The sequence below is a fragment of the Carya illinoinensis genome, chromosome 3 (genome assembly GCF_018687715.1).
Source record: "Carya illinoinensis cultivar Pawnee chromosome 3, C.illinoinensisPawnee_v1, whole genome shotgun sequence".
NCBI lineage: Eukaryota > Viridiplantae > Streptophyta > Magnoliopsida > Fagales > Juglandaceae > Carya > Carya illinoinensis.
In genome coordinates, this window is record NC_056754.1 from 54,349,000 (window position 1) to 54,457,830 (window position 108,831).

The 108,831-nt window shown below is 35.5% G+C and overlaps 12 protein-coding genes and 1 pseudogene across 18 annotated transcripts; 9 read left to right on the plus strand and 4 right to left on the minus strand.

The window, feature by feature from the left end:
- Positions 1–1,679: 1,679 nt before the first annotated feature.
- LOC122305367 (long-chain-alcohol oxidase FAO2) lies at positions 1,680–5,324 on the plus strand. Its single transcript, XM_043117856.1, has 3 exons — positions 1,680–2,198; positions 2,335–2,607; positions 3,454–5,324. The coding sequence occupies exons 1-3, from the start codon at positions 1,977–1,979 to the stop codon at positions 5,179–5,181; spliced, it is 2,223 nt and encodes a 740-aa protein (XP_042973790.1). The 5' UTR covers positions 1,680–1,976; the 3' UTR covers positions 5,182–5,324.
- A 438-nt stretch (positions 5,325–5,762) lies between these two features.
- Positions 5,763–12,500, minus strand: LOC122305369 (succinate--CoA ligase [ADP-forming] subunit beta, mitochondrial). Its single transcript, XM_043117857.1, has 12 exons — positions 12,186–12,500; positions 11,391–11,501; positions 10,958–11,069; positions 9,267–9,331; positions 8,800–8,877; positions 8,563–8,637; positions 8,302–8,454; positions 8,045–8,179; positions 7,597–7,761; positions 6,787–6,909; positions 6,219–6,290; positions 5,763–6,097 (listed from the first exon to the last, which is right to left on the minus strand). Exons 1-12 carry the CDS (start codon positions 12,285–12,287, stop codon positions 6,020–6,022), a joined length of 1,269 nt encoding a protein of 422 aa, XP_042973791.1. The 5' UTR covers positions 12,288–12,500; the 3' UTR covers positions 5,763–6,019.
- Positions 12,501–13,657: 1,157 nt separating this feature from the next.
- LOC122305370 (histone H2B-like) lies at positions 13,658–14,707 on the plus strand. Its single transcript, XM_043117858.1, has one exon. The coding sequence runs from the start codon at positions 14,113–14,115 to the stop codon at positions 14,494–14,496; it is 384 nt and encodes a 127-aa protein (XP_042973792.1). The 5' UTR covers positions 13,658–14,112; the 3' UTR covers positions 14,497–14,707.
- Positions 14,708–21,773: 7,066 nt separating this feature from the next.
- Positions 21,774–22,464, plus strand: LOC122305372. Its single transcript, XM_043117863.1, has one exon. It carries the CDS (start codon positions 22,021–22,023, stop codon positions 22,462–22,464), a length of 444 nt encoding a protein of 147 aa, XP_042973797.1. The 5' UTR covers positions 21,774–22,020.
- Positions 22,354–33,933, plus strand: LOC122305371 (protein NPGR2-like). Of its 3 annotated transcripts, none has more exons than XM_043117861.1 (6): positions 22,354–22,485; positions 27,824–28,107; positions 28,694–28,946; positions 30,046–31,262; positions 31,860–32,013; positions 33,238–33,933. In XM_043117861.1, the coding sequence occupies exons 2-6, from the start codon at positions 27,847–27,849 to the stop codon at positions 33,555–33,557; spliced, it is 2,205 nt and encodes a 734-aa protein (XP_042973795.1). In that variant the 5' UTR covers positions 22,354–22,485; positions 27,824–27,846; the 3' UTR covers positions 33,558–33,933. The 3 variants fall into 3 exon arrangements, with proteins under 3 accessions (XP_042973795.1, XP_042973796.1, XP_042973793.1); XM_043117862.1 differs by lacking the exon at positions 22,354–22,485 and adding an exon at positions 26,991–27,281 and having other exon boundaries at positions 27,842–28,107; XM_043117859.1 differs by lacking the exon at positions 22,354–22,485 and adding an exon at positions 27,036–27,281.
- Positions 33,934–35,876: 1,943 nt separating this feature from the next.
- Positions 35,877–39,007, plus strand: LOC122305374 (rho GDP-dissociation inhibitor 1-like). The gene is made up of 5 exons (XM_043117866.1): positions 35,877–36,377; positions 36,682–36,745; positions 36,839–37,060; positions 37,653–37,777; positions 38,743–39,007. The coding sequence occupies exons 1-5, from the start codon at positions 36,126–36,128 to the stop codon at positions 38,812–38,814; spliced, it is 735 nt and encodes a 244-aa protein (XP_042973800.1). The 5' UTR covers positions 35,877–36,125; the 3' UTR covers positions 38,815–39,007.
- Positions 39,008–39,485: 478 nt separating this feature from the next.
- Positions 39,486–48,082, minus strand: LOC122305373 (phospholipid--sterol O-acyltransferase). Of its 3 annotated transcripts, none has more exons than XM_043117864.1 (16): positions 47,713–48,082; positions 47,220–47,355; positions 46,941–47,085; positions 46,450–46,619; positions 46,273–46,349; positions 45,619–45,832; positions 45,361–45,535; positions 44,188–44,287; positions 43,541–43,635; positions 42,719–42,770; positions 42,459–42,530; positions 41,653–41,818; positions 40,977–41,081; positions 40,784–40,868; positions 40,589–40,678; positions 39,486–40,047 (listed from the first exon to the last, which is right to left on the minus strand). In XM_043117864.1, exons 1-15 carry the CDS (start codon positions 48,076–48,078, stop codon positions 40,597–40,599), a joined length of 2,040 nt encoding a protein of 679 aa, XP_042973798.1. In that variant the 5' UTR covers positions 48,079–48,082; the 3' UTR covers positions 39,486–40,047; positions 40,589–40,596. The 3 variants fall into 3 exon arrangements, 2 of the variants coding, with proteins under 2 accessions (XP_042973798.1, XP_042973799.1); XM_043117865.1 differs by having other exon boundaries at positions 40,582–40,678; XR_006241133.1 differs by lacking the exons at positions 39,486–40,047; positions 40,589–40,678 and having other exon boundaries at positions 40,820–40,868; positions 40,977–41,071.
- Positions 48,083–49,562: 1,480 nt separating this feature from the next.
- LOC122304971 lies at positions 49,563–60,610 on the plus strand (annotated as a pseudogene).
- A 32-nt stretch (positions 60,611–60,642) lies between these two features.
- On the plus strand, positions 60,643–67,120 carry LOC122305375 (BRCA1-associated RING domain protein 1). The gene is made up of 13 exons (XM_043117867.1): positions 60,643–60,888; positions 61,073–61,126; positions 61,241–61,311; positions 61,639–61,734; positions 61,858–62,291; positions 63,072–63,410; positions 63,531–63,631; positions 63,859–64,045; positions 64,169–64,275; positions 64,407–64,497; positions 64,926–65,091; positions 65,773–65,891; positions 66,384–67,120. The coding sequence occupies exons 1-13, from the start codon at positions 60,794–60,796 to the stop codon at positions 66,729–66,731; spliced, it is 2,208 nt and encodes a 735-aa protein (XP_042973801.1). The 5' UTR covers positions 60,643–60,793; the 3' UTR covers positions 66,732–67,120.
- A 27-nt stretch (positions 67,121–67,147) lies between these two features.
- Positions 67,148–71,225, minus strand: LOC122305376 (protein NRT1/ PTR FAMILY 5.2-like). 2 transcript variants are annotated; one of them, XM_043117869.1, is made up of 4 exons: positions 70,967–71,225; positions 70,150–70,367; positions 68,607–69,178; positions 67,148–68,208 (listed from the first exon to the last, which is right to left on the minus strand). In XM_043117869.1, exons 1-4 carry the CDS (start codon positions 71,100–71,102, stop codon positions 67,314–67,316), a joined length of 1,821 nt encoding a protein of 606 aa, XP_042973803.1. In that variant the 5' UTR covers positions 71,103–71,225; the 3' UTR covers positions 67,148–67,313. The 2 variants fall into 2 exon arrangements, with proteins under 2 accessions (XP_042973803.1, XP_042973804.1); XM_043117870.1 differs by having other exon boundaries at positions 70,971–71,098.
- A 3,891-nt stretch (positions 71,226–75,116) lies between these two features.
- Positions 75,117–79,150, minus strand: LOC122305377 (heterogeneous nuclear ribonucleoprotein 1-like). Its single transcript, XM_043117871.1, has 2 exons — positions 78,823–79,150; positions 75,117–76,483 (listed from the first exon to the last, which is right to left on the minus strand). The coding sequence occupies exons 1-2, from the start codon at positions 79,042–79,044 to the stop codon at positions 75,401–75,403; spliced, it is 1,305 nt and encodes a 434-aa protein (XP_042973805.1). The 5' UTR covers positions 79,045–79,150; the 3' UTR covers positions 75,117–75,400.
- Positions 79,151–80,934: 1,784 nt separating this feature from the next.
- On the plus strand, positions 80,935–83,582 carry LOC122305380. Of its 2 annotated transcripts, none has more exons than XM_043117876.1 (4): positions 80,935–81,211; positions 81,761–81,861; positions 81,975–83,048; positions 83,122–83,582. In XM_043117876.1, exons 1-4 carry the CDS (start codon positions 81,119–81,121, stop codon positions 83,132–83,134), a joined length of 1,281 nt encoding a protein of 426 aa, XP_042973810.1. In that variant the 5' UTR covers positions 80,935–81,118; the 3' UTR covers positions 83,135–83,582. The 2 variants fall into 2 exon arrangements, with proteins under 2 accessions (XP_042973810.1, XP_042973809.1); XM_043117875.1 differs by having other exon boundaries at positions 80,937–81,211; positions 81,975–83,040.
- A 3,303-nt stretch (positions 83,583–86,885) lies between these two features.
- Positions 86,886–90,901, plus strand: LOC122305379 (MDIS1-interacting receptor like kinase 2-like). Its single transcript, XM_043117874.1, has 2 exons — positions 86,886–90,111; positions 90,238–90,901. Exons 1-2 carry the CDS (start codon positions 86,886–86,888, stop codon positions 90,630–90,632), a joined length of 3,621 nt encoding a protein of 1,206 aa, XP_042973808.1. The 3' UTR covers positions 90,633–90,901.
- Positions 90,902–108,831: the final 17,930 nt, after the last annotated feature.

Below are 108,831 nucleotides of genomic sequence, written 5' to 3' on the forward strand. Positions count from 1 at the left end.
CATAAATCAGTCATTGTAAAGGAAATCCACAAAGCTCATTACGTGTCATTTCGTCTATAAAATCCCATTACTTTTGCCAAAAGAGGGTTGACAATTACAACTCCATTCATGTCTACAAGATTTGATAAACAAAAGTTAAAAAATAAAACAGTGCACAAAAAAGAGTCAAGCCTGGATGGCGGACTGGGGACTACACCAACCCGAAATCATCAATTCTTAATTAAGTATCCACCAAGTTTTGGGTTTTAGAGGTTTTAATATTGCAAGAAAGTCATATCTTGTTTTAATATATTGATGAAAGGTTTTACTACTTTTATTATTATTATTAGAAAATAACAAAATTCCACAAAAAAAAGGACAATAACTTGTATTTTAATTAAGCAATGTTGTACAAAGATATCTAAGAAAATAACTGCACACCATATGCATGAACAGAAAATTAGGGAAAAGTTTGTATTTGCTACGTTTCATAGATTTAATTGGAATTTACATTACCATGTTTAAAATATTTGAAAAAAAATGTTATAATTTAGAAAACGCTAAAGTACTGATGCCATACCATCACACAATATTCAGTATCGGATTCCATCTTTTTACATTCGTGAGTGATTTATTTAAGAAAATTACATATGATTTGTCCATGAGTTTGACAGTGGGCACTAGGTCTTGGGGTCGAATCCCGCAATGGGAAGTATTTAAGATTATTGATGACCCATTGACTCATGGACCATTGATGTCCTCGTAAGGTTAGGTTTAGGCTATGGCTCAAGTTTAACTTGTAGGGAGTGCTTGCGGTTCTCACTATCTAGGCCCTTCCAGTCTAGCTCCCTAGCAGATTGAGTGCTACTATGGTCACGTCCTGATAGGAAAGCCATCTTTGGTTGCCCCTCCAATCATTTTCCTTAGGGAAAAAAAAAAAAAATTACAATGAGTTGGTCTTTCTTTGTCTTATAGCTTATGTGAAATGAATAGTAATAATACTTTTAATTAGAATCCTATCAACTCAATACAATCGAAAGCAAATCAGTCATAGAAATAAATCAAATTGAATATATGAATGTAGTTGATTAATATTAATTTGTGATAACAACGATTAATTACTACTTATTATCCATTTAAAATCATGACATGAAACCACAAATAAATTAGATTTGGCAAAAATAATATTGATAACAGCGATTGGATCCCAATTAATTTTTTTTACTTAGTGATTAAGAAAATATTTTTTTAGTAATGTTGTGATTTTTTAAAAAATATATACATTTAAGAATATAAAAATATGAATAAAAAAATTTTAAAAAAATATTCTTCTGGAGAGTTGAGACAGAGCTCGTGCTACACTACTCAACTAATAAACATGAAAAAAATATGGGAAAGAGAAATGCTTTGCCTAATATTAGATTTTATAAAAGTAAATTTATAACCTAATATGATTTGAGATTGAAAATTAAATTGTAAAATTATTTTTAATTTAATATATTCTATTAAATTTATAAATTTAATTTTATAAAATCACTTAATAAATTGGAAAAGTGAGAACTTTTACATTTATTATGGGTCTGATACTCCTGGAATGTATTTCTAACACTTCCATACAAGAAAACAAGTAGCTGAGTTTCAAAAAAATATGTGATACAACTCCGCGGGGGACAAAACCATTCCGATTTCACGTAAGAAGCTCTGTTAGTTGGAAGTATTGAATAGCCATGGACCTTAGCTGTTAGCATTGAGTGTGGCTGTGGCATTCTTAAATTTATTTACCAGAAAATCTCCCAGTAGTCAATCCTCTCTCCCTCTCTCTCTCTCTCTCTCTCTCTCTCTCTCACTGACAGGTCTTCCCGAAAACCAATAATCCCTCACCCAGAGTGGCAACAACTCTATAAATACCAAGTTATCTCTGAATTCTATAAAAACATAACAAAGTAAGAAAATACAGAGATATCTCCAGAAATACAGAGAGAAGGAGAGTGAGAGAGATGAAGGGAAGGAAGAGCAGTCACCCATTGTTGAGAGGGGGGAGGAGAGAGCGCAGTTACAGCCATGGTTTCTCTTCTGCTCAGATCCAATCACTGGCTGCCATCTGTGAGGCTCTCATCCCTCCCCTGCCATGGGAGAGCATCAGCAAGGATAACCCAGTTGACCAGGCCCTTCATTCCTTCTACAAAGCTTCTGGGTCTCATCCTCCTCTCCCCGATGAGGTGGATTGTCTATATCCTATCTTTGTTTTAATTCAACATTTAATTCTATAGCACAGAAAAAAAGAGCTCTTGGAGTTGTCATCAAGCAATCAATACGTATAATGTCTTCTATCTTTGAATGGAAAACACTGAACAGGTAGCGGAGCTCATGGTGAAGAGGTGTCTACCACAGGCTGTATTCCTAGTGAGCTTAGTTCTGAGGATGCTCTCATTCAGACTAGGGACTCTATTGCTTTGTGGGTTTCTGTGCTTTGATTCGAAATGGCCATTTATTCTTAGGTTCTCCGAGATTTCTGTGGAGAAGAGAGAAGAAATTCTCAAGAAATGGTCGAGGGAAAGGGGTCTGGTACCCTTAAGACAAGTGTTTCTAGTTATTAAAGTCTTCTGCTTCTTCAACTTCCTCTCAAGGGTAATGCTTTTGAGCCGCATCTCCTCCTTCTATTTGTAAATTACGGCCCTTTCTGTGTTTTTTTTTTTTTTTTCTCAAACCAGTTATAGAGAACATCTTCTGAAAACTTACTTCACATATCATATGGATATATGGTATTTGAAGACTTACTTATGTCATATGAAACCCGATCGTGGAAACGCTTTGGCAAATGTTTTGATGTTGTTTTTATTTGTACCTTTTAAGCAGAAACACTTTTTTCTGTTAACCGAATTACCTTTCTGGATGTGGGCTTCTTTATTGATGCATGCTTTTGGTGGTGGCTATATGTGCAACTTCCGTTTTTCTTCTGCTGTTTGGCTTCAAAACTAGTCTGACAAAGAAAAACTTTCACACATATAATTGATTTGTCTCATTATCATCAGTATTGTTTTAACATGAGAAGACTTGAGGGTCAACTTTGATCTCTTCTTGTTTTTCTTTTTAATTTTCTTTTTTTTTTTTGTTCCCTTCTTAATATCAAATGTTCAGGGTTCGGGAGTCCTACGAGATACCTCATTCTGAACTTTATAGGAAATTCTACATTTGTTTCCTAATCAGATTACAAGATACGTATCTTGATTCTTACAGGACGATGATGTCTTCTCTTAAAAAGAAAATACGAATAATCTTGCATCCTTTCCCCTTTTATTTTAACTGTGTCCAATTTTCCATCTTGAGGAAAAAAGAATTTTGGGGTATGTCTTGGATGATGCAGAAAAATATATCTATTTCACTTGAATATGAAAAATTATCGTGTTCGTTTTTCGTATTAAGAGTAGTAAGTTACTTTTTTTTCATTTTTCTACGTGTGTGTGTGTTTTACAGACTGATGAAAACTCAGAAAACGCATCATGGGAAGCAATTGGATACCGAGTTGACACGAGAGAAAGGTTGACCAAATCCCAAAAGGAGAGGCCTCTCCAGAAGGGAGTCATTGAAACCATGTATGAAAATGACTCTACACTTGTCCAATCTCTCGCCCAGAAAGGCCTTGAAGTCATTGAAGATCCAGAGCACAACATATACAAGATCAAATGTGATGTTGTGGTTGTTGGTTCTGGTTGTGGTGGAGGGGTTGCAGCTGCTGTTCTTGCAAGCGCTGGCCAGAAAGTAATCGTCCTTGAGAAAGGTAACTATTTTGTGCCTGAAGATTATTCTTCTGTGGAGGGCCCCTCCATGAATGAGCTATATGAGTCAGGTGGACTATTGTCAACTCTTGATGGGAAAACTATGGTCTTTGCTGGCTCAACTGTCGGTGGAGGCTCTGCTGTAAACTGGTCTGCATCTATCAAAACACCAGACTCAGTTCTTCAAGAGTGGTCTGTTGATCATAAGATCCCACTTTATGCAAGCTCAAGCTATCAGTTCGCCATGGATGCCGTTTGTAAGAGGATTGGTGTCACAGATAAGTGCAAGGAACAAAGCTTTCAGAATCAAGTACTCCGAAAAGGGTGTGAGAATCTTGGCTTGGAAGTTGAGACAGTCTCAACAAATGCTTCAGAAAATCATTACTGTGGCTCTTGCTTATATGGTTGTAGAACAGGGGACAAGAAAGGCACTGATTCAACTTGGCTGGTCGATGCTGTGAACTGTGGTGCAGTGATCCTAACAGGAAGCAAAGCTGAGAAATTTATATTGGAGAATGGAAAGAATGCAAGGATGAGAAAGCAATGCCTGGGAGTGATTGCAACAGCTATGAGTGAGACTATCACAAAGAAGTTGCAAATTGAGGCTAGAGTAACAGTATGTGCATGCGGGTCTCTCTTGACTCCACCTCTAATGATCTCTAGTGGCTTGGAGAATCCAAACATTGGCAAAAACCTTCACCTCCACCCTGTTCAACTCGTCTGGGGACACTTTCCAGAACACACATCAAATTTTAGGGGCAAAATGTATGAGGGAGGGATTATTACTTCACTCCATAAGGTGGTTTCAGAGGATTCCACAACCCGAGCCATTATAGAAACTCCGGCATTTGGACCTGCAGCATTTGGTGCTCTATGTCCTTGGATTTCGGGGCTTGACATGAAGGACAGGATGGTGAAGTTTGCTAGAACTTGCCAGCTTTTAGCTTTGATAAGAGATGAGGGTTCAGGAGAGGTGAAGGCAGAGGGTAAGATTTCATATCGATTAAGTCGAATGGATAAAGAAAATCTCCGAGCTGGGATGAGGCAGGCTATAAGAATTTTGGTTGCCGCAGGAGCTGTTGAAGTGGGCACCTTTAGGAGTGATGGCCAGAGAATTCAATGTAAAGGAATTAAAGAGGAGGAGTTGGAGGAGTTTTTGGACACAGTGACAGTAGTTGGAGGGGTAGGGTCAAGAGGAGAACACTGGACTCTATATGGTTCTGCACATCAGATGGGAACTTGTAGAATGGGTTCTACAAAAGAAGAGGGTGCAGTTGATGAAAATGGTGAAAGCTGGGAAGCAAAAGGCTTGTTTGTATGTGATGGAAGTGTTCTACCTACTGCAGTTGGGGTCAATCCCATGATTACAATCCAGTCCACTGCTTACTGCATTTCCAAGAGGATTGCAGAGTCCTTGAAGAAATAAATCATTCTAGGTCATGTATAACCAATTTTCCCCTTTTTTAAATTAATTATACCCTCCAAGAACGATTGTGTAATAAGAAGAAAAAAACTAAATAATTGTTTGGGTGATTAGAGACCCATAATGAAGTATGCTCTTCCTTCCCACTTCTTTTTCTCTATTCATTCAGCAAAACCGACCAAAAGTTCTATTGTGCATCAAAAATCAATCCCTTCTCTATAATCGTCTCCTTATTTGATATGTATGTATATAGGCAAACAGAACCATATTGTATGCAACTATGGAAGTCTATTTTGCGTCAATATTATACAAGTCTTGCTATGGTATGAGATTCAGAGATAGATGAAATGGTCTTAAAAAAAAGATAAAAATTAAATAAAATATTATTTTTTAATATTATTATTATTATTTTAAAATTTGAAAAAATTAAATTGAGATTAGAAAAAGTTAAATTTTTTATTATATTTTACATGGATGTTTTAAAAGGTTATAATAATGAGATGAGATGAATTGAGTTAAAATGGTTTTCAAACGAGCAATCACCTTAAAATAAAGTGAGGACAAGTGTTGTATATGAATAAAAATAAAGTAGAAGAGCATCAACCCCCAGAGATCCTCTTAAAATTCTAGGGAGCTCAACTTTATTGGGACAAGTTTTTAACAATTCTATATTCAATCAAAATCTTGCATCAATTCCCATTTTACTGGGACACCGTCTACACGTATTTCCGCCAAAAATACACTAGCAGAGCAAATCATATTTACTCCCCCCAACCAAAAAACAAAAAAAAATCATGCTGAAGAGGATAAAATTATATAGGTAACCAAGGTATTCATTCCCTCATTTGTATGCTGCTTTAACTGCTTTCTCGGCAGCATCATCAAGGTCATCTGCCGTTATTAATGCCATACCGCTTTCCTGCACACCAATCAGTAATCAGCATAAATAAAAATAAATTTCTTCAAAAAATTATTAGGAGGCGATTCACATGACATTACGGATTTTTCCTCCAACGTTTTGATAGCAGATCAAGTTTTACCTTTAGGATTCTCTTTCCTTGGTCAACATTGGTGCCTTCAAGACGAACAACCACTGGTACTTTCAGTGAAACCTTCATCGCAATGCCCAGAAAAAGTTAAAACGCTTCAGCAAATGGCTCAGCACCGATTCATTCAAATTCAGGCGATGCAAAATAAAGTAACAACTAATATATGACAGCACCGTCTAAATCAATAACATTCTACCTCCTTTCCCCTTTTACTTCTCCTTTAAATGTTTCAAATACTTCTTGATTCCCACCAAACTTAAATTCTCTTCATCAGATTTTTTTTACTATTATTTTGTAATGCCATCATATTAAAATAGGAGGATGATGTATTAAAAACACAGAAATACAGAGATTTTTATGGATTAAAGGACAATAAGTAGATGATGAGAAGAAGAAGAAGAAACCGGTTACAAAACTTAATGGAAAAAATAGTTCCAAAAAGAAGTAACTGTTACAAATGAACATGTTGCCTATTCCTACAATCAATAAAATCTTATTTACTGAAAAAAAAAAAAAAATCTTTTACAAATGAACATGAGGTAATGGACAGAGATCTAACCTCTTTGGCAGCATTGACAATTCCTCTGGCTATTATATCACATTTCATTATTCCCCCGAATATGTTCACTAAGATTGCTTTCACCTTCTCATCCGAAGTCAATATCTTGAACGCCTCAATCACCTGCTTCATACAACTTAATTATTAAAGCACTCATAATTTAGAGTTTATTTCTCAAGGCTAGTAACAAGTCAAACTTGTAAAAGTTAAAGACATGCATGGGTGAAGAGATGAAATGAGAAATTGTGAAAATTCTGTTAATAGTAGTGAAATGATTTGAGTTAAGATGTTTTATTGAGTTTTGAGAAAGAAGAGAGATAAAGTTGAATAAAAATATTATAAAGTTGAAAAATTGTTTGAATATAATTTTTGTTTTGAAATTTAAAAAAGTTGTATTTTTTTTTTTGGAAGTTTGAGAAAATTGTATAAGGTTTTGTGTTTGGATAATGATTAGTTGAAAAAGTTGAAGATTTGAAATTGAAAAGTGTTTTGTATTTGAGTGATGTTTGGGAAGGAAATTGTGAGAAGTTTTGAGATGTCTCATATCATCTCTGTTACCAAACAAGGCCTAAGATTGTCCAAGAACAGACTCAGAAAATGGGAAAAACAAAATATCAAGGCATCATCAATATTCGACACGCATGCACAAATAGCACATTCAGCCTTCTAATTACCTATAATGTTAATGAAAAACCAACATATATAATTGACAGAAAAAGCACAACAACGGTCACAAAAGGAGATAACAACTTACAAGAAGCAATAAATGACAATTCATGAAAATGAAAATTGTAAAAGCTAAGTCATTACCTGGCCTTCAGAAGCATTCCCACCTACGTCAAGAAAATTGGCTGGAGTTCCCCCATGCAGTTTAATTATATCCATTGTGGCCATTGCTAATCCTGCGCCATTCACCATGCAACCAATCTCTCCATCTAAGCCAATATAATTTAAATCCGCTTTAGCAGCAGCCACCTGTATGAAGTAAAAGCACAATGAAAGATCCATGAGTAAACAGCTATATTGCTCCTGCTTAGTCTAACTTAATGTACATGGCATTTGTGTCTGTGTTTCAAATGGGATGTTTACCAATAAGATACAACATTCAGTCTTCTCTGTTCAAAATTTCACGAATAAAGTGATAATTATATTCTTCAAACCATTGCAAATGATCAGTTCTTATACCACCAAAAAAGTAAAATTAGGAAAAGAAAATAAGTTTCAACAAATATACGTAATAAGCAAATGAAAAAAATACCTCTCGAGGATCCTCCTGTGATGGATCACGGAGAGTGAATATCTCTTTCTGACGAAAGGCTGCATTGTCATCAAAGTTTAACTTAGCATCAGCAGCTACTAACTGCTTATCAGAAGTCTCCGCAATGGGATTGATCTGTCCAGAAGAACCATAGTTCAAAGTTCCAACAAATATATCCCTTACAAAAATCTCTAAATATGCCACCAAAACCAGAAAAACATCAATAGCACTCCTGCAATGTAAAAGCTTAAGCTCACTTCTAATAATGTGCAGTCACACTTGCAAAAAAGTTCATATAATTTCTTCACTTGCTCAATTGAATCTTTCCTATCAGCCACCATGGGAGCCAAACCATCAACAACCTTCGCAGCATCTTCATCAGTAATTCCTTGGAAAACATCAATAGGAACCTATTAAAAAAAAACAAGGCAACTATTACATGCCAATATAGCAAACAAAGAAGAGATTGTCACAATAATTAGGATAAACCATTCAGAATAAAACAAGAGAAAGATAACCTTTATAATCATATCTGGGAATTTCTCTGCAAGGTCCTCAATGCTGGTTCCTCCCTTTCTACAGGCAATTATAAGCTGGAAAAAGAAAATAAATTTGCAAAAGCATACTGGATATTAAATTATTATGCATAATGACAACATTGATAATGAAAAATAAAGCAACATGAACTTATTAAGAAAATAAAACAACTCGTTCATGTCAAACAAAAAGGTTATATACTAAGTTTCAGAACATACTGGACCAGCAGTTTTACGATCCAGAGTGATAGCAAAGTACATCTCATTGACCAGTGACAATTTTTCACATAAGTACACCTGTATAAGAAAAAGAAAAAGAAGTCTGTGAGATAGCCCGATAGGCACTAGATGGTCAAATTTTGAGATTTGCTACATTGAGAACCGAGGGAAAAGAAGTATATGAATACACACACACAATGAATTATTAATTACAGCCACACTCCATGTATCTTGAATCCATGATTCCACCCTCCACTCTCTTATTAATTGTGGAAGGTGCCATTTTAACTCGAACTTATCAGCATAAGAATCATTTGATATATTGGTACCAAAGTACAATAATACGACTGTTGATCGTACTAAACACGCATAGGCAACATAAGAACAGACCACAAATAGTCATAAAATGAAGTGGCAATAACACAATTGTTGATCCATACCAAATAGACTGAATAAAGATGCATTACCTTACTCACAACTTTGCCTTGGGGACCAGTTTGTTTGGTGACAAGTATCTGCCCAAGCATCTTCCCTGAATGCAACATAATTACAATATTAAAATTAGAAAGTATGTTTTAGAAAAGTCCTAAGTTAAAAATAAATAAATAAATTATCAAAAAGAGAAGTCCTAAGTTTTGCATAATTAAAATTTCTAAACCCCTGGGGATTGGCTCGAGTGGTAAAGGCCTTGGGCTTGGGGGTATGCTCCCCCCCCCCCCCCAAAAAAAATCTAAGGTTCAAATATCCTTGGATGTAAACAATCTCTAGAAGCCATCGGAGTGGAGCATTTTTCCCTTGCCAAGGGCCCATGCACCCTCCCCCCCCCCCCCCCCCCAAAAAAAAAAAAACAAAAGATCTAAGGTTCAAATCCCCTTGGATGTAAACAATCTCTAGAGGCCATCGGAGTAGAGCATTTTTCCCTTGAATTACCCGAGGTGCACTTGTAGAAAACACCTTGCTAAGGGCCCATGCACCCCCAGGATTAGTCGGGATGCTTTTCCCAAATACCCGGTGCCAATCAAAAAAATTAAAATTAAAGTTTCTAAATCATACAGTTTTTCTCCATTTATAGGTAAATACAACCTGCACAACAGTACAGCCAAGTTCCAAACTTTCGTTTGAGCTTGGGAGAGGAATGGGAGTGCCAAGGACAAGAGAGGCCACCCCAAGAACTTGTTTGCCAGAGCACATATACGGTATAATTAATCCTTCAATCGAGTATTCTCAATCGTAAGTCGGTGCTCCTCAAATGATATTTGACCAGGAATGGCTGGGCCACCACAGTTCCTGCATACTGGCTTTGCCATAGCACCCTTCTATTGCTTTAATTCTAAATCATACAGTTTTTCTCCATTTATAGGTAAATACAATCTGCACAACAGTACAACATTGATGGCTGAACTGTGACCTTATCCTCTACCATTCCTTTTCAGGAAGGGAAGAGTTTACATTGGTCAGGGAATGTTAAAAATCATATAGAACAACATGATATGCATTAAAGTTCCCTAGCACATTTTTTTAAGATGTGGAACCTCACAAAGGCAAGGCCCTTCGAACCCATCCCTGAACAGTAAATCCCAGATACAAGACCCCAACTGTCAGAACCATGCATCAGGTAATAGGGGGAACTCATAATGCGGAATTGAACCCACGATGTCTGAGTTTATAGCTTATCCCAAGCCTACCGTTTGACCCTTAGGCTGCATCCTGGCTGGTAGTCCCTAGCACTTTTGAAAATAAGATAGCTATCTATTGAAAGAAACTTAACCCACAAACAAGCAGAAACAAGTTCCCCCAACATAGGTTGTGATGGGTCAACCCAATGTAGGAAAAGCATACGTTGATAATGATGAATTGTGTCATTATTTAAAACATTACCAAACCAAAACAATCCAAATAAACTCAGTTTCGATTTTTTGATTATATGATTTCCTCTGGTCCCTGGTTTGGTATCTGTGGGGACTATAGAAACAAACCCCATGTGATTATAGATTAGCCTAAGAATAGATATGCACCAGAGCTACAAGAATAAATAGGGTGCTACATGCTTATCCATGGGACATATTGCCAATAAATGAGGTTACAACAAATCAACAAAGAATAACAATACATTAAACCAAAATCTTCTCGAGGAAAAGTTAGAAATAATCTTCAGTACCAGCTATCTCTTCAACCTGATCAGCCTTAACAATATGAACTCCGCCCTTAAGACCACTTTTAAATGTTCCCAAGCCTCTTCCACCAGCCAAAATTTGGCTTTTAACCACCAACTGTACAATAAAATCAAAATTAGCATTCCTCTTTTTCCATCCATAACTGTGGTGACTGAGAAGACGTATCATAAGAGGAAACAATATTATAAACTTCCCATCTGCTTATTGTTCAGGATCCAATTAGAAACAAAAAGGACCTTTTCGGCCCTAACATGCATGCATCTCAAAACTTCCTTTATTTCACAAAACAGAAATAAATAGAGGCAAAGTTATGCTTTGCATTTATTTCTGCAGTTTCTAAGCAGCAGCCAAATATAGGTCACTTTCCACTGGAATGAAAGATAAAACACACCAATGCCTTGAATTACAAACAATTACCTCGCTTTGATTGGGAAATACATCCTGCATTGCCTTCTTGATTTCATCAACAGAAGAAACAGCAACACCTTTTGGAACATTGACCCCGTATTTGGCCATCAAATCAGCCCCCTGTTTTCAACAAATGCCAAACAAAAGTTAGTAGCCACATCCAATAAACATTTTCAAACCAAATCAGGACTCGATAAATTTTAAATGACTGAACCATCACAAAGATCCACATATTTCGCACCAAAATCATATCTAATTCAAGAAAATGTATAGAAACCCTAAACTTTTTCATCCATGCACCGGAATTATGCTCTGTTTGGTTGCCGAGAAAATGAACGAAAGCAAAAATAATTCCATGAGAAATTTCGAGTATTTCTATTCTAAGGTATTTACACCCCACCATTTACATTGCATAAATTTGATTTAGAAAGTAAATTTTCAATTTTCAATATTACAAATCTAAATTTTACTTAATATTACCATTTAAGTAATATTTAATTTATGGGATGGTCTTCTGCACACAGACTTCAGAATAGGCTAATTCATTCCAATAAGTTAAACAATGTAGCAGTTTTTTCCTCGGCTAAATGAAGTGTCTTATGTTTTTTATTTATGAAATTAAGAGCAAACATGAGCGGTAGAACTCAATGTTGCCATTCAGTTTCCAGAGTTTTCTTCAGAACCAAACAGAAAAAGAAAAAAAAAATCTTGATCCATACGCACATATGTATACACGCGTATGTGTCTGCTCGTGTGTTAGAGAGAGAGAGAGAAGAAGACACATGCGGAGGGAAGAGAGGGGACCTGATACTCATGAATGTTGAGGCGGCGGAGCTGTTGTTGCTGCCATTTTCCAGCGACGGAGAGAGAGCGCGAGACGAGCTTGTTGAGCAATCCTCTCACCATTCTTCCAATATGTTATTGAAAATCGGCCAGAGAGAATCAGAGATTCAGAGTGTTGGGCGTGAAACCCTAAAGAGCAAGCTCTCAAACCCTAGCGCGCGCACAGACAAAGAGAGAGAGAGAGTGCCGGATTCGGAGGTTGATCGGGTCAAAGTAGTTCAGAGAAACGGACCCTGGCCAACGTAACGCGTGAGTGTGCAAGTTCTCTGCGTAATCACTTCAAAAATATAAAAAAATAAATATAGAACCTATAAAAGAAAGAAAAATTAATTTTTTAATAATAAATCTCATTTTTTATTTAAACGATTTTATAATATTTACATATTTTATAATTATATATAATATTATTTAATGTGTAAATAAATAAATTTATTTTTCCAAAAAATAATATTTGTGATGTATAAGTTTCACACAAAAATAGATAAATCTGAAATTTGTATTCAAAATAAATTAAATATAATCATAGATTGTGTAAATATTATATACTTCTTTTGTAAAAGAGTAGACTATTATTAAAATATTAATTTTTTTATATAAATTTTATATTTATTCACTTAAAAAAAATACATAGTGATTGCAAACTCTATTATTATAAATATAATTTCTATATTTTTTCTATATCCTATTTCTATTTTCATTTTTATTCTTTTTTCAATCTTTTTGTCGTAGAACTCATTTTATAAAATAGATATGAGGTATTATGTTAAACCACGTGAATTTATGGTTATTTGTTTTATAAAAAAATAATATTTATAATTATGAAATGCATTAACAATCTTTTTAAAAAAATTAAATAAATTCAAGATCCAAATGAATAAAGAACAAACTTTTTAATATGAAACATACTCTTTTTCAGAATAATTAAACGGTATTTGTATCTTTTATAATTATACGTAACATTATTTTTTTTTATAACTTATTTTGTAAGCCTATAAGTGATGATATTAAAAATATAAATAATTAGCCTACACATATATATCAGAGAAAAAAATTATCAACTGACGTTTATTTTAATGTGTTTCATAAAAATTGTAAAACACTTTTTATAAAATAAATTTGATGTATTAGTTTAAATCACGTTAATTTATAAAATAAAAAATAAAAATTATTTATATTTTATAAAAAAAAATTTTATATGCAATTATTTTTACATATTTTTTTATATACTTCAATAATATAATTAGTTGGATATTAAAAAATTAATCTAATCAATTATATTAATAAAGTGAATAAAAAATAGGTAATGGTAAGCAGCAGTCCAGCAGTTTTTATATACGCAGACAAGTTCTAGCTCAAATCTGACGTGTCAGAACGCCACGTCATCACTTATTAAAAAAAAAAAAAAAAAAACAGAAAAACACGAAGAAGAGAACCCAGCTCCTGTTGAGATCCAATCGTTCTTCCGTTTCCTCCCTCTTCAGTGTGCAAAACGAGTCCCAATCGTAGTTTCTGAGGTTCCTTCTTCCAATCAGATTGGTACCGTCAATCTTCAGTATGCACTCCTAATCGTCAGATCTGAAGGTCTACTGCACTCAAGGAAGAAGACGAGGCAGGCAATGTTGCTATCTACTCTCACTCTTATTTTTGCCTAGGTATTCTGCAAAAACATTAGGTTCTCATGGCGTCTTTTTCTTATTTTTTATAAAGTTTGAGATATCCAATGATATGTAAGATTACATGTAATTTGCAAGATTGAGATACCGACCAAAAACTTGTAGTTTTTTGTTATGCAATTGCAGTTTGATCATTTGTGCAAACTTGTAATTTTTTGTTACGCACTTGCTTTCTTTTCTTTTACGTTTAACATTTCATTTCCCGTTAATTCCTTATGGCTCCCAAAGCGGAGAAGAAGCGGCCAAAGGCCGAAAAGAAGTTCCCGAAGGAAGGTGGAGCTGGCGCCTCAGACAAGAAGAAGAAGCAGACCAATAAGAGTATCGAGACTTACAAGATCTATATCTTCAAGATGCTTAAACAGGTCCTCCACCCCGATATCGGGATCTCCAGCAAGGCCATGGGGATCATGAACAGCTTCATTAATGACATCTTCGAGAAGCTCGCTCAGGAGGCTTCACGGCTCGCGAGGTATAATAAGAAGCCCACCATCACCTATGGGGAGATCCAGACCACAGTGCGCCTCGTGCTGCCCAGTGAACTCGCCAAGCACGCCGTTTCTGAGGGGAACAATGTGGTCACCAAGTTTACTAGCTCTTAGACAAGGTGGTGCCGGTTGATGGACTTGCTGGTTTTTTGTGCAGAAGTTGGATCATATTGGAGATGGAGATCAAAACACACCGCATCACTCAGGCGTCTTCCACGCACCGTTTCATTCGGCGTACTTTTCTCTCTGCCCATATTAGAACACACCGTTTCATTTTTGAATTTTGCTATATATAAATAAAGTCGCATATTAATCTATGTAATAATACTAATTTCTTCATATTTAAAATTTAAATTAGCACTATTTTCAATAAAATCTATTTTTTAATCAATCACAATATATTGATACACATATTAATATACAATTATACTTGTAACTAGATTTTTTCTTTATTTTTTAACTCGCATGCCAGCGGGATTCGTCCGCAAATTCATCCACCAAAATGATTATATATAGTATTTGTGTAAACTTAATAATATTCTAATAAAGAGTTATAATATATACAGTTACTTTTAAGTATTTTTTACACACTTCACTGATGTGATTAGCTGCATCAATTTTTATTAATAATCAATCAATCATATCAGTAGAATGCATAAAAAAAATACATAAAAATGACTATACATACAAATTTTGTATAATGAATATTAACAAATTTGTGATACCATATAAATAAGGAAGAGATAGATTGAGAAAGAGACAAAAAATGTGATAACTCTGTAAATAAAAATAATGAAGATTTTTTAATGTTGACATATATATTTTTTTTGAGTAATTTTAAATACAGTTTTAGGTTATGCAAATCTCGAATACTTTTTTAAAAAAAAATATGGTCCACTATTAAAAAGTTAATTTATTTATATGAGTCACACATTCTCCCATTTTTTTCGAAGAGGATGCACCGAACTTGCATGTCCTAAATATTATTTTTCTTTTTCTTTTTCTTTGAATGTTTTGAAGATTAATGTTGTTAGGTCTTTACAGCATAATTGGCCAAATTTTAAAATGTTTGAATAATAAACCAACTTGGTAAAATGTTAATGTGTGAAAAAAAGTATATATGGGTTATGGTTTAGGAAAATGATACAGGAACCGATACTTCTACCAATAGTTTTGACTGACATTTTTTTTAAAACAAAAATATACTTAATAATTAAGAAAATGACTATTAGTAAATTTGTATATTTTTTAAAAAATATTTAAAAATGTTAACAAAAATATTTGAACTTATCCGTACACTGAGAGTAAAAGTATCGATCCCCTTAACATTATCCAATGGTTTATATCATCCAAACATAAGTAAAAGAATAGAGGTTGTATCATACAAAAATAGGGTGTAATACATGGGATGTATGTGAGTGCACCTCGGTGGTCTTTAAGGCCTTGTAGGGATTGAGAGAGTATTTCAACTCATCTCATATCGTCTCATCTATTTATTAAAATTTTTAAAAATTTCGACATAAAATATAATAAACAATTCAATTTATTTAAATTTTAAAAATAAAAATAATATTCAAATAAAATTTTATTCAACTTTTATCTTATATCATCTCAACTCACTATCCAAATCTTTTCTAATTGGTTCACATAATTTCCGATAATTAAAGAAAATAGACAAAATGTCATATTCTAATAAAAGCATACACAACAATTAGTATACACAAAGTATCAGATTAAAGTATGTTCGAATAAAATGAAAAATGATAGTTGACCCTCTCAAACTTATTCTTCAAAACTATTGTTTGGATATTTTAAATTTTTATTTTTTCTAATAATAAAGGAAGTGACTATTATGGTCTGTGATTGAATTAGCCACGGATATCATGGTCTCGTGATTCTAAATCTATTAAGTTACCAACCATTTATGGGCAAATATATAGGACCCGCGTGATTGTTCTAATAATTCATATGTAAAAGTGTAAGACCTCTTGCAATTGAAGGTTACAAAGTACATTTCTTTTCTATTAATTGAAAAAATTTATAAGTCAAACTCATCTCTTAAAATCGGTTCAACATGAGAGGTTTGCTCTAATCTTATAAACATGTTCAATACCTTATTTACAGGCAATGTGAGATTTATTCCTCAATACTATCCCTAATGTACAGATCAGTATTTTTTCTGATCTTTGTCACGAGATAAATAGTGTGGACCCCTATTCATCATATGGTAGGCACTGGTATTATGAAAAATTTATGAATTTAACTCATCTCATAAAATCGATCTAAAGAGAAATATTTATTCTAACCTTATAAACATATATAAGACTTTGTCTACACGTAATATGAGATTTACTTTTCAATATTAATAACTAAAAATATTTTAAACTACGCTTCGCCATTTATACAACCATAAAATATAAACTACTCTTCGCCAACAATCAACAATGGTGCGGTAGCCGTTGAGAAAATAATCATACCCCCTCCAAAAAAATCATACAACTAGAAATATTATATCTAAAATTTCTCAAACATAGAAATATTATATTGTAGAAGTTTATTATATACTCTCAAAATAGAGATGATCTCATCCTATCATAATATACCATACAATAAAAATTACTTAAATAAATCTTGATTTTTACTAGCATGGCATCCGATAATAAGGTATGAGTATCACATCGTCTGTATTATAAAACTACCTAATAATTACTCTTATATTAGACGCACTTTCCGTTTGACAATGAATTGAGTTAAGGTATAGAGTTTGAGATTCATTCCAAAACTCTCAGTAAGAAAGGCGAATATCATTAGATATAAAGATTAACTATATTGACAACTTCTCGAAGCATCAAATTACGTAATGAATAATGATATATACAAATTTCAAATGCACAGACATCACGCAAGTCTTTAGTAAAATAAAAATAAAAAATAGACCCTATCAAGAAAAAAATATGAAAGTCGCACTCTTTCATGGTGGGGTTTACTTTTTTTTTTTTTTTTTGGAAAACAGCCTCCGTTCATTCATAAAAGAGAAGTTACGTATTTAATCTGATATATATAGAAAAATTTCCAGATTATTAACCAATTACTACGTTTGAAACTTTTCAATACACAAATTTATTTGAGGATGGCATGGTCTTAACATCTGGCATGGTGGGGGTCACTCTTTTTACAAAAAGACTTGTGCAGAATTTGTGCACTGAGGTTCGCTCCTAATCTTACTTGTTACGTAATACAGTACTACTATATATTTAACACATATATGCTAACTACTGAGAAGTGTAAGCAAAGAACACTACAATCACAAGCAAGGGGCAATTGTCTATGTTGTTTGATCCTAAAAACAGGAGAAAAATCTGTCACTAATGGAATAATGAGCGAGAGAGTGTGGTCCAAAACCAAATAGAGAGTGATCTGTACCGGTAAGATAGACCTCGATCGTTGATGCTAATGGTCTTGCGTATGTAGGACGAAAAGGATACGATGACAAAAATAATTGAAATCATATCAATTAATGTCACTTTTTTATTCTTATGAGATGCAAGTTGAATCTTTCTTTTTATCTTTCCTCCACGGCTTTCTTACCATTTGTAGCGTCTCCTTTTCGTAAAGATAATCTATATATATAAATAATACTATATACGATATCACGTAATTATTAAAAATAATAATATTTATTATTAAAAATTTATTATTATTTTTTTCATGTGAGACTCTTGTTTGTATACTTTTCTAAAAAATATTACATAATATTTACGTATTTTATGATTATAAATATCATTTATCTCTAGATATATATATATATATATATGCTTTAATTGGTTCAATTTTCTTTCTTATATTCTATTGCCCAAAATGTAAAAGAAATCCCAAAGATTGAGACAGAGATTTGGCACCACGTTATCCACTTATATCTTCGAGGAGAAGTATACCACTCGAGCTGTCGACGATAAGTGTAGATATTGAATCTTACGTTACTTGATACGAGAAAAAAACATTTTGTTCTTTATTTCGATTCCATTAAAGCTCTAATTGATTTTATTATTCGAAAAGTTCTTTTGAAGTATAGTTTATATGTGTCATGGAGATTCTCTTGAGCGGTTACAAACGACATCGAAATTTTGACATTATAATCATCCGCTATCGATCTACCTTGTTAAGGTCTCGTTTGTTTTTATAAATTATATCATCTCATTTTATATAATTATTACAAATTTTTAAATTTTTATACAAAATATAATAAATAATTTAACATTTTTAAATTTTAAAATAATATTTTATTCAACTTTTATCTCATATCATTTGTGTAAACAAACGAGACCAGCCCACATCATCCATTTTTCACTGATGTTTGGGACTTCAACATATCTAATCCACCATGGTAGTTTCAAGTTTGGGCTCTCTTCACCACCTATGTTAGCTGCTATTTCATATCGAGAGTTTACGAACTCTCATTTCTTGAAAGAAAATTGTTATAATCACAAAAAGATTTTCAATAACCTCATGTAACAAAATGCAATAATTGCTCCTTTTTATTATGGTTTCTTATGGCAACCAATAAATAAAAGCAAGCTATAACATTATGAACTATTTCAAGCACCGCTTTCATGACAATCCATATATCTAGAAATCAACTAAAAGTAACGTATATTGATGTAGTAATAGTAAAGTTATTTTTATCGTAAAGTATACTTAACGAATCACAAGAAATTATGTTATTTTATGAATTTATTTTTATATAAATCTTTTATATATATATAGTAGTTCTCTTATTATAATTTATCTGTGCCTACATTTAAAAATACAATTTGTTTCTTTATTTTATGATTTTGTTTAATTAATTCATGTAACCAAATTAAACTAATTTTTTCATACAAAATCTACAATATGAGTGAAAGGAATAATGCTCGCAAAAAATCAAAAGCAAAGATTCAACACTACTTCCTAAAATTAAACTTATCTCATCTCATCATTATACTTTTATCAAATTTCTACATAAAATATAATAAACAATTTAACTTTTTTAAATTCTAAAACAATAATAATATAAAAAAATAATATTTTAATAATATTTTGTTTAATTTTTAATTTTTATCTAAAATTATCTCATTTAATCACATTATTCAAACAACCTATAAATGATACCGACTACGAGAATAAAGTCTACACCCATCTTATAGTACACAGGCTCTCGATGAGGAATTTTTCACAAGTGCACCCCTCAAGTAATTTAAGGGGAAGTTTTTCCAATCCAATGACTTATAAATTATTTGCATCCAAGATGATTCAAACTTTAGACGGAACATATCACTAAGATCAAAGTTTTTAATTACCACTTGAACCAACTCCTAGAGTCTAAAACTAAATGAAAACATAAATCAACGTGTTTGCATGATATAAATACTGGATTTGACTTCGTCTGAATATTTTTCTTTTTCTTCGTGCTTGTTTTAGGGCAATGGAGATGACTTTTAGACTGCATATTTATATATACATACATATACACTTTGCCCTGTTTGGACGGCAATGAACTAATTTTCTAACCTCTGATTACGTCACAAACCACACAAGAAAGAAACCAGACTACTGTAGCCCGAGGTTGGTTTCATTAGAAAAGCTCACCAGTTCTTTTAAATTAAATGCTACATTTTATTTATTTATTTTTCTAGATTTCAGTTCATATGCATCAGACATATTTTATTTTTGATAAAAATCTAAGATTAAATGGATTTAATCTGACCATTATTAACTGACTTAACTTAGTGGAGGTTTAGATAGTGAATTGAGTTGGAATGAGATGAAATTAGAGTTGAAAGTAAAAAAAAAAAAAATTATTGTTAGAATTATATAATATAATTTGTTGATATTAATTTTATTTTATAAATTTTAAAAAATTGAATTGTTTATTATATTTTAATTAAAAGTTTAGAAAATTTTTAATGATTAAATAAAATGAATTACAAAGATTTTTAAATCCAAAAGAGATTTCTGGTCTGGTAGACTTATCATTTCTCTCTTTCTCATAAAGAATGCATAGAAATTGTGATCCCTATTTCTAATCTTACTTTAACTTTTATCATAATGGAGAAACTATACCGTTTCAAACTTTCGATTGAAAAATACTTTCAATCAATCTCAATTTATCATTATAATTTTTTTAAATTTTTATATGAAATATAATAAATAATTTAATTTTTTTAAATCTAAAAATAAATATAATATTAAAAAATAATATTTTAATAATATTTTTTTTAATTTTTAATTTTTATCTAAAATTATCTTATCTTATATCACTATTACAAAAAAAAAAAAAAAAGAAACACAAAAATCCTATGTTGGAACCCAAAGTCAAAACAATAACAGGAAGGAAGACCTTGAAGAACAAGGGCCTATTTTTTTCACAACTGTAAATCAATCGATTAGAGAATATTCGTCTTGTCAGGTACATGCTTCTGTCTACTACTATAAAATCATTATCACTAATTTAGTATTATGTCCATGAAAACACGATCCTCTATATTTATTTAGCACTAAAAATGGAAATAAGGTGTTAAAAGAAACTTTGCTTCAAAAATGATCTAACTAACAATTGGGAAAACATAATGATGTGATATTGTGGTCCAAATCTCTTAAAAAATGAAAAATTATATTTATAGTAATAACGTACGTAAGTTTCGTACATTTTTTTAAAAAAATTAATAAATATATGATCTATATAAAAAATTAATTTTTAATTATGAGGTCCACTATTTTTTAAAAATAATAGATGACATTTTCATAACTCAATTATAAAAAAATTAAAATAAAAAAATGATATTTATAATAATAAAATACGTATGTGTCGTGCACTATTTATTAAAAAATAAGTAAATATATGAATTATGTGAAATAAATTAATTTTTTAATAATAAATTTAAATATATTTTTTTAAAAAAATATGCAATATTTACATAGCCCCATAAATATATATAATGTTAATTTTACGTATTTTTATATATTTTATTAATATAATTAATTGTCTCAAATTTTTTCATATAAATAATTATTTTAATAAATTATATTAATAAAATATATAAAAGTGATTATATATCTTACACAATTTCTTGAAAAATCTCCTACAGTCACGTCCGTATCTACGGTGGCTGAACATGAATAGGAATCTAATTACCCTTTGTGGAGAACCAATAACTTGCTTGTTTCGCATGCCAATCTCTTTTTTCTTTTTCTAAAAAAAAGGAACAAAACATAAATGCGAGCAATTCCAAGTCAACAAAATAACAAAAAGAAGGGGTATTTTCGACAATTGAATCCCTCTTTGGTTTTATCTGTAAATATTTAAACAATATAGGGGTGATCAATTAGCACTTCTCTATAAATACAGACACAGCTCCCCTCAAACCTCGAGGCTCTTCCCATTAGTGTACTTCTCCGTCTCTCTGTGCCTCGGTCCCTCTGTCTATCCCTGTCTCCATGATCTCTCGACTCTTCTCTCCGTGATTTTACCTCTTTTATCCTTGCTTCCGAATACGTTTTTTTTTTTTTTTTTTAATTAGAGGGGAGCGGGTTTTTTTTTTTTTTTAAAAAAAATTGCCGTTTTGTGGGGGTGCTGACGTGGCATGTACCCGAAACGGCATCATGAATACCAAAACGATGCGCCTCCCGCCCCGTCGTGTTCTGACGTCCAATGCCTTACATAGAAAGCGCAAAGAGAGAGACGGATTCGACGAATTCAAGCCTTCGACAACGACGACGAAATTGTCCAAGCCGGATGCGCCTGAGGAAAAGCCGATCTCGTTTAATCGAAATCGATTACTGGCCGGGTACCTGGCCCACGAATACCTTACGCGAGGTACGCTGTTGGGTCGGCCGTGGGATCCGGTTCAAGACGAGGCCGTTTCGGTGTCGAACAGAGGGGATCCGAACGGGAACGGCGAAGCTGAGGAGCGGCGGCGACGAGGACCACGACAGGTAGAAGATTACGAGAGGTACGTGGGAGTAGCGAATTTGCTCAAGACGGATGGGGCCCACGTGCCGGGCATTGTGAACCCCACCCAACTCGCTTCCTTTTTACAGATGTGATCACGTGGAAGGATTCCATTGGTAAAAATCCGATCCAATTTTTGTTTAATTCATTTTTTTTTTCATTCCTTTCGGCAACATGTAAAGAATGAATGAATGAATTAGTAGGTTACCTTGCGTAAAATTTAAATAGATTTTGTTCATGTGTTCAGTAATATGCATGAGGCATGCACGCATCCATGCGAATCTGACCCTACTATTTGAATTTGAATTTCAAGAATCATGATCGATTCTACCAAACAGATGGTTGTGGTTCTGCATGTTAACAACTTGTTTTGTATCATTTAATGCATGATATAATTGTTATGTGTAGAAGACAGTCAGCAACTATAAACTAAGAAATCTCGATTTTGCATTACGAATTTGAAAGAAAGAAATCGGTTCATAATTTGGACATGAGATTTGCATGTGACATAGGCTAATTCTGACGTAGAAAAACAGAGGCATTTATAAGGACCAGACTCATTGAATTGTGTGTACGAAGTTGTTGGCTGATTTTGAAAATCACACTGTCACCCACCAACATGTGTACGTATCTCTCTGAAATATGTGTATGTACTTGCTCCCTCTTTCGATTAATTTTGCACTATTTGTGGGTTGTTGGTGCTATGAGAGGTGCAATTGATGCTTTTTATTTCATAAGATAAGGAAAAGGCCAGGAAAGTAATTTATCTTCAAGCTCAATGTTTTTGACTTTTAGATTTTTGTAATTAATGCTTTTGGTATTTTTTCACAGCCACGTCTAAATTATCTAATGTAGGTCTTGCAGGACTATGAGAGATTAGGTCACTGCACAAGTAGTTGTTTGTAGAAATTACTTCCCCCCAATGTGATTAAAGTGGCTCTCCTTATATTCTCATAAAAAAAAAAAAAGTAGCTTTCCTTAGATAATGTGCTCTTCTGGAGATGGTCCAAAATTATGGTAGGTTGAGGGCTTAGTGTTGGGGGTAAGAGCTTAGGACCTATGATGGGAGGATCATTTAAGGAGATGGAAGAAGGAGGTGACTCCCTCACGGTTGCTTATGTCAATGAAGTGGATGAGATATAGAAGAATAATGATATATACAAGTTTAAGCATACAAGTCTTGCGCAGATTTTTTTTTATAAAAAAGTGAATTCTGGGCGTTAAAAGTTACTTTTTTCTGGTGGAATATGTTTTTTAACAAGGGTCTGCACCAAATTTATACACCATTAATGCTTTGTATGTGTAGCATTACTCTAAATATTGATGATGTGAAATTAATGGGGCCTGTTGGACATTGACACCATTAAAATTTCAAACATCCTAGAACATCCATATTTCGTATTGCAAGGAGGTGATAAGATCTTCTAATTTTACTTATCATCCCCTACACTACACACCAACGTGTGATTTATCATTTTTACCATTTTATTTAAATATACATATATTAATGTGTAGGTGTGTATCTTTGAATAGAAGGACAAAAATTACAAATCACATATTATTGTTTGGTATAATAAGTAGCATTTCTCTTTAAGAGATGTTGTTTCCTAGTTGAAATCAAATTTTGATGAGAAATAGAGGTGGAAGGATATGAGGAAACTGGTCCTGCATCCTGTATCTTTAAAGATACATCTTTATCTTGTTTGTATGAATGAAGCTCGAGGGTTGGGCAAGACTCACAAGGTTATAAGAAGTGTGAAAAAAGATCAAAGGTTTAAGAAGTTTGTATCCATAAATTATGGACTCTCTCACACTTCTCATAGAGATTGGACTCAAATCAAATTCAGAAAACGACTTGAAATCATCCTATTAGAACTTGAAACTAGGAACACAAACTTCTTATATGACTTGCACGTGTACGGATTTCATGGATCTAGTGAATATCCTATTTTGTTGCATTTTCATATCCAATTATTTCCAGCTAGACTTTTACACATTCAGTTGAACAAAATCTTGTATGTACCAACGTTATATTGACAAATAGAATAATTTGAGACCTTTGACTTTGAAGCTAGTAGAATTATGCATCTCGGATTAGTCGGGACTTTGTTTTCAAACACCCGGTGCTAATAAAAATTTAATATATATATATATATATATATTTGAGAATGCCTAACTCTGCACACCCTATTCAGTATTCTGCAAATGTTTATATACATACATAACAAGTGCTTCTCATTCATGCGAATTAGTTTACCACATCTACACTTTGCACCTCGAAATTCAATACCTAATTTGCAGTGTGATATATCATATTTTTAAATGATTTTTAATTTAAGCAGTTGATCTATAAATTTACTTAAAATATGTCATATCAATCGAAATGAAGATGAATAATGGTATGAGCACATGATACTAACAGCACATACATCCATATGGATGGCCCACAACAAATTAATGAAGGCAAATGTTGAATGTCTCATATTTTATGTCACAAATTTTCTCATTAAAATTAGCTTGTTTTCCCGTTTTGATTCCAGCAACTACATCTGTTTAGGTCTCCCAATCCCAACAGTTAATTAAAAAATTGATCTTCAGAAATTATTGACCAAAGAATATAGTTTAGAACCAAAAAATATTCACATATCGAATGTGGACTATACCATTTTATTAAACAATTAATATTACAGTTGAGATTTGCAGAAACAATAATAAATAATTATTTTATATTTAAAGCTCTGAAAATTAATTCTTAAAATCTTAATCCATTCAAGTGATATTACGTATACTTACAATTTTAATTGTATTTTTATTTACAATACTCATTTTATCGTTTTCTTTTTAAATGCCTTCTCCTATTTGTTTTTCTTTTTCCTAAAAAATTTACTATAAAAAATCAATTAAATAATTTTCAAGAATCAAAGTGGTTATGGAATTAGTGTATTCCATCCAGTTATTATTATTATTTTCTCGGGTCAATTAAAGGAAGAGAATATAACGTTTTCCACAGTCTTTTCTGACCGTGACACGCACATGCGTTGTTCTTCCCCCATTTTTTTTTTCTTTTTTTTAAAAAAAAAAGAAAAACAAAAAGCAAAAGGAACAAAAGTATATAAAGGTGGATTTTGTTTTAAAGCAAATATAGTTCTTATCAGAAATGTAAAACATAAACTTATGCCCGTTTTGATTGTAAAAATATTTTATTATTATAATTTTTTAAAATTTTTACACAGAATATAATAAATAATTTATTTTTTTAAATTTTAAAATAATAATAATATTAAAAAATAATAGTCTAATAATATTTTATTTAATTTTTATTTTTAATTTAAAAACATCTCATCTTACTATTCAAATAACACCTAAAAAATAACACATACTGAATATAAAATATTTTAAAGACAATATATGCTTATATATAAATATATAAGCAGTTTAGTGTAGCTAAGAACATTGTAAAATTTTAGTTATAATTCTCTACACTACACATTAGTAGGTGATTTATCATTTTTTACATTATATTTAAACTCACATATTTACATGTGATGTGAGAATGATACATAGCATTTTTCAATAACATATGATCCTCTAGCCAAGAGCCAATAGCCTCTTGGAGTTGGAGTAGAGATACACCATTCATTCAATGTCCATGCTTTCATTTTAGTTATATATAATTATGTAGTGTGTAAGTATTATACAATCATTAACATTTTTCTTCGTGATATTGAGAAATACACTTGTATGCGCTTTCATTTCTAAATTTGATAGGAGATTATCATCTCCTACCTCGTGCAACTCGCAAGAACCATTTTAATGAGCATCACAACATCGATGGATCCTCCTCAACCGAATAAACATCCTTAAACGACCTTCCTTTTTTTTTTTTTCTTAATTGACCATGATTGAGAATATAAGAGATCATTACTGTTGGGTTTATTTTACTTTTTAATCGCATGTACTGTAATTTATTATTTAAGGTATTAGTTGAAATGATAATGATAAATTTACTACTATTATTCGTTTATTATTTTATTTTTTTAATTTAATGGTTAGAAAAGTAAATATAAATAAAATTTTATATTTTTTTAATTTCTTTATAAAATAAAGGACGTTAAAAAAATATTTAAAAGAAAATAAAATAAAAAAAAAATTTAATTATATTATAAAATAATGAGTTTTGCTACTTATCATCTTTACGTATTGTATACTATACTTATTTTAATTTCATTTATTTATTTGTTTTATTTTCTCTAAATTATTTGAAGTCTTCTAATCCTTATTCATTTGCTCTATATTTTAATAAATTAATAAATTATGTGAAATGTGTGGTGTAAAAATGATGAGTAAAATTTTTTTAAAATAATAAATGAATAATAAAAAGTTGCAATTTTATTCCTTTAAAAGTGTAACTTCCAGATGTCAATATTTAATTATGATTTTTTCTACTATAAATGAGAATTATCAATAAATTTAGATTACTGTCCTCAAAAAAACAAAAAAGTAGTAATTCTATTGTGAACATATGATGGGCAGCACAGAAAAGCATGAAACGTATTCCACGCGGCAGAAATATAACCTTAGCCACGGTGGTCAATGTCACGAGTGGGGCCAATGCAGAATATCTTATTTCCCCAAAACTCCAACGTCTTTACTGCAAAGCAAATCCTCAACCCCCATACTCTTCTACCTTACGACTCAATTCAAATTCATCGGTATTCCCTGTTTCTAAAGTATTCTTTGAAAGCAAAATAAAGCAGAAGGACAAGTTCTTGGAGCTGTGGGATTCTCTGATTGATTCAGAGAATTCAAAGCAGCCGCTTTGATTGATTGGAACAAAATCGGAGTTAATGGGTGTTGGTTTCTGTGGCTTGTGGGCTCTAAGCCTCTGCTTTTCCTTTTGGAAAATCAAAAGGTGAATACTTTTGTGTTGTTTTGTATATCTTGTATTTGCTTTGGTCGGTGGTATTTAATTTGTCACTCGAGTGAGTTCGTGAGGAAAAAAATCATAAATTTGTGACCTTTTTAAATTATGTCTGTAGTTTTTTATCTGTGTAGGTTGAATTTCGATAATTCCAGATGATTTTTTCTAGTGGGGTTTGAGAAATATCGTGTCCTTCTGCTTCTGATTAAAAATGAGCTTTTTGCAACGCTGAGCTCTTATAGATGCTTTTGTTGTTTTGCTTTCGTTTGATGTGAATTTTGACTCCTTATCTGCCTTCTTGGGTCGGAGTTCAAGTTGCAGTTCATTAGAACCATAATTGGATATGGTTGCTAGAAATTTTGGTGGTCATATTCTATTTCTTGCGCGATCTGTGGACTTTATTTTATGATGTATGACAATAGGCCTGATTGGACATGATCTTAGGACAGATTAGTGAGCTTGTGTTGCTGATGTATTGTATATTTACATATATAAGTTATTGATTTACCTTTGGTGGTCGTGTTGGTGAAAAGATTTTGGAGTGTCTTCAGGCAATATGAGGAGTAAGAATAGGATTGGAAAGCGGAGGGGCAGAGAACTTAGGCGGAAACTTGGCAAGATTGTAAAGTGTATGTGCTCCGGGGAGCAGTTTAGCGCAGTAGATGAAATGGCTCCTTCATCAGAATCACTTGCAATCAAGAATTATTCTGAAACTGCGGATTCTTTAAAAGCTGTTGAGGTTGAAAAGAAGCTAGATACTGGGAACATAGAGGAAGCTGAGTCATCTCTGCGTGAGAGTGGTTGTTTGAATTATGAGGTTGGTTTCCGTTTCTTTTTTTTTGGCTTTGGAGTGTGTTTATCTCTGGAGTAATCACTTTTCTTTTTCCTAATTTACGCATGGGTGGAAATTACCTATTATATATAGTGACCCATAGTAGCAATGTTTGATTTTCAATTTTATAAAACTGAAATCCTTGGCCAGTTTAGTTAAAGGCCATTTCTGCATTTAGATTGGAGTCCATCCCATTTTCCGATGTACATTTATTTGGACCTTCTTTTAGCCTTAATAGTGCTTTCAATTCAAGGCCACTCCTCCCTCTAGGTATGCAACACAGGAACCCTTCAAAAAAAAATTATTATTATCTATAAAAAAAAGGCCACTCCTCCCTCCTTACTATTTATAAATGAAGCTGTTGTCCTCATCATATAATGAGATGTTGCCTTCCAAGACTTGCAATCTTCTTAAGCGAATAATAGGGATTCAACTGTTGCTGTACACTTCGAGATATTTCTATACTTGAACCTCAGAAATCAGTGATGAAAATGATCTGCATCGACTTTTGTGAAGGATGTTTGTGATAATATGATTTGCATCTTTAAGACCAAGATCTCTGTTTATGCAGGAAGCAAGAGCATTATTAGGAAGATATGAGTATCAAAAAGGCAATATAGAAGCTGCATTACATGTATTTGAAGGAATAGATATTGCTGTGGTTACTCCTAAGATAAAAGTCGCCCTTGCTAGAAAAGGAGAACATCATAAGAGGCGTTCTCAAAATTTTGCTAACCCATCTATGTCTATACATGCTGTCAGCTTGCTCTTGGAAGCAATCTTTCTCAAAGCAAAATCATTGCAGGGTCTTGGGAGGTTTAAAGGTATTTCTTTTATGTTTTCTTTCTGAATTTGTAGAAGTTGCTCCTTTTTTCTTTTACTTGTCAAAAATATAATAATTGAGAGAAGTTGCTAGTTGAAACTTGCATATTTTTAATCTTCACATTGCTTTCCATTTTCTTCTTCCCAGTGATAAATATGAGAGCATGGTTGAAGTTTGGGTATAATTGTGATGAAGTTTCTTTTTGCTGTTGCTTTACTATAATTTCAGATTCTGTATTTGGAAAAATTCATGGACTTTTTCATCAGTTTTTTTCAATTACATATATTGCTGGAGAGTCCCTATTGTCAAGATGTGGTGTAAAAACCCTCCAATCACAAACTGCCACTTAAGGATTCTACAATTTCAAAAAAAAAAAAAAAAAAACGAATGCACCAACCCAGATTACTTATGATAATTTATTATGGAAATCTAAAAGAAAAATAAATAAAAAATTATGGGTGGTCCAGTGTTGGTGGCTGCACCCCGTGCCGGACATCCACCCTGGCTATGATGGAGGCAGACCACCCCAGGGGTGGCCAGTCACACCCCAAATGAGGTGGCAACCACCCCTTGTGGGTGGCTGTTGTCCTTCCTTTTTTTTATTTTTATTTTTTATTTTTTTTTATTTTTTTTTAACTTTCATTTTACTATTATTTAAAAAATTTCAAATAAATTTACTCTAGTGTGGGTGTTTTTTTTTTTTTTTTGTCTTGTAATAAAAAGCTTGTGTCAACTTTCTGTTGAAGGGTGTGAAGGACATGGTTTACATCAAGACCTTTTTGAGATTAAATTCTTATTGCTGTAGTCATAATAATAAGAATGTCAACAAAACTAATGCATAATCTTAATGTTCCTTGAAAATTTATTTTGCATCTCATTCCCACTCAAGTCTTCACCAAAAGATTTCCGGTTCCATCACTGTATCTGTTGTTCCTCATTCTAGCATGTTGGGTTCCATTGAGAATCTGGCAATGGGGACTTTGCACATGATCTTTTGTTTGTAAAAACATTAAATAAATGAAGGAAAAATAAATAAATTTGCGAGCTTAACAATCCAAACATCATTGCATAACTAATTCCTATTTCAATCATTCTTGCAGAAGCTGCTCAATCTTGCAAAGTTATTCTGGACATAGTTGAGTCCTCATTACCCGGAGGCTTGCCTGAAAACTTTGGTGCTGATTGTAAATTGCAGGAGACTCTAAACAAAGCTGTTGAGTTGCTTCCAGAATTATGGAAACTTGCTGATTCTCCACATGAAGCAATCTTGTCATACCGACAGGCACTCCTGCATCATTGGAATCTTGATGCAGTAACCACAGCAAAGATCCAAAAAGAGTTTGCTATATTTCTTCTGTACAGTGGGGGTGAAGCAAGTCCTCCAAATCTCCGCTCCCAAATGGACAGTTTATTCATACCCAGGAATAATATAGAAGAGGCTATACTTCTATTGATGATACTATTAAGAAAAGTTTCTCTCAAGAGAATTGAGTGGGATCCATCAATCCTGGATCACCTTTCATTTGCTCTATCTGTGGCAGGGGATTTGAGGGCTTTAGCTAATCAAGTAGAAGAACTGCCTCCTGGAATTATCAATCGGAAAGATAGGTACCATACTCTTTCTCTCTGTTACTGTGGAGCAGGAGAGGACTTGGTTGCTATTAATCTACTTAGAAAATTGTTGAATGGCAGTGAGGATCCAAAATGTCTTCCTGCTCTATTATTGGCATCAAAGATTTGTGGGGAAAACCCGAATCTTGCTGAGGAAGGGATACGTTTTGCTTGCAGAGCCTTTGAAAGTTTGGATGGTGGATGCAATCAATTGGAAAGTATTGCCAATTTTCTATTGGGTGTCTCGCTTTCAGCGCATTCAAAATCAGCTGTTGCTGATTCAGACAGGGCCACAAGGCAGTCTAAGACAGTTCAGGCCCTTGAAACTGCTGGGAAAATGACAAGAATGAGTGACCCCAATATTCTTTACCATCTCAGCCTAGAAAATGCTGACCAGAGGAAGTTAGATGCTGCACTTTATTATGCAAAGCGCTTGCTGAAATTGGAAGGTGGCTATAATGTTCATGGGTGGTTATTATTGGCCCGAATATTGTCAGCTAAGAAACAGTTTATTGAGGCCGAAACTGTCATTAATGCTGCACTGGATGAGACTGGAAAATGGGATCAGGGAGAGCTGTTGCGGACTAAAGCTAAACTTCAAATTGCACAGGGTCAGTTAAAAATTGCCATTGACACTTATACTCAGCTTCTTGCCATTCTTCAAGTTCAGCGCAAAAGCTTTGGTTCTGGGAAGAAACTTGTCAAGGTTTGTTAAGCTCAAAATTATTAGCTCCAATATTTTGTCATAGAACCCTTTTACCTTTTGCTTAAAATTTCTTCATGTTCTGTTGTTCATGTGAGTTAAACTGTGTCTTGTTCCCAAAAGAATCAAATATTCTTTTTAGAATTGGATGCATTTAGTTTCTCATCTTATTATCTTAATAGGGCTTGATATAAGAAAAATGGGAGGTTTTTACTAACTGGCATTCTGAATGCGACCTCTGGTTCCAAGAGATAGGATGATGGACATCGGCAAATGATTTTTTCTATTTGAGACACTTTGATTATTTCTATTTAAGCTATATCGTTGAAGGACTAATGTCATAAATAGATAGATATATATCTATAGATTCAGCCCTGCTTGGATCGTTTAAAGTCAAAGTGGTGGAAGTTTCTCTCTCTCTCTCTCTCTCTCTCTCTCTTTTTTTCCTCTATAACTGATATATGGGGAATATTTACTGATTACAAAAATGATATGGAGAGGATAATTGCAGTTCCATTCTTTGTATTTTTAACATTCCAAGAATTCTTTTTAGATAAAATTTTTTTGAGCTAGTTAATATTTTCGAAATACTCATCACAGAGCAGCAAAACTCCTGCTAAGAGTTTGGAAGTGGAAGTATGGCACGATCTTGCTTATCTCTACATAAGCCTGTCACAATGGCGTGATGCTGAGATTTGTCTTTCAAAATCTAAGGCCATCTGTTCTTACTCTGCTTCTAGATGTCATGCCACAGGTATATCTATATTATCACTCATTCTATAGTTTTTTCTTTCTTCCAATCATTTCCATGATATTTTAGATGACGTTTTTTTTTGGGGTAAAAAAGTTCTGTCATTGTCCAATTTTACTTGTTCAGTACGTAATTTTCAATAAACAAAAATGGCTTTAGTTTTTTGCGAAGTACCGAAAATATGATTTACTTGGTTGTTTCTAGTAGAAACTAGATAAAATTTTATGAAAAAGGACAATGATGCAGTTGTTAACAATGAATCTTGTTTTAGTGATAGCTATTTTTTCCCCTTTTTCACAAAGGGTTGGCCTAAATAAACCACCCCTTCAAAGCTCAAAAAATTGTGTAGACCATATGTCCTAATAGCCTTACAGCAATCACCAATTGAGGCCGAGCCTGACATAATTTGCCAACCAACACTTTGTTTTAGTGATATCCCTTGAGGCTATGGTACTTATACTGAACTTCTAGGCTCTAGTGGACTGATGCCATCATTTCTTAAAGCAAGAAGTTTTGGGCTATGTACTTATATTGGATTGGGGGATTTTCTCCTTGAATTACTGGAGGTGCACTTGTGGGAAGTCTTTGCCGAGGGCCTGTGCACCCCCGGGATTAATCAGGATTCTGTTCTCGAACACATGGTGCTAATAAAAAAGTGGTTTTGGGCTATAGATATCTCACTTTTGTCTAAAATTGCTCTTGATTTGAATTTTGATTTTTTTTTTTGATAAGTAACAAGAGATTTTATTAATGCAAGTAAATAGACATAGTCCAAGTACACAGGAATATTGAATATACAGCCAGCATTCGATTTTTTTAAGGCACACACTATGTTTGCTTCTTTTTCTAGGAGGTTCGCTTACTTTATAGTTTTCCCAAGTTTTCATGGCCATTTTAAGGAGAGATGAAAAATTCTATCAATATAAAATTCCTTTTTTACTAAAAAAATATAAACTTCCTTTTGAATTGGGTCCATTCTATTGATAATTGTTCATTTGTTTTGCATTGCGTGCTATCATGAATTAACTTTCGTTCTGCCTGTTGTTTTAAAATATACAATCTCAATCGGAGATAAATAAATTTATTGGAGTATTGCTATATGCCCCTAGAATCTTTAACTGGGAGAGAAAAGACTGATTGGAACATTTCTTGTGAGAAAACTACTATGTTTTCTGGCATGGTTATGGCCGAGACCTCTAATTGAAGGGATCATAATGGAATTTACAGGTGTGCTTTATGAAGCAAAGGGACTCTACAAAGAAGCTCTAAAAGCTTTTGCGGATGCTTTGGAAATTGATCCCACCCATGTCCCAAGCTTAATCTCCACAGCTGTGGTTTTCAGGCAGCTCGGTAACCCATCACATGCAGTTGTGAAAAGCTTTCTGATGAATGCACTACAACTTGACAGAATGAATCATTCTGCATGGTATAATCTCGGTTTACTCTATAAAGCTGAGGGCACTGCATCATCGTTACTAGAAGCTACTGAATATTTTGAGGCTGCCACTCTTCTTGAGGAATCTGCCCCAATTGAACCTTTCAGATGACGGTTTCATGTGAAAATTTCATCTCTGTAAACCCCCAGAATACTCTCCTCTCCCACCAGTCTTCTCATATGAATATTCACTTACTAGTGAAAGCCTATAAAAAGAAAGTTCATCTGATCTGGTTGAATTGCAACATTGAGACAGAGTAAGCTTCTGGTGAGGGTTAGGAGATATAGCAAACTAATTCAAGTGAGTGACTGGCCACTGAATTACTTGCATGCAACAATATATAAACTTCTTCTAATGAGGCTTTTGAAGCCTCAAAAACTCACCGGTTTTTATTTTTAATTTTCTTTGACAAGGTTATGTGATTAGTAAAAGGAATACTAATATATTTCGATTTCCAATCAAAGGTTTATCAGATCTGTTGTGTTGATTCTTGAAGGCATGACTGCACCAACTCTAGGAAATGGAATTGAGCAGGAGGAAAATTGAGGGAGTCCATGATGGGCCAAGATTCGTTCTCATCTATTTTCCCCCCATAAAGGGAAAATCCTTAGAAACATGAGTTTAGATTAATCTTGTATGAATGCAAATACAATGTTTTGAAAGTAAAGCTGTAAAAAACTAGACAGACTATGGAACAGTGGGAAAAGGGTCTGGGGGTGTGAGCTGGTTTAGGAGGGCAGGCGGCAGGCGCCGCTAACCATTTCCATAGCAGTCATACAGTGTATCACGAGAATTGCTTTGGTGCAATCAAATTAACAAACGACAAACACAACTACTTGTGTCTTGATCAGTCCTCTCTCTTTCTCACTCCTTACTCACATGGAACTTGTACACCACTCTCTCTCTCTCTCTTTCTCTCTCTGTGTATACATGTATATATATATATATGTATCTTTTTCTTTAGTGGCTGGAAATTTTGTTTTTGTATTTTTTTTTCAATCTCAAACTTAGTTGCAGTTTGGATAGCGATATCAAATCAGATAATAATAGGATAAAATAAAAGTAGATGAAACAATCTGGCTATTCAAAGTCCAATATAATCATAGAATAGGCCATAAAAAGAATAAAATTATTAATTAATCAAGGCGCGACTCACGAGTAAAGCTTTGAATTGAATTGAATTAAATTGGAGAAGCCCACTTCTTTTAATGCACCCCTAGTCTATCTTAGCCTTCTCTTTTAATTAATGTCCTTTTCGCTATTTTCTTTGACGCTTTCCCATGTATTAACATTTTTTATTAAAATTTTGGATTGTCCCTAATGTTGCAAGTAAAATGTTTCAATCATGTTGGTGATTAATGTGATGTGTGGATTGAAAAATTATTTTATTTTATAGTTATAATTTTTTTAAATTTTAAAATAATAATAATATTAAAAAAAATAATATTATAATAATATTTTATTTAACTCTTAACTTTTATCTAAAACTATTTCATCTCATTTCACTATACGAACAATCTCTAAATTCTCGTAATTTCAACTCTTATTTAAAAAATATATATACTAACTTATATTATTTTTTTAATGATTAATGTTACATACAGTTATTTTTGTATATTTTCTGTACACTCCACTGATATGATTGATTTGATTAATTTTTTTTAATACACAATCAATCATATAATTGGAGTGTATAAAAGAATATCTAAAAGTAACTGCACATAAAATTTTTATTTTTTAATAATACGATTCCTTATGATAGATTGAGAGTATCACATGTTCATGTTCTAAAACTATCTAATAATTACTCATCAAATACTTGCGAGCAGCATCCATTGTAGAGTGGTTGGAGGGGTGCGTTTCCATTTATTTATTAATAAAAAAAATTAATTGTTATTTTTTTAAAATAATAATATTATTTTCAAGTTCACATGACAAAATTTCTTACTTCTTATGCTTTAGAACTGATATATTAAATTTGTAAAACATGTCATTGGATATCACACAACTTTGAGCACACAATAACGAGTTTTTTAGATTATTTAAGAGAGTATGAATAAGTGATTATTTAATTGATAAATTTTATGCAACTCATTGAATTAATATCTAAAATCTTTTAGAATACATGAAAATCTCAAGACCATTTTAATAAGAAAAAATATATTTATTATTAAATATTTTATCATTGATATTAGATGACGAACGGTGAAGATTCAGCCGCCGGTTTAAACGTAAGGGTTTGTGCAAAATAATATTGTTTCTCATTGGGGGTAAAAAGAGAAAATACTAGAGTCTGAGGGTCATAAATTTTAATAACTAATTCGTAGGGACTCGAGCGAAAAAAGAAAGACAGAGACTTCCCCTCTGTTCCACACTGTCCACTGTATGCTTTCAAAGTCCATTGAGCAGTAGAGCATTACCCCGACACAGCACAGACAAAATTCAACACGAAGACAACCACAAGCAAACAAACGAGCGAACAAACCAAGAAACCAGAATGTAATGACAGTAGAGTTTGTGTCTGTTTAGTTTAGTAGTGTGTCTACATATATCCCACCTTTGTTCTCTTTTTCATCCTTTTTAATCCAACCCTTCTTTTCTCTAGATTTTGTTGGGAAAACTTCAAAGGGTTTGTGCCTTTTTTTGTGGGTTGGTCTCTATATAGAGAGGGAGGGAGTGATGGAGGGTGGTAAGAGAGGGGAGGGAGCAGGACCATCATCGGGAGGGTCTTCATCGGCTGGAGGTGTTGGTGATCAAAGACCAGAAAAGGAAAAGGAAATGAGTGTGAAGCCAAGTGGAGTTCTGGGAGGTGTGGGAGAAGAAGAAGAAGAGGAAGAAGATCATGATGAGGATGCTAAGGATGATAGGTTCGTTGCTGGTTTTGTTCCTGGGCCTTTGGTTTCTCTCAAGGAACAGATTGAGAAAGACAAGGTTTTATTTTTCGTTCCCATGTACTTTTCTTTATTCCTCATTCTTCTTCTCTGACGACGTGATTGCATTTTGATGTTTGGGTTGCTCTATCCCGGAGGTATCGTGCACTCAGATGCTGGTGTATATAACGAAATGATTTCATTTTTCTGTTTGGCATCCGGTTGCTATCCTATAGATCAACTTATTAATCTGGGTTTAGTTCATCAATGCCTTTATTGTTGGGATGAATGCCCTAATAATCCAATTTGAACGAAATTTTGCAATAATAATATATGTCTCGTTTGAATGTTGATTTTCTTTACAGGATGACGACAGCTTAAGGAGGTGGAAAGAGAAGCTGCTTGGTTGCTTGGAAAGCGATTTAAATGGTTTGTACCTGGCATTATCCTAAGATCCCGCTAAATGTTTTGTTCCGTATGATATGATGGTTCTTTTCTTGACTTCGTGTCTTCTATTATTAGACCAAATGGAACCTGAAGTCAAGTTCCACTCCATCGGGATTATCTCTGATGAATTTGGGGAGATCACTTCTCCCTTGCCTGTTGATGAAAGTCGGAACGGTCACGTGTTGTTCACTCTCAGGGAGGGATCTCAGTTTCGGCTTAAGCTGACATTCAGTGTTCTGCACAACATAGTTTCAGGCCTGACCTACTCCAACACAGTGTGGAAAGGGGGAGTTCAAGGTGCATAATTTTCATTTTTTCGTATAAACTGCAGTTCTTATTCTTGAAATTTTAAGTTGAGAATTTGTTAAAACATAGAAAAAAGTTCAGATTTTGGGGTGAAAGTTTCTTTCTCATTGTGGGCTAGGAAGCATTGAGAAAGCAAGTTGCCTGTTAATAGCAATAATAGCAAATGCAGCCTGATCAGCTTATACTGAATTCTTGGATATTGCTTCCTTTTGAAACCTTCAAAAACTTGCACTCAAACACCTGGTGCTTGATTAGTATTTCCCCCCAGATGCATCTCTTATCTACAAGAAATCAGTCAAGCTGAAACAGCAATTGTTTGAAAATAATGATGCAAAATCTAGGGCAACTGATAATCAAAATGCAGAATCACATCAACTTGCCATCTGCTTATTGCCATTAACTGAAATGTTTTCTTGTTCTTGAACGTTGTGATGGGTACAATTTGCCTTCTCTTCAATTGATGTATCAAATATTCCACTCTTTTCAACAACTCCTCTACCTATATATTTTGTAATTTAATTCTTATACTCAGTTACTCTGTTCATCTTTTTTCTTTTCTCCACCAATCTTCTTTTGGACTCAGTTGATCAAAGCGAAGGAATGTTGGGCACTTTTGCTCCTCAACCAGAACCATATGTGCACACCCTTGATGAGGAGACCACTCCATCTGGTGTGCTCGCTAGGGGAACCTACTCAGCAAAGCTCAAGGTGTGTGGAAATGAAGTGCATGTGTGTGCTTACATTGATATATATATATATATATGTGTGTGTGTAATATGTTCCTTGCAACTTCTATAGCGACCTAGATAGGTCTTATCTCTTGTATACCATCTTGTGTACTTGGGTTATGCCTATTATTATTAATACTACTGTTTTACTTATCAATATATATATATGTAATATGTCTGTGTATGCATGTGCGTGTGGGTATGTGTATATTTGATGCCTGTGCGTGTGCTTATCTTGATATTAAAGTGCATATGCATACTTGACTTTGTCTTGTGTTGTTTAGCTAGAAAATCTAATCCCTTCCCTTTTTCCTTTCTTTAATAATAGCAATTAATTGATACTTTTCAAAATATTAATTAATCAATCATCCATTCACTAGTATTAAAGAGTGCATGATATGCCTACTTGGAATAGCTTATGCTTTTCTGGGTGGAGAGACTCCGGATTTTTTGATTTAAATTTCTGATAGGCCACAGTCATTCCTTGGCATGCACAAGATCCATAAAATTTGCTTCCTTTTTATGGGCATTAAGGGAGTGAATTTTGAACATTTTTCATCTTTTGTTCACTCACGGTGTTCCTTTTAAGGATGCTTCTAATGAAAGCCCAGATTATTGGACAGTCATGTAGGGCCAATCTGTAGATCTACAATTTGTTCTTTGGTAAATTCTTTTGTAACATAATACGTAGTATTGAAATAACTGGCAACCATGTGGGAATTTACTTCTGTGGGGATGCATGCGTTCACCAAAATAACTTGTCATCAAAACATTGTGACAACTATTAGATTTATATCATCTGGATTGGATATAGCTACCGCCTATCTTGTTTTCTTAATAAAATCTTTGATTACTTATTAAAAAAATAATAATCTGAATTGGATGTTGCACACTTGTATAATTTATTGTGACATGTTAATTTTTCTTTTTACCTTCTTTACACAGTTTGAAGATGATGACAAGAGATGTCATTTGGAACTCGAGTATTCCTTCGAGATCAAAAGAGCAGCTAGATGAGTTTTGCCAAAACAATGTTTTGTTGTCTTCTGTTTTACGTATTTTTCCATATTCTTTTCTATTTCTTTCTTTCTCTTTCTCTTTCCCCGCTTGTGAACTGCATACATGCTTGTTTGTGATGATTAGTTGAATATTGATTTGTAGGTTTGAAACAAATTAGAGTTGAATACAAATTTCATGACTTTGAATTGCATTCTTCTTCTTGATCAAAGGAAAAGTTGCATTCTTGATGCATAAGCTCTTGAAAATTTCTTGAATTGCTTTGTAGAATTTTCAAATTGCATACTGCCATTATCAAAGATTTTGGGTTTCATAACTATACATGGGAGATTTTTTTTATACGTACGTACGGATATTAGTAATACGCATTTTCATCTAAGACAAGGGTTAAAAACGACGACAACAACACTTTTCTATATATATGAATATTAATTTGGCACTTGACCAGAATCCACGAACTTAGTGCAGTAGTCTAAAGACCTTGCCGCCCATGACGCCGCCGATGGAATTTGAATCAGAGAGGGTAGTAGACTAAAGACTTCACCAACTCGGAAGATATCCGATACCATGAATTCTTATTTTTGGTACTAGATTGGGATATCGGGCTTCTCTCATAAGGGAGGAATAATCAGAACTGTTTAGTGAACTTTCATAAGTTCAAATCCAAGGGGGACACAAAGATTCGTAATATTCAATGAAAGAAGAGTCTGCACTTGCACAGAGATGATGATAAAAGAATGAGAGGCATTGTTACATGTTTATACAATTCTAATTGATCAATCTTTGAAGAGAAGTTTCATAGAAATGGATGGATACTCCCAGCTCTAATGCCATTATCATGGGCTCAAGGTGGAGACTACTTCCCTGCATTAGAACATTTGACTTTTACATTTTAGGGTAAAAAGAAAAGACCTCCTTGAATCATATTACATGTATACAATTTTAATGACTGTCTCTTGAGAATGTTAGCTGTGACTACTTGGACCTGGAGAATGTTATTAGCTACAATGGGGCTGGCAATGCAAAGCTGCAGTAAAGGCTGAAGGATGAAGCCAAGACAGCAAGTTAAAATTGCAGCAGGGACGAGGGCCATCATATATATATATATTTAGAAGACTGTATATGATGTCCCTACTCCCCTGTTGTGCATGATAGAATCACTGAACTGGATGAATTGTGATTTCGAACAAACTGGACCTCTCGTATTTGTGAAGTATGTGCCGTGGCAAGCAGCTGTAATAGGACAAAATAAAAATATCATTGAATGAACAAAATCATATATATATATATATAGAAGAAAACACAATTATTACAGATAAAGACGCTTTTAAGATTTCTCTCAAAAAAAAGACGCTTTTAAGATTACTGAAATAAGCTAATTTAGTTTTTCATAATCTTGTCTAAAAATTTTAGTTGTAGTTTTATAATGTCTTGATACAAGTCAAATCTTTCATTTTCATTTTTCAACCCATAATGACCAGAACAGATATAAGGCTGAAGCTGGGAGAGTTGGTAAAATGCTGGACAAAAATTCTTGGTAAATTACTTAATAGCATGTGTGAATCCTAAGTTTGAGGACAATCATCATGCTTTGATCTTGAGGAAAGTCAAAGCAGGCTCCCAAAGGAAATTATTGTTCATCAAGAAATCTTCGTGGGGACTCTGCTAAAGTGCAATCAATTTTCTTCCTAAGCTCCTCCTAAAAAATTCTAAATTATGCTCAACTGCCAGTTCAAATTATACTTGGATTGAGAAGAAAAAACATAACTGGCACCTTCTGATCTATAGATAATGCAACTTCAGATCAGATGAAGAGTTCTTCACCCTACAGCTCTGCCCTAGATGAACATCCCCAAAAACATACCTGCATTAACATCCATCAAATAAAACAATAATAGCATGAACTAAAACAAATGAAAAGCACAAATTCCAATAAAAAATGAGTTTGTTCTGAAGGCAAAGAAATAACCTATATTCACAGTACTCAGGCCATGCACACCGAGCTTTCCCATAATCCCAATAACAGTCTTCATCCCGCAAAGGCCCACGCTTAGCTATCAGACATCTTATCAGTTAATATTGCTCAAGTTAAACTCCCTGCACCTGCCCCTGCCCCTCACCCTCTTCCTTCTTCCAAAAGAAATAATTAGATGAAGATTCACCTTTTGTAACAAAATTGGATTTTGCATCGGGATGAATATCATGCCACATCTGAAGCCACACCTCCCGCATTAGGACTGGGGATCTAACTATGTTCCTGTGATTTGCTACAAGAAGATTCAATTTAATGTGTATAATTCCTACTATTAACAACCCTTTTTCTACTAGTGTTTGGTATGAATCACGGTATGAAAGAAAGAAACAGACAATAAGGGCAACTCAAATTTGCAATTGAGAGATATTCCAGAAAAACTACAAAAGAGTCCAAATTCTTGACTAAATATAAAACTTCATGACAACAACCCGCCTGCAAATCATAAGGCAGGAATATCCAAAATTGAGAAACTAATCCTTATAAAAAATAACGATAATTATAAAACTTCTAGTAATTCATCAAAAAAATTATAAAACTTCTAGTATCATAGAACAATCCGGCCAGTTCTAAATCATCTTTAAAATATTTCACAAATTGAATATAATTCTTCCAAATCAACAAGAACCAGCCCTTATATTTTATATACAATTCTACCAGTTGTACATTGCATGTTGCATAGCTATGCCATGCTGTCTCAAATAACAAAGCAAATGATACAGTTTATAAGGGCATTATTAAAGTCCAAGAGCTATAATACACTGACATGACTATTTTCATGCACAATTCATAGATATGTAGCATACCTTTATCAAGCTCCCAAACTGCTGTCCTCCTTCCAGGAATGCTTTCCGAATCTTCATAAAAGGTGATGTACTTAGTCCTTGTTGATCTTGTCATATTGGGAACAATGTCTTCTCCATGATGTTCTACATTCAATTCCACTTGTACGTCGGACCCATCATGCTCCGACTACATTTTCAGAACAACAGTGGAATCATCAAAGCTCTCATAGAAAAAGAAAATTTTGGATGTTTAACATGTCGGCCCATAAACTGCATTTTCGTTTGTAAGACGTGTATGGATCTACAAGCAAATGGAAACATTACACAAAGGTAATAGAAGTAAATAAGGCCAGCCCATGGCGACAAGAAACATCAAAGACCAAGGGAAACCATTTAAACTCTTGAAACTGGAGACAAATGAGGAATATGTTTCAGGCTCCGCAATTCTCAGATTTAATTTTGCTTTTTTTTTTTTTTATGAATAAATAAATTATATTGATCAAAGAATGGCAAAGCCGGTTACACAATTTTGCTAAATCACAAAACTTACTCACTTGACTACAAAGCAATATATAACATGGTAAGAGCTCAAAGAACACAACTGAGACAAATTTACATCTAATAACATGCACCATGCATCCAAAATGTCATGTTATGTCTTACCAACTGATCTGATCAATAACAGAGATTTGTATTCACTTAAATATCATCCATACAGATTAAGCAACTGCATTTACTAGGCATAAAATCATAATGCATACACATAATGCAATTCCATACACTTATTGCACTCGCACAGGGACAACACACATGCTAACTAGGAATACCTGAGGAGCCCTTGTTATGTTCACTTTTGGTCCAAGCCAATTCTTGCACCATGAGAGGGAATGGTAGGGTACCTGTAAACAGTTGTCTTTTTCATAGGAAGCTAAAGCACTGTTGTGTGCAATTTATAAATTAAATATCAGAGGCCCAGACTGAAGTGTGGGAATCTGAACATATCTTTTTTTGATGAATAAAATCTGAACATATCTTATGATTAAATATATCCTATAATAAAACCAACAACACTATTTCTTCAACTTACTGCCTCATCCCCACTTGCAGCTCCTGCATTCCCTTCAACCAGATCCCCTGACCTACATAAATGTTGCAAATATGTATGTCACAGTTCATAGAGAGAGTGAGACATCTACATTCATATATTCCAACCTGTTCACCTTATCCATAAGAATAACATTTTTGACAAATTCTGTTCAATACTTGTATACACTGCTTTGTAGAAAGCAGAAACATAGAGCATAAGGATTGTGAATACAAAGCCAATGGGTAACATCACCAGTTTAGTCAGCCAAAAAGCAGGCATGGAGATGAGGTACGGAAAATTTGATTGACTAATGCATAAGTTAATGCACCATAACAACAAATGGGCCACAAGAGAGCCGCAGGGAAAATGGAGCAAAGAGCACCAAAAACCATGTCCACAAGTCACATGAATAAGACAACCAACAATCTAGCATTAGAGAACATCAGGATATCAACATCATCAACAGTAACAATCATTGTGCAGTCAATGTTAACTGAGGTTTCAAGAGTTGATAGGCACTTCTATTTTCCAGGCAAAGGTAGTCAATAGCCACTTGTTGTGGAGAATCACCATTAAACACGTGCACTGCAATTACTTTCAATATCTCATCTCACTAGTCTAACAACATCTGGTAACTAAAATTAACTTTTAACCAACAAAAAATCACCAAAACACACACAGATTTCCTAAGAAGCTTATTCTTTTTAAGATATGGTTAAATATGACAACAATTTTTAGCAAATATAATCCATGATAAGTTTACCACTTGCCACAAAATAATTTTTTTGATAGGATTATAGACTTGGCATGAATGACACTTACCTTGAGAATAGAGATCCTTCAACCTCAAAGATGACGTCTGTAATGATCCAATTATCAGGGTAAGGCTTACCGCTTGGTGCAAAATAATAACCAACCTGTATTATCATTGGCAAAATACCAAAACTATCATTCACCATAACATGGTAACCAGCTAGAAGATAGAACAGGCAATGACAAACCCCTAGCCATAAGAAAGATATAGCTTTGGATGCATATAACCTAATAGCTGTCCAGAAAGTCACTAAAACTGATCGAAAAATGTGGAGTTTAAATAAACACTGAATGCAAGAACTTACTAGAGAAATTATGATCCAATACAACTCATCAAAGAAAAAAATTATGATGCAATACAAAATCTCTAATTGTCTAAGCTAAAGAGGCAAACACACATTCGCCCATATGATTTCAGGAATATACACACATGTTTACAAGAACTCATCAAGAAACTAAAATCTATTGTTTCTAAGTCAGTATAATACCCACTAATGACCTTAGGATATCAAAGGAAAGGGAACAAATTTAACTAATGGTTTAAGTAGCACTCCCTAAAATTGAAGGTGTCCTATTGACTAAAACAAAATTTTAAGGATTACATGTTTCTCTTTTAAGAAAAATATAAATATGTACTATGAAGAACACAATTTTACCTCAGTCTTCAAATCTATTCCATAGACACAATAAACATTTTTTATAGGTGGTCTGTCCCAAGGTGTAAGTGGATTCAAAACAGGATCACCATGATATGACCTGAAATGCACAGCATTGTGAACACAGGCTATTGAAAATAGAACCAGAAAGCAGCACCATCCTATGCTTTCCAAAATAATAAAAAAATAAAAGAGAAGGAAAAAGAATCTAGCATTAGAAATTCTAATTAATATAGCATTTGGTATTTATGAATCAGCAACTACTGAGAACTGATTGCAGGTGCAGATAGAGAAGAACATCAGCAATGTAACAATCCGAAAAAAGCCCAAGCCACATCTGAGTTTGTATTTCAACATTACTAGTTAAGGCTTCTATTGAAGCTCCTTGGAATCATTATGAACCGTAAGAATTTCTCCCTCCCAAGTAATATGGGATCCCATTTACCACTCTCCTTTACTTAACTTGAGGTGTTATAAGCAAAGTGATTGTCTGACTGCAAATGCACATACTATGGCTCAATGGTAAACTACATCTATCTCATTTGGGTAGCGCCTCATGACTTATGACATGCTCTTTTTGTTGAAGTTTTAGACCAGACCATCCCAGTTGCAGCTCCATACAATCTCATAAAAAGATATGATTAGACACTTGCACTGAGTTATAGATTTTATACAGAAAAAGCCACACCTAAAATCATCAACACGTATTAATCTGCAGCTGCCACTCAACCACAAGTTTTTAAAGGAAAATCAAGGAACTAAAATTCTTCATTCAATTTGGCTTAGTCTATATAAATCCACCCCGTACAGAAGTTTCAAGAACATCCCATAGGAAGACAATATGATTATTTGTAGTCATATATAAGGATCGTGAAACCCTGAGTGACAAGAACACACCAGTAACGATTATCAGCATGAATACATATGTCCTATATAACAACCTCAAAAGCAGAGTAGTAATTTTTGAAGCCAACATGAAGTTGATATGGTCGAAATTAAAGGAAATATTAATTTGGATAGGTTGACATGAAGTTGCTTCATGGATAAGTGGAATGACTTTCAGTCCTAGCAGGAAATAATAACCGTAGAAGTCATAATAATTTGGCATTCTATGCAGAAAACCTGCACATCAAGTGGAAAGGGTTTGTTGGTGATTAGTAAGACGATACCCACTTCTCTAACTGGTACAATAGCCTCTTGCTATCTGGATCATAGTCCTCTATTGCTTTGAAAAAGGTTCCATCCGCAATTTCACGTGCAGAGAAGGATAACTGAGTAGGCAGTCCACATTCCATTCTAGACAAGTTGGTCTCAGCTACTTCCGAAACTGATGGATAAGCATCAAACCCTGATAATAAAAGATGTAGGAAGCATGTGGGAATGATTACACTACCACCTGAATGAGACATGCATGAGTCTCAAAATTCTTACCATGGATTGAAGGAATTTCAATATTGATTATATTTGTCGGCATCCCAGAAAAGTTTGAACGGAATTCCTGCTCTTCACAGTGATATGTTTGATGACCACGCCTGGTCACCCCAGAGAAATGTTTCCAATATGCATTATCTGACCTACAATACTTTGAAAAGGGCAACATCCATAATGAAGAAGCAAATGAATTGACCAACAACCGAGCTGTCCCCTGATACCTTGCAAGATGTACAATAAGCATGAGTTGGAACAGGCATCCTAGTTCAATATGGTAACCACATCAACCAAGATTGTATGTGGATGATGCACTTTCACAGTGTCTCAATCTCACTAAGAAGAAGAGTTCAGTCAATTGAGTTTCTTAAGACTGCCTGAACAGGTTCAAGTTGATTTAACTTCTGAAAGGGCACTGTAGGAACTTCTATTTTAAAAGTATGATGCACCGTGCAGTTACTAAAATAATAGAGAAGATTAAAGTAGTAAATATTGATTTGCAAGGAAGAAAATACACTTACATATAGGACAAGTGAAAAAAATAGACAAACAAGAGCACTGATAAGAACAGAATATAATATATATATTACTTAAAAAGAAAAAGTAAGAACATAATATTTTGAGATAGTCTGAAAACATGGAAGTAAAAGAGGTAACCTCAGAAATGGGAAGACCAAAAGTATCTCCAGAAAGTGTTGCTTTTACTGTCTGACTTGAACCAAGAAGAGGAGCTCCTGGAATCAACAAAACAAAAAGGCCACAAGAGCATCATCATGACTATCTCAAGCAACTAGAATTTTGAAGTAGATGGATTTTGATTCAAAGAGATTATACCAACAGCAAAATAGGCGTGAATGTGTTCATCCAGCCACTGCACATAATGTTTCGGAGGAATTTCTAGCTTTAACCACTCCAAAAAATAACGAAACACATGGTTACCCAGTGAATGGGCCAAGACGATGGAGGGACCACCACGGAGTTTACGAGCAGTTTCGAATGTCAGTCTGCAAATTTAAAAGCAATATTTGGAAATTCTCAACATCCCAAAATTTACCAGTAAATGAATCTCAACCCAACAAAAACTGTAAAATCTAAGTAAATTGTTCAAAGCATGGGAATGCCATCCATTGTAACTCTAGTTTTCTACGTAGATTAAAGTGACAAGAAAAATTCCCCTTCTCCTTCTCTCTCTCTCCCTCTCTCTCTCTCTGTTTTTTTTGGGGGGGGGGGGGGTGGGTTGATTTGTTTACAGGAATCCATTTAGAGACGAGAATCATAGCCAGTAATTATAGTAGGTAGTATAAATGTTTAAGTTAAATACGAACTTTAGCTTGTGAAAGTAAAGGTCTCGCTCCTCAAGCATTGATGGAGACAATCTCCAATCATATGGAACAGCAATAATTGCGTTAGCCTCAATACCAAACTCAACACACCACTTAATCCATTCTTTCCACACTGAAGAGAGAGGACCTGCAGACCACAGAACAACAAAATTTATTTAAGCAGGCCATACCGCCAGAAGATTAAAACATCTCCTGAGGATCTCAATCTCAACAAACAGAAGAAGAACATATGTCCATAGTAAAAGAATTTAAAAGGCATACCCGTTATATAGCCTGGGTCAAGTTCAGTTATAGCAGAAAGACCACTGTCTGGCCTAGACTTGCATTCTGGATGATCCGTTTGATTGTAAGGATCGAGCCACATGCACTTAAGCCAGCAGTTGACAGCAGAAAGAAGCTGCAGACAACGGAATGCGATTTTCTCAGACTATGGATATAAATAAGATTATTTGAACTCACTAACGCCCCTTTACCATCACTCATTTATATTTTTCGCACTTTCGCACGTATTTTTGTTGATATGCTAGCGTAATAAACACTGATAAACATAAATTAACTCTTTATCCAACTAAACTAAATGGTGACACAAAATGACATACAGCGCGCATATTTAGTTCCTAAAAAAAGCACCACAGTAACAATGCTATGCAAGCAATAATGCGATGCCAAAGCAGGAGATTGAGACAAAAACGAGTGGAATTAATCAGATTTCCAATGCTACGGGAAAAGAAAAACGAAAAGAACAAATACATACTTTTCTGGTGTCGAGCCAGACCAAGTCGAGAGGGTTAAAGTCGAGAGGGGAATAGGGGCAGTCGAGGATGGACCAGGCGCGGAGCTGGGTGGAGGCGAAGCCGGGGATTATGATGCCAGAGAGCTTGGAGGAGTCGCCGGAGAATTGGCCGGCGCTGGAGACGGAGCATTGGAGGAGGACCAGGAGGAGAGTGGCGGCTAGAGGAGAAGGACAAAACCCTCTCATTTGGCTGTACGTTGTTTCTGTCTGTGAGCCGTGAGGAAGGGGGAAGAAAGTCGAGAGAGCGGAGAAATAGATCATCGTCACGCTGACATCAGTCTTTTCGAGCCCTTTTGACCGTCGGTTGGCTCTGGAACCTTGAACCATTTGATTTTGGGAAAATGATATTATTACTTCTCAAATATAACTTCTCTATAACTCTTTTTATATTTAATTTTTTTTTAATTTTTTATTTTACTTAATGATTAAAAAAATGAGTATTAATAAAATTATATTTTTTTTAAATTTTTTCTTAATAGTTAAAGATGTTAAAAAAATACTTAAAAGAAAATAAAATAAAAATAAAAAAATTTGAAATGCACATAAGTGGTAAATAGATTGTAATAGAGTGGTAACTCTATCACTATCCTTGATTTTGGCCTCTCTTTTGTGCTCACATTGTATTTTTTATTTATTTATTTATTTTAAAACACAAAATAATGAAATAAAAACTTTATAGATAGTTATTTTTACGTATTTTTTATTATATCGATGTGATTAGTTTTATATTAAAAAAATTTAATATAGTTAATTATATTAATAAAATACATAAAAAAATATATAAAAATAACTGTATATAACATTATTCTTATATATTTATTTTTTCTCGTTATAGAAATGTTGGCATTTATATCTTATAAAAATAAATTTATAAATTAATTATTTTAAAATTTTATTTTATTTTAAATATATTTAATATATTACATTAATTTATAAATTTATTTGTATGAATTGAATATTTGAATTTAATTGAATGTCATATACAACGAAAAAGCGTGATAAGAAATAGAGAAGTTACTATATGCACTTAATTAATTGAATTGCGTAATGAATTTGTAGATAACATATGATCAATTCACAAATGAAATGCTGGTTTCCATTAAAATATTTTGACCTAGTTTGAAAAATAAGGATATATATATACACACACAAACATTTATCTTTGTATAGTTTTCCTCAAAATCAATTATGATTTTCATGGAGATTTAATTTTCATGGATGAAAAATCACTAGAAAATACAAAATTATGACTAAATAAAAGAAAAGTAAAAAAATATCATCAATCATATATTTGGATAAAAAAAAGAATAATACTTGATACAATTGTAGATTGTGAAAGCGCCGCACAATCATTTAAAAAAAAGTGAAGTCTATTATTAAAAACTTAGTTATTTTTTCATGTGAATCTCGTATTTATTTATTTTTTTAATAAGATTTTACGGTATTTACACACTCCACAACTGTAAATATCATTTATTTATTGGAATATGCTTGCACACTATTTATTTATATTTTTGTACTTCCCTTTTTATAATATACTCTTTCTTATGTTATTTTGCACACATGTGATATCCGCGACAATTACATCCATGATATTTTTCTTTATTTTGTCATAATAAATTTGGAATTCAAGACCTTGTGTACTCCTCCTACCTTTTATTAATATATAAATAAGAAATAGCAAACCACAACCCATCCATCTTTTTGGCTTTTGGAATTTTCTGATTCTTGAGAGTTCTATGGTTCTAGAAATTGATATAGAATTTTAGTCAATTACGCTTTAGGGGGTACCTCTCCACTTGTACGCCGCCATGCTACTACATCTAAGCATTGACAAAATTACACAACAACGTACCCATTTTTCAAATATACGATTAAACCCTTTGTTGAGGGTTTGTGCACTCTTGGAATTAGTTGAGATACTTATTCGGTGGGCATGTGAAGAAACCAAAGTGTATGTTAAGTCCATCTCAGAAATAAGCGGTGGATTGCCCAAGGTTGTTGAATCTATGCAATTTGCAATGTCATTTTGCTCTTTGTTAGAAACTCAGTCATTAGTGTTGCGGCCTTACTTAATCAAGCATATTCGTCCTGGAATGGAAGTGGTTTTACAGATTCATATAGACCACTATAAGAAATTGTATCTATCTTTACAGCAACTGAATCTTGGGTTTTGGGTAGATATCTTGTATCGGGTATGGTAAATGAAACTTGCTCTTCTGTCATGGTTGGGAAACAACTGGAATATTGCCTGCTCACTAGCAGCGGCCGGAAGTTTGTGACACTGTTACAGGTTTGTTTTATTTCCTTTTAAATTAATTTTAAAAGTGGATAATGCCAGATTGATTAAAGTAGACCTAATAAATAAAGAGTAAAAATTACCGGTATAGGATCAAAACCATTAGGTTAAGTGTTTGATTCAAATGCAATTTCACCATTTTTCAAAGCCACAACAATAATTCTTACCAAGCAACATCGTGTTGCATATCAAGAAACTACCATAAGTTTTGAAGCAGACAACCATCATAAGTATTGTTCTAGGAAAATGTGAACATGTTGAGTGCACTTTTAAGTGCTAGCTATAATGCTAGCTTCAAAGCTATATTTACTATTTGTGACTTACTTCTTTCCATATAAATGTAAAGAAGCATGCTATATTACTTTTTGGATTCAATCAGAAATGAAAAATGTTTATAATCCAGAAGGAAAGCGATTACATTCAACCAACCAATAGTATGTTAACTATTAGTTTGTTTGGTGACACATCAAGAAGTCAGGGTTACATTAATGTTTGATTTTGTCACCGTAAAGATTGTGTATTGTGTTTGGGAAATCAAAATTGTTGAATGGAAAACCAAACCAAATATAACCACTCTGCATGCGTCTTAAATAAAGCACGCTGTTGTTAGGTCATATGTACCTTGCAGGTGTGACTTGCTCTCAGGTATATCCTTTCTTCTATTCAGGCTATCACAGAGGATATCTCACCTCTAGTCGCCCTTCAAATGGATAGTCTGATCCTCAGAGGCCTCGTGGACCTCTTTCTGGAGTATACAATCATCCTTGAAAAAGCCATCACCTGTGATGAACTTGTCACGGAAAAGGGTGGTTCAAGAATCAATTTGGCAGAGACACTTACACAAAAGGTTTTTGTTCTGGTGAACTTATCAACATTAGAACAATTATTCTCTAACATCATCAGAAGTACATTTAGGAGCACGAGTCACATCAACCCTGAGCTAATTAGAAACGATTTAGTAGGCAATCAACAGAAGGAGCTTGATAGTTGTATATTGTTTATTCAAGAGGCTTCTTGTCAGGTTAGAGCTCATTTCTGCCAGCAATTTATACATGGAATGATGTCGGGAGCTGGCTCCAAATGTTATCTGGAAACTTGCATTGATGGACGAAAAGATCTCATGCCCTCCATTGCTTTTCAGGTACCCTTTATATGTATGTAAAGATTGGAAAAAATTTTAGTCAACACCTTGTGGGGAAAGAAATAATTCAAGAAGTATCGGATGGCTGTTATCATTTGAGAAGATATGTAGTTTCTTCACTAAATAATTGCTGTTTATATGGTCTTCATTTTGGTTTCTTTTGATCGGGTATTATTCTTGGAACTGAGGAAAATGGAAAAACTTGCTGAAGATTGTGTTTTTGAAGTAGGTTGGTTGATGGAACTTTTGAGGGAACTGATAGAGGCCATTTTTGTTTGGATATCCAACAACAAAGAGATCTATGCAATTCCTGAAGAAGGTTTGACTGTCCAACATTCTGACACTTTCAAGAAGGTACGCTATTTTATGGACATTGCATAGGTAAATGTTCTTTTTAAGCTTTCTGTGTGTGTTTCCACTGCTTCCTATTAATACATCTCAACATCCAGTTTCTTTTTTTTATAAGTAACATCCAGTTTCATGCATAGTTGTTCTTTTCCAATTCTTTATTAGCTGATCTGCTTCACCTACTTGCCTGGATCTTTATGAGTTTGGATCATTTACACTCAAATCTTTTAGATGCAAACAATCATTTTTTTGTTTTAGGAAGGGAAAACTATCATTTCTCAACTCACATTCGCGTGGGTTCAACACCTTTGTACAGAATCAAAAACCAAAGTAAGAACTATACTATTCTTTGACACTATACACGACCAAATTCACTGACAACTCAAGAAAAGGGAGCTCTGCCCTTTCTACAACCAGACAACCTTTTGCCTCCTTGGGAACATTTTGCAGCTCTAAGTGTTCACATGAAGTTCCCAGAGGCTGAACTTTGCAAAGAAATCTGCCATTTGGTTTGCCTCCCAGTATGTGTGCCTCACCTGTAAGTTCAAAGATTGCTTTGTAACTATGAGTTCCTCCCAAATGTCCATTACAGCCCACACAATTGTATGCCCATGGTGGAGTTTTTCTTCTCCTGAGTATGTGATATAACAATGTCAATCCTTCCTCACCATAGTTGAAAGAAATATTTCCGCTGGAGCATCAGATTTTGGTTCTCTTAGTCGTCTTTTGGGGGCATGTCAAGATTTAGACCTTGCAAAAAACAATAATGGATATTTTAAACAAACCTTTTAGGTGATTTTTCTAGAAGTTCCCTGCTTCCCCTCCAATGTTTTTAGATGTGATGGAATTTGTTTTCAGCCGGATTAAAGTTTGATAACAGCTCCTTTTTCCTATCTGTGTCATTATGTTTTGATGTTAGTTTGAAGTTGGAGGTTGTCTTGTGACTATTTTTGACTTTGATGACTAAATATGTCATGGTTACTCATGGATACCCCACCCTCAAATTTAGTTTGATGATGCATGGTGAGGGTTTTTAATATGTAAAAGGAATTTATGGTCATCTTTTGTCATAATGCTGAGTCCTCAGCTAAAATTATTTCATTGATGTTCCTTTTCCTATTACAGTTTGCATTGGATATGCAATTTCTTGTGGAAATCTCAAGATATGGGGGATACTTCTGCAAGAACAGCTCGGTTCTTGTAACTTATATGAAATTGGCCTTTCTTTCAGCTGGACTAAATCCTGAAAGGTGGGTGTATTATTTTGCATCATCACGGTATTTTATTGCATATAAAAAAGGGGGTTCAGAGTTGTAGATCACATACGTTTTAGGCCATGATTTTTTAGGTGATTATTTTGTACACTCATTATTTACTTAATTCTTTCATCGTATTAAAAAAAAAAAAAAAAAATTCTTTCATGATTTATTAATTCTCATTGAAGAAACTCAAAATGAATTTTTAAATTTTTTTTTTTTAAAAGAAGTTCAAGAGTAATTTTTTTAGCAGTTAAACCCTAATGAAACACTCATCTACAAATTAACATGCTTAGACATACACGCGCACACACACAAACACGTATATGCAAACATCATGTTTATATCAACTTTGTGTTTTGCTCTGCATGTTATGAGTGGAGACAAAACGGTGAACAGTGAGTCATGCACCGTTTCTTTCCTTAGCATATTAGGTGCCACTTGCAAACACGCACAGTGTCTGCAGCAAGTGACGCCTCAGACTCTTCCATAAAACACTGTACCGAAAAATGTTGTAGGTTGCTCAAGTGTGTGCTGACAGAGTGCAGCAGAGAAGTGTAGAGAGAAAACAGAGAGTGTGTGCTGCGTGTGTATGCAGACAGAGTGTGGGAGAGAAAGAAGAGAGAAACAGAGTGGGTGAGCAGAGAGAGTTTAGAAGAGAGATTTTGTAAAAAATAATTTCATAGTGAAATTACAGTAGCTGTGGACGTAGGCAATTGCCGAACCACGTTAAATTTCATTCCTCCTTTATTTAGAATCATCTCTGTGTCAAAACAGCTCCCAACACTGCATTCAGTAATTTGATATTTAACTTGTTTCAAGCTACAACTTAGAGGAGTTTTTCCATATTGTGATAAAATCCTCTGTATTGGAATTTATTCAACATCTTGGTAAGCCAGAAAACAATGAGCTGTTGGATAAGAGAGAATGGAGACACCTTAAACAGTGGAGAATATGCATACAGCTGCATCATATTTGGTTTTTTTCGCATACATATTACATTCTACCATACTACCAGGAAGCCATTGGGCTTTTATAGAAGAACCAGAATTGTTACTTTAATGAATCAAATCAGAGTATCTAATAGAAGATGGGTGCTTGTTTTTGCTTTTCAGAGATGGCATGGATGATGGATGGGCTATAAATGCTGTTAATGAAGCAATTGTTGGGAGTTGTTCTGACACAGAGACGATTCTAAATAAAGGAGGGACGAAATTTAACATGGTTCGGTAATTGCCTACGTCCACAGATGCTGTAATTTCACTATGAAAATAATTTTACAGAAAACTCTCTCTCACCCACTTTGATGCACTCTGCACACACGCAGCACTCTCTATTTTCTCTCTGCTCTTCTTTGCTGCACACTCCACACACTTAAGCTCTCCTATTTATAGGAGAGCAGATCAGTACGTTGCAGCAATTTGCTGCATGATTCTTGGGGAGGTGGGGAGGTGTCTAACAATACAAAGGAGCAAACGGTGCAACGGTGCATTCGGTGTCTTTCGGTGCACTGTTCACTGTTTTTGTCTCCACCTGCAACAATCTCCCACTTGGAGACAAATGAGTCTACATATATTCATAGCAACTATCACAACAACTTCAAGTCATGCCTTTAAGTACGAAGTCCAACTGAAGCTATACACAGCTTCAGTTTGTCAGCAGTAACTACTTTTGTGAACATGTCTGCTGGATTCTCTGTTCCTCGAATCTTCTCAAGTATCAGCTGTCCACTATCGAGAAGAGATCGGATAAAATGGTATCGCAACTGTATGTGTTTTATTCTGGAATGAAAGGCTGGATTCTTTGCAAGAAAAATAGCACTCTGACTATCACTGTGTAGAATGCATTTTTCATTCTTCTTTCCCAATTCCTCCAAGAATGACTGCAACCAAACCATTTCCTTCCCTGCTTCAGTTATAGCAACGTATTCCGCTTCTGTAGTTGAGAGAGCAACAATCTTCTGTAACTTAGAAGCCCACGATACAGCTGTATCACCCAGCGTATACACAAATCCAGTAGTACTTTTTCTGCTGTCAACGTCACCTGCTAAATCAGCATCTACATATCCCTGTAGTTTTAAACTTACTTTTGTAAAGCATAGTGACGTATCTGAAGAGCCTTGTAGATATCTTAAAATCCACTTGACTACTTCCCAATGCTGCTTTCCTGGATTACTCATGTACCTGCTCACAGCTCCCACTGCTTGTGCAATGTCTGACCTTGTACAGACCATGGCATACATAAGACTACCAATAGCAGATGCATAGGGTATTCTATTCATACATTCTTGCTCTTCCTTCGTCTTTAGCGACTGATCCTTAGTTAGTCGAAAGTGACTAGCTAAGGGTGTGCTCACTGGTTTCGCCTTATCCATGTTAAACCTTCTGAGCACCTTCTTCACATACTCCTCCTGCGAGAGCTTGAGAGTATCATTAGACCTGTCTCTAATAATTCTCATACCATGGATTTGTTTTGCAGCACCCAAATCCTTCATCTCAAACCGCTTTGACAACTGCTTCTTCAGTTCATTGATTTCCTCGATGCTTGACCCTGCAACGAGCATATCATCCACATATAACAGTAGGATAATATAAGAGTTGTCAAAGTTCTTCATATAGCAACAATGGTCGGCCTGCAGTCTTGTAAATCCATTACTGCATATGAAGTTGTCAAACTTCCGGTACCATTGTCGTGGAGCTTGTTTTAGGCCATACAAGCTCTTCTTCAGTTTGCAAACTAGATTCTCTTTTCCCTTCACTGAGAATCCTTGTGGCTGGTGCATATAGATGTCTTCCTCCAAATCACCATGAAGGAATGCAGTCTTCACATCTAACTGCTCAAGATGTAGATTCTTTGCAGCCACAATTGCCAACACTAGCCTGATCGTTGTCAATTTTACAACTGGAGAGAAAATGTCTGTGTAGTCGACACCTTCTTTTTGTTGAAACCCCTTCACGACCATTCTGGCTTTGTAGCGCTTGCTACCATTGTGTTCTTCTTTAATTCTGTACACTCATTTATTGTGCAAAGTCTTCTTGCCTTTTGGAAGCTTAGTTAGCTCCCAAGTCTGATTTGACATCAGTGACTCCATCTCATCTTGCATGGCTTTCTCCCACTTGATCGAATCTTCAATTCGTTGAGCTTCATCATAACTTTCCGGTTCACCACTATCTGTTAGCAAGATGTAGTATAGAGATGGTGAGAACCGCTGTGGTGGCCTGATTGTCCTTGAAGATCTTCGAGTAACAGTGAGTGGTGTACGTTGTTCGATCTGTGTATCGTCATTTTCTTGATCCTCGTTCTGATCAATGTTGACTCGAGTAACATCAAAGTCAACAACCTCAGGTTTCTTTGGCTGTTCCTCAGATTCAGCTTGTGATTTAGCTTTGTACAAAATCTGCTCATTGAATATCACATTTCTACTTCTGATGATTTTGCGATTTTTATCATCCTAAAATCGATAGCCAAATTCTTTATCACCATAACCGATGAAAATTTTTTTTCTAGATTTGGCTTCTAACTTGTTACGATCAATAGAATCTATGTGAACATATGATAAACAGCCAAAAACTTTCAAATGGGAAAGATTTACCTTCTTTCCGCTCCAGACTTCCTCTGGTAGATCGAACTTTAAGGGAACTGAAGGTCCCCGATTAATCAAATAGGCTGCAGTGTTAATTGCATCAGCCCAAAAACATTCAGGCAATCCTAAATTCAGCCTCATGCTTCTGGCACGTTCGTTGAGAGTTCTGTTCATGCGTTCAGCTACGCCATTCTGCTGCGGTGTCCCGGGAATAGTCTTCTGAAATCTAATCCCATTTGCAGCACAGAATTCTTTGAACCCTCCGTCGATGTACGCTCCTCCATTGTCTGACCTCAGACATTTTAACTTCAAGCCTGTTTCATTTTCAACCATGGCTTTCCACTTCTTGAAAGTATCAAATGTGTCAGATTTATTTTTCAAAAAATAAACCCATACTTTCCTGCTTGAGTCATCAATAAATGAAATATAGTACCGCGATCCTCCAAGAGAAGCGACTGGGGATGGCCCCCACAAATCTGTGTGCACCAACTCCAACTTTGTAGATTTTGGAGTTCTACCATTTTTCAGGAAACTAACTTTTTTCTGTTTCCCAAAAATGCAACCTTCATACATGTCGAAATCAGTTGATTCGAACTTTGGTAACTTCCCCTTGGATAATAGTACTTTCATTCCTTTCTCACTCATGTGACCAAGCCTTTGATGCCATAGGTTGGCATTTGCATCAGCAATTGCAATAGTATCTCTAATACTTGAAGTCATGTATAGAGTACCTGTTTTTGTGCCTCGAGCTACTACCATAGCTCCTTTTGTTATCTTCCACGTGCCACCGGTAAATAGTACCGAATGCCCATCAGCATTAAGTTGTCCTACAGAAATCAGGTTCCTCATGAGCTTGGGAACATGTCGCACCTTCTGTAGCAACCATGCACTTCCATTGGGCAGATTGATTGGTACATCTCCCATGCCTTCGATTTCTAAAGCTTCACCATCTGCTAAGTACACCTTCCCGAAATCACCAGTGACATAATTCTGCATGATTTCTCGGTATGCTGTAGTGTGGAAAGAGGCTCCTGAATCTAACACCCAAGATTCAATTTGGTTGTCGACTGAAAGAAGTAAGGCATCTTGGAGATCTTCTGTTGTGGCATTAACAGAGTCATGCTCATTCTTCTTCTTTGCTTCCTTGCAATTATTTTTGAAGTGGCCAATCTTGCCACAATTCCAGCACTGTACTTGTTTTCCATATTTAGATTTACTTCTGCTTCTTCGGGACTTCGATCTGCCCCGATTTGAACTTCTACTAGCTCCTCTACCTCTCGTCTCGAGGTTTAAAGCAGAACTGGAAGTTGATGCTTCTCCCGTATCTCTTCTGCGAACTTCCTCGCTAAAAATATGGTATCGGATATCTTGATACTTCATCTTTGTTTTGCCATAAGAATTGCTGACAGCTGTTCTCATGGCCTCCCAGCTCTTTGGCAATTGAGCTAGAGCAATTAGTGCACGTACTTCATCATCAAATTCAATCCCCACTGAAGCTAATTGATTGATGATGGTGTTGAACTCATTTAGATGCTGAATAACTGGAGTTCCTTCTGCCATTCTCAAGTAGAATAGCTTGTACATCAAATGCACTTTGTTATTGGCTGATGGCTGCTCGTACATGTCCGATAGAGCTTTCATCAAATCCGCCGTGGTCTTCTCCTTTCCCACATTGTGTGCAACTGATCTTGACAGTGTTAGTCTAATGACTCACAACACTTGTCTATCAAGGAAACTCCAATCTTCATCGCTCATGTCATCTGGCTTTCTTCCTAGGAGTGGAAGATGTAGTTTCTTCCCATAGAGATAATCCTCTATCTGCATTCTCCAGTAGGCAAAGTCTGTACTGTCAAATTTCTCGATACCAATACCCTTAGCTTCTTCTCCAGCTATAACTTTACAAATGAGTTCAAATTCAAACAAACAAAGATCACCGTTGCGTCCGAAACACTCGAATTAGCTGGAAACGAGTCCAGAATGATCCAAATAGTTTGTCAGCACTATTTGATCGTCGCGATGGAACTCCAACTGGCGTGATCTAGCCCAAATTGATCTGCAACATGTGGATGGTTCAGATCTAATGTACTGATGCTGAATCTCAAAATTTCGATCGTACGGATGAGTCCGGAATGATCCAAATAGTTGGAAAGCACTATTTGATCGTCGAAATCGGACTCCGAATGGCTTAGATCTAGCCAAAAATAGATCTGAAAAATGGACGGTTATGATCTGTCTGGCGCGTGAGATACACGCGCTGCACAGTGCGCGTGGGCAACGAGCTGGTGCGTGTACTACATGCGCGTACAGTACTGTGGCGCGTGGGGGAGAGTGAGGCGCGTGTGTCTCTAGGGTGCGTGGGGGAGCATGGGCGTGTGTCCTTCATGCGTCTTCAACCTCTGGCGCGCGTGGGGGCGCGTGAGCGCGTGTGGTGCACGCGTCTTCAACCTCCGGAGCGCGTGGGGCGCGTGGGTTGCAGCAGATGCACGTGCCGATCTTCTAGGGGCGCGTGTAGTCTCGTCCGACCTCCGTTTTCGATTCCGTTTGCGGCAACGGATTCGTCTCGACGTGAGGAACACCGTGGAGTTGTCAAAAATTAATTTTGATCAACTTGAATTTTCGGACAGCTCGAACCAGTGCTCTGATACCAGTTGTTGGGAGCTGTTCTGACACAGAGACGATTCTAAATAAAGGAGGGACGAAATTTAACGTGGTTCGGCAATTGCCTACGTCCACAGATGCTGTAATTTCACTATGAAAATAATTTTACAGAAAACTCTCTCTCACCCACTTTGATGCACTCTGCACACACGCAGCACTCTCTATTTTCTCTCTGCTCTTCTTTGCTGCACACTCCACACACTTAAACTCTCCTATTTATAGGAGAGCAGATCAGTACGTTGCAGCAATTTGCTGCATGATTCTTGGGGAGGTGGGGAGGTGCCTAACAATACAAAGGAGCAAAAGGTGCAACAGTGCATTCGGTGTCTTTCGGTGCACTGTTCACTGTTTTTGTCTCCACCTGCAACAGCAATAACAAAACTACTGATGATCGAAAAAAGAAATATGCTGTCGAATGATGATTCTATTGGTTTTGTTGAGGAGGAGGAATTGCATGAAAACCAATCTGAGCATGTGAGTGACTCTGAGGATGATGCTAGGAGTTACTCAAATGATTCCATGAAGTCATGTGATGATGTAGAAGGTAATACTGCATTGGAAGCCGATTTTAATGAAGAAACAATGATAGTGAATAGAGAGTCAAACCCTCCTCAAGAGTTCTCGGATCTTGTTGAAGAAGACGATGGTTCTGGGGATAGTTCTGTGGAAATAGAAGATGTTTCCTCCAAAAAACCAGCTAATAATACAGAATCTGTGGATATCAATAACAAAGAATCTGGTGGGGAAACTGAAGGCTCTTAACTTACAAAACAAGGATATTGGGTCGATAATTGACAGCAGCTGAAGTTTCTTGTCTCACTTGGAAGGGGCAAGTTGGCTGGTTTGATGTCAATGAGATAGTTAAAAGAAGATTTTGGATTATAAAATTAAAGCCTTTTGAGATGTTTTGAATTATTAGGTGGCACAGCTGGTCACTGGATTTTCTAGCCTCCATTAATACACGAGATTGCTGAAATGCAGAATAACAGTTGTTTATTTCTACCAAAATTTACTTACTTTGATAAAATTCTGATGAGATTTACAAAATAAATACTCTTTCACAATGCTTTAGTTTGATAATTCAGTAGTGTTCTCATGATCTACCATCAATGTTTACAGCTTACCCATCAAAATTGATTACTTTATTTGTTTAAAATGCCAAACTTGCACCCTCGCAATTGAATAGATATTTTCCTTTTCATTTTTTTCTTATCATTTTCATGTAAAATTTATATATTTTTATCGAGTTATACTATTCATCATTCTTACATTTTATATATCATATTTTTTTAATTTATTTATTTATTCATAAATTAATTAAATTATTCTATTTATTATTCATATATCATACATTTAATAAAAATAAAAAATATATATTGTGTAATGTGGGGGCGAGGAATGGAATTTTTCATCTTCGTTTAACAAAATAGGAATGCAGGCTGGCGGGAGTTCCCGAAAATTCGTATACGAAAAAAAGCGCGCACAGTTGAAACGTCACCGTTCGGACGCCCCCGCAATCAAAATGTCAAATCCCTCTTCCTTCGCGCGCGAGCGTTTCGACCTTTCCTTTCTTTACTCTCGGAAAACCACAATCTCAGCCGTTCACGTGGCTGCACGCTTTCCGAGACCTCGGTTTCGAACGGCCAAGGGAAGCAAGCCCCAGTAAATTAATATATATAAAGAAAATACGCATTCACCGTGGCGACAAAGGCTCACAAACACATTTTCTGGGAGACGAATCTGCGTTTTCAGTGTCAATGGGGGATTCTATTGATAATGGCGGCAGTAGATTTCTGAACCCGTGGTTTCTTCATTTTCAGAAACTGGGTCTCGAGCTCAAATGCCCTCTCTGGTATGTGCTTCATTATTTTTTTCTATTGCTTTTTGTGCGTGTTTGGTTTTCGGATGAAAGAAATGACTTTTGATCGGGATAGATGTTTTTTTCTTCCTAATCTAGTGCCCAACCAAGCATAGCCTCAATGATTTCTTTCTTTTGTATTTGTAATCTATAATGGGATTTCATGTTGATTTTGCAGCTTAAACTTGCTGGCCAAACCAATGTTACTCTCCTGCAATCACATTTTCTGCAAGTTAGTTTCCTCTTCCTCTTCATCTTGATCTTAATCTGTTTTTATTTTTTTCACAAATTGGACTTAATTTAATTTGTGTTCTGGGTTTGCGTTTTTGAATTGAATTCCATGTAGTTCCTGCATACCCTGCTCAGCACAGCTTAACTCAGAGTGCCCTGTCTGTAAAGCTCTCTATTTTAACAAAGGTATGTAATAAATCTTGGGTACCTCTGGTCTTTATTGCTTTCTTTGAACAAAATAATTTGTACTAATACTTAGAAAAAAAAGTTTGTACTATGGCTGAACAGTACCTCCGGCTCCACTGCTTTTAAGCATACTTTGTAAGTTTTTGGGTGAGAATACCACAAAGGAATTAACATATTCTCCATAGAAAACCAAGCATAGGCATGCTACATCTTTATTTTTTTCCTTTTCCCAATTAGTATCTTTTACTTCAGTAAGAGAACTATTCTTACCTATTATTTTTCTCTTTGTTGATATAAATGATTTATCAATCTTCTTATGGTTGGCAGACTTAAGGCCTGCACCTTTCATGGATAATCTTGTAACGATATATAGGGGTTTGGAGGCTACTTTCTGTGCCAATCTGTTTCAGCGTGTGCCTTCAGGTACAACCACTAATTGTACCCTCATCCGATAGACGTTGTTTTAATGAATTTTGGTTCTTTATGACTCATTTTTGAATTATAGGTTATTTGTTGGCTTATAGTTTTTTATAATTGATCTTGTAGATTCCAGGAGGGTTTTGGAGCAATTCCAGGCTTCCCTTTATACTGGTAATGGTAGTCAGGAACCCTCTGACATTGTCCAGAGGGATAAATCAGGCAGCGGACAGTTAATCTTTCCATTATTGGCTAATAAGCAAGATCAAATTCCATTGAATTTGAATAGTTCTGTTGAAAATGGGTTTGGCCTGAATGAAAAATTTGAGAAATACAGTACTCCCATAGAGGGTAAAGGTGGTAGGGAAGGAGTCAAATTTAACGATGCATTGGGTATGAATCCACCACCATTGAGTTCACAAAGGGAGCCTGAGAGCCTTGAAGAGCAAAAGGTTGGGGAAATAGAAATGAATCAGGTGTCTCAGTCATTACCAGATACCCCTCCTTCGTTTGGTGATACTAAGGGCTCAGATGATGAAAGCTTTTATTGGGGCAGTGTGCATGTATGGTATTAAGAGTTGTAGATTTGATAATAATTTTGTCACTTATATTTTAATGTTTTTTGGTATTGACCTTGTTGTATTCAGGTTGATGTCTTATTTGCATGCATTAGCATCAATTCAGATTATTTATTATATATATTTTTCATAAGAAATGACATTTTTTTTTGTCTTTACATAATTTTGTTGATGTAGATTGTTTTACAATTCCTTATTGCTGTGTTTTTTTTTTTTTTTACCTTTTCTGTGTTTGACTTAGTCTCCACAATGATAGTTGCAGACAAACAGTGATTCCAGGCATTTATGTTGTAAAATTGATAAAATTGTGAAATGATGAAAATTGATACGCCATCAGTCATAGGTAGAGTGTAATTGGTTCCACCAAATACATATTTGCATAGCAATACTTTAGATTTTTCCCCATTATGTTCTGTTGAAGTGTGTTTTGTGCTACTACAATTTTTAGCTGGTATTGTGGCAAATAGATGCAGTGTGTGATTTGAATTTAGTATTGGAAAATTTTACTTTTCACACAAAACAACCACCTATTTTTCAATTTAAACCTCAAGTTACCAAAAGTTTCAATTTGCACCCTAAACCTATCTCTATTTTTCAAGTGGCATCTTTAGTTATGATTCGACCTTTAAGGTGCAAATTGAGGCTTTTAGTAGTTTAGGATGCAAAGTGAAAAACAAGTTTAGTTTATTGATGTGATGTTTAATTTCCCCTCTTAATTTTTATAGCAGTTATTGAATCCTTATGTGTACCTCGTCACATTTTCAGAGTCTAGAAAACCCTTTGATCAATAGAGCATCCAATAAACATTCTGAAAGCAGGACTAGGCAGTTGAGGCATGACAGTTCTGCCTCTGAAACCGAAGATGGTTATTCAAGGGATATCAAGAGACAAAAGAAATTAACCTATGGACCATCAGGGTTGAGGATTGAAAGACATGGTTGTATTCCACCAGTCTCACATTCTGAGATTCTTATGATTCCTAATTCTGAATTGGAACTTGAATCTAGGGTGACTCCTGTTGCTGCACAGCAACCTTTAGTTTTGGATGCCTCACATATGAGTAATAGCATTTGTGCATTTTGCCAGTCCCCTGCAATCTCCAAGGTAAAATTTACTTATTTCTCATCGCTTTGTTGCTAGAAAATGCATTGGAAGTCAATATGCTTCATATTTCATAAATAATTTTGGTGCTAATCTACTTGTTTTTACACTAAATTTATCCAGAACACTGGCCCAATTTTGCATTATGCTAATGGGAAAATGGTAGTAGGAGATGAGGCAAGCCGTTCAAATGTTATACATGTCCACAGGCTGTGCGTTGATTGGTATGTCATCTTGGAATGAAGGATTTCCACTTGATTTTGATGATATTATGTCTCTTGTATATTTTGCCCTACTTTGGTCAAAATATAGGAAAAGGGATAATTCTGGTTTAACTTAAGTCTCTTTTAGTTCAAACTCTTATTGTCAATAACATACATAAATTCATTTTTAGCCTTTACTTGTCATGCGTTTGCTATTAGACAAACTGATAATAATTTTCAAAATGCAGGGCACCGCAGGTGTATTTTGTTAATGACACTGTTAAGAATCTGAAGGCAGAAGTGGCAAGAGGTTTAAAGATCAAGTGTGGCAAATGTGGACGAAAGGGAGCCGCCCTGGGCTGCTATGCGAAATCCTGTCGGAAAAGCTATCATGTTCCCTGTGCAGTGGAAATGTCAGATTGTCGCTGGGATCATGTAAGTGCAATATACTTTTCCATTCAGCATCATGATTATATAATTTATTGACTGTAGCATTGATCTTTCAATGTAATGTGTTAAGCTTTAACTGTTAATGGGTTTTTATTTTGTTTCTTGCAGGAAAACTTTCTCATGCTCTGTCCTGCTCATACTTCAATCAAGTTTCCAAATGAGAAATCCCGATCTGGAAAACATGTTTTTAAGGATAATCTGGTGCCAAATCAGAGGTACAACTCCATTTTCTTAGGTTTTTTAATGCTTTCGTAACTAACTGAATCAGTTTTCAATGTTTCAAAGTTATAAATAGTGTATAGCTATGTTGAAAGTATCATTTAATTTTCTGCTGTTCTGCATGTAGAGCCCCTCCGCAGCCCATACTTTGGGTAGCTCCTAGGGATGGAGCTAAAGAATGGGTTATATGTGGATCTGCTCTATCTACTGAAGAAAAGGTTAGTTTAAATAGGTTTTTGTCTTTTTAATCACTCCCTTGAGTCATTGTCATGATTTGGTGGAAATTGAAATAGTTTTCTTTTTCTACGATACTTCAAAATTCCTAGATTGTGTGTTGCAAGGATCTCCTTGCTTGCAAGGACCTTATTGTTGATTAATCTGTATTTGCAGAAGGCATTTTGACAAAATATCATTACATTTATAAGATGATTTTTGCCACTTGATTTCTTTGAGCTCTTCAGATAAGCACACAAGAGAAAAAAGAAAAAAGAAAAAAAGAAATTGTTAACTGAAGCACCTGGCACTGAAGATTTATGGCAAAGCAAATTCTCTACTTGATTTTAGCATATGCTCTTCAGATTATTTAGTTTGGAAGTAATCAAGTGATTAGCTTTTTCATCTCTTCTTTCTAAATATTTCTTTTCAGGTTCTTGTGCTCAAGTTTGCAAGCATGTGTGGTGCAACTGTCACCAAGTATTGGAAACCAAATGTCACACACGTGATTGCGGCCACTGACGCACAGGGTGCATGTACTAGGACGCTTAAAGTTCTCATGGCCATTTTGAATGGGAGATGGATCCTTAAAATTGGCTGTAAGTTGCTGTTAACATTGTTTTTTTGTTGTGCTGATTAGCTCTTTGACTTGTATGAGACCAGTTGCAGGTCCAGAAACTCATCTTTGGGGGATCAAACTATGATAATAAGTAGTTTTTAAGATATAAGCAATATTTTCAGTAAGTTTTTATTAAGGATATATGATACACGTCTGTGTAATGAAGGATCACAAATTACCGATAATTAAAAACTTAGCATATTTAGTGTTTTCTTTTCAAGTTGTGGATGTGGAGCAGAGAACACAAATAAAAGAAAGAACAAAATGTTGAACGGAATTCAAGAGAAAATAGAGAAAAGTCACATAGAAAAAAGAAAGTGGAAGAGAAAATTAGAAATTTAAAGGGGACTGGAGTGAATAGGAAAAGGCTACATGCTATGGGTTCTTTCTATAAAGAAAAAAATATGTTTTGGATTTTTAAAAATTGTAAGGGCCAAACTTATAGGTTTTCAAAACAATTAAAAGTATTTTACAAAAACTGGGGCTACATTTTGAATTTTAGCAGAAACTTAATCCTATAGATTTTTTTAAAGGGTTAATTTAGATTTTTTGAGAGTGCTTATATTGAGGGTGTTTCTCCCCCTCAATCTTGTTTCTCTAAGTCTCCTTTTATTGATTAAACTTTTATGTACTGATGTAACTTGAAATGCTGGCTTTGCAGGGGTAAAGGCTTGTATGGAAGCAATGCACCCCGTGGATGAAGAGCCTTATGAAGTTGATCTTGACAACCATGGGAGTTGCAATGGCCCCAAAACTGGCAGGCTTATGGGCTTGGATAATGTAAGTCCAATTCTCTGATGCATGGCAGACATGAACAATGGGAATATATAGATTATGCATGCTCAAACTTTTATGAGCATCTTAGTTCAACTGGATTTGTCTTGAAACTGGAATGTCTGGAAGAAAATTAACAGACCATTCTATCATAATAAGTCACAAGAAATGGGGTGGTCATCTTGTTGTGTCCTGGCTATTTGTTCTCAATATGGGAATTTCCCTGAAATATTTTGGCTGAATGTAATGGGCCATAAGAAGGCTGGTAAACTATCTTGGTGTCATATCAAACATCTTGGAGCAAAACCTGGTTTCAGGTGGGATGGGGTGATTTATGCAGGACTTCACATGTTGAGTTATTCTATTATTGCAATTTGGTCTGGAGAAATAATTGTGCAAATTTCATTCTCTGCTAACATATTATCATATCTGTTTTGTCCCATGTTACTTCAATTTCCCATCAGGTTGAAATAATCGATTTGCTTATTTATTTCCCAGGCACCAAAGCTCTTTAATGGGTTGAAGTTCTATTTTGTTGGTGATTTTGTGCCTGGATACATGGAAGATCTGCAAAACCTGGTTACAACTGCAGGAGGTACTGTTTTGAAAAGTAAAGAAGAAGTGGTGGCACAAAGCTGTGATGATCAGGTAGTTCTGTCAAGGATACTAGTTGTTTATAACCTCGATTCCCCGCAAGGATGCAAGGTAGGAGAAGAAGTAGATATTCTTTGGAAGAGGTTGACTGAGGCACAGGATGTGGCTGCTGACCTAGGATGCCAAGTCATTGGTCACACTTGGCTTTTGGAATCAATTGCTGCATGCAACTTGCAGCCTCTTGTTAACTGAGAAAGCATTTGTGATCAGATATATTCTTGTTACTATCAGTTGGGGATCATTATCATGCTTGCTTAAAGCCCTCATCATGTATATGATTAAGCTAAGCTATAAAATTAGATAGAGTCCTGTTTCCGTTTTCCACTTAGGATCAGTTTCTGTGTAGGTTGCAGCATTTCTTTAGCTGATAAAGCATTTTTGATGCAGATATTTGAAGTTTCTGCATTGTAGTTAGCTGCGGATGTCATAATGTTTGTAATAGATTCGTTTCCTATCATTACTTATTGGAGAAAAAAGGATTCTTTTGATCTGATTTTATTTTTTGATTTACATCAGATGTTAAGGTTGTAATGAATTCGACCTATTTGTTCTGGCATTTGATCCTAATTAGTTTCCATTCATTGTCATTGTCAACGCCAGTCATTTAATTGGGTTTAGAATGCCATCATCTTCAGTAGCTTATACATATACATACATATATATATATATGTATGTGTAGGAGTTACTATAGCCTTGCGGGTAAAACTTTTGTAAGGTACCCTTATGATGGATTGTATTTAATTGTGAAAAGCAAGCAATATACAAACAATTCTATCAGCTTATTCCTGTCTTCAAGACTTCATTATCTCGAGATGAAGCTTTGCTCAGTACTGAAGCTTCCATTGCCATGCCCCTCTCGGATTTTGTCACTTCATTATTATATACAAACATCCTTGCGACAAGCAGAAAAAAGAGGAGGTTGAGAAAGCTCAGGATGGTCAGGAAACCATAATAGTAGTCTAAATGAGAGACATTTATATTGTCCAAAATCCAACCCTTGTGACCATTTCTCTTGGTGATATCAGAAACTGTTGTTAAAAGAAAACTACTGAGAAAGTGTCCAATCCCCAAGCTGCTAGTGAAATATGAGGTCCCCAGGCTTTTCATGCCTTCTGGAGCTTGATCATAGAAAAACTCCAACTTTGCAACTTCCACAAAGGCCTCAGCAACCCCTGTCAATGCAAACTGAGGGAGGAGAATGAAAATAGTAAGGGGAACTGTATCATGTTTGCCAAACATGTGATTTTCTCTTGCAACACCGAGTCTCTTTCTCTCAGCCAAGCAAGCTGTGATCATGATAATGACATGCAACACAAGTCCAATCCCTAGTCTCTGCAGCAATGTAATCCCTCTAGGGTTCTTTGTGTAGCGCCTTACTGTTGGGACAAAGTAGCGGTCATAGATTGGAATGCTGAACAGCATGAAGATTGTTACAAAAGCTGTGAGGCATGCTGGTGGGATTTTGAAATTAGGACCCATGCTCCTGTCCAGGGTGGTGCCTTGTTTGATGAAAAGTGTACCTACTTGGGCTACTACGGCACTTGGTACGAAAGTCGCAATCAAAATAGGAACCATTTTCACCATTTGCTTGGTTTCTTCTACTTGGGTCACTGGGCATAGCAGCCATGGTGAGCTTGACCCTTTCTTTACTGCTGCTTTGTCAAGGAATCTGCAGGCAATGCAATGCGATTGAGGTGGCTGGAAATGGAGGAGAACCACAAAGGTTGCGCGCTTGCAAGTAGTTTAATTTAGTTCTCTTTGCATTGTTTTCGTACCTTTATTTAACATGAGAACTACTTTGGTCAATCCAATTCTTGAAAACACAAGTTTCTACTTCATAAACATTTTTATGATAGGTAAAATATTTCTTATATTTTATCCCAAACATTAAGCTAAAAGTGATGGAGGCTCTCTCCTAAAATGCTATCATTTTTCAATATTCTTTCCCGGTTGGCTGTTTGCCATTCTCAAGAAACTAAAACTGGGAACAGAAAATTAAGTTGTTCAAAGGTAAAATGTATATGATAGACAGTATGAAAGTGATATGGTGAAGTATAGAGGGTTAACCTTAAGAGAGGGGTGTACTCAATTCTGAGTTTCCCATTTTTGGCGTAATCTTCCAAGCTCAGCTCATGAAGCTCTTTTGGGTCATCGGGGGCAGGTACCTGCCATTTCCTTATTGCAGCCACAAGAGCTTTGACTATCCTAGTTGTAGGACTCTCTGAAGGAACTTTGTGCCTATAAAATCGAGTGCCTACCAAGAAAACCAAAATTGAAACCAAGAGCCCAATTGTTGGGAGGCCATAACCAAGGCTCCACCCCACATTGTCTTGTATGTAGATCAGAAAAGTGTTGGAAAAGAGAGTGCCAAAGAAAATGCTAAACATCCACCAATTAAAGAAGGAGAGCTTTTGGGTCCTTTCCTTGGTATCGAAGTCATCAAACTGGTCTGCCCCCATGGTTGAAATGTTGGGTTTGGTTCCACCTGTCCCAAAAGCTATTATATACAAGGCACAATAGAAAATACCCACTTGCAAAGATGAGGCCTTTTTAGTGCAATCTTCTTCTTTAACACCAGCACCACAAGATGGTGGTCTTAATGCTGGCACTGAGACTGCTAGGGTTAAGAGGCACATTCCCTATTTTCCATTACGTACAGGAATGAATTAATATATTGTGCATGTCACGAACAATCAATAGAAAAGTAAAATCACACACACACACACACACACACACACACACACACACACACAACTTTAATGTAAATTAAACTAAATTCAAATTAGGATATTAAAAAACTAAATTCAAATTAGGATATTAGATGAATTAAATTGAGTTTCTATTTAATAATAGATTATTTTTTTTCTAATGTTTTAGAATTAATTAGCTCCTAATTGTCTTGTTTTTCCTACTATATATATATATAATATGTAGAAGGGAGAGATCCTAGGAAGAAAAGAACTGGTATCCCCACTTTTGTAGTGATCTATTCCTTTAATTAATGACCTGATTAAAAAAATTGATTAATGATGATTTATAAATCTTCTCTAATTATATTTTCTCCACGTACACGATCAATTTTCTGTTCTTATGTAATTTCTTTTTGCTTTTAATAAATCTAATTTACCCACTTGAAATTCTACAATTTAATGAATTCAATATATGTAGTTGACAAAGTATACTTGACATGCAATATCTATCCTACTTTTAAAAATTAACATTTACTGGTAATTAAATCGATACCGCAAGTCTTTTTGTGTGGCTAATTACCCTATATATATAGTAAATTATATATATATTTATATATATATAATATTGACTGGTACGAGCTGCATGATCTCGATGTGCTCTTCACAAATGTTAAGCCAGCTTGTTAAACTTCAATCAAACAGAGAATCAGAATTCTTGTGGTTCTTATTCCTTTGAACCATAACCGGATAATCAGATCAGGTACTGCATGCGTGTTCGATTATGCATGGTTGATGGCATATATATATATATATATATGTACAACTGCCAAGAAAATCTTAGCATCTGCTTTTGAATTTAATGTACGTGTCTCATCTACTCCTTCGATAAATTCACAACCAAAAAAAGGGACATTAATTACCACGAGATAAATTGCTGAAGCAATGACGAAAGTCCAGTATCGGCCAAGAAAAGTATCTGCGATGTATGCACCTAAAATGGGTGTCATCCATGCGGTACCAACCCAGTTGGTGACATTGTTTGAAGATTTTACAGTGCCTTCTCGGAGCTCTTTTGTCAAATATAGCACTAGGTTTGATGCTATCCCATAATATGCCATCCTCTCAAAGATTTCATATCCTACAAAAACATATACATGATATGCATGTATATCCCATTAGGGAACAAAGAAGGAAAAAAAGAAGGAAGGTTAGAACTGATAGAACTTCGAAAACTTTATGAATTAAGCAGTGGAGGAGATTTATATATGCAGATCATGATCAGTTATTCGAAGTGAAAAGAGGATCGATGAAAGTTATCAGATATGATAACAGCAAGTACGGTTCATTATTATAACATCTCAGATATATCATGTTTTCCAAGCAAATTAATCTGTGCTTGGTTGCGATGCTATATATATATATATATAGGTCTCAAAGGTTTGGCCAGGATTAATTAAGAGAAGCTCTGATATGGTTCCTTCCTTCCTTCCTCCCCTTCTTCTTCCTCTTAACACATACGGCACATGAAAGATAGAGTTACCATATCCAAATTTCATATTCATTCAGCCACGTACTGGCCGGGGGAGTTTGGCCTAGCTGTTTTAATATATATTCAAAAGTACCACTGAGATGGAAAGGCTATTGATCATGAAGACTCGCTCAACCGAAGGGGAAAAGACATGCAGTACTACTATTACTATTAAATTAGAAACGTACGTACGTAGGCAACATGATTACCTACAATGAAGGAACAAGCTTTCCATCCTCCACTCTTTGATCTTAAAACGGATCTACCTTTGAGATCCACAGTCCCATCTTGTGTGTAATCGTCTCTTCCATCTGCAAACCCTTTCTCTTCTACCGTTGCCATCATTAATGATAGCTAGAGACGACTCTATACTTAGGGTCTTGTTTGAGATCATGTGAGTTTAGAAGCTTTTTATAAAGTTTTAGCAGCAAGGTCTCTACCTTTATTACCACCTCCAAGACAAAAGATTTTTCCATTTGCTTTCCTCATCATCTCTCTTTCCTTTTCTATTTTCGTTCCATTATTTTATTTTATTTTTGGATATTATAATAATTTTTCCTACACATATGGTTTAGTAATTATCAACTGCATGTATAGCCCATTAATAGTAAACATCTATCAACCTCTCTTGTTTTGTTCTACACTTTAAAATTTTTGCGATGATATTTGCATCGGGAATATCGAACAAGTTATCAATATAGAAAAATCTAATTACAACCACAACTGTATATTAATGTATACACCAATCTAATATGATTAATCAAAAAGTAGATTTTATTAAAAACAGTACTGATTTAAATTTTGAATATGAAGAGATCAATATTAGTACACAAATTAATACGCGACTTTATTTATATATAGCAAAACTCTATCAATATATATTAGTACTAGAATTAGGACCTTGATCGGCATGCTTGAAGATCATCAGATGATCATGATCGATGAGCTAGAAATGATCTTTATAATATCCAATGGTTAATTTTCAACTAAATCAAGACGTACGTATATTTGAAAATTCTGTAAGCGTTAATTAATTAATCTGTCTGAATCACATGTTTTTCTTTCTCTTTTAATTTTTTTCTGAATCACATGTTGCATATTTGTCATCATGTATTGTGTAATATTGTATTTGTTTTTCGTAGGCCACACGAATTAGTACTACTATATAGATATATATATATATATATATATATATATATATATATATATATATGAAGCTGAAAATGATCCTGAGCTGTCGTTAATATTTGTGCATGTTCATATGGTATATGATCTATGAAAAATGGCATCTAATTAGTTGATGGGCATTAAATATTAATATATATAAAATTGAAATAAAATAAAATATATATGATGGTTGGTGAAATAGGGAAATGATGGGTCCAACTCTTAGATGATTTTCATGCATGTGGTTCCATATAATGACGGATAGGAAATTCTAACATATGGAATCATTGTTCATTAAATTTCAATTCCAAGAGTAGTGACTAATCCTCCTGTACATTTAAGGTATATATGGACAAAGCTGCTTATGGAGTACACGTGTACAAGTCACATTTGAAGCTCTATTTTGGACTTTATTTTCGTATACAGAAATGTTTTAGTTACAAAGAGATCTTATAAAAATAAACTCACAAACTGACGTTATGACTTGATGTGATACGTTAAATTGTAAAGTTATTATGATTATAAAGTATATATATTTAACATATCATATAAAGTCATGTCAGTATATAAGTTTAATTTTGTGAAATCTCTTTGTGGTAGTTATAACACTTCTCTTTCATATAACCTAACTAACAACAACTCATTTTGTAAATTTTAAAGTGGATATATATTTTTTTTTGGAAAGAGCCATGATGTATTAAAGCATTTGAACATCTTTTTTACTTCCCATATGGAAAAACCTTAAATAATTATTTGGTAGATCATTCTTCCTTCTAAACCAAAGTTATAGCAATTTCAAATACAAATTCTAGAAAATCAAGCTAGTCTACTCGTGTGCTTTTCTTGAAAACTGAAATCTTCAAGAGGCAGAGAAGATCAGTAGTAATTGATATATAAGACAGTACTAAGCAAGAACCTGATAGAGACAAGGCTTGTAAATGAAGACAATAAGCATTAAAGACATTTCATATTGTTAGATCCGCCCCAAAGGAACCAATAATAAAGCAGACAGAAAACTCTAATGGGTCCGAAAATTTTGAAACACCTGCATTATCATTTGATTGTCAAGGCTGAACATCTATGCAGACCACATATGTATCTAATTTTGGATTATGTTAAGGATGATTATTAGCCAATCAAAGAAACAAGTACACCTATCATTGACCCCACGAAAATGGGCTTTCGATGGTGAAGAAGTAGATAGATGCAGTGCACCAAACTCCCTCGAATGCTAACCCACACGTACCGCTTTGGCAATGCCTTGTTGGTAAGGAAAACTGAGGGGTTGTGAGGAGGAGGAAGAAGCACAAATGGTCAATGCCCTTGAAATGGTACTGAAGACGTTAAAAGATTTTTCTACAAACAGTTAACTTTTCGTGTCAAATTGGCTTCGGCTTTAAATGTAACCTTGGCTTCTTTTGCGATGAGACCTTGAGATATTCTAGCAGGAGTGGCGTTTTGGCAAACATCTTTTGACCTGGGTTTCGGAGATCCTTAATCTGATTTTGTCGACTGCAATTGGGATGACAAAGATATTTGATGGGAATTCAAAATATTACACACAATTGTCTCTAGTGAAGATGGATGGTTCAATTTCAACTACTCCACTGGCTGTACGTCCAAAAATTCTCGGATCAAACCCATTCGAATTTGGCCGAAGAGCTCATAGCTTAAGTTCGTCAACTTGTCATTGAAAGAAAAAAGATTGTAAAAAACTTCTGCTGAAAATTTGCATTAAAACCTCATCTGCTTAATTGTATTGCTTGGAAAATTCTCGAGCATACAGCACTGATCACACCAACACAATTTAGATTGTTACATATGGTATCAGAGCTAGTAATTTCAGATGAGTTTGTAACACCCCGGTTTCACTTTTGAAAATAAGAACAATTCACATAGAATGAGTAAGTTACAAAGGTATTCATGAGTCCCGCATTAGATACTTACCACGTGAAACCGGACTTTAATTATAAGTGATTTTGGGGGAACTTCAAATTAACATCTTTTGGGGTTATAACTTAAATGTGACTGCCGCCTTCTCTTGGTTGTAACAAACTCAATCACAAAATAACTCATAAAAAAGTTTAACGTACATTCTCCTCTCCTAGTGGGCATTCGATAATAAGAAACTATTGGCAATAGAATTCAGAATCATAATAGGGGACAAAATGAGCTGTAGAGTCGATTGCTCAATTAACCATATGTAAGAGGGACAGGTTGGGGAGTGACAAGAAAGGCAAGGAACACTCGCTGCAACAAATACTGTTTTTTCCACGGTGGAGAGTGATCGCATAATCTAGGATTAAATGGCAAAAATTTTTTTCCCACCAAAATCTTTCACGGGATATTGGGGGCATATAATAAATGAGGAATACTACTTTTGCCACCAATTTATTTATTTAATTTTTTGTGAAAAAAGATACATTTTTTTTTTACGAATCTAATTTATGGTAAAAACTAATTTGGTCCATGGTAATTAAAGATGTTTGAATTTAAGCTCTTGTGATACTTTAAATTTATTTACCCACAAATATTTTTAGTTAGAAATAATACAATTCCCACGATAATATTCATGGAAAATATAGTGGCATAAAATTTTTTGTGATGTATCTTGTTGTGCAAAGAACATGTTTGTAATAGACTTCGTAATGTCAATTATATCACAAAATGAATTATAGTTGTCAAACTCCATCTTTTCTCCACATCTTGTATGATTGCTAATGTTCATTTTTCATGAAAGTTTACAGTTTGGTAGCAAATACGTATTAGCTACTGAGCATATAGTGGTAAAAAGTTTACAATTTATAGTTTGGTGACAAAATAAATTTTTTTGCCATCAAACATTATTGACCACGACAATCTCATGGAAAAACGCCTATATTTATTCTCTCCAATAATTTTGATGGCAAAAGGCTACTTTTTTCCACGATAGTAAATCATGAAAACAAAAAAAAAAAAAGTGGCAAGAGCTAGTATTTGTTGTAGTGGCTAGAGACATTTAATGGTGGTAAATAAAAGAATGTATAGATTTTGGTGGGGTTGTGTGTGCTAGGCGCCCCCCGCGCGGGGGGGGGGGGGGGGGGGGGGGGGTTGACCGAGGGAGGAGAATTTAAAAAAAAAAACTAATATTAATACTTTTCTGATTCACAATGAGAGAAAAAGGCCAACAAAATACGAACTGCTCATACCCACTTCAAGGAAACTTCAAATCTTCCTCATATAAAGGTAAAAGGACAAATATTAATTACTACTACCAAAAACTTCTTGTCACAATATAATATAACAACAACAACAACAACAACAGAGATGCTACTGCCTACTACTAGGGAAATAGAGCAATCAAACCTGAGAATAAAGTGATCCAACCCATCCGTGTTCTGTTACCATCCTTTTTGCTACAGTGTTACAAGCGGGGAAGTATGAACTCTTCCACAACTGTTCGTTTGATAGAAAACCAAATCACTGGATCACTAGTGTTAAACCTGCCTGGACTGAGTGCCACCATAGCCAGCCCCATAACCAGCAGCCTGCGAAGGGTCAGATCTCCATCCTGCATTGGAGTACCCTGAAGTTCCATTTGTGTCACCATAGCCACTACCAATGTAGCCACCACCCATCCCCTGTTGCTCTGCTCCACTAGCACCGGCGCCAGCATTGCTACTTGGGGCACTTCCACCACGCCCCCCTGCAGCCCCATACCCACCAGAATAAGGATTATCACTTCCACCATAATTACCGTATCCATAAACTTGATTCCCATACCCAGAAGCCCCGCTTGGAGATTGACCCCGTGGGGCAGAAATGAAACCAACACCACCTGGAGAATTCCAAGAAGCTGCAGTTCCATACCCTGCATTCCCGCCAAAGCCTGGAACGCCATACCCAGGAGAAGTCTGGCCACTCCAAGTATTTTTTAACCCACCAGGCGCCCCACTTCCATAACTAGCATTAGGGGCATTTGGGTTGCCATATGCCCCTGTAGGACCGCCAAATCCAGTGCTTGCACTTCCGTAACCACTAACACCATAACTGCCATAACCACCATAACCATAGCCTGGTCCACCATAGCCAGGGTACGGTGGGAAACCACCTGCAGTAGTTTGAGGCTGCATATATCTACTGCCATCTGTCCGACTATCAAATGTATTTGAATTTGGCCCAGAGGCAGTATAACCTTGATAGCCCCCACCCCGTGCTCCACCACCAGGATTTGCATCTTTAGGAAGGGCTCGTTTTACCTCAACTGCTTTACCACTCAAGTCATGGAACGTCTTGCGAAGAACTCTATCGACTGCATCCTCATTTTCAAACGTTATGAAACCAAAACCACGAGGCCGTTGAGTATTCTGGTCATACATGATTACCACATCAGTTACTTGTCCATAACTTTCAAAATACTGACGAAACTCATCTTCTGTCAGGTTGGAAGGCAACCCTCCAACAAATATCTTTTTGGTCTTAAAATTTCCTCCCTCTCCAGAGGCTCTGCTAGCATTGAAATTTCCAGTTCTAGAGGAAGTCTGCTGTTCTTCTCTTGATAAAGCCCTTTTTGCCTCCACCTGTGTAGCCCAATGAAATTTAAACAACTATAGGACATAATAAACACAATTGAAAGACAAACATAAAAATATTTGTTCTTACGCATACAAAGATTGAGGGAAACTAAATACTATGCAAAAAGAATTTATGTTAAAATATGAAAAGTCCTTTTGTAAATTAACCAAAACAGAGATTTTGTCTCTTTGCAAGGGTATATGGATATCATTCAAAGCCAAGACTATTTGGGATGAGGTGTTAGAGAAGATAGAGCAAAGGCTCGCTGGGTGGAAAAGGTTGCATTTGTCTAAAGGGGGTCGGATTACCTTAATAAAGAGTACCCTCTCAAACCTTCCCACATAATTCTTGTCATTATTTCCTCACCCAGCTAGTGTTGCCTTTTGGATTGAGAAGCTCCAACAAAATTTTCTGTGAAGTGGACTTGGCGATGAGTTTAACTTAGTTGGGGACAAGGTGAGCTCTCCAATGAAGGGTGGCGGGTTAGGGGTTCACAATTTGAAGGCCTTCAATACTGCTCTTCTTGGGAAATGGTTGTGGAGATATAATTATGAGAGGGAAGCATTATGAAAGGTGGTGATTGATACTAAGTATGGGAGTATAAGGAGGGGTTGGTGCTCTAATGAAATTAGGGGGGCATATGGAGTGGGGTTATGGAAGCATATCCAAAAAGGTCGGTGGTCTTTCTCTAGCCACACTAGGCTGTGTATGGGGGATGGCAATAGAATCAGTTTTTGGCATGACGTTTGGGTTGGAGATACGGCTCTTAAGGATGCTTATCTCTCTATTTTCAGAATTGCATGGGAATAAGATGCTTTGGTGGCTGACTTGAGGGAAATTACTAATGGTTCACAACTGTGGAATGTTAGTTTCATTAGGGAGGCACATGATTGGGAAGTAGGTGTCCTTGTTGAGTTCTTTAACTTGCTATACACCATTGGACATGTTGATATAGTGGTGGATAAGTTGGTGTGGCTGCCTTCCAGCAAAGGAAAATTTTCTGTCCGCTCTTTCTATGAGGCTCTCACTACTCAAGTTAGTAATCACTTTCCTTGGAAGAGCATTTGGCGGAGTAAAGCACCTCCTAAGGCTTGCTTTTTTGGTTCAGACGGCATCCCCGGGGAAGATTATGACCATTGAAAATCTAAGGAAACATGGGCCTATCCTCATTGACGGGTGTTGTATGTGCAGAAATAACGGTGAAACAGTAGATCATTTACTTCTACATTGTGAGTTTGGGAGGGCCATATGCAATTACTTTTTCAGCAAAGTGGGATTAGCATGGGTTATGCCGGAGAGGGTGGTTGATCTACTAGCTAGTTGGAGAGGGATCATGGGGATACCACAGATTGCAGCTGTGTAGATGGCTCCCATTTGTCTACATTGGTGCATCTAGAGTGAAAGAAATGATAGAAATTTTGAGGATCGTGAGCGCTCCTTGAAAGAGTTTTGAGAGTTTTTCTAGAATACTTAATTTATGTGGGCCATTGCTATAGACTTAAATGGTCTCAGCTTCCATGTTTTCCTTGTAACCATTTCTAGTTCCTAACAAGGTGTAATCACATGTATACTTCCTGTGTACATGGGCTATGCCTATTTCTATGTCAATAAAATATCTTCTTATAAAAAAAAATATGAATAACTAACCACTTATATATAAGCGTATTTTTCTTTGAGAGATGGGCATTTCCGATAGAGAAAAACAAATAAAAGGAGAAGGTGTTAGTAATATTCATTGCAGTGACCATAAATTCACAAACTCAAGGAAGTGCAAAAAGTCCCCCCCTCAAACCATGGAAACGGAATAATCTATTAGCCTTTAATGGAGTCACTTCACAATGGGGTGATATGCTTTTAGTTTATTTATTGCCACAGGAAATATTACGAACGTTTTTTTAAAAGGAAAAAAATACGAACTATGGTTTTGTTAAACGAAACACAACTCCGATCAAGCCCCAGAGACCTAAACTCCGTAACAGCCCAGCAGCACATAAAAATACTGAAAACCATGCGTTATATCCAATAAACAGAGGAAAAAACAAAAGCAACTAATATTACATCCTACAAAAACCAATCGAAATTAACATGAAAGCAAATGTTATAGAACACTATACCTCAAAGAGAGATCGAAATAAAGCAGTAACCAGACAAAAACCCAGAAAACCAAAATGTTTCAATATATATTCACATCCAATTAAAATTAGAACACACCACACCCACTCGACTTGACCAAAACGATAAACAAACCCCAGAAATTAAAAAGAAAAAATTAGCAGACAAACAAAGGGAAAGAAAGCAAAGAAATCAATGTGAAAGAAGTTGTTCGAGTTGAGAGGCTGCTGACCGTACGGCCATCGATGGTGTGTCCATCCTGGAGAACACTGTCGAGGACGGAAGGGTCAGAGAAGACGACGAAGCCGAAGCCACGAGGGCGGCCGGTGGGCTTGTCGCGCATGATGACGGCCTGGGAGACCTGGCCATACTGACCGAAGTAGTCTCTCAGAGTGTCCTCGGTCGTGTCCCACGCTATTCCTCCTATGAAAACCTTTCCTTCGTCCGAATCCATTGCGCTCTGTCTCTCTCTCTCTCTCTCTTCCTCCGACTCAATCGGGGAGGGAAGGGATAGTTAGGGTTATGTTTGAAAACGACGCCGAGTTAGGCATCTGAAAAAAATGAAGAAATATTTTTTTGCTTTATTATGTTTATAATTTCGGTTGTTCCCGATTATACTTTATACATACAAAATCATTATTGCAATTCTATTTTAAATCTAATGCATTATTGTATTTATGTAAAATTAATGATACATATAGTTTTAGAGAATTGTATAATTATTTTGAAATAAAAAAAATAGAGTCTTTCTTAAATTATCCGAAACTTATACATCCTAAAATTATACAAATAGTTTACTTTATATAAGACTTAAAACTCAAATCATATAAGAAATTTAATAAGAGAAATGATAGTTGCAGTTGTGAGTATGCAAGCGCTGTACAATTATTTTAAAAAAGTGAATAAATACGAAATATACATAAAAGATATTAATTTTTTAATAATAAATTCTATTTTTTTCAAAACAATGATACGACACTTGCATACATCACGATTATATATAACATTACTCATTTAATAATGTTTTTGATGAAGTAGAACATATCAATTGATTTTAAAATAGATTATAAATAGAGAAATAATTTGTACAAATTTCAAATAGAACGAGTCTCACATAAACCTTTGTAAAAAAATAGACCCCACCTCAAAAAAATGTAAAAAAAATGATTCTTTATTAGTGAGATTGACTTCTTTACAAAGAGATTGTATGTGAATTTTTTATTTGATGCCTATATCTAGCATTATTATTTAATGCACTCTTTTAAGAAAAAAATAGGGACTGCTATAAAAAAAGTTAATTTTTTCATATAAATTTTAAGTTTTCCCTATATTATTTCAAAAGATTGTGCTCATTCTAAAAGTCTATAAATTATTTCTATAAAATAATTAAAAAATACTAAATGTAATTGAAAAAACTCATAAAAAATTATTTATCCACGTATCAATTATATTGATATGTTGAAAATCTTGATATTTGAAATTAATTCAAATAAAAATTAACGAAATAAATGTTGTAAGTAAAATAAGAAGTACAATTATAAAGACATGTAGTAATTAAAAAAGAAACTAACAAAATAAGTATTATAAGTAAACTTATAAATAAAATTATTACTCCATTATTATTTTGACAATAGTCGATTTAAAGACACACATCACTAAAAATTTGCAATCACCCCTTAAATATCAATTCGGGTAATCCAAACTAATTTTGTAAGTTTTATTTTGTAAAATGGAAGAAAAAAATATAAATCAATAATTTGATTTTACTGAATTTAAGGTTGAGAAAACAAAAATTTATATTAAAATATAGTTACAGTTGTGAATATGTAAATATTATATAATTATTTTAAAATAAATAAATAAATCAAAAATTTATAAAAATAATTAATTTTTTAATAATAAATTTTACACTTTTTTCAAAAAAGAAATAATATTTGAAGTCGTAGTTATGCAAACATCGTGCAGTTTCTTTAAAAAAAATGAATTAATACAGAATCTATATGAAAAAAATTAATTTTTTAATTGTAGATTATTTTTTTTAAAACAATTATATGATATTTATATATTTTATAATTATATGTAACGTTATTATTTTTTTCAGATGATGGTTGAATTCTCATTGATCCATATTTTACAGCCTGTGAAGTGATCACAGATTCACAAACAGGAATCCTAAGCCTCAACGGTCACTTTCTTCCAATAATAATAAAATAAAATACAAAAAAAGAAAAGAAAAGACAATTCCTAGAAAAAGCTTTGCCTCTCTCACTGGTTTCAAATCCCTAAAGACCGTTTTGTCCCTACCGCCCCTTGGGTCACCAACGGTCACTTCCTTCTTTTTTTTTTCAATAATAAAATAAAATCACTCTCGCTCTCTGAGTCTATCCCGATTCCCGATTCCCGACTCCCCCTTCCTCTTTCTCTCTGCTTCTTGGAGACGATGAAAACCCAGTAGCCAAAGATACTTCCCTGCGCGAATATAAAGCCGGTTTAGCCAATCCTTAGGAGAGGAAGTACATTTTTTTCGAATGGGTTGCTTTCTTGCTTGTTTTGGTTCCTCTAAAGATGGGAGGAAACGAGGGAAACAGAGCCGGAACAAGGTTCGGCCTCGTAATCACCAAGTAAGTTTTGTTTTTCCAGCTCTGATTACGGTTTCCGTTTACCGTTTTCGTTGAATCTTTTATTTAGTTCCTCAGAATATGCCTGAAAAGAAAGAAACAAGGGCATCCGCATTTTGCAGCTTTTTTGTTCCTTTCATTTCTGTTTCTGTTGTTGCTTTTTACGTGATAAGGCTCCGATAGTCAAGTTAATAAAGTTAAAAACAGTGGAGTATGTATTGGCCAGTTTCTTGAAGTTTCGATTTTTGGTTTTCTTTCTTATTTCTTAGGTTTTCTCAGCAGCCGAACAGAGCTTCGATTGATAATTGTTTTAATATTCAAGCTTTGGTTACTGCGTCGTCTAGGTTCTGCCTTAACCTTTTGTTTTTTTGTTTTCAAAAAGGACGGGCCATTTATGTTGCGCTGTTGAATCTTTACGCGCAGTTTCTTGACGATTTAAAACCTGGTTTCTTTCTAATTTCCTACGCTATCCCAGCAGCCAAAGGGAGCTTTAAGTTGATTGTTGTTTTAGTGAATAAAAGAGCTAGAATTAAATTCTGAAATTTGTTGCAGAGAACTGTAAGTTGCAAACCTGTGCAATCTACTGTTTCTTTGACGCAGGGCGCCTCCCAAAATCCCAAAACCACCCCAGTTCCGCAAATTCTACAAATCCGGTTGGTTATCAAATTCTACATCTGTTTGGGTTTTACTACTTTCCATTTGTTACTATTCGATAGGAAAATATATATTTGATTTTTAATATAACTTCTGATGTGTTTGGTCGTAGGGATGAGGTTGAGGAAGAGTTGGGCTTCAGGGCCAGAAAGAAAGTAACATTTGACTCCAATGTCAAAACCTATGAACATGTTTCATGTGATGATAGTCAGGATTTTTCATTGGAGAGTGAAGGAGGTGGGAAGAAAGGGGAGCAAAATGTAGCAAAATCAAACCAATCGAAGTCCTCTTCAGAAGATAGCTCGATCACATCAGGCTCAGGATCTTATCCATCAAATTATAGGTACCAAAATTGCAGGGACAGCGATGATGAGTACGAAGAACCAGACAATGAGGATAGTGATCTTGATTGTGATTATGATGACGATAACTGTGGAATCGAGGATAACGGTTTATACGAGGATGATGACGATGATAGAATTGTGGAATCAAGAAGAACAATTTCTGCAGCTCATATATTTACCGAGGAGGTTGAAAGTCCTATGCCAATATGTGCTTTGCGAGATGGGGAAGTGAAGCCAATTGGGTCTAACCCATATGCTCGAGATAGGAGTGTTTATGTCCATCCGGTGCTGAACCCAGTAGAAAATCTTACACAGTGGAAAGCTGTTAAGGCTAAAGGGGGGACACCATTGAAGCCTCAGAAAGAGAACTTTGTCTCAAATCAAGAACCCTGTGTTCCATTGGGTACGGATCCAAGTTTTGAGGAATTATCATTCAGTTTCAGGTCAAAAACTGATCAATCTAAAAAGTTGAACCAAGAAATAACAGTTGATGCGAGCCTTTCCAACTGGTTGGTTTCATCCGAGACTACTCCTGTCAATAAGACTAGCACAAACTGTCTTAATACCATTTCGCCCGAGAAAAGCATGTTACAAGGATCAAATTCTTCCAGGTGTCAAGACGATAGACCGATTTTAGGAGCGTTAACTGTCGAAGAACTCAAGCAATTTTCCGCTTCTTCTTCACCAAGGAGGTCTCCGAGTCGAAGTCCCGATGAGATGCCCATAATAGGCACAGTTGGGACCTACTGGAGTCACAACACTGTCCCTGCCAAAGATTCTGGCTCTGCCTCTTCCTACAAAGGAATACCAAACACGACCAGCAAGTACAGAGAGGTACATGTGTAAGTAAGGATTTTGGGGGTTTTGTATTAATTGATGGTGTGGTTCTGATTATATTTATGGATGTGTATGCAGGATAAGAGAGTGAATTGGCACTCTACCCCATTTGAAACGAGATTGGATAGAGCTTTGAAGGGGGGTGTTGCTTGAAGCTTACACTTCTGGTACTCCAGGTGTATCTTAGACAAGCTTGTGATATGTTTTTTTTTTGGAGTATTTTAAGTGTTGTGTCTCCAGTTCCCGTTTCACACTCCAGCTGCTGCTGCTGCTCTCTCTTGTTTTGTTTTGTTGTTGTTTGTATGTGTACATTCTTCCATTCACAATATATGTATAAAATAAATATTACATTATCAAGCCTACCTTAACTCACCTGGCTATTGGGATCTCACTGTCATTACGAGCAAAGACTCCCAATTTGCTATATTGTGTGGTATGGTGTGATGTGGTGTGAGCTGAAAATCATAAGCTTCAGACAATATAATTTTGTTGCAGTAAGATGTTTTTACACTGAATATATGCATTACATTGGTTTACCACATTGAAATCCTGAAATGAAGTATTTGGTCCATTGCAAGAAAGTAGATCGACATCTTTTTGAGGTCAGTGATGCAAATGCATACAAATGGGTATGATACTACAAATGCAAGTGTATGATACGATAAAAGTTTAGATAGTAGACTTTGGTGATAGATAAGCAGGTGTGAGAGCAGCTCTTACTATGTGGCTTATTCTTGCTACCAGGGTGGTTAGAGTTGTAACTTATCATCGAATGGCTATTCTCCTTGATGAAGATGCTACAAAACTAATAGGAATTGGGTTCAGCTTTCATACTCAACAGGACATATCTCCTGTTATAAAACCACATGATTTCAAGTAACTTTTATTTGTCTTGCATGTTACTGCATAGGTAGAGGAGGATTTGGAATGCTGGACATTGGCAAATTCTGAACTTTGGAACAAAGACTCCTTGATCATACAAGTTAGAAGAACCATAACATTGATCAAAATAACTTGCTCTTTGTTTTGCATGCTCAGTTAGTTCCGACACCCTGAAGTAAAAATGACACCATTTCAAGTGAAGGCATTGGAATACACCCTCCAATTTCCCCTTGATGGGTTAATTACAACCTGGGCCTAGGTTGTTGGGCTTCACTTTGGACAGTCCCCTAGAACATTTTTATAAGTATTAAACTATTTTTAAGCGCTTGTACGTGAAGTCGTCTCTTCAGCCAAAAAGTTTATTTTTAGAAGGAGACTGGAAACTTGATGTGTGCAAAGTTTCAAATAAACTTCCCACAAGAGTCAAAAGTTTTAAATGGAAAGTGTAGGGTCAAATCAGCCACTTATAATTTAGTATTGAGATAAGATCAAAAACTAAGTTAAGAGATAAAGTCAAGAAAAGAATATTGACTCAGACTATTAAAAAGAAAGACATAAAAGCTCTTTTAAATGAACAGAGAATCAAACTTCTAAAAAGAAAATGATTCACACGTATTTTTATACACCTAACGGAACTGAAAAAAAAAATGATATTTTCTATGTTAGAGAATAATTTGGAGCCAGCACCGATTGAAGGTGACCCGACAATTTTTTTCCCCTGTTTGTAACGTGTAAATGCGTTTGCAAATATTCTAGTATTCGTTATGGCTCATTAGAGTTTTAATATTTTTATTTTTATTTTTAAGCCTTATCGATTTCTGTCGCACTAATTAATATGACGAATTTAAAATAAAAGTAAATTAGTTAAAAGAGAGAAATAATTTTTAAAAATAAATAAGTTTTTGTCCTCACTGATTTATTAGTTGAATGTATTTAGATATTTCTTTTGTATATTTTCTGTCTTTTACATTCCTTGAATAAATATTTTTATTTATAAAAAAAATAATATTTAGCTAGAGGGTAGGTATGAAGAACCGATCCATCCATCTAGAAGAGACATTTATAATCTTTGACTGTGAATGTGGGTTGTTGTTTCACCGGGTTGCTTTTTGTCAGAGTCACATGATACAATGGATTCTCACCAACCAAACAACTTGCCCATTGAATCAAAATAGAAAATACACACAAAAGAAGTCAGCATGAAAATATAATAAAAAAACAAAAAGACAACAACTTTGATACGTAAGTTTAGGAATAAGATATGTCCTTGCATGCTAAAGTGATTGACACTACTCATATTGTTCACATTACCTTCATTCATGCGCATGCAAGATATTTGACCGAAACAGGAGGTAGAGACTGCGTGGAACCCAAAATACAGAAGAAATTCATTCGAATTTAAGACCACTATTTACCATAGATATCTAAAGGAATGACCATTGCCACACGCAAGCTTGCCATAGCCCTCACATCTAAGGAGAGGCTTAGTCAATGAGTTGTGATAAAAGTTTACGAATACATCTCGTACCGTGAAGGCATTCACTATTTAAATGTACAAAACAGATCGATTAATTTTCATTTGACTAAACTCAACACATTTCAAGTAATATTTTGCATAAAGCAAATGTTAGATACACTGACTAAAGCAACATGACCCGAAAGCAAACCTCATCCCAACACGAGCAAAACTCCTACTTTCCCATCTTCCATCATGAAGCTCCACCTCTCTCTATTCCATTGAGTATATCTATATATATTTATAAATAATACTAAATCATTAAAAATACTATGTAATAATTGGTGAGACTTATAATTATTAAATCCTTTAAAAAATTAAAATCACCTCATCTCACTTTTAAATCAAAACACACCATATATATCATGAAATTTAAAAAGAAAAAATCTTGGAAATAATTTAAAAAATCGTAAATAATTATAAAACTATGAAATCTCTTAAAATCCCACAAAATAGGTATTTTGGAGTTTTAAAAATCATGGTTTTTTTTTTTTTTGTAATGCTAGTAGCAGTAGGCCATCTAAGACACCTAGACATGTGACACTGTTACATTATTTATTAATTGTTGAACAATCATCAATAGAGTCAACTCAATTGCCTTTTCATTACATACAACACTACCTTGTGTTGTATGTAATGAATAGAGTCAACTCAGTCCCTATTTTCACGTACGTGGCTGATTTGTCATTGCTGATAAGTCTTAAGCCCACTTGGAGGAATCAGTTCGATGAGGTTGAAAATGAACAGAACAAGAAACAAAATTTGGCAAAGACCATAAAGGCATGCTGACTTGCAGACTGCAGAAGTGGGAATGAGGGGGCATGGCTGCCATCCTTCTGGATGTAAATTTTTTGCATTTTAGGAAAAAACTTATCCATAACTTTCCATATAGAGTGCTTGCTTACAAAGTGAGTATCCAGCCAGATTAAGATTCCTTGTTACAAATCAAAGGAATAAATCCTACCCCTGATGAATGAAGCTGCATCCTCACATTGGCCTCTCATGATATATTAATCAGCATATTTTAGTCCAACTATAACATATTTAAAATTTCCCCAACTTATCTTCTTACATCAAGTTCTGGTTTCTTTGACCCAAATCAGAAAAATGAAAATAGAAAGAGATCTGATGGGTTCTAAATGGATGGAAAATGCCCCTTAATTCAATCTCACCTTCCATTACAGTGAGACTTTAGGAGTTAAAAAATACTCGAGAGAAGTAGTTATAGTGAGTTTTAATGCCTTTTTGAATAAAACACACATGAAAGTGACATGGAGCCGTCTAAGTTGAACATTATCATTCGATAATAATTTAATGGAGGTCTGATGCCAATGACATTTTCTGGCTCTTTTTTTTTTCACTCTCTCCCCCTCATTCTGAATGTATGCTATAAGAGATCAAATCCAGATCAAAAAACATTGCACGTGAAAGTCAAAAACTAGGCATGGAAACAGATACCAAGCCTCCTCCTCTTATCCTTAACATTCTCTTGCTCTTCTTGCTTTCACAGAACATCACAGCATCACCAGCAACTCAAGCAGAAGCTCTTATCAAATGGAAAAACAGCCTCTTAGTTTCTCCTACTTTCACTTCATGGTCCCTCACCAACCTCAACAACCTCTGCAATTGGACAAGCATTGTCTGCGACTCATCAGAAACTGTCTCAGAGATAAACCTCTCCAGCACCAACCTCAATGGAACCCTTCTCCAATTCAATTTCACTCCATTTCTTAACCTCACACGCTTTGATCTCAGCAACAACAATCTCAGTGGATCAATACCTCCGGAGATAGGCCGCTTAACGGAGCTTCGGTACCTGAGTTTCTTCAACAACTATCTGAATGGAACAATCCCTTATCAGTTGAACAATCTTCAAAAGGTATGGTACTTAGACCTTGGCTCAAACTACTTGGTCGATCCTGACTGGTCCAGGTTTTCGGCCATGCCTTTGTTGACCCATCTTGGCTTTTCTCAGAATGAATTCCATTCCGGATTCCCAGGATATATACTTGATTGTCAGAACTTGACGTTCTTGGATTTATCCCTGAATAAGTTCAATGGATCAATGCCAGAAATGGTATTTTCCAATCTGGGCAAGCTCGAATACCTTAATCTTACTAATAATTTATTCCAAGGGCCACTGTCACCAAACTTTCCCCAGCTTTCCAAGCTCAAACATCTTCTTCTAGGACTAAACCAGTTCAGCGGTTTCATACCTGAAGATATCGGTTCGATGTCGAAACTGCAAATGATAGAATTGTACAATAATTCATTGGAAGGGACAATTCCTTCTTCAATAGGCCAGCTCAGGGAGCTCTCGAAGCTTGATCTTGGAAGCAATTCCTTGAATTCTTCTATACCTTTTGAGCTTGGTTTTTGTACAAACCTCACCATCTTGGCACTGGCCGTAAATTCATTGACCGGCGAATTGCCTTTATCCTTGACCAACTTGACAGGCATTACCAATTTGGGTTTATCTGATAATTCGTTTTCTGGTGAGGTCTCACCTTATTTTCTATCCAGTTGGACCGAGCTGATCTCGTTCCAAATTCAGAACAATCACTTCACTGGAGAAATTCATCCAGAAATAGGCCTATTGACCAAGCTCAATTACCTTTATCTGTATAACAATCAGCTCTCTGGCTCAATTCCCTCCGAGGTTGGGAACTTGAAAGATTTGATGGAGTTGGACCTTTCAACAAACCGGCTCTCCGGTTCCATTCCTCTATCATTGTGGAGCCTCACAAATCTTACAACGTTGCAGCTTTTCAACAATCATCTCAGTGGCAGAATACCACCAGAGATTGGAAATATGACATTACTGGAAACTCTTGATCTCAGCGCTAATCAAATCTCAGGGGAGTTGCCGGACACCATTTCTGGCCTCATTAATTTAAAGTCGATCTCTCTTTTCTCCAACAACTTCTCGGGCACTATTCCAAGTGACTTTGGGAAGTATAGTCCTTCTCTGGCCGATGTTAGCTTTTCCAACAACAGCTTCTCTGGAGAACTGCCACCTGATTTGTGTAGCGGCTTTGCTCTTCAAGATATCACCGTGAACGACAACAACTTCACCGGGCCATTGCCTGAGTGCTTAAAAAATTGTTCACAACTAAGTAGAGCACGTTTTGAACGGAACCGATTCAATGGAGACATTACAAATGCGTTTGGAGTTTCTCCAAATCTTTATTTCATTGGGCTTAGTGACAATCAGTTTATCGGTCAAATCTCACCAGCCTGGGGAGAATTTACATCTCTCTCTAATTTACAGATCGACAGAAACAGAATTTCAGGCAAGATCCCAGTTGAGCTTGCGAAGTTGACTGAATTGCGAATTTTAAGTCTGACCTCCAACAACTTGTCCGGGGAAGTTCCAAGTGAACTGAGAAATCTAAATCGGCTATACAATCTCAATCTGAGCAGGAATGATTTGACAGGAGAGATTCCTCGAAGTCTTGCTAGTTTGAGTGAGCTTCAGGAACTTGATTTGTCTGAGAACAAATTGAGTGGGAACATACCCAAAGAGCTTGCGAATTGTGAAAAATTATTGAGCTTGGACCTGAGCAACAACAATCTATCAGGTGAAATACCACCCGAGCTTGGTAACTTAATTTCATTGCAGTACTTGTTAGACCTCAGCAGCAATTCACTCTCAGGATCAATCCCTCAAAACCTTGCAAAGCTTTTGTCATTGGAGAGTCTTAACGTTTCACATAACCAACTCTCAGGGGAAATCCCAGCATCATTCTCCAACATGGTTAGTCTACGCAACAGCTCCATTGATTTTTCTTACAATAAGCTAGCAGGTCAGATCCCGACAGGTAAAGTGTTTGAAGAAGCACCCGCAAATGCATATGTTGGAAACTCAGGCTTGTGTGGAAATGCAGAGGGGATGAATTCTTGTTACGCAGTCCCCAAAAAGAAAAAGTCTTCTAAGGTGGTTCTTCTAGTTGTCCTCATTCCGGTGTTTGGCCTTTTATTCCTTGCCACCATAGTTGCCGGACTCATAATATGTTACCGGAAAACCAAACTCCTCGATGATGAAAGCAAAAGGGTTGGAGACTCTGATGAGAAGGCGGAGTCTATGATATGGGAAAGAGAAGGTAAATTCACTTTCCAAGATATTGTGAAGGCCACAGAGGACTTCAATGAAAAGTACTGCATCGGAAAAGGTGGATTTGGAAGCGTATACAGAGCAGCATTGTCAACCGGTCAGATTGTTGCAGTTAAAAGGCTTAACATGTCAGACTCCAGTGACATTCCGGCAGCCAGTCGCCAGACTTTTGAGAACGAGATTCGTATTTTAACTGAAGTTAGGCACCGGAATATCATCAAGCTTTACGGGTTTTGTTCCATTAGAGGGTGCATGTACTTGGTTTACGAATATGTGGAGAGAGGCAGCTTAGGAAATGTGTTGTATGGGGTGGAAGGTAAAGTAGAGCTTGATTGGGTTACAAGGCTGAAAATTGTGCGGGGTGTGGCTCATGCAGTTTCTTACCTCCACCATGATTGCTCTCCATCAATTGTGCACCGAGACATAACTGTGAATAACATATTACTTGAGTCAGAGTTCGTACCAAGGGTCTCAGATTTTGGCATTGCAAGATTGCTAAACCCAGATACAACTAACTGGACAACAATTGCCGGGTCTTATGGATACATGGCTCCAGGTAAGCAAACAATCTAACGTCCGCTTTTTGGTTCTGCTCATTTTAGGTACTTAATTAACTACAACATCTATTGAGACTGGGTTTTTTTTATCAAGAGGTTGATAATGTTATGTCATGGATGTGCAGAGCTTGCTCTCAGCATGCGAGTAAAGAATAAATGCGATGTTTATAGCTTTGGAGTGGTGGCATTAGAAGTTATGATGGGAAGGCATCCAAGGGAGCTCCTAGCTTCCCTGTCATCATCCCAACCAGTTTCAGAGAGCACGGAATTTCTGTTGAAGGATGTGCTGGACCAAGGACTCCCAACACCAACAGGCAAAATAGCAGAGGCTGTAGTGTTTGTAATGACCAGAGCTTTACTATGTGTGCGTGACAATCCAGATTCAAGGCCTTCGATGCGTTTTGTGGAACAAGAACTGTCAGGTCGAACACAAGCTTGCATTTCAGACCCTTTTGAGACCATCACCGTTAGCAGGCTTACCAGCCTGGAAGAAATAAACCGAAGTGGCATTAAAGGGTAGCTGTGATTTAGGTTTGCAGGCCATGGATTAATTGTACATCATTTTTCTTTCCATTCTAAGTAGGACTAGTGAATGAGATTACTGGACCTTGAGGTTAAGGCCACAAGTATGATACCCCTTGTTTCCTTCTTTCTTTTTTACACTCTGTTTCAGTTGTATAATCCAAAGACTTTTTCTTCTCCCCAGTCCTCGTTGGGAACTTGAGGACTTTCCAGATTCCAACCATGTTTTCCTCCGGCATTATTTATTACTTATATTTTCCTCTTTCATTTTTATTTGGGTTGGGTGGCTTTTGAGCTGCCATCGCAAAGGACATTTTTTTCATTTAATAAATCTACTTACTACGCAAGTTGCGACCAGAGATGGTAATATCACGTACGGTTTAATATATAAGTGATATGTAATTGTTTAAAAAAAGAGGAAATTCTATTATTAAAAAATTACCTCGTACTTCGTATATTCTCCGTTCCCTTCTTCTTCCCCCCTCGAGTCCCTGCTCTTCGAGTCCTGGTCTTTAGCACCGGTCACAACCCCCTTGTTCCTCCAATCCAAGGACGAAGGAACATCGTGATCACAATATCGCAACTTTTGCTGCATGTTCCTACTTAATAAGAGTGTTGCTCTTCTTGTTGAAGGGCTTCTTCACCTTTGACAAGTAAACCTCCCTGAACTCCTCATTGCTCAATTTAGCAAACCCGTTCAATCCCAGGCGGTGCGCATTGGACGGCGACTCTCTCCTGGTATTCTTCTCTATTAAGTAGTTCAAATTCCTCCTGAAAATTTTGAACCTCCTTTTGCCTCCTGTTCATGCTCGGATTCGATTTAGAACGTCCAGGAAAAAAATTCCCTTCCGAGATTACAAAGATAGGAGAGAGAGAGACTACAATTACCTTCTGCTGAAAATTTTTTGCCTCCCTTCCGAGATTACAAAGTTTGAAGAAGAAATGTCATGCCCGAGAAAATGCCATGCGATTGCCTTCTCGTTTGTGATCTCTTCCTTCCTTTGGTATGTTATGCCGTACGTCTATTTTTTTCTTCTTTTAGCTTTGCTATACATAATGCATATCACACCTTTTTTAAAAAAAAAAAAATTTAAATTCTTTTTTAATTTTTTTTTAAATTTATTATTTTTAAATTAATTGAATTATTCTACTAATTATTTATACATTAAATATTTAATAAAAAATTAAAATATAAGATATCGTGTGTAGACTTACATTTAAAATTTTAATTTATTTTTATAAATAAAACAGTATCATGTCACTGGTTGTGCGGAGTGCGGCTTCGGGGTAGCAAGACGACTCATCCAAACTTGCACCAAACTCTTCTTTTAGCCATCGTAATCATATGATTATGCTTAAGATTGAGCATTATATGGTTAGATACAGTTGGCTGGTTGTTTGGAAGCAAGAGTGTGTGGTGTGGATGCTCACCATTTTCAACTTTGGAGCTACGTACTCTTACGCGTTTCTAAGTTTTCATCGAGTTTATGCATGTTCGAAGCAGCTGCTTCTTTCCATGCACTTACAGTCAAGCATGGAAAAGGACTCCTCCATGCCAGGATCCTCTCCAATCTCCATCAACTTTCGGGCTACATTACACAAGCATTTAAAATTCAGCTCCTCTACGTACAGTCGTGAATGGTAGTCGGCATGCAATCGTCTGATGCAAGCGTCACTTTAGTGTTAATAAGAAATTAAAAAAAAAAAGAAAAGAACAAAACAACAAGAAAATTGAAGAAGAAACGAGATCAGACGCAGTTCCGATCCGACGAAAAAACTCGATTCCAATTCTCCCATATCCAGACTTTTTCCCAGTTTGGTTCGCAAATCACTTCCTTCTAGTTCTAATTCGCTCATTACGTAATCTATAGATGATCTCTCCTAGTTTGCAAACCCAATTTCAATTATCCAGACTTCTCTATTATTCTACTCGGTCCAAAAAATTTATTTATGTTATAAACCATCTTGTATTGTATGACTATATTTAACCATCGTAATTGACCAAGTCGTAGTTGTCAATTAAAACTTTTGTAACGCTATATATATGGGTGTTTCTAAGTTCATTTGATATGAATCAATAAGAGAACCTCTCTCGTTCCTTCTCTCTCTCTTTTCATGAGTTCATAACACGTTATCAGCACGATGCGATTTTTCCCACCGCCTACCAGGCCAACCCTACCTACTCCGCACAGCGTCTTCCTCTACGGTAATAATCTCTCCGGTTCTCTTCCTCCTTTGATTTACAACCTCCCAAAGCCTTCTTATGCTGTTTGAAAGAACTGGACCTGCCGATCCATCATTCACGCCTCTCCTCCGATTACGGATTCGGGCTGCGTGGTATGCAGCGAGGCATGCTCGGGGGCCAGAGACGGCGGTGTCCTGACATCAGGAGGAAGATCCACGAGAACCCGGAGCTCGCCTTCGAAGAGTTCGAGACCAGTGGATCACCTGGAGTTCCAACTCGGGACTAAGCGATGGCTGGATGTACAACGTCGACTTGACTGGAGGAATCCTGGAGCTTCGACCAAAGAAACCCTAACTGTCGATCCATTCTACATGGGTTTCGGGTCTTGCTCGATGAAAGAGACCTCTCCATGGACTCAGCTTCCAAACCGAAGCTGTAGGAGATCCTAGGCGGCCAAAACCAAAGCACAGGGAGCTTCGTGGTCTCACTTCTGCTGGGAAGAAAAACAGGGGATTGCGTGGATCTGCAATCCTGTCCACAATCGCGGGAGCTTTGGATTGTTCGCCAGGAAACGCCGTGAAGCATGGAGAAATCGGAACTCAGAGTACATGACCGGCACGATCTCGTCGGATATCTGCAACCTAGACCGCCTCACCAACCTTATTGTGTTGGGCCACTGAGGTGCGTTACAAACAAACGGGAACTCCTTGTCCATTGCCACATATGGGAAGTCATCCACGATCTCTCGGTGAACGATTCCATTTGGAGCTCTAATCTCGGCGCGAAGAGGCCTGAGGAAAGGAAGAAACGGCTTCGTGTAGGGTTGTGGCTGCAAGCTGGCCCGAGAGTGAAACTGAGTGGTCTGCCATTCTCTCCCGAGTCTGAGGCCTTTACAGAGAGGGTTGTCCGGAACGCTTCCTGCTCTGGACCTGGACACGGATGCTCCGGATGATCTGGGTCACGAGCTAACCTAGTTTGGAGTCGGCATCGGCAGCTGGATCTTCTTCGAATTCTGGTTCAGGTTGGCTCGGAAGCTGGTTTGGCGGATAAAAGAAAATAGATTCGGCAGATGCAGCCGGACTCACTGTTGGTGTTGTGGATGCCATAGCAAGTGGTTAAGCCTGGAAACCATTTGTGAAAGTTGAAGAAAGTCCTTTACAAACGGCTCCACCATGTTAAAGTCTTAAAATTCTAAAAGTCATGTCCCCACCAACAACTACTCCTATAAGTCATGTGTTTTGTATTAATCAAACGTCGGCCAGATGAGTCAATATTAACGGTGACACAAACAGGAAGTTCGGATAGGAATAATGAGAATTCTAACTGTAGTATTTCTTGTACAGCTAATGGTTTCACGTTGTAGGAAGAATCTCATGCGTTGAAAAAGGGAAAGACAAGGAAGGAAAAAATGGCGGAAAAGCCCGCTCTAAGAGCATGAAGGTTCTGATAATTCTGAAGTTATTGATCTTCTATTTCAAGTAAGTTTTTCAATATATTATTTACAATCACTAAGATGAATATTGAAGATTATATTCATTATTATTACTTGATAAAATTCTATATTTATTCACATAGTTTACATATCAGTTATATCTATGGTGAATTAAAATTTAGATAATTTACATTTCAATTATATCTGTGGTAAATTTTTATTTACATAATTTATATACAAGTTTTATTTATTCTTTTTATACTTGTTATAAATTATTGATGATATGATTTATCTTAGAATGGAAATAGAGCATCCCAGAAGGATCGCCCTAAATCAATAATTTTATTGAGTATCTCATAGTTTAAATGAGTGATACGTGTACCAAAATCTCATTATGATTAATGCACCTGAAATTGCATAATGGAAATTGTGCAGAAAAAAACCACTAAAGAATATATATTTAAATGAACGTCTCGAATGTACTCCTGAAATAACAATATCGAGTATGCTCTTGAAGTAGCAATATCAAGTGTAAAAGTTTACAATATATTCTAAATTTATATCTGGTCTTTTAGTGGCTAAACAAAATAATGAGTTTTGATAAGAAATCATTAGTCACGTTCTAATAGTTCCACATCATTCCCTGAAGTGAATGATATTAGATTTATATCATTTTATTCCCTGAAGTGAAGAGAATGATACATTTTATTCAAAGAAACTAAGAGTTTGGACGTGATAATGAATATCTTTATAATACTTTTATAAATTCGGCCCAGAATCTTGTATTGGAAAAACTACTAGCTTTCTCTTTGAGATGATATTATACAATTACTGAATCAAATATTGTGATGCATTAAAAGTGATATGATTTAAAATATTTGTATATTTTTATGGTTATTTTGATCATCCAAAATTAATTACGATAAGTCGAATGATTTTCATATGGACGTCCATAAAAGAACCAGAAGATTCTTTTACTATAAATACCACTAGAAGTGGAAAGAAAAATTTGCTAGAAGCAAATAAAATGAAATAATTCGACGTTATCTTGATTATCATAGGTGAATTGGAAGTTCAGATGATAATTAAATTATAGATACAATAAGATAAAAATGTCTCATATTCTAGCTGCTAAAATCCCAGGGAGGATTGAAGTCCCTGTAGGACAATTAAGAAATTCAGCAGTCTAAAGACATGTCTAAAAGCATGTGAGACCTATTGATACAAAAGATAAAGCATCTCAAAAGAGAAAGACATAAATAATTGGTGTTCCTGAAGAGACCATACCCACAAAACAAGTAATAAAGTCCATCCAAATTTTCTGTATAAAATTCTCCTATATAAACTCTTGAAGAGTATAAATCTCCTGATGAGTGCTTCCTGAAGAGGTTTTTCATGAAAATGTCTTCCCTTAAAGAGGGACAGGTACTTGAAAATAACGAGATCTCGATACATTTCATGAATATTGGAGAAATTATGGATAGAAATAAAATCGTTGTCGACAATGTATTTTTATATAAGATGGCAATTGACATTATCAGAAGTAATGGAGAAAGTGAATTAAGAACCGTCGAAGAATACCGACGTAAAATATTGACCAAATTTGAAAGAAACAATTCCTGCAGAATCGATTCACTAGTAAAATAAAATGCATCGGGACTTATAGTCCAAACGCCTAAAGAAGTGATGCTTGTTGAATGTCAGTGGGTATTTATAGAAAGGAAATAAAAATGTGATATATAAATCATGAGTCAGTTTCTCACAAACAATTCCTGCAGAATTGATATCACTAGTAAAATGTGATAAATATGGACTTGAAGTCCAAACACCTAAAGATGTGATTTTTGTTAAATATCAGTGGATATTTATATACATGATATAAAATGCCTGAAATTTTTAATCTGAAAATGTGATATAGAAATCACAAGTCGGTTTCTCGAAGAAACAATATTGATATGCTTTTAAAGTGGTTGAAATTATATTGAGGTTTTTATTAGCTTGAAAGTTACTAAGAGTTTGAATATGCATGATTAACTGCATATTTATATGAAAATCCCTGAAGGATAGAAAATGCCTGAAGCTTCTAATCTGAATACATCTAGAAATATGTATTCTATCAAGTTTCAAAAATCCTTATATGATCTAAAGCAATCCAAACGCAAAGGGAAACAAGCTATTATTGCAGTTTATATATATGATTTAAATGTCATTGATGATCCAGAAGAGCTCATGAAAACTGCACATATTTGAAATATAAATCTGAAACCCTTGCGGCTTCAAGGGGAAGATGGATGATATTATTAATTCTGAAATACCATCTTTTAAATACAATTAGTATTTCAGATTCATATTATGGGTTTGATAAGAAGTGTGCATTATTAAAGAAGAAATAAAAAGGAGCACACAAAACATCTACCAGAAGATAGAAACACAAATATGAATATTTGTGAAATATTATTTTCCTATCTTGAAGCAAAAATTACAGAAATTTAAGGCACTTTGTCTTATTCTTCAAACGCTCTTGTTTTTTAATAATCTGCATGGCATCCCTATCTAAAGGAGTGGGCAATCGAAAAGAAGATTTAAGCAAGAATTTTAAATTCTTATTCTTTTGTTTTATTGCTCATATTTTCATGTTGGACTCTAGCAATATTCTCATGGAGTTTGTCAACTCCACAAGTTCTAGATTGCAGTCGCTGAGAAAATGCGATAATGGATGATGAGTATCGGGTACCGAGACTCACAAGCTCATAGAGAGCTTCATTATCTGACTTATGAGTCAGATCATTATTATATTGCATTATAGCACCTGTGGTAGAAGCAGGAACAACTGATGAAAGAGGTGCAGAATACCTCATATATTGGCCATGAGAAGATTGCTGAACCATTGCAGAGTAAGAATGTAGAAAGAGATTATAGAGTAAAAATGCAATATGATTACAGAAAAGTGAAGAAAATGAGATGCGAATGAAGATGAACTGAATATCTCTTTTATAGAGAAAATTATGACAAATTACTTTACAGTATCTCTCGTGAAGCATCTCTCTACAAGCGACAAGAAGATGTAGCATCATAGCTCTGCGGCGCCTGACAACTACAGAAGAGTTGAAAAGGCCTACGATGCTTGTCTGATCTAAAAAGCTGGCCACCGTTTTCGTTAAAAAATGAGCTCATCCTTGAGTACTCCAATGGGTGCTCGATCATTTGATGAGCAAAAAGATCCATTTCATCATTGTGAAGACGATGAAGAAATTCTTGGTCTTGAAGTACATTATCTCCAGTTCAATTGAAGCCCTGAATATGTGATTATTTGGATCAAGTCTACAATTAGTTGGATATACGGGTGCAGATTATCTTTCAGATCCACACAAGAAGATCATTGCAATTCATGAGAAGAAAAGTGAAATTGATGTCAAGAAGATACGGTCAAGTAATAATCTGGCAGATTTATTCACTAAAGCATTACCAATTGCAACATTTAAGAAGATTGTGCAGAACATTGGAATGTGGAGACTTGACGACCTATTATCATGCACTTTTCAGGGGAAAGTAATGTTTTGAAGACTTGTGCTGATTGTACTCTTTTTCCTTCGCTAAGGTTTTATCCCATTGGGTTTTCCTTTGCAAAATTTTAATGAGGCAATCCTAAAGCACTCGGCGGTATACATGAATACTGTACTCTTTTTCCTTCACCAATGATTTTTTTCCACAGGGTTTTTTTTTTCTTGGCAAGGTTTTAACGAGACATATATTTTAAATATGGTCATCCAAAGGGAAAGTGTTATAAACTATCTTGTATTGTATGACCACATTTACCCGTCGTAATTGACCAAGTCGTAGTCGTCAATCAAGACTTTTGTAACCCTATATATATGGGTGTTTCTAAATTCATTTGATATGAATCAATAAGAGAACCTCTCTCGTTCCTTCTCTCTCTCTTTTCATGAGTTCATAACAATTTAATTCTTTATGTAGTTTCTTTTACAGAATATTAGGAAAATTCTTTGGCTAAAAAGTAGGCTTTGTTGTATTTTTGAATAAAAGTTGACATTCTGTGGTGGCTCTTTTAAAATATTTTCTTATAGCTAATAAATGTTGGCATTGGGCAAGGTGGTTGCACTTGCATAATTTTATAAATAACGCTGATGTAGGGGGTAATTTTTTTTTTTTTTTTGGGAAGCTGGCCTGGATTTTGAATTAATTGCCGTCTCTTATCAAGCATTGTCAGGTTGGTCTGTGCGTAGAAGCTATAGGTGTTGGTCATTTTTGTGTATGCAATTTGTTTTCAGATTATGAGACGGGAGCTTTGAGAGTACTTAGGAAGTCTCGATGCGGGTTAGTGACCCTTTTTTGTTGGTGGTGATTTTAATATTGTGCGTTGTGATTCGGAAAAAGGGGGCTTTGTTGTGAGCACCTTAGGCTAAAGAGGAATTTAATTCTTGCATTCAAGATTGTGGGCTTATTGAACTTCCTTCAGGTGGTTAGAAGTTTTCTTAGTGTAATGGTAGACTTGGCGGGAGACGAATTTGGGCGAGATTGGATAGGGCGTTGGTGAATTCGTCTTTTTCTTAATTCTTTCTCGAATGTGTTTTTGGAACACTTGCCTCGATCATCATCGGATCATTGTCCTATGTTGATTCAGTTAGTAGGGGAAATGCAAGGTAGTGTTAAATATTTTTCATTTTCAACATATGTGGGGTACTTATGAAAGTTTTTTGCCATTGGTAAATGAGTGTTGGAGTCAAGAGGTGGATGGTTGTGCTATGGTGCGGGTGAGACATAAGCTAAAATGTTTAAAGAAAGTTTTAAGGAAGTGGAATATTGAATCTTTTGGGCGAGTTGAGTTGGAAATTAAAAGCCTTGAGGCTCCGTTGGTGGAGTTGGAAGATTTAGTGAGAACTGATTTTTCTCAATCTCAGGAACGCGAACTTTTGATGTGCAAGTAGAGGCATCTTCTATGGCTGCAGCATGAGGAGATTTTGGGTTGTCAAAAATCTTGTATCAAGTGGTTATTAGAGGGTGATTGTAATTCGGGTTTTTTTCATGCTTCTTTGCTCGGGTTTTTTTTCATGCTTCTTTGCGCATTAAGAAAAAGAATAAGTTGATTGGGCACGTGGAACTTGATGAGGGGGTTGTGTTGGATTCGTCGGAAGAAGTCTGTGAAGCAACGGTTAATTTTTTTCCATAATTTATTGACAGCAACTTCAGTTGAGTGGGATGAGGAGATTTTTGGCCTTATCACACCTATGGTTTCTGTGGTTCAGAATGTGAGTTTGTGTGCTACACCAACGTTAAATGAAGTCAAAACAACATTGTGGTAAATCCCACCATATAGTAGCTCAGGACCTGATAGATTTTCGGCAAGCTTTTTTATCCTTGCTTGGGAAATGGTAAAGCATGATCTACTTGATAGGCGAGGGAGCTTTTTGAAGGTATTCCTTCGTCTAATTTTTTTTGGAGCTACTAATATTGTTTTGATTCCGAAAGTTGATGCACTGATTGGGTTTGGTCAATTTCGGCCTAGTAGCTTATGTTTGGTTGTTTATAAAATCATGGCTAAAATCATGGTTTTTAGACTGGCTCCTATTATTGGAGGTATTATTTCATTGGAACAGGCTGCTTTTATTCATTGTAGAAGCATTTCTTATGATATGTCTATTGCACAAGAACGTGTACATGGGATGAATCAGAAGATTAGGGGGGAGAATGTTATGATAACAATTGATATGGTTAAAGTATATGACCGAGTTAGTTGGCATTTTTTGGTAAAAATATTGCGCAGATTGGGTTTTTCAGAAAAGTGGAGATCGCTGATTTTTAATTGTATTTCCTCACCTATGTTTTTAGTTATGATGAATGGAAGTTGCAAAGTTTTTTTAAGTCGTCCTATGGGATTCACCAAGGGGATCCCCTTTCGTCATATTTATTTATTTTGTCTAAAGATGTGTTGTCTCGGATGCTTCACAAAGAATTTATTTCGGGGAAAGTTAAGTATTTTAATTCAAATGAGGGAACTCGACTATCTCATTTGTTGTATGATGATGATCTTTTGATTTTTGCTAATGGTGGAAAAGCTTCTATTCATAAATTGACAAGGGTGATTAGTAAGTATGAAAGGGTATCGGGCCAGCTTGTGAGTCCAAGTAAGTCTTCTATTTTTTTTTTCTTCTCCAATATTCCTATGGATAGGAAAATACAGCTTCTGTGCATCTCGGGTTTTGTGGAAGGAGTTTGGCCATGTGTTTATTTGGGCATGCTCATACATGTAGGGAGGGTGACTTTACGTATGTTTGAGCCTTTGTTGGCCAAAATACAAAAACAAAAATTGGTTAGTTGGAAGAGCAAGTTGCTCTCATTCGGTGATAAAATTGTCTTGATAAAACATGTTCTTAATAGCATGCCTATTCATTTATTGTTTGTGCTAAATTTGCCTAAAGGAATATATGCAAAGCTTAAGTCTATTTTTGCAAATTTCCTCTAGGGTTCGAGTATAGAAGTTAAAAAGCACAAATGGGTTTCTTAGCATCTCATTTGTTTGCCGGTTGAGGAGGGAGGATTGGGAATTTGGGATCTTTCTAAGGCTCAACAATCTTTGTTCATGAAGTTTGCATGGAAATTAATTACTAGTAGTTCTATTTGGTTGGAATTTTTTTTCTTCCAAGTATGTGGGAAATGATCATTTTTTTTCAAATACTATGGTAGTACCGAAGGGTTCCCGTTTCTGGAAGGGGGTTTTGCAGGTCTTGCCTTTGATGTTCAAAAATGCAAGATGGTTGGTTAGAGAATGATCCTTGAATTTTTGGTTTGATAATTGGCTTGGGGATGGTCCTATTCTTGATCGGTTGCCTATTGTGGAGGATTCCAAACTATAGGTTCGAAAAGTATGGAATGGGGTGGTGTGGAATTATGATTGGTTGCGGTAAATTGTGGATGAGGAAACAATAGGGAAAAGTCTTCAATCTCAGCTGCATGTTCATGATGGGAAGGATGTGCTGGTTTGGAAGCATTCAATTGATAGTCTTTTCTCCACAAAGTCAGCCTGGCAGCCTGTTAGGTCTCATGGTACTGTTTGTACTTGGCGGAAGTGGCTATGGCAAGATCATGTGCCAAAGAAGATGTCGTTTTTATGTTGGCGAGCACATCAAAATGCCATCTCGGTGGATGATTCTATTCAACAGCTCGGTATTTCTCTTGCCTCCAAATGTCATTGTTGTTTGTCAAAAAGTTGAGTCCTTGGATCATGTTCTTTGTAATGGGGGAGGGCCCAAGGAAGGTTTGGGATTTTTTTTGCGGCTATTTTTGGTGTTCATCTCAATGTTTTGAATATCATACTGGATGCCGTATCAGTCAAGACATTAGAACGAAATATTTCGGTACCGATACTATTTCGTGTACAGTTTCAGAATAGTCGATATATGAATAAATTATATATAAATATATATATTAATTATATTCTAAAGTAATAATCTACATATGAATAAATTATACATAAATATATATAAATTATAAATAGATTGGTCTGAATTGAGAGTCAAAAAATAAGCTTGTAGTTTGAAGAAATGAAAAAAAAAAAAAAGTAAAGATTGAAATACCGGCTAGTATTTAGACCGGTACAAAATAGGAACAATTTCTATACCAGACCAATAGCCGGTACATCTACCATCTACGTGGGTTTGGGCTGGGGTTGTTAACATTCGGTGGAGTCGTGCTTCCTATTGCTCACAAGTTTTGAGGAATTATCATTCAGTTTCAGGTCGAAAACTAATCAATCTAAAAAGTTGAACCAAGAAATAACAGTTGATGCAAGCCTTTCAAACTAGTTGGTTTCATCCGAGACTACTCCTGTCAATAAGACTAGCACAAACTGTCTTAATACCATTTCGCCCGAGAAAAGCATGTTACAAGGATCAAATTCTTCCGGATATCAAGACGATAGACCCATTTTAGGAGCATTAACTGTTGAAGAACTCAAGCAATTTTCTGCTCCTTCTTCACCAAGGAGGTCTTCTTGAAAAAGAATTTCAGGGTCTTCAAGTTGAAAAACCCGAACTCGCCAGGATATATTCGAGAGACATTAAATCAATAGGTCTCACGAAAAACTGGTAATCTAGACCCACTCCTCCTGATTTACAGTACGAAGAGAGAGGTTCACACTTTCAATTCTCCGTATCTGCTGACCAAATGTATGAATGGAATATTGATGGATTCTCTGAGCAAGAAATCCTCAATACTTTGAATCGTATGTCCATGGTTGCTGTTGCTTATCACAACAACAAACTTAGCCAGCCTCAGATTGTTGATGTCTTGACTCACGGATTTTCAGGGATGCTTCGTGCTTGGTGGGACAAACATCTCATTGCCGAAGACAGGGGAACCATTCGTTCAGCTATCAAAAGAGATGAAGATGGTTTACCCGTTTTGGAACCTAAAGAGGACTGAAGGGAAGGAACCCAGGGGTCCCCTAATGGTGTCAATACCCTGATTTATACCATAGTTAAACATTTTGTTGGAACCCCTTCCAACATCACAAATAGAATCTCTGATTATCTGAATAATTTGCGATGCAATAAAGTGTTTGATTATCGTTGGTATAAAGATGTTTTTATGTCTCGTGTTATGATGAGAGATGATTCCCAAAAACCTTATTGGAAAGAGAAGTTCATTGATGGATTGCCTCGTTTGTTTGCCATTAAGGTAAAGGACTCACTCACTGATATCTCGGGTTATCTGAATTATGATAATTATACTTACGGTGACATTGTAAGTATTATTCAGAAACTTGGTATTAGTATGTGCAATGATCAAAGGATGATTGCTCAACAGATGAAAGATAGAAAGAAAGCCAAATACGAGATGTGAAACTTTTGCGAACAATTTGGCCTTCCTCCTATTGCTCCATCTGTACAACATAGAAAGAGTCCTAAAAAGTTTGCAAAACCTCGTAGGAACTATAACAGATCCTGTGAGGAGTTTTATAAAAAACCTGTTTCAAAACCGGTTTCAAGAAAGAAACCATTTAATAAAAAGGTTTCAAAAACCCCTGCAAAGGGAACATGTTTTAATTGTGACCAACCTGAACACTATGCGATAAGTGTACAAAGAAGCCACAAGGTTTTAAGAAAAAGCTTAATGAGTTAAATATCAATGCCGTTGATTAAGAAGATCTGTTTCGATTACTCGAACATAGATCTCCTACATCTTCGGATGATGATGAACTTAGTTCTAGTGGATCTGATTACCACTCGGACTCTGATCATATTAACTCACCAAATATCAAGCTTGGTTGCAATGATTCTTGTTGTATTGCTAAAGTCAAAACAATCAATGTTTTAGATGGAAGAAGAGAACAAGGACCTGTTTTGAGTAAAGAGCAGGAACATGAAAACATGCTCCTCTCCATTATCTCACAGATTCAAGACCCTGAGCTTAAAGAGAAATATCTCAAGAAGCTTAAGGAAACGATGACTCGTAAAGAACCATCGACTTCCAAGGGCAAGATTTCTTTTGAAGAAACTTTGGGACGCTTTCAAAAACAAAAACCCAAAGAGATTTCATTAAAGGATTTGCAGCATGAAGTATCTCTTGTTAAAAAAGAGATTACTGAACTCAGAGAAGAGATCAAAATTCTCAAATTTGAAAATGCATCTTTTAAACAAGATTTAGCATGTCTAAAGTTGGATAAAGAATTTGATCATGAAAGTCCTTCTGGTGAAGAATCAAACCAGTCAGACCATGCTGAACCCTCTAGTCCAACTAAGGAATTTTGTTTGATTCACCGTTCTGTTCCATAGAAATGGTTTTGTTTGGTAGAGATTATTGTTAATCATGAATACAGATTCTCTGCTGTTGCTTTGATTGATTCAGGAGTGGATCTTAACTATATTCGAGAAGGCTTAGTTCCTACCTCCTACTTCGAAAAGTCTGAAGAGAATTTATTCTCGGCAAATGGATCTAAGATGAAGATTCGTTATGAGTTGAACACAGCTCATGTTTGCCAGGACAATGTTTGTTTTAAAATTCTTTCTGTGCTTGTTAAGAATTTGACTCATGATGTTATTCTTGGCATGCCTTTTCTTAACATGATTTATCCATTCCTTTCTGAAGCCGATGGGATCACCACTGACCCCTTTGGACAGAAAGTTAAGTTTAAGTTTGCTTCTAAGTTTGAACGAGATACTGCTAGAAGATCTGTGTTTTTGCTCTCTGGAAAAAGAAAACATTTAGTTTTTCTTAAACAAGAAATTAAGTTCAAACGTGTTTATGATAATTTGCATGATTCCTTGCTTAGATCTAAAATCGAAGATTTTCAAAAAACTTTGATTTATGAAGTCTGCTCGGAACTTCCTAATGCTTTCTGGTATAGGAAAAAACATGTTGTTTCTTTACCTTATGTTAAAGATTTCCCTGAAAACCAAATTCCAACCAAAGCAAGACCTATTCAAATGAATAGAGAAACTTTGGAGTTTTGTAAAAATGAAATCCAGGATCTTCTTGCTAAGAATATCATCAGGCATAGTAAGTCACCTTGGTCGTGTGCAGCTTTTTATGTCTAGAAAAATGTTGAGATTGAGCGAGGTACACCCCGTTTAGTCATTAATTACAAACCATTGAACAAGGTGTTAGAGTGGATCCGGTATCCCATCCCTAACAAGAATGACTTGGTTCATAGGTTAAGTGATGCAGTTATTTTTTCCAAGTTTGACCTTAAGTCCGGATTTTGACAGATCCAAATTAGGGAGTCAGATAGGTACAACACTGCTTTCACTACTCCATTCGGTCACTACGAGTGGAACATCATGCTATTTGGGCTGAAGAACGCTCATAGTGAATTTCAAAATATCATGAATGATATCTTTCTATCATTCACGGATTTCACCATCGTCTACATAGATGATGTTCTTGTTTTTTTCAAATCTATTGATGAACACTAGAAACATCTTAAAACCTTTCTTGAGATCATCAAAAGAAATGGACTTGTTGTTTCTACAAAAAAGATCAAACTATTTCAAACCAAGATCAGATTCCTTGGTTATGACATCTTTGAAGGCAAAATCAGGCCCATCCAAAGAGCCATTGAATTTGCTGACAAATTTCCTGATGTCATCCTTGACAAAAACCAGCTTCAAAGATTTCTTGGTTCTTTGAATTACATTTCAGATTTTTACAAGGATATGAGAAAACAATGTCGCCCTCTTTTTGCGAGATTGCGTTCTAATCCTTCTCCGTGGACTGACATCTACACCAATATTGTTAGACAAATCAAGGCACATGTCAAAACTCTCCCGTGTCTCGGGATTCCTACTTCAAATAGCTTCAAGATTGTCGAAACTGACGCCTCAGACACAGGCTATGGCCGCATCCTGAAACAAGTTGTTTCACCGGGTTCTTCTAAACAAATTGTTCGTTTCCATTCCGGAACCTGGAACCATGCACAACATAATTATAGTATATTAAAAAAGAGATTTTATCTGTAGCACTATGTATTTCTAAATTCCAAAGTGATTTGCTTAATCAACATTTTCTTTTACGCATTGATTGCAAAACTGATAAAACTGTTTTAGAACAAGATGTTAAAAACATTGCATCAAAACAGATTTTTGCACAATCACAAGCTATTTTAAGTGTTTTTTATTATGATATTGAATTTATCAAAGGTTCTGATAATTCGATCCCTGATTTTCTTACCCGTGAATTCTTGCAGAAAACATGAGTAAGAAGAAGAAACCTGTTCTACCAATTACTTCACCACCCCCCAGACCGCTTTTATCAATGCTTATGCCTCCGGCATCTGCATCAACCCTGACTTCCTCCCCACTAGAGATAGCCAATAGGTTTACCAGTCTAGGACAAGTTCCTAGACCTATTCCCCCCGGTTCTTTTGTTTCTACCTTAGTCACACCATACGATGCGTATGCGAACCTCTTGGCTATGGTAACCCTTAGATTTCCCTCTGCCAACAAGGCAGAATATTTCTTGAAAGTTTGGTTTCAGAATCTGTTTTACATTGAGAAATCGGTAAAAACAGATCCCTTCCAAATCGCTTCTGATTATTTTCCCCGAGGTTTCCACTGGATCCCCGAAGATCTAAACAAAAACCTCACCTACTATCTTGGAATTTTGGTTGGTACCGGTTCCATTTTTGTTAAACCCATTTATTGTAAAGTTGATCCCTCAAGGGTCATCTTTCACAATTGTTTTATTATTTCAGTTATGACCGAAGAAGAATGGGAAACCCATCCTTCTACCTTCAAAACAATCAACGATTCTGACATTCAGTATAATTATTATGATTATATTGAGGTTTGGTTAAAGTTTCCTTTGTTTCAAACACCAGCTATGCAGCACTCTTGGTTCTTCAATTTCAACAAGAACTGCAAGCAATCATTTCCTCTCTGGTTTCAGAAATGGTGGCATTTCTTTGGCCTCATTGATGATTTATTTCCTGATAGTCTTTAGAAGGCTATTAAGCATTTTACCATTTCCAGTGTATCAAAAATGAAAGGACGAGACATTCTACTCCCGCCCTTACTCCATTTTTGTGCCAAATACAAGACTCCCTGGATTTGTAGATGACAGTACACTAAAAAAGATTATATGTTAATCCGACAGTATTTTGTTAAGTGGTGGGATAAATTTCCCCACACTAACGATATTGTCTCAAGAATTTCAGTTGATTTCCCCCTTGTATAAGGATAAACAAAAGTTCCCTTCCCCCATCCCAAGTCAAGCTTTGATTACATATCCAACTATTCCAGGTTTAAGTGATCAAGCTTCAGGTTCAGAGAGTTCTTCATCGAAGCAGAAGAAAAAATCATCTTCAGCCAAAAAGAAGAATTCTACAGATTCAGCCTCTTCTTCAAAATCTGACAAATTGAAGAAGCATGATTTGCTTTTACAATTAGAACTGTTGAAGAAATCCATTCAGGCAACCTCCAACAGTGAAGATTCGGATAAAGAGTCAGAAGCCTCGTCAACAGACTCAGCGGCCTCTGCTCCCTGCAGCAATACTTTCGGTCATGACTTGGAAGACTATCCCCCTAGACTGGGAGATAATTGAATCATGCCCGACCATTTGGCCTCTTCTAAACCCCGGAGTCTCAACTTTTTGGGGGCGGAAAGATGGTTTGATCATTACAGTTTGCTTCGGCACAGTCGGACAGCACATTGAAGACAGAAATGCTTTCGGTGTTTTGGGTGTGGAGAGAATATTTCACTTTCGGCGAAAGAAGACAAAACTACTTTCGACGAGTGCATGCTTTTTGAAAAGTGAATAGTAAAAAAGTCACTGTTCACTTTCACTGTTCATCCCGTGATTTATGGGATTCACTGTTTGTAAAAGCGCTTCCTTTATCTATAAAAGGGCGCTTCATTTCATTTGTTAGGCAGAACTTTCTGGCCGAACTCACCTTCAGCAAGAACTGATTCCCCTACTTACTTACAAGCCCAAATTCACCTTCCTTCTCTTCTTTTCTTTATATTCAGCTTGTAAGTCTTTGTTTAAATATTTACTTTCAATTATTAATATTTGAAAGTTTTGGTTCATTAATTTCTTATTTTCATATCAAGCATTTCATGCATCAGCAGTCTGAAACTCCAAATATATTCTGTTCATATTTAATTCTTGCCATTAATCTTTGATCTCATTTTCTCTCTATCTTCACTTGATTCCGCACTTTATGTGTGTATATATATATATAGAGAGAGAGAAGGGATAAAGAACCGATCCATCCATCCAGAAGAAACATTTATAACCTTTGACTGAATGTGGGCTGTTGTTTCACCGGGTTGCTTTTTTGTCACATTCACATGATACAATGGATTCTCACCAACCAAACAACTTGCCCATTGAATCAAAATAGAAAATACACTCAAAAGAAAAATCAGCATGAAAATATAATAAAAAAGCAAAAAGAAGACGACTTTGATATGTAAGTTTAGGAATAATGATTAGGGAAAAAAACAAAAAAAAAGTAGGAATAAGATATGTCCTTGCATGCTGAAGTGATTGACACTGCTCATCTTGTTCACATTACTTCACATTACCTTCATTCATGTGCGTGCAAGATATTTGACTGAAACAGGAGGTAGGCACTGCGTGGGGACCAAAATACAGAAGAAATTCATTCGAATTTAAGACCACTATTTACCATAGATATCTAAAGGAAATTGAATGATCATTGCCACACGCAAGCTTGCCATGGCCCTCACCCTCACATCTAAGGCGAGGTTTGGTTAATGAGTTGACAAAAAAGCCTCTCAACTCATCTCGTACGTGGCTGATTTGTCATTGCTGATAAGTCTTAAGTCCACTTGGAGGAATCGGTTCGATGAGGTCGAAATTGAACAGAACAAGAAACAAAATTTCGCAAAGACCAGAAAGGCACGCTGAGTTGCAGACTGCAGAAGTGGGAATGAAGGGGCATGGCTGCCATCCTTCTAGATGTAAATTTTTTTCATTTTAGGAAATCCATAACTATCCATATAGAGTGCAGCTTGCTTACAAAGTGTGTATCCAGCGAGATTAAGATTCCTTGTTACAAATCCAAGGAATAAATCCTACCCCTGATGAATGAAGCTGCA

Coding starts and splice junctions, on each gene's coding strand:
- LOC122305372 (XM_043117863.1), top strand. CDS start 22,021: ATGAATACCAAAACGATGCGCCTCCCGCCCCGTCGTGTTCTGACGTCC.
- LOC122305377 (XM_043117871.1), bottom strand. CDS start 79,044: ATGGATTCGGACGAAGGAAAGGTTTTCATAGGAGGAATAGCGTGGGAC. Junction 76,484..78,822: donor ACACCATCGATGGCCGTACG/GTCAGCAGCCTC, acceptor TGGGCTACACAG/GTGGAGGCAAAAAGGGCTTT.
- LOC122305374 (XM_043117866.1), top strand. CDS start 36,126: ATGGAGGGTGGTAAGAGAGGGGAGGGAGCAGGACCATCATCGGGAGGG. Junction 36,378..36,681: donor AACAGATTGAGAAAGACAAG/GTTTTATTTTTC, acceptor TTTTCTTTACAG/GATGACGACAGCTTAAGGAG. Junction 37,061..37,652: donor GTGGAAAGGGGGAGTTCAAG/GTGCATAATTTT, acceptor TTTTGGACTCAG/TTGATCAAAGCGAAGGAATG.
- LOC122305376 (XM_043117869.1), bottom strand. CDS start 71,102: ATGATGGCAACGGTAGAAGAGAAAGGGTTTGCAGATGGAAGAGACGAT. Junction 69,179..70,149: donor CTTCAGCAATTTATCTCGTG/GTAATTAATGTC, acceptor AATGGAAAATAG/GGAATGTGCCTCTTAACCCT. Junction 68,209..68,606: donor GAGTACACCCCTCTCTTAAG/GTTAACCCTCTA, acceptor CATTGCCTGCAG/ATTCCTTGACAAAGCAGCAG.
- LOC122305371 (XM_043117861.1), top strand. CDS start 27,847: ATGAGGAGTAAGAATAGGATTGGAAAGCGGAGGGGCAGAGAACTTAGG. Junction 28,947..30,045: donor GGGTCTTGGGAGGTTTAAAG/GTATTTCTTTTA, acceptor TCATTCTTGCAG/AAGCTGCTCAATCTTGCAAA. Junction 32,014..33,237: donor TTCTAGATGTCATGCCACAG/GTATATCTATAT, acceptor TGGAATTTACAG/GTGTGCTTTATGAAGCAAAG.
- LOC122305375 (XM_043117867.1), top strand. CDS start 60,794: ATGGGGGATTCTATTGATAATGGCGGCAGTAGATTTCTGAACCCGTGG. Junction 61,127..61,240: donor TGCAATCACATTTTCTGCAA/GTTAGTTTCCTC, acceptor AATTCCATGTAG/TTCCTGCATACCCTGCTCAG. Junction 63,632..63,858: donor CACAGGCTGTGCGTTGATTG/GTATGTCATCTT, acceptor TTCAAAATGCAG/GGCACCGCAGGTGTATTTTG.
- LOC122305367 (XM_043117856.1), top strand. CDS start 1,977: ATGAAGGGAAGGAAGAGCAGTCACCCATTGTTGAGAGGGGGGAGGAGA. Junction 2,199..2,334: donor ATCCTCCTCTCCCCGATGAG/GTGGATTGTCTA, acceptor AACACTGAACAG/GTAGCGGAGCTCATGGTGAA. Junction 2,608..3,453: donor TCTTCAACTTCCTCTCAAGG/GTAATGCTTTTG, acceptor TGTGTTTTACAG/ACTGATGAAAACTCAGAAAA.
- LOC122305369 (XM_043117857.1), bottom strand. CDS start 12,287: ATGGTGAGAGGATTGCTCAACAAGCTCGTCTCGCGCTCTCTCTCCGTC. Junction 8,878..9,266: donor AAGGCAAAGTTGTGAGTAAG/GTAATGCATCTT, acceptor TTTCTTATACAG/GTGTACTTATGTGAAAAATT. Junction 7,762..8,044: donor CACAGGAGGATCCTCGAGAG/GTATTTTTTTCA, acceptor TACTTCATACAG/GTGGCTGCTGCTAAAGCGGA.
- LOC122305370 (XM_043117858.1), top strand. CDS start 14,113: ATGGCTCCCAAAGCGGAGAAGAAGCGGCCAAAGGCCGAAAAGAAGTTC.
- LOC122305373 (XM_043117864.1), bottom strand. CDS start 48,078: ATGGTTCAAGGTTCCAGAGCCAACCGACGGTCAAAAGGGCTCGAAAAG. Junction 46,620..46,940: donor CTTTACTTTCACAAGCTAAA/GTTCGTATTTAA, acceptor TTAAATTTGCAG/ACTGACATTCGAAACTGCTC. Junction 46,350..46,449: donor TCACGCCTATTTTGCTGTTG/GTATAATCTCTT, acceptor TGTTGATTCCAG/GAGCTCCTCTTCTTGGTTCA.
- LOC122305379 (XM_043117874.1), top strand. CDS start 86,886: ATGGAAACAGATACCAAGCCTCCTCCTCTTATCCTTAACATTCTCTTG. Junction 90,112..90,237: donor TTATGGATACATGGCTCCAG/GTAAGCAAACAA, acceptor ATGGATGTGCAG/AGCTTGCTCTCAGCATGCGA.
- LOC122305380 (XM_043117875.1), top strand. CDS start 81,119: ATGGGTTGCTTTCTTGCTTGTTTTGGTTCCTCTAAAGATGGGAGGAAA. Junction 81,212..81,760: donor TTCGGCCTCGTAATCACCAA/GTAAGTTTTGTT, acceptor AATTTGTTGCAG/AGAACTGTAAGTTGCAAACC. Junction 83,041..83,121: donor CGACCAGCAAGTACAGAGAG/GTACATGTGTAA, acceptor ATGTGTATGCAG/GATAAGAGAGTGAATTGGCA.